Here is a 143216-nt window from a genome sequence, read left to right as displayed (position 1 = left end):
AGGTGATTATTCAACTTTGTTCTTTTATAGAAAATTAATTAGACTATTATCAGGGGCTCAGCAGCAGCAGGTTGCCATGTGGTTCTCGTGTGTGGGTGTAGTCCTGAAGGTTTTCTGAATCTTTTAATTGCTAGTCATGAGTGTAGCAAAGCTTTGTGGAGATGTATGCCTTTGGAGGAAAATATTAATACTATCTGGATGGGAGGCCGTGGGGAATGTTTCCAGCTAGGTGCCTGGAGGCAAACTTGCTTGAAACAGTCTCTGGGAGAAATAAAACCAGAAGGAACAATTCCATGGGTTTGAATCAACGTTACAACAGCAGTGGGGATATATACATTACGTTTTTAATTTTAACAATCTTATCAAATCTGGCTACCACAGAGGGGGTTTCAGAGGGCCTTTAGCATCGCCAATATTTTCTGTTCCACTAAAAGCGTCCTTTCGTGTGTTCCCTTCTGAAAAAAAGATCTTGTTTTCGCTTGGCTAATTTGGTTTCTTATACAGACTTTAAAGGTTTATTGCTGAAGAACAGGAAACGCCCCATCCATGCACAAGCTGTGTCGCGTTCCTCAGCTGTCACTGAATGTCCCCCCTTAACATCTCCATTGGAAGCCGCCTGTATAGCATCCCCCAGGACAGACTGCCACACTCTTCAATAGCTTGTTCTGTTGGGGGTTTTCCTGAGTCAGAAATGCAGGGTCTGGTGCGTAATCCTTAGTTTTATATTTTTATATAAAATGAAGAAAAAAAACCCCACCAAACTTCCAGGTGGTTCCTACAGCTGGGTGGGCTCTGGGGCTGGTCCCTGCGAGGTGCGCTCCCCGTGTCTGGTCCCACGGCAGACGCCAGCGGCGGGGCATCGTCCGCCTTCAGCAGAGGGAACAGCACCCTGTCAGCATCCACCGCTGTGTTTCTGCAGGCTTGGGTAGAAATATGAAGCCTAGAAGCACCAGGCTTGAGCCAGAGGCAGAGCTCTAGAAACATCTCTCTCAATCTGGATTTATTCGACTTGTCAGAGGAACCTCAGTCTTTATCCCACACTTGATGCACAGCTCCTGCTCCATTTGGTTGGCAAATAAATCATCTCCTACACTTTGGGACACCGTATTTCCTCAGAAAATGGCATGTAAACACTTTCTTTTTATTTGCTATCTCAAAAGACTGAACAATTTAAATGCTTCTTCTACCCACAAGCTCTGTGCTCCGGTGGCTGTGTTATTATTTTAGGCTGACACTTTTCAAAAGTTGATTGTGCAAAGCAGCACGTGAATGAGATGGGAATTGGGCACAGTTAGCGAAAGGTATTCAACCACTTTAGTAGGAAAAAGGGGCTAACAGGAGGGGTAGTACCAATAAATGCATTGATTTGGGATTTTGGACCTTTCAGTATCAGAAGAAAAATCCAGCAGTGAATTCTGCCCTGAAGTGGAGAAATATCCAAAGCATTAAGAATATTTTTTCTGTAGCTTTGAACAAATACACTGAAAGCAGCATCAAGTAATAATAGTCCTTCCCTATAATCTACAGCAGATTACTGGTTAGAACAGTGTTTATTACCTATAGTGTTACCTGTGACGCGTAGTCTCTGACAAACATTAAATGTCACAAAGATTGCTAAAATTGGAGATTTTGAGCAGCATTTGCTGCCCCAAAAAAAGCAGCCAACTTTTTTCTTTCATGACAATCTTTAGACTGTTTGTGCAATTGCAGATAGAAATTTCTGCATGTAATTTTTATTCTGAGGACAGGCATTAGTTAACAAAAGAAACAAACAAAAAAACCCTAATAGCCTGTAATAACTCATAATGTCAATTCTTAAATTGTGTTTCTGTGGCGTTGAGATTGGCACTGAGATTACATAAATGTTTTCTTCCAACCTAGGATCTGAAAGACCCGCATATTTTATTTTGTTGATGAAGACAAATTCTTCAAATGTTCAGTTGCGTTAGGTTAATGTCTGAGTGTGTTTCCTTAGGAATATGATGATAAATTAAATTGGTTGGTGTTTGGCAGCTGATCAGTACAAGGTTTCAGGATAATATGTAGAAGTTACCTACCTATAAAGATATCCTCCTATATGTAACAGTTCACATCACACGTGTTGCTGCCATCATGTCTGCTCATTTTTCTCCCACTCCAAGTTCAGCTGTGGGATTCTGAGCTTTTCCAGAGCTACCTTTGCTTTCACCTCTTCTGTGCAGAAATTTAGCTGACTTCAAACGTTCAGCTGAAGCATTTGGTAAAAATCCCATTCTGCCTAACCTGGGTTTCATGATGTAAGAAACATTCCTTTGCAAGATGGTTTAAAACTTGTTTTTCTTTTAACTGAGATGCTTTGTTCTCTTTCTTTTAATTATTTCCTTTCCTTTGTCTTACTGTTCTCACTTATTTTTAAGTACCCATCTTTCTTTCCCCTTGGTTTTATTCACCCTTCTTTTTATTTCTTACCCTTCTTCTTGATGATCTTTCATCAGTCTGCTCTCTCTGCTTTTTTCTTAACATTACTTTCTCTGCATTTCCTTTTGACAATTTGTTCTTCGCATTACTTTCTAGACACACATTTTAAAAAGCCCTGGTGGGAGGGGTGCCAAGGTGGAGGGAGGTAGTTGATGTGAGGCTGCATCCACTCCCTGTTTTCTATCTGTGCAGAAAGCTGACTTCTGTTGCTAGCCTTGAATTCAGAAATGCCTTTCCCATCCTTGCTGTCAAATCCAGATTTTGGCCCTGTGTGAAGAAAATGACTAAATTCCTATATTAACCTTGCTGGGAATGTGATGACCTTCAGCTCGTTCAGGCTCTTGTTGGGTTAGTTACAAGAGGGAAGGGTGAACCTGATGGTGCTCATCTGCACCGGTCAAGTGCTGGTTGGATGTCGATGGAAAGGTTTCTGGTAATCTCATCTCAGTAATTCTGTACTGCTATCAAAAGGAGAGAGAGGGGGGAGAAAAAAAAAAAAGGTGATTCAGAATGTATTTGACTCAAGATAATGTCTATCCTGCCTGCAAATGCAGCCTGACCATCTATGGAAGAAATATGATCTATTTAGTTTCATATTTCAAACTTCTTCAGTTTCAACTAGTACAGCAGTAATGAATCATTGACCCTAGAAAAATATCACTGATTTGATTAATTAGCACTTAAAAGAACTCTTCAGAAAGGAAACTTTCAAAGGTTGGAAATAATGCTGGTATTTTATTTGTCCTTTCATTAACTGGAATCCTAAGAAAAATTCTGACACGATTTTTATGGGTATTACTTTCCAGTTGGTGCAGTGTAACCTCCGAGTAGGCCACCTTTAGCAGAAATGTTACCATACATAGATCAGAAGGGAAATTCAAAGGGAAGTAGATTTCATTTGACTGAGCTGGAATTTCTCTTTAAAATTAACTTTTTAAATTTAGAAAGCATGGGATCTATTCAGGACAGATAACGTATACTTTCCTTTTTATTCATAAAGATAGTATTAAATCATATTTCACTATTTTCAATGAGATATATCACACCGACACTTCTACCAGTTTCATCCTTCAACAACACAACTGCCTGACAATGAAGGAAAGGCAGGGTCTCCAGTCGTCTGCAGGAGTTGCTTATGTGGGGTATTTGGTGGTGACCAAGATTTCCGACGCGATAGGGGAGAACCTCTGCGCAGGGGCACAATTCTCTGGAGCTGACCGGTGCTGTTGCAGGTGACCATCTCTGCCGTGTTGATGACCTACCAAACTCCGTGTTTGCTCCAGAGACCTGCCAGAGAGTCTCGTCAGTGGGCCAAATGAACTGCTAATGAGTTAGGAAAGGCTTTAAGTGTAACGTTTGCTTTTGGTACAGGGAGTGCAAAGCCTTGCACGTGACCAGTGAATGACGGGGAGCGGTTTCTGGGTAGGGAAGCTCAGCAGATACCTGAGGTCGTTTGACTGGTTAAAGCTCTCCCAACAGAAAACACGGGTGTTGGTGGCTGCGTAGCAGTGTACGAAGAGTCGCAGTCAGACGGCAGTTTGGGGGGAGCAAAGAGCTCGTCTCTGCTGGCTGCCTTGAAGGTGGTCCAGGTCAGAAGTAGTCTTGCCATGACCTGCGCAGACACACCCAGAGTAAAGAATAAAGAAAACTGGGCAAACTCCAGTGGAATTACAGAAAACAACATTATCCCAACCTCTTCCTGTTGCTGCCCCCCATCGCTTTTCTCTCCCCTCCCATCCCTGCATTTTGACTTGATTTTCCCCTACCCTTTCCACTGGCCCTGACTTGTCCCACAGCCAATTTCTTATCATCGTGTTCACACAGAAAACAATGTTGACAAGCAAACATCTTTCAAAGGACTATGGGCTATTACTTACCCTTTTATCAAGATTGCTGTTCTGAAAGTGATCTTTATTTCTCTTTTTTTAATGCTTTCTAGTAGACCAAAGCAGAATTTTAAAGAGGCTGGCGTGAAATGCAAGCAAAGGTTTGGCAGTGGAAAGTCCCCTGGGCTACGCTGCCTTGCTGCTGGAGGCATCTCACTGAGACCTGGGAAGCGGTTCCCAGTTTCCTTTGAGAACTGGGGGCCTGGGCATGGGCTCCAGATAAACTCTCTTTGGATCCGAACAAGAGATGAAATACGAGGAGTGGTGTCAGAAATGCTAGCCAACTGCTGTTGTTCAGTTGCCCTTTATGAGAGCTGGTGAACTACCAGACTCGAATCGAGTCTGATCACCCAAGGGGTATGAGCCACAGAGGGACAAGCTGACCAGCACCCTAACTGGGCATGGCCAAATTCTGAGTGCTGGCATGTGCCCTTTATAATTCAAGGAGCACACAAATAGTCTTGGATTGACACCTATGGACTTCATGAAACCCGTGCGTTCACTTAATGAATTCAGTTTTCCAGAACTTATGCCTGTGCCTGTCCTTAAAAGGCGTTAAGGAGAAAAGTAGTTTGCATTTTTATTGCATTTAGGAATGGACATGTTCTACAGTAGTTTAGAACTTAATCTGAAAACAAGTTGCAGTATTTTATCTTTGCATGATGTAATGTTATTACATGTTAATTAAATTAATTGAAATATGTTAACCAGTGATTAGTGAAATGCACTTTAATTGGATAGATGGCATTATGGCACAGGGAATAAAGCGACAGACAGCTCTTACAGATCTCTCCTACCTTTGGGTTGTCTATGTATGCAGTAAATAGGCTTTGCATTTTATGTTGCTGAACTTTACATGAGTGGTTTTCTGCCTATTGTGCCTCTGGGATATTCTTTGATCCATGCTGTTTATGTTTTATTGGATTAAAACTACTTTAATAACTGCAGAAAGCTGTGTTTGGATTAAGCAGGAAAATTAATGCTACGAGGAAGGAAATAATGAGTCTGATCCTACGCCTTGCTCATCTGACTCCAGACTCATCACACGAGCAAAATCTGTTTGTCAGTGTGGGGGGCTGGCTAAAATGGGCATTTCTGGCTTCTCTTGAATATCCCGTATCAGTAGGGGAAAGGAAATATCTGCTAAACTGTTCTTAACCTTTGCAGAAGTCTGTCATTTGCAATCACAGTGCAGGTCGGGGAGCAGAGCAGCCTTTCCCGCGCGGGCTGCGGCTCCCGCCCCACGTCGCCACGTGTTAGTGCCGTGGGGAAGGAATCCCAGCCGTGGTGTGGAAACGGGTGAGCTCAGCAGACGTGGCGGAGGGTCCTCCTGCACGGTGAGGAAGGCTCAGGGGAGGGACGGCTTCCACTTCCAGGGGTTGCTTTGCAAGTTATCCGATTCAAACTATCTCTTGTGTTCCACCACCAGCTGTGCATTTCTAAGATAAGTGAGGATTTACATTGGATACTGGATCATTTTTAGCTGCAAACTACATAATATTAAGTTTTTCACAGTGCTTCAATGTAGCAGTCCAAGTGTACGTGCTTCTTGAGGCTAATAGAAAACTCGCCTCTCTTACGGAGGATTCACTTCAATATGAAACAGAGTTGTTGTATTATCATTAGAACTGGTATAACGTGAAGAGCCAACGCTTTTTCTAATAATAAAAGATGCTTCAACAATGGAGCCGTAGTATTAAATTGTCATATTAATTTAGAACACTTCCCTGTGGAGGGGTGCTCCCACCCGCGTGCACCGTGCACGCGTGGGCATCCGAAGGAGCGGTCCGTGACCGAGGCTTGCTGCCTGCGGCAGAGCCGGGCTCGCGCTGCCGGCTTTGCCGCTTCCCCGGGATGAAGAGCCAGCTCCAGCCCAGCCCCGGCAGCGGCTTCCAACGCAGGCTTGTTGTCATCTGTTATGACTAGCAGTTCGATGGGATCTGATGATTTGGCAATTCTTTGTGGGAAGATCCCAACACAAGTCTATGCTGTTTAGGGCGACTACTTAGAAATGAGAGCAACTTTTTTTTTTTGATTGTCATTATCATTCTGGTCTAGTGTAATAATTTTTCCTGCTTACAGCAGTGAGACAGGCTCTAAAAGTGAAACCATCTATAATAACCCATTGCTTAATAACTTTACTTCAAAACTAAATTTGTCAGCCTGAAAAGACCTGTTACAGACCTGTGAGAACGTAGTGATCCGTGTTTGGAAAGCTGTCTTCTGGAGCAGGGTAGTGTCTGAAGTCAGGGGTTTGTTTTCCAGAGATTAATTGCTGACCTCGTTGAGCCGGTGAATTGTGTGACTATGAGGACTTAAAATTTGCCTATTTTAAAATGCACCCTTTTCCTTTCTATTGTTCCTAAACCCTCCCGGTGTTGCAGGCAGTGGGGTGTGGGTGCACCCTGCTCCTCCCCAGGGCTACTCACGGGTGCAGGGGGGCTTGGGGGAGGGGTAGCTCCCCCTTCTTGTCTGCAGCCGGGGTCAGTCTGGCAAATCCCCGGCTCATGTCTGACCTCCGTGGGCAGGGATACAGGCTTGGACCAGCAGGGTGGTCTGCTGGGGGTGAGCTCTTCTGCTCATCCAGCTGAGGCATCCAGATGTGCACCAGTAACCAGGCAGAAAATCCCCCAAGGACAGTTTCTGTGTGTGTGTGACTGTACCTGTGACACCAGAGGCAAACCTGAGACCTGCTGTGCCTGGTACAGAAGCTGGGGCAAGCACAAAGTTGCACGTACTTGACCAAGAAAAGGAGACGGAGCAGCCCCAGAACTGTTTGGCAGGGAGCAAAAGAATGAGTTCCAGTCCCTAAGAAGCATTCACTTATCTCATGGTTGTGCCCTAACTTATGTAGGCTCATACCCAAATTAGAGTAGATGGTTTTCTTAGTACTCATTTGGTTGCAAAAAAGTTAATGCTCATTTTTACTTGTGTACTATGGTGCCATTGATATACAGAACTGTTTTTCCAGAGTCCCAACAGAAAACACCACTCATCAGCCCTGTCTGAAGACAGACAGTTGGGTCACAGTTATACAAGCCGGTTGGCATGTCCTGCCCCTCTTAACATAGACGAAAACAGAGTACTTTAGTTAAGTGTGAAGGTTTGCCATAGGAACTAGGACATTTCTAGGGAAAGGAGTGCCCCCTCAGGGGCTGGTTGGCTCTGGGGACTTGTGGGGGTCTGCAGCTGCAGAAGCAAGGGGAGAATAAATGCCAGGGCTCTGGCACACCAGGGATGAGCGGGTGATGCTGGTCTGCGTTTAGGTGTGCGTCGGGTGCTCTCGGGTTGTTAGCTGTGGGTTGTCTCGTTGTGCAGCCCTGGCCGGAGGGGCATGTATCTGGTCTCAGTGAATTTGCCCCTCAGTGCTCGCAGAGGAGCTTCAAATGGGGCTCAGGCATGATGGGTCAGTCTGTAGGGCTGCAGCAGTTGTAGGGATAAACTGAAAACTGGATCTCGAACTGTATCAGAAGATCTACTTTATTTTGGGTTACATCTGTGAGTTGAGAGCTGAAGTCCTCACCCATAGCTGGCAGGGTAATACAGACATTACCACTAATGAAGGTAGAACACAGGTGATGGGTAGAGAGTTTGGGAAGAGATGGAGGATGTGTATTTATTCAAAGGCAGTAGTTCACTTCTAATTAGGAGGAACATCAAGCTCCTGGCGGTTTGCATGTTCTCAAAGGAGCAACACACGTGATGTCGTCTTTCCTTGCTCTCATGCTAGATCAAGTCACAAACTCCTTCCTTCCCTTTGAACTCTCTCTAATGTGTCTTGAGGTCTGGGCTTGGCAGCAGCCTAGTTTGTCATTTGAGAAATGTAGGTAACGGCCTCACTACTAAAAAAGAGAGACGACTAAGACAATTTCCCAAGCATCCTGCTGTACACAGGGCCTCCAGAAGGAAAAGTGAATTCATGGAGCTACATAAATATTGCTGCTAATACTCCAAGCACTATTACACTCATCAGCACCCTTCATTTGGACATTAGCTCCGCAGCCAGAGATCAGCGCTCTACCTTAACGCCACGGCTTGGCAATTTTATCTGATTACTGGAGTAAGTGGTGCATACAAAAGAAAGCTGCCTAATGACAAAGCCCTGATATGAGGGATCTAGAGATTAATCAAGCACATCACTTTTTCTGTAGGAAACAGGCAATTTCTTTAAAATTAATGGCTTGGAAGACTTTCTAGTAGATTAAAAAAAAAAAAAACCACACAACAAAAAAACCCCAACAAAACAAAAAAAACCAACAAACCTTGGCAGATTTGCTTGGCGTGTGAAGTGTGTGGAGGCAAGTTTGGAGGAGCAGAGTCAACTGGCGTAAAGCACAAGGGTGATGCTGCAGGATGCTCCGTCGCAGGAGCCATCAGACCTCGCTCCACAGATGGACTCTCGCCCCATTTTGGTGCCCACCAGGGTCGGCAGCGGAGGACTGGCGGCTCAGGGGAGCTCGTGGGAAATTCTGCTCACCTCCACCCCGTGGACTCACTCACTCACACCCGCTTTGGGAAGCCATGAGAAACGCCATGTCTGCCCCACAATGGCCCATTGTAGCACATCTTGCTGCTACAAAGCAAGCAGTGAAAAGAGAAAAAATATATATATTTTTTTAAAGCCTGCTTTTATTGGTATTCAACAAACAATAATAATGTAATCAGAGCGATCAAATCTTCAAGTACTGTCAAATTATTTCTGGAAGATGAAAGCGTGAAATGTTTTGTGCTTCTGGCAGTTTTTGCTACAGAAACTGAACAAACTGAAGAGTTTGATAATGCATTAATGTTACTGGTTTTAAGTGCAGCTTGCGTGAAATGCTACATTTCCCTGCCGCAGGATCGGTGGGGATTTTTTTCTTGTTGCTTGGTGTGTTGCGGGTTTTCTCTCCCACCCCTGCACAATTATGCTCAGCTCGTACATAAAACCCTGCACGCTCCCAGCAGTGCAGCAACTGGTCTCCTGGTCCCGCTCAGGGGCAGTTTGAGCTTTACTTATAGACTGGGGAGTTAAAAGAAACTGTCTCTTGCTGGTAAAACCTTAGAGATTTGAGGAAGCAAACTCAGTTGTGGTTAAATGTCTGGGTGTCTATAAAACTCCTAGAGAATGGAAAAGAGCCACTTAAAAGACTTTGATCATTTCTTTGTCCAAACTGATAAAAACAAGACTTTCTTTTCTCAAGTGTATAATGTGGAGTAAGGGGAGGTGAAAATAAAATAAGGCCTGAGAGGTGTGGTTTGAGCTGGGCAGCGGTCTGGACTGGGCTGCTGAAATTCAAGGTAAAAGGAAAATTTGAAAGTGGTATCGCTCCTGGGATCACAGATAGGGACATCTTTCCTGCTTGTATCAAAGCAAAAAAAATTGACAGACTTAGAGTAAAATAAGAAAGTGACTTAAGAGAATAATGGTAAAAATCAGAGGGATTACAAAGGAGTGTAAAAGTACCACTGATGTTTTGAGAATTTTTTTAAATATGGGTAACTAAAATGTTCGTTGAGGTGTTGTGTTATTAAAAATCTACCATTCAATTGAGACTGCTCAGACATGCAGGACCTGGCTAGATATAAAAGTTGCATCACTTGGTGATGCAGGGCAGACACGCCTGTGTTCTGTTGCCCATGGATGGAGACAGGTCCCACCACTTCTCTCCTCACCGGGGACCTCCGCGAGGCTTCCAAAAGCTGAGGTCGTGCATGTCGACCTGGGCAGCGGGGACCAACCCTCGGTGGTAAACCTCTGGTCAAGCTCTTGGCAGGGAGGACTCGGCTGGCAGACGGTCCTGGCTCACGCTGGGCACGGCTGAGGGATGGTGCTCATCTAACAGTGGCTGCATTACAGATTGGGCAGGGTGGTGGCGGTGCTTTTATTTTTCATTTGTTAGTGAAAGAGCTGCTTCATTTAGCCCGGAGAAAACCTTCACCTCTGGCCAAGGGCAGCTTTTACTGGAAATGTTACGGTTTCCCCACCTGATGAGAAACTTTTTGAGTTCCGCTGGCTCGCTACCATAAATATGGAAGGATTTTTAACGGGAGAGCTTAGGAGAGGGCAGGCCACAAAGTTAATCACGTCATTATCTAAGTGGATAAATAACTCTTCAGGAATGGCATTAAACTCTCATGGTCTGCTAATTGCATTATTTAAAAGGTTGGCTGTGCTGCTTAGAAATATTTGTATTTGGGCTTTTTCTTCTTTAGAAAGTTACTGGGGAATCTATTTCAGCTCCTTCCACCATGTCCACCCCTACCCCAGCATGCTCGAACAGGCCATTAGTACACTGAGTTTTCTCTGAAAGACCCTGTGAAGAACTCGGGAAGGACTTAAAAAAAAAAAAAAAAAAAAAAAAAAAAAAACAAACAAAGAAACAAACACAAAAAAACCAACACAAAACAAACCACAACCAAAACCCCCAAACAACCAAATCCCAAACAAACACACAAAAGACTGTGATGAGCTCAGGGACCTTCCCCCCCACTTTCACGAGGGGTCAGAACAAGTGACACACAGAACTCGATTACCAAGAAGAAACGCCGTGGAAGATGTAATTGCCACCTACCAGCAGGACCCTCTGGAATTGATTACTTTTTCCCTTTAGGACCTTGCTTGTGAGTTGAGCTTTGCTTTCATTAAAGTACTTCTTTTTCTTCCCATTTTTGTCTGCTCAAAACCACCCTAAAAAGAAACTTGGGTTTTTTTTTTAATCTCTTTAGTAGAACAGCCTTACAAGCAGTTGCTTAGGCTACTTTTAAATTACAATGAGCAGAGGAATTTTCTAATAAGAAGAGAGGATTTCAGTCATTATTAGTCTCACTTGAACCCCAAGCCCGAAGCTGAACAGTTTTCCCCACCTCTAACTGTCCTTTCGGAGAAGAAAGGCACAAGAAGTCTGCCATTGTGCCAGGCACAGCGTGCTTTTTTTGGTTTGGTAAGATTTTTTACTTTTGTCTTAAATTTACAATCCTCAAGGTGTGTGGAGAATTAAACTGCTTTGCAAGGTTGATTACAAGTCTTTACTGAGAAGTAATAGTGATTTTTTTTTTTTTTTAATGAGCAATACCAAGATGGCTAGATGTGTATTCCTTCCAAAAACTTGTGTTAACTGATTCTTTTTTAAGCTGCTTAGAAATTCTCCTCTCTGTCCCTGTCTCTCTTTCCATCTTCCTATCTTATGAAAATTTAAGGTCTCATGCATTTGTACATTAAAAATAACCATTCCTTTTTCTATAGGAGAAAGTAATAATTTGGGATTCTGTCACAAGGACTTTTTAGTATGTATTTCTTTAAAATGTGTTTGAATATTTTCTAAGAGCTAATTTCATAAAGTTAGGGAAGTGTCATTATGGATGGGTGATATAACAAAGAACTTTATTACTTGAATGAAAGGAACTGATTTGAATGCAGCAATTATTAGTTTAATGATAATGATTAGCTAGAAATACTTTGGGACAATAGTTTTTTTCTTTTTTTTAGGTAAGCTGGATGCATATTTGTAACTTACAAAGTATATCTGGCACAGCCAAGGTAAGTTTTTGGAAGCAAAATAATAGACTTCTGTGGTATCACTACCAAGATTAAGAAAAAAAAAAAAGTGCTCCAAGGGAAGGAGAAAGGACATTACAACAAAGCCTGGTTTTGGGTTTTTGTTTGTTTGGTTTTTTTTGTTTGGCGTTTTTTTTTTAGAACTCTGATCAGGTTTATCAAACGGGAAAAACATGTAGACGATTTTATGAAAGATTAAACAATCAAATATCCTGTCTAATTGTATTAATAAACAAATTAAAAATATGCACTTGTAACCCTAACTAGTGCAAAATCATTGTTGGTGTATGATTTTGAGACAAGAACCTAAGGCGTTATTTTTAAAGCGGTGTAATGAGTCCTTTTTGCCTTAACATACTCAGATAAGGAAAAATGACTAGAGTAAGAGAACTCAAGCAGGCAGCTATTGCAGGAGTTACCAGCGGCTATCACAATAAACGCGGTGGCTATTTATGGGACTCCAAGGGTGTATGACAAGGATTCCAGTTCTTCTGGTGACAGTCACCAGCCCAAAGCACCGTGTCGCTTGGTCCTGTTTAGTCTTACAACATGAGGTACACGAGCTTTGTGTTTTCACATGGCTCCGTTTTCACACAGCCACCGTGAGCTCACCGAGCGAGCAGTAGAAACTGTTAAAATGTGATGTTGTGGGATCTTCCAAACCAGGAGCTGGTTCTGGGTTAGGAGGATTTCTCTGTGGGTGATCTCAGCAACATGCTCGCGTTCAGTTCATCTTGCAACGCTACGTCTCTGGAGCCGTTCTGCTGCTTTCTGCAGCTGACAGCTGACTTTGGCATCTGCAGTGAATCCTTCTGTAAAAGAAGCCAAGTGAAGAAGGTTCTTGATGTCAGCTCATGGCCTGTAGGAAAACTCATTAAGAGCTGAGCTGCTCCACGGACCATTTTGAAAATAGAAGTTCATGTACAAGGAAGATTATTTTTCAACAAAATGATTTCTTCAAGCAGCAAAGAAAATACAAGTCGGGCTTGTGACATGAATGACATATTGTGAAGAAGCATCAGTTGAGAATATCACCTTCAAACAGCAAGTGCATCCATCCCGGCTGCGGGAGCGTGTGCTCTTTGTGGAGCCCTCCTTCCTCGGAGCACTGCACGGGGAGAAGACAGCGGGGATCAGAGGGAGTCTCCGGCTGTAATGAAGGGAAGAAGGCAAGAGAGAAAATAAGGCTTGCCTCTGCCCTCCGGTATTTCCTTTTAACACTGGAGGTGGTGTCCTCGTCAGCCGAGCAAAACATAAATAAGTTATGATGCTGGTAATGCTCAACCCAAAGACAGAAATGCACAGCTTGGAGAGATCTCTAGAGAGAGGAGAGTGTGCATTTACCTACTGTGGACAGAGGTAAAATCTCAGTCCTTGAAGGGTTTTTTTTGTTTGGGTGGTTTTTCTGTGTCTTTTTATTGACCAAAGTGTGAGGGAAATAAAGAGGGAAGATAAACTCCAAAGGCTAGCTGAAAAACAGCAGCAACAAACCAACCCCAAAATGTACTTTAAGATTTTTGAAATCAGTGGGATCTGCCTAACCACCTCAGAGGAGGAAAAACAGACCTGAAAACCGAAGTTAAAACAAGCCTTAGCACACTTCTGAGGCAGGGAGGGAGAGGGGAGGCTGCCTGGCAGATGCCCAGAGAAATCCAGCAATGCTGGCGTATGGGATGATCTTCTCCAGGCTGAGAATTATTTTTTTGTATTTGCTACTCAGGTCAATGTCAGGTAGTGGGATAATGCACCCTGGGAGACTGCAAGCAAAAGTGTGCGTGAAACAATATTTTTTTCTAATTTGCTTATTAAAAAAAATAGTAAACCAGAAACAATCAGACTATTCCATCACTTTCCATAGCCTTTCTCAGGCTTTGGCCTGTGTTGAGCAATTTCTCTCCCTAACTCGGGGGCTCTAAAGTTGTGCCCACCTCCACGTGCCTCTCCGCAAGCTGGGTTTTGTCCTTGGCCAGAGGACTCCCAGGCGCCGGAGGTTTCTGGCAGACCACGGACCCCACTTCTCCTGCAGCGGCACATGCCCAGCTCGGAGGCAGGGACTTTAATACAAGCATTTGTTTTTAGAACGGCTTTGCGCTCCACTTAATTCCTAAGTGAGCGGCTGAGCACTTTAATACGTGTCAGAACCAGACGCCTTTTATCCGGCCCTAAGCCGCTTACCGAGGAAGGCGGCTCTGCCGCGGCGAGGCGATCCCTGCCGCGCTCGCCAGTGCGCGAAGGCACGGGGAGGCGAAATGCGGCACCCAGCCCTGCTCGGAGGCTTGCCAGTCACCGTCCTGAACTGCAGGAGAAGGGACTGGGGGCGGAATAAACGGCCTAAGCTAACAGCCAACTGCAAAGTAAAACCATCCCTGAAACGGGTAATGGGGCGGCAAGCAGAAGTAGCGGCAATGAGGAGAGACCGGGACAGCTCTGTCCTGAAAGCGTCGCGAAATGCTCTTCTGGGAGCGGAGCAGAAGCTGTTACAGCTGAGCGACTGAAGAACAATACCGGGGGCTTTAATGTTGGAGAAATTAAATCTGAAGGTTTCCAGATGGAATAATTAGTTCTTGGGATATTTTTTTGTAACTTGACACTGATATTTCCCCATTTGGTTCCTAAAATGGTTTTGGAGATAAGTATGTGATCTGGTGTGCTGTCTCCACCACTGAATCCAGAAGAATAGTGATGCTACTTAAGAGCAATAATCTGGGAAGAGAAATAATTAGGTAACAAAAATGTATTAAAGTTACTACAAAGAGGATAAAGCTCATAAAAGTGTAATTGCTCGGCTGATGAAGTGAAGTTTTAAACTTGCAATGAGCTTTGACATAAGCGTGTTGACATGGGGAGGTAAAACACCTAATTAAGAAGCCAAACCAATGTATTCATACCTTGGAATAATGTGTAAAAAGAAGAGGTAGTAATGATTTTCCACCTTCTGCGGAGACCAAAGTGCCCACGACTCACCCTCCCTCCCCTCATGTATTTTAAATAACCTGAGTTCAGTGTAACCAACTGTCTCATAACGCTGCCTTTGCAATAAGCCCTTCTAAGCAATTTGTGAAAATAGCGTGTGGGCTGATGATAATTAGGTGCCTCAGGAAAAGTCTGTCCTTGGCATGAAACATTACTGTCTCTTCACCAACCCATTTGGTGCATGTTGTGTACAACAGTAGTGTGGTGGGTGGGTGCAGCACCTTTCAAACACTCCCACTTGGCATCCAGAACATTGCTGGGGGCATCATGTCCGTATCCAGAAGCCGCCTCCTTGTCTGGAGGGTGACGCGACCATCCTTCGAGGACCAGCAGTCACTGTGCATCCTGGAAACAGCAGCTCTGAGACAAAACAATTGTGTCCCTTGGGCAGTTTTGAAGACTTTGTACAGGACACGATGTGACGAATGACTGTTTCCAGCCCGCTGCAAAGCTGACCGCACTTTTTGTTGTTCTCGATGTTACACGCGTTTCAGAGCTGTTCCTGTTACTTCTAAGGTTCACCGCTGAGTGTGAATAAAGCAGGTTTCAGGAAGGGCCTTGCAACTATGAGATAAGCTGTGGGGCTGTTTTGCTGTCTGATGTCTTATCAGTTAATGCAGTGTTGCTCCCATGTCTTTCCTGGAAAACTGATCTTTTCTAAACTGGAGATTAAGCAATAACAAATGTTTGTTTGGGACTAAAAAGTGATACGAAGACTCCTCTCCTTCCAACTTCCACGCAAACCACAGTGTTAAAATGCTGGGTGGTCTACAGCAGTGAGAAGAGGACAATTTTTTATCCCTCCAGGATGAAATGCAACTTGCTTTTGAGAGTAAATAAATGAGTTGCTGAGTATGTGACAGACTGTTTTGCTGGACACTGGTATCTTCTGCCCGCTCCGCTAGCACTATGGAGTGTGCAGATTTGATTCCTGCTCTTCACATTTTATTGATAAACTAGCTACTACTGAGCACCAGAAAAATTATTACTATAAACCCTACTGTTAGACTTTCTACAAGGGAACTCATCTGACTATATGTCAAGTATCTCTTTAGAGTAGTAGGTAGATGTGAGATGGCACCATCTGTTGTTTGTTGTTTTGGAATCCACAGCTTTTTGACTAGCTAGATGTTTTGAGCTTGTCACACATATATGTTGCTGAAATTCATGAAACAGTTAATTTCTGAGTAAGTTATTGTGAGTGAAGTCATCGATCTGACTTCACTGAGAACCTGGAATGCTCAAAATGTCTTCCTTAGCTACCCGAGGTACCTGAAATGCTTGAGACACATGTGGTGATGCAGAGGACCAGGTCTCCAGGCTTTCAGTGGTGGTTGAAGAATGTAAATGAGGAAAAAATCTCGTCTGAAAAGTTAAAAATAAAACACCCCTACTGGTTCTTTTCTGGGCCGTACCAGCTGCAAACCAACATCTCTTCAAATCCTCGATGCCAGGCAAGCGCCTCAGTGTTTTGGAGGACTAAGAAGGTGCAAATCTGATTCTGAGAATGCTACTTTTCTGCAATATGTCTCCTCTGAGATGCACAGATTCCTTCCAGCCAATCTGTAGGCTCTGAAAAGACAGGAGGGAATAAGGAAATCTGTCTCTTTCTGCTCATGGCGAGCAATGCCTACCAGGAGTATCTCCTGCGGAAAGCCCCTAGGGCCCCTCTGGAGCGTGTGGACCAGCACCGGGTCAACACACTTGCAGCAGCAATGCTGGAGCTTAGGGGGAGGCGACCATCCGTGGCTGGGAGGGAGCATCTCCCTTGTATCCGTTCCCTGACGTTACGGAGAAGCTCTCCTCCCTTCACATAATGCTTTGCCAAAAGCAGCTACTACACTTCTAAATTGCACAAACTGACGCGTGGTGCGCGAGGGCGGCATCGCTGCCCTGACTCGATTTCATAAATTCCAGGTGCAGATTGAGGATTCCTCTCTCATGGGTTTTAGCCATCCTCACCCTATGTGTCTGGAAGTGGAGGGGAGATGGGTTGATGCATCTACAGATTGCTCAGTCCCACATTTGGCGTGGAAACTTTTTTGGAGTCTTTTAAAGGAAGGCCCAGATCAAAGTGAGTTGTGTGTGTTCTCAGGAGTGCTCTGGGACAAAGGGTGGTCAGAGGTAGATATCTTTATCCCAGAGGGGTTTTATCCTTCTGCTACTGTGGGGTGGAACTGGGAACGAGTACCAAAGAGGGTTAAAATCAGACCAGAGATGTATTCCAACTGACTAGTTAAAAAGAAAACCTTGCCTCAAATGACTGTACTCTTTATTCTTCAATTCAAAAAGAAAATGTTTCCAGCAACTTAGTCTCTAGCGTGCACATGCAAAATATGCTATTTTTTTTATACTTCACTTTGTTTGAACACCTTTCTGTTTCTTTTCTTAGCTACCTGAATTAATCTTCTTGTATGCAAAACCCTGCAGAGCTTTGCTCTGGACTATGCATCAGTTGTTCTGTTTTTAAAGAAAAAAAGGTGTGTTTGACTTCTGCATCCAACAGGATTAGAATAAATTTAGGATTTTAGTGAACGGGTTTAGCTGTCCCAGCAGTCTGGCAGGAGATGTTTGCCTGTCCCCTCCATGCTCCTGCTTTCAGTTGACCATGCAGGAGGCTGAGGGGAGACCTTATCGCTCTCTACAACTACCTGAGAGGAGGGTGTAGCGAGGTGGGTGCTGGTCTCTTCTGTTAAGTAACTAGTGATAGGACGAGAGGAAACAGCCTCAAGTTGCTGCAGGGGAGGTTTAGATTGGATATTGGGAAAAATTTCTTTACAAAAGGGTTGTCAGGCATTGGAACAGGCTGCCCAGGAAAGTGGTGGAGTCACCATCCCTAGAGGTGTTCAGGAAGAGCGTAGACATGGCACTTCAGGACATGGTTTAGTGGGCATGGTGGTGTTGGGTTGACAGTTGGGCTTAATGATCTTAAAGGTCTTTTCCAACCTAACTGATTCTGTGATGGCGGCTGTCTCATTTGTTTTCCCTTCCTAAATAACCAGAGTTTGAAATTTTGCTATCAATAACTCCATCTTCGTATAAAAATAGCTGAAGAATATCGTATAAGAAATTGGAAAACAAACTGATTGAAGTATAATGGAAAGGAAATTCATATTTTGCAGCTTAACTTGACAACTAATCATCTTTGTGCAAACATATCCTTCTCTGGCAGCTGCTCAACCTGCCATTGGGTTAATCTAGCCCCCAGCAAGGTGAAGATTAGCCATGATCTCCTGGTGGGACCACCAAGAAACCTGAAGGCTGGTAAGTTTGAAGTCAGAGTGAAAAAAGGAACAAACGGCTAACTCGGAAACGTAAATGGTGTCGATGGCAGAGCAGCTCCAGAAATCACCCGCAGCATTACGAGGACGTGGTTCGTTCACACCAGCTGAAGGTGTTGATGCCTGCTGGGGCAGGCTGGGGACGGAGGAATGCTGCTCTCTCCGTTTCCCCGCCCAGAGGTGATTTTTGGCACTCGCCTTTTTGCAAGCTGTAAGCCAGCCGTGCTCCCAGGCTGGCAGAGGGCTGTGCTGAGCTGCAGGACAGTCCCCGGGGTGACGGGACCATCTGCAAATCCTCAGCTGCTCTGTCACATCTCCAGCCACGGCCAAATCCTGCCGCTTGCTCCTCTGCCACTCATTCTCACACCGGCTCGTTTAAATACCTAGAACCTCTTACTCTGAGGCTCATTAAGCAGGGCGATCCCTTCAACCTAAACAAATTTAGATGATCTGTTTGTAGTTTCCTGAAGCGTCTCCCCTTGTTTAACCACTCTTCTCTGCTCTTTCACTTTTTCATTCTCCTCGCCTGTCTCCTGCTGCAGTTTCGGGTGTCTGTATCCTCTGGGTACCCAGCAGTGCGAGTCCGATTGTCCGTTCTGGTTTGCCATGGATCACCTCCTGCCAGAGCTGGGGGAGAACTCCCAGGGAGCCAGGTGTCCCAAGGCAATTCCCACCATCCCCAGAGACTGAAAAAGGGTTCCTAGGAAGGCTGAAGTCAGGTATCATGCATCTTTTCCTGCAGTGATTTTTATTGCACTGAAGCTACTATTCCTTTGACTCCTATTTCTTTGATTTCTCGTACCAGGGTTGAAACAGGGCTCATGGAAATCACCGGAATTTAGCAAAAATCAGATCACAGATCAGGTATTTCACATTACAGGAATAGAAACAAAAGGTCATTTTATTTCAGGATTTTTCGTTTGATGTGTCTGCCTTGGGGACTCACTTCAGCGGCGGATTGGCTTGCGCTCTGAGGAGCGGTGGAAGCTGTTCCACCACCCACTACTCCCACGTACTGCGTAGCTCCTTCTCGGCACCAGGCAGTGGCAGCTAAATCCCATGAGAACCTGACTGGTTTAGGCACAGGGGTTTAATCCCTCTCTCCAGGCACAGAGGTACTATCCCTTGGTAGCCACCATTCCCAAAAAGAGGGCTTTGTCAAAGCTTCAGGTGAGTTGCATAGGAGAATGAAAATAGCATCTGTGATTCTGCTAGCTAGAATAAAAGGCGTAGGGACAATCAATCCTCATGCTACAGACTATAAGCTGATCGCTAGCTGGACTCAAGCTCATTTCCCTTCGTGGCATGGTATTGCACAATCAGGTGCACAGTGGGTTTATTTGATACATTTCTGCTATTTACCACTGTTGGAAACAAATGACTAATGCAGCAGATAAGGATTAACCCAAGGGACAGACTATTAGTCAATGTTGTTATGAGAAAACTCAACAGAATAATCACCTCGCCAGGTCATTTGTTTGGCTGGGTATTTTGACAGGTCTGCTTGGGAAGAAATAAGAGCTCCTCAGATGGGGTTCCTGATTGCTGCACTGCTGTGAAGGAGTGAGTTGGGTGGGTTAGTACCTGAAAAGAAAAATCTGCCGGTGTTCACGCTTGCTTTCTCACACGGCACGAGATGCCCAAAGATGGCAGAGGAGATTCCCGCTCCCCGCTCCGGCTCCTCCGCGCAGCATGAAATGAGCGGTTTAACCTGAGAGGCAGGCGCTGGCAAAGATAGCTGCAAACCTCATTCCCTGGGACTCTGAGCTTAGATAGCACACGGGAGCAGGGAGGAATTTATTTATTAGGAATTTGCTGAAGCATGTAATTCTGCCGAGGTTCTGGTCAGTGCTATCATCTACAGGCAACTTCAGCACATTCGGATATACACGGCTACAGATATACAGGGCGTTCTACATAACGCCTTCTGGAACATGGTACAGGATACTGTTCTGTTCATGTTTACCATACCAAATCAAATTTATCCCTACGGATGGCTACTGTGCTACAATGGAGACTTTACATCACCTATTCTGTAAAATAGTTTGATGCATTAATAACAGAAAGTTTGGTCATCACCTGACACCATCTCACAGCAGGACAACCTCGTCATGAACAAAAGTGGTTCATAATGTCCTCAGTAAGAAAAGTCTATAATTTAGATATTAATGAAAGGCATCCCTTTTTTGAGTGTTCAGACTGATTTTTTCAGGCTTAAAACTGAAGATGATGGGTCTAAACCTTTTATTCCAGTGCTATAATGGGCTTTTTGGCTATCTATCTAAAGTACACTTTGTGGCATTTGAGGGCTAACGTGTGTACCAGACGTGAGACTGATTAACTGCCTCAGGTGCCGTTTTCTTCCCCAAAGCAATTCCAAGTTGAAGTTGCAATAGTCGAAAGAAGTTATGCCCCAAACACATCTTTTCTTCCAACATGGCCTTTCTATTAACTCTCCCTTTTGTCATGAAAAGTGAAAAAGAACCCCCCTTTGCTGACATGGGAGGTTTTTCCCATTTGGAACCATACCCCCTAGGCTGGTACGGGATGTGCTGTGCTGGCCTCGTGGCAGGGAGCTGGGCCTGGCTCGCTCCCTTGCCCATTCCCCGACCTGTGCTGCAGGAGACCCCAGCCCTTCTGTGTCCCTTCTCACCCTTAGAAAAATCTTTTAAGGCCCAAACTAGATTTTTCTTGCTACAGTTTAGGACTGCTGCTTCTTGTTCTGGCCACCAGGAACACGAAAAACGGAATAATCCCTTCTTGTCAGCAGCCCTTGTGCATATTTATAGCTTATTACCACGTCTCTGTGCTCCCCTCTCCATTCTTTAGCCCCAGCAGCCCACCAGCATCTCCAGCCCACCAGCATCAGTGCCATGAATTTCATCCAGCGCTGAGACCCCTTCAGAGGCAGGTAGTGCTGTAGCTGGAGTGACTGCAAAGGGCCACGGCTGCACTGACCAGCGGTTGCTGTACCATTCTCTCAGCAGCGTACGCCATTTCAAGCACGTGTGACCGTAAATGCTCCTTCTGACCACAGGAACGTGTAACAAGCTCGTCCCCAGAGGAAGAATACCATGGCCATGGGCTCTGGGAGTAAGCTCCACGAGGAACCAGGGAACTACCCAGACCCGGGTTACTCCTCGCTGGAACGCGAGGACATCCCTCCAGCCTTTCCTTTAAGGAAAAGGCAAGGGTTGGGAAGGGGGAAGATGTGCGTTCAGGGCAGCCCCCGACCAGAGCACAGCAACGTACTGCATATGCTCTGGAGAGGGAATCACAGAGTCATAGACTCATTTAGGTTGGGAAAGACCTTTCAGATCATCGAGTCTAACTGTCAACCCAACACTGCCGAGTCCAGCAGAAGGAGCAGTTGGTGGTAAGCAGCATGAGAGATGCCGCTTCGTTCCTTAGGGGAGGCCACCCCGCGCTCTGCAGGCGAACTCGATGCAGATCCTGCACGTACGAGCACGGGGAGCGAGTCCAGAACGTGAAGACTTTATCTGAACCTTTTCACTTTGTAAAGTGTGTCCTCAGAGCCAGCGAGCGCCCGGCCGTCACCCAGCGCTCCGCAGGGGGGAGAGGAGTCCGTCCTGTGCAGCGGGGGTCCTTCCCAATTCCCGGGAATGGCAACCGCTGCCTGAACGCTCACAGCCGCCTTGGCTTATCTCCGTGCTGACGCTGGACTCGGCATCACTGCCGCTCTCTGGGCTGCCTGGGAAAAGCAGAGCCCCGGCAGCGTGCATCGCCTGGCTCCGGCGAGTGATGCAGCCCCTCATTCCTGCCATCATCCCTCGGTCCTGCCGTTACCCCTCGCTCCTGTCACCATCCCTCGCTCCTGCCGTCGTCCCTTGCTCCTGCCACCATCCCCTCATCCCTGCCGTCACCCCTCATCCCTGCTGTCACCCCTCGCTCCTGCCAGGCTGCAGCGTGGGAACGCTGCGCTCGGACCGCGATGAGCCTCTTGCATACGGGCTTGTCATAAACTTGCCGCGCACGTAGCCTGGGAAACACCCAAATGCTTCCCCAGCTCCCGGGAAGAAGGCACCAATCGTTCTGTTACTACTTTTTGAAGAGTAGGAGAAGGAAGCCTTAGCAAAAAAGCAGCCGCTGCTTGTGCGTGCATCCTTCAGCCAGGCTGTGACATGGCTTGGCTGTCAGGCGAGAAACCCCCCCGGCCCCCCCCCTGACCCGAGTGAGCTGGGGCTTTCCGAAGCCGCGTTACACATACAGGCTTTCCCATCTAATATTAGGAAAGTATTTAGCCAGGCTTCCCGCTGGTAAGAAATTATAATGATTTCAATCTATTAATCGGCGGGTTTGGTGGTCTAAATAACACCACTCTGATTTGTGCTTTAAATAGTTAGACAGTTGCTGGATCTAGGCTGGCCTTTGGTAATTTTAATAGGCCGATGTTAGTCGTGGTTTCAACACAGGGAATACAGTCCTCTAAGAAACAATCTTTCTTCTGGACCTTAAGTAAGAAGTAGTCTTGTCAGTGTTGTGTGCCTCGGGAAAAGGTAGCTCTAAGTCCCGCTAACTGGCAAGGGTGCACCCACGCGCGAGGGGTACGCCTCCGCGTGCACAGGTGGAGGACGCAAACAGTTGCAGAACTTCTTCAAATCCTCTTTCAACCTTTTTCCTCCCCCAAAGAAATCTTCCTCCACTAATAAAAACAAAGTGTTCTATTTTGCTGCTGTTTTCAGTATTTTATAGATGAACTATTGCATTTAAAACAGACTACTCAAGGACCACTGCATTTCATAGGAAACAACCTTTTTTGTTGTTTTTTTTTTTTTTTTTTCTTGCTGCTGTTGTCATTATGTTTCTGTTTCCTCCTTCAGTTACAATTACCAGGAAGTGATTTTTTGAGTTTAAGAAATAGCCAGGCACCAGAACATTTGGAAGGGATCTTCTGTTTACCTAATTTCTGTCACTTTGTAGGTGACTCAGATCTGTATTTCCCAGTATCTCTCTGAGGGTAATTGTAAGCAATGTATTTCCCCGATCTTGCGTTTATCCACAGATCATAATAAATTGATTTTAAAACTTCTTGGGAATTACCTCTACTAAGGTGGGGTCACTGCCACGGGAGGTCCAATTCCTCCGCGCACTAAATAGAAGAGAGAAAAAGATGAAGTTCTGGGACCTTTGACTTTCTTCCATGCGCTTTTACGAAGCCCCTGGCTTGCCCGCGTACAGCCGCACCATCCCGAGGTAGCAAGTTCTCCGTCGCGCTCTGGCACTCTGGGACCGCGGTGATTTACAAACTCAGGACGGGTGCAGCCGGATATTTGCCTTTTCTCACTGTGCAGCACTTGCCGCGCCGCTACGATGGAGAGCCGGAGCAGCGCTGGTGGTTTGGCAGAGAAACACAGCGATGATTTTAAACCGTAAAGTTGAAGCATTTGTATATTCTGTGAACTCGGGCTCAGCCCATTTTACTGTCGTTCATTCCTTTTAAGTTTTTTGCCGGAGAGGCTGGAAGCTGGGATGCCGTCAGCAGCTGAAGAGGCTTGCTCAGCTCCTCTCTCCTCCGTGGAAAGCAGGGAGGAGAAGCAGGAGAAACAAGCCCACAGGTTGCAAAAGCAAACCAGTTGCTCGTCCTGCCGCGGTGGCTCAACCCCGGACGGCCTGAGCGGGGCTGGGGAAGGGAGCTGCTCGCGGGCACCTGCGGAGGAGGTGGGTGCTCGTTTTCCCCTCGAATCGTTCCACGAAGTACGACGGCTCGCTCCTAACTGCTAGAGGCTCCCTGTGACCGGGGGTCAAAACCTTCATTTTTAACGAGGGGCTGCCGATGTGGCCACCTACGCGGCTCGGCAGGAGCAGCGGGCAGGCCTGGGCGGTGGCGGCAGTGGGGATGGTGGGGGGGTGTCCCGGGCAGTGGGACCCTTCCCAGCGGCAGCCCCCCCAGCGGTCTCCTTCCCCCAGAGGCCTTTCTGTCTTTGGGGGCTGGATTCGGGGGGTGGCGGCGGGGGGCTCGCCTCCCTCTGCGGGCGAGCGAATTCCTGCATTTCTCTGCCCGAGGCCGGAGAAGGGCCGCGGCCGTGGGGCGCTTGACCCCGGAGAAGCCTTCTCCGTTATGGGGGCGGCCGGGCGGGGGTTGGCAGAGGTTGCGGCAACCTTGATGCGATAGGACGAGGAAAAAACCCTCCCCCCCCCTTCCCGCGGACCACAGCAAAAGCCGCACTCCCCCGGCGTGGGGGGGGTGGCTCTTGACCCCCGAGGCCGCTTACCGGGTGCCCCCCGCCCCTCCGGAGGGCGGCCCCCGCGGGGTCCCCCCCCCCCCTTCCCTCCCTCCCTCCCTCCCTCCCTCCCCGCGTCCCCCCCCCCCCGCACCGGGCGGAGCCTGCCGGCGGCACCCCGCCGCGAAGTGGAGTTTCACTCGGCGGCGGCGCCGGTGCCGGTGCGCAACGTGGGGCGGCCCGCCACGGGTTCCCCCCGCTCGCCGTGCCATGTAGGATGCTGCCGGCTCCCGCAACTAAGCGCCCGCCGCCGCCGCCGCCCCCCCCAGCCCTGCTTTGGCCCCCCACCGCCGAACCCCCCGCGCCCCCCTGGGCCTGGGTGGTCCCGGCCGCCGCGGGGCTGGTCAGGGTCGGTGGGGGCACCGCCGGGGCTGCTCCCCCCCCTCCTCCTCCTCCTCCTCCGCCGCCGCCGCCGCCGCCGCCCCCCCCGCCGCCGCCGCTGCTGCTCCCGGCGCCGCCGCCCGCCCCCCCCGCCGCCCTGCTGCGGGCCGCCCCGGGCTGGCGCGTCCCCTGCGAGCCGCTCCTGCCGCTGCTCGCCGCCGCCGACCACCACCACGCCGCCGCCTTCCTCCACGGGCAGGTAAGGGCTCCGTGTCGGGGGGCCGAGGGGAGGGAGGGGGGGGGTGGGGGTGGGCAGAAGTTTCACCGTCGCCGACTGTCCGGAGCCCATCACCGGGGATGATTCCGGGTGGGCGCCGCGGCGGCAGCCGCCCCCCTCCCCCCGTGTCTGTGTGTCTGTGTGTCTGTCTGTCTGTGTGTGTGCCCGCCGGGCCGGGGGGAGGGGACGCGGCGGGGGTCTTCCCCCCCCTCCGCGGAGCGCTGCGCCGTGGGCGCCGGTGCGCGGCTCCGGTCGCCGCTGCCGTACCGGGCGGCCGCCGGCAGAAGGTGCGGGAAGGGAGCGGAGGGGAGCGGAGAGCCGCAGCCGCGTTCTCCCCGGCGGGGGAGGGGTCTGCCGGCCTCCCCCGAGAGGCCGCTGGCCGCCCCCGCCGGGGTTCTGCGGGAGGAGGGCGGAAAGGACGCGGCGCTCGCAGGGTCCTGGGCCACGGCGAGCGCCTTGCTTGTTCTTTTCCTGAATATTCATAAAGACTAAAGTTTCGAGTCATGCCGGCTGAACCAATCTGTCTCGCCAGTGCTCTCCCCGGTGAATATTTCAATTATCGACTGCTGTCGCGAGGCTGCTGGCGAAAGAGCGAAGCGTTCGGGCCGCTTTCTGGTGTTGGCGGCGGAGATGCCGGGAGCGGTGCTCGTGGTTGTGCCTCGCCTTTGTATTTTTTACTAGGCAGAAGTAAAAAAATAAGAGAGAGATGCGAGCGCCGTAGTATCCGCTCGATTTCGTGAGAAGATTTCCAGCCTTTTCGAGCGCGAGCGTCTCTTGTGGCTTGGGAGCGGAGCGAGTGGGAGGGAGAAAATAGGCAGCGCTGGGTCTAATGAAACAGTAACATCGATTATTCCCCAGTGTGAGACCGCTTAAATAAACTGCAGAGGTGGTTTTACTGTGGGAACCTGTTTGCCAAATGAATTTAAGTTGAGAGAAAATAGGTTTCCGACATTGCCTTTGGTTCTCGTTTGCCTCGAGACGAATTTTAGAAACACTTTCGGGTGATGTTTCTGTTTCGTATGTGAGATTCTGTTTGAGCAGAGAAAAAGCAAGCTTCCCTGGCGACTAGCGGCCATTAGCCAAGTACTGGGTTTGCTGCCAGGCTACTGGTTTGTGGCTTTCTGAAGCAGTTTATAATGTCAGTGCCATCCGTCGCTCGCCGTCTAATGCCTAAAGAAACACAAATGGTTGGTGGGCTGAAGAGACATGTTTGAAATTTTCTGTGCTCATCTTTCCTGTAATCAGGAAATCATGAAAAGCATCTGTTTGCTGAGGGTAAAATCCTTTCGGTAACTTTTCTTCCCATTTTTCTCCCCGAAGTGGATATTTGGAGCTCATTCTCCAGTCATAGGATTTTCACCTTCTTCGAGCGTGGAGTTCATTCCTATTTTTCCACCTGTGTATGCATCTACGGTTCCGCCTCATGCTGGGAAAAACTGGATCGATAAGAGGCTACCGAACTGCAAGGTAAGTCTGATCTTGGTATGTTGAACTATTTTTAAGGCTAAACTACCGAAGCTGAAAAATGTTAGGGGTTTTGTGAATTGTGAAGGCAGAGGAGGAGTGTCATAAGGGACAGTTAATGGAGAAGGCTACTTCAGCAGTTATACGGCTTCACTTTTCTGAAGTTTTGAAGAGAGTAAACTGTCTTTACTCTTTATTACGTTGAGTAGAATGTTTTTATTTTACGATGGGATGTGATGATGGGAGTTTTCCATTTTCCGTTTCTTCTTGGTACTTCCCCTGGTTTTCCCCCCAAACGGATGCTGCGGTACAGCGCTGGCGGCGGTGGCGTCACCGCGAGCGCTGCCACGTCCCCGGTGCCAGGGTGTCGCGCGTGGTCCTGCGCCCTCGTCCCGCCCACGCTTACCTACATCTGTACCTTTACCTAGCTGAATAATGAAAACGCGGCTTTGGGACTTTACCCCGTTTCCCTCTCTCGCCCCCATCTCGCCCATTCGGAAGGCGACCGGAGTCTCCGAATTGCAGGTGGGCTTGCTCCACAGTAGCTGTGTCGGGGACACAGTTGCTTTCAGCTCTTCTTTCCTTTTTGTGATGCTGCAGCAGCTCATTAGGCGTGTTAAAAGCTGTTTAATTTTTAAATGGTCAACTAAACTCAGCCTACAATGCTGACAGAGCAGAAATCAATCTAATTTTGCAAGTTTGTCCCCAACTTGAGATACTACCTGTAATACTGAGTTAAAGATACAAAATTCAGAAGTAAAAGTGAGAACAAAGTATCTCGAACCTTAACATTCTTCTATTTATTTATGTTGGACAGATATACTTGAATAATGCATTTGCTCTGGATTCAGCATGGATACATCCTGAGGAATCAAGACTCTTCCAGGGAAATGAGAAACCTCTGTTAATGACAAATCAAGTAGCTATGGCTATAGCCAGGCCAGCTGCTGCCTCCAGGCCTCTTCCCACAGTGGTGTTGGCACCTCAGCTGATGCCAGGTCAGTAGGACGTAAATAATTAAGTACGTACTTTTTCTTTTTTTTTTTTTTTTTTTAAAAATGCATCTCCCAGAGATGCATAAGCCATTTTCTAAAGTAAGAGTTTCATACTGTTCAGCTGAAAATCTCTTGCTTGATCTGAACCTTGATGGCAAAGTGCGTTTCATCCTCTAAATGACTTTTAAAGAAAGAAAAGACCATGTGTAATTATAGAAGATTGTACCAGATTGTTCCATTGCTCTTTGTCAACTTCTGGAATGAAGGGGCCTGCCACTCCCAGCACACTTGGTTTATTTTCAAACAAGAAATTGCCAACACGGTTCATGTATAATTCTCCTATTGGCTGCTAATTTTAAGAATTTGGTGTGGTCTGTGTAGACAGCTATCAGTAGCGAAGAGCAATTGATCCATCATCTCATTAAGACTCGGTTATGCACAACGATGTTTGTGCAATAAATTCCATTAATCTGCAGAACTCGGGTATGTCACAGCTGTTAACAGCAGAGCTAAGCTTTATACTTGGAAAAGAACAGAAAGTGCATTGCAGTGAAGCTGAATCTCTCTATTTTGGTGCTACAGGCGTAATTTAAAATAGCAGTTGTTTCATAGAAAAGGTTAAGAAGTAAAATGCTCCTGATGTTTAACCCCCTAACATATATTCTTAAATTCGGAATTAGGACAGTCTTAATGGCTTGCTGCCAACTGTTTCTTTCTTTCGTAGATGGAAGGTAATGTCCGTTCGGTTGGCAGCAGAGCCCCTCTTACCTTGCTCTTTGCCCTATCAAGTACTTCTTGTTTTGCGACCGCCTAGGACACAGGAAGCTTTCTTGTACTTTGCCAGTAATGCAGAGATTCTGTGAGAGTCTGCTGGAAGAGATCCTGACTGTTTGGGTTCATTTGCCAGGCTGATTAATTAGCAGTGAATATTGTTCTGTATTGAAACATGTTGAACCGCTCGAATCGGTTCCATATTTTGATGTTTTAGCAAGCCGTTGCAGTAAGCTGCCTTCTCCTCTTGCCAGAATCGCCCGATGCTCAACTGGCGTGCTGCTCGGCAGCGCTCGGAAATGAGCCTGCCACGGGCGAAACCCCATTATATTGATGCGTTCCTCCTGGGATGCCGTGGGGAATAGCTGAGCCGTGCTCCCAGGCAGGAAAAGCGTGGTTTTAAGGACAGGCGCGACGGTGAGGGAGGTGTTCCGTGCAGGGGAGCGACAGCCCGTCGTTTGGTTGTGTATGTTTAAAATAGTTCCCTGTTTTAAACAAACAGGTTTCATCACATCCAGTATTTCAGATGCAAGGAAAGAGCGTACCTGGCAGCGGGTTAGGGACCGACCAGGGCCTTTCCTGATGCCACGTTTGTGGTCTGTAAGGAGCACAGAGGAAAGAAGATTTTCTTCCCCCTGGGCAGTATGCGCGCGTTCAGGCCCGTTTTCGCAGGAGGTCTTCAGGTGGATCCAGCTCTTCTCTGGCGGCGTGCTCGGCGCTGGCTGCCACCTCTTCAGAACCCCCCTGAGCTCCTGTTCGGGTGGGAGAGGTGCAGGGAGGAGCGCAAAGACCCCCGACCATCTTTCTAAGTCTTCCCAGCCCTCCTGAAGTCTTATTTCGGATTGATGCGATCAATGCTAATCCAATAACATCCCTGGCCGCGTGTGGACTCTGGAGGTTGAGCAGAGGAGCGAGCGCCGTGATGGCATTACTGCAGGATGGCAATCCTGGTGCCCTCCAGCTGTATAGTCAGAAGCTGCTTCTAGGAAGCGTTATGGTAGTACTTGAAGTATTTCCTATATAATCTTTATACTTAATATGAAGAGTAATAAAAATACTGAGAGCAAATTGCTTAGTTAAGTGGTTTAAACTGAGAAGTTAATAAGCTTTTTGCAGGCTCTGTGGCTGTATTCATTTTGAAAGCCAGTCTTACAGCAGGTTCGCCTTCCACAGTTATCAGTAATGATATAATTGTTTTCTCAATGTATCAGCAATGTTACAAAGATAAAGGAATGAGGCACTGGAGTTTGGCGAATGGTAGCGCACATAATTTAACAGCTGCGAGCTCCAGCTACTAGACGGTGTTATTCTCCGTGAGAAAAGGAGGCAGCTATTATTCTCACGCATATTGCAAAACATGAATTTATGTACTTACCATTTTGTGTATCTAAAGCGAATAGTGACATTTTATTTTCCCACCTAGGAATGATAGGTGGTTTCACGTCTCCTGGATGCTGCATTTTTTGCGGAGAAAGCAACGCCTAGGTATTTTCGCTGGGTTGGTCCTGAAGGCAGACGTGCCCACACGGGATCTGCGTGGTCCGCACGTCCCCGTGCGGTCGGTGGCCGCGGGACATGGGCTGAGGGACCGCTGGCAGGACCCCTTGGTGGCACCCGTTCCACGATGGCTGTAGCCCTCTGGCACATGATGTTCTGTGCTTTTGCTATTGTTGATGCTATTTTAAATGTTTGAAGGTACGTTCTTGCGGTTTGGCATTCCTGGCTCTCGAGAGCATCGCCGGCGGTGGTTCCTTGCGGAGGGTGTGTTCTTACTGGTATGTTCGAGAAGGTTTTCCCAGGAAACCTTGGAGAACAAGCCTTTCGTCCAGCCCCCTGTGAGGGAGGGAGCAGGAGATAGAGGCGCGAGTGCGTTGTCGTCTCTCGAGGAAGCGACGTTCCCCAGAGGTGCTTCGGGAGGCGCCGGCGGGGGCGTGTGAGCAGAGCTGCGGCAGGCTGCCGCTCCGGCAGCGGCTGCGCCGGGGGGGGGAGCGAAGGAAGCATCCCCATCCAGGTCAAAAATGGAGTGATTCTGTGAAGTTCCGAGGTGGTGGCTTTCAACTTAGAGCCCTTGAAATCCACGTTTGCCTTCTGCTTGCTGGAGGGTGGCTATGAATCGCAAGGTGAGCGAGTCAACGTCTCCTGTAATTGGGTGCAGGGTCCCGTATCGCGCAGGCTCCAGCCTTTGCAGGGACGGAAAGCTTGCTGGCTCTCCGGGAGGCCCCAGTGCGATGCTAAACCTTGACAGTGTGCGGGCACTCCAGCAGAACAGTAATATAATGGTCGCTACTGGGCTCCTCAGTGAAGACCATGACACTCTGCAGCTCATTTCAGGGTATCGTGCTTTAAGCAGATCATCTACGTACAGTCCCAGGAATTCTGTAGGGAGACCCTCAGCCTGCAATAAGGAATTTCCATCCACACCTGAACCAAATCCTGGCTGCAACCTGTGCCGCAAGCGCATAGAGATGAAGGTTGCTTCTGTAAATCTTGCCAATGGCTTATCAAATAAATACCCTCGAGAGTTTCTAGGGGTTGAAGCTGTGGGCAGTTGCTCAGCAGCAATTTGGAGGCTTGCATAACCTCACAAATAGGGTGTTTGTAGCACAGGAGCTTCAGCTAGGTTGTTGGGTGAGTGGAGCCTGGATGCTGCCTTCTGTGCTTCTACTCCTAGCAAAGGAAGATCTAACACTTGTTTCCATTTTGTAAAATGTTTGACAGTCCTCAAATGGATTATTTTTTTTATGCACATTTCAACATAAATTGCATTTTCTTACTGATCTTGAGCGTCGTACGAGCCCTGGTACAATAGTTGTCTTCAGTAATAGCAGCTAAGATGCATGCAGAAGAATGCATTAATGCGTTATGGCAAACACATTGCGTTCTCGGAGGTCTCCTTCAGGGAGCCGTGTCAGAACTCTGAGTGCTGGGAGGAGACATTGACGAGGTGAAAGCCTTTTAATGGTTTTCACCTTTAACAAAGTGCTCAAGGTATTTTTTTCATTTGTAACGGAGGCAATCTAACCTGGAATGAAGACTGTCAGCGTTTTTCAGTGTTGGTTTACTTGAAGGAAAATAGTCGTCTTAAATCAGATATTTTTTCTTTTCCTTTTTTTTTTGTGGAATGATTTTTCAATAGAAAATATTTTCTGCTAAGTCAAAGCTTCATTCCTGCCTCTACATTTCCACAGTATCTCTTTGGTCCATAGCAATCTTTTTGCTCTTTCATCCATTGGTGTTGAAATCAGAAATGCCAGAATGAAGAGGTCATGTGTATTCTTTCACCAGATTGCTTTAGCATTAAAATTTTGATCCTTCCTGTTAGTGTCCTTTTCTTTCTTTTAATCCCGCTAACCTTTATGGGACTGAGCCAATATTTTTCATAGAGAGTATCGGAATGTATATGCAAATAGACATATATGTACAGATACAGTTTTCTAGGTAATTTCAGTTTAAATTTCAGACATTACAAATTATGAAGAAATGTGGTTGCTTTGTGTTAAATTTGGGTTCCATTTTCTTACTTTTTTTAACAGTTTTGAAATACGTGACACAGGGCCTCTGACCTTCTGTATTTCCTAAACACAAGCTTTATGTTTGAAGCACGTGTATGTACAAGGAGTCAGGTTTTGGGCCTTTCAAGTTGGATTCTCTGACCCGTAATGTGCATGTGCTAGGGCTCCCTGCTTGGAAAACAATAGCAGTACTGCAGGAACCTGAAGAACCCTGAAATGCCACAAAATCCCTCTTTATTTGTGGAGCATTCAGGCACTGGAGAGATGAACACTTTAAGTCTCTTGGAATGCTTGACTTTAATCACAGCCTTTCAAAGGTTTTTCTTTTGCTTATGAAGTTTGTACTTTTTTGGTGCTTTTTCTGTTATCCACCCAAATCAAGTGCATACTTGAGCCCGGTTAAGTTTGGGTTTGGTTTTTTTCCCCCACTTGAATTATAGAAATAAAACTACATGTAAAGTGTTTATGGGAAAGGCTTGTAGTTCTGACCCTTTCATAATATTGTCCTACCTGGCCCTAAGACCTCGTTATAAAGAAATCCAGATCTTTCAGTGATTGGCAGGGGCTGTTCTTGTTTGTATGAGTCATTTTAGCCTCTTTCAACTACCTTCTTTTTTTTCCCCTCTCCATCAAAAGACGGTCGTTGTCAGTTTTAATTCTGATAATAGTCTAATAAAGGACTGTCATCTAAAAGACTTTAGTTTACAGACTCTACAGATGAAGGGAGAGGGAACAAGGGATAATAATAATTCACATTTCAATTATTTTTCTTTCTTTTGGAGCTGTTTTTTAATACCTCTTTGGAAGCAGCGTTAAGTATTTTCTGGCGGCTGCTGCCGGAGAGCTAAAGTGGCGGCGGTGCCGGGACGGCGTCCTCGCCAGGCTGGGTTATGAGCTCTGTCTCCCCAGACTGATGGGTACCAGGCAGCGGTGTGGGTGCCTGAAGAGCAGCCCTGAGGTCGGGGCAGGCAGCAGGGAAACCCCCCAAAACCAGGGATGCAGGCAGTCAGGGTGGTGGGGATCAGTTGGTTCATGACTGAAAATAAGGAGCTTGGATATTGCTTTAAAAAGAAGTGAGAATGGTATACGTCCTTCTGTGGGTGAAGTTTAGGACCTCAGCGTTACTACCTTTCATCAGCTCTGGGGTCAAAGTATTTAACTTCTGTTTAATTGAATTGGTGTTTAATTTTATGTGACTTCCACAGCATACACGTTTAAGTTGAAACCCTTCAAAATATTTTTTATTTGAAATATACATGGAAAATGTCTCAGATCCCTTAGGAAGCTACTCAGTACTTGGTGTGATTTTTTTCCCTAGTAGCGTTGAGTTCTGGTGTCCTTTTCCCATGCTAAACTACCGCAGATTAGCATGGGAAACAGCACAGAAACAGGAGGTGTGGTGGTTGGAAAGCTTTGATTGATAGAAATCAAATGCTGTGTGGTTCCATATGCTTGGTAGAGACAGAGCAGCACACTGCAGTGGAAATCCATTTGTGTTATAATTGTGTCTTTGGGGTATTCCTGGCAAAAAAAGAAGAGGCAGCCAGGTCAGTGTCTGTGTTGGGGTCCTTTGGTCCTCACCCGAAGGAGCACCTCCTAACGCAGAAGAGCTCTTGCAGGGCCTTTGGGCACTTGCAGTAGCTCATGGGCTGAAAGGATAAGCAAAACCCAGTGATTCACTGGATCATTAAAAAAAGTTGCAAGGAACATTATACTTGTGTGTGTTAATACTTTTTTCTCAAAGACAGATGGAAAGTTCAAAAGGTCTTTAACCTGCTTGAAATTTTTTCCTCTGTTATTTTTTTAATGTGGGTCTTTTGGGAAAGTTATTCATAACCCTTTGGTTAAAGAGGTTTTCCTGTAGGCAAAACTGAAGACAAAGACTGAAAGACTATAATGATCAAGTGCAATTTAAAATTCATTACATTGTCTGTACAGTAAGTTTTCACAATACCGGTAACTTTTTTATCTGAAAGGAAAGGTCTTGAATTACCCTTTTTGGGTAAGAGTGGATCTTCATATCTCACAGGTGTTAGTAGTCTTTACTTTTGTCTTGTTAAATAAAGTAATTTCTGTTCTTTTGTGTGTTTTTTCTTCAAAGAGGGAAATCTCATGGTTTCAATTTTTAATGTGTTGGACAATGTCAGTAGCCAAAAGGCGGGTTTGGGTGTGCTCTGTCTGCTTGCAGAGACTGTATGTGAGGGTAGAGAGGGCACTGGTGCAGACTGGGGGGAGCGCAGGGGTTTGGTGGATTTTGGAAAGGATGCTGAGCACGCTCCGTGCTGGACACGCTCTGTCTGGTGGGTCTCGGCAGGGTCAGCCTTTGTATCGCCAAGGGTCTCCTTCCTCCGTGGCGGGCGATGGAGACTACTCGAGGGCGGTGCGTCGTGCCGCATGGTTTAGCATGTGCCGTAGGACCACCGCGTGTGTGTGTCTGTCTGTCGGGTTTGCATACCTGTGCGGGGAAGGCTCGCAGCCCGCTCTTGGTGTCCTGGAAAACCCCGGGAAGGAAACGCTGGCTTTGGGCAGCGGAGGTTTTGCTGTCCTCGCCAGCCGCGTGCTGGCCAGGCGCGGCAGCGTGGCCCCGGCTGCTTCGTCCTGCAGCAGGGGCGGTACCCGATGGTGCAGTTCTGTAGCCAGATGGTGCAGATGTGCCACGTGAAAACCGGTCTTCTAGGTCAGGATCAGGCTATGGGGTACGATGCACAACCTCTTTCTAGACGATGCTGCGCTAGAAGAGAAGGTGCGACAGAAACAGCTGCTCTTCCACAGCTGTGCGCGTAGACCCTTTTCCACCTGGATGTTGGCAGGTAGATACTTGCCGATCACGCGTCGTCCTTTGTGATGGCTTTGCTGCCCCGTTCGGTGCCTTCACCGCGTTTCCCCATCGTTGGCGAGTTCTCTCTGAATGATCTCTTCCCTGCTTCTTCAGCGGCTCTTCAATCGCTTCACATCAAAACGCGCTGCCCGTCTCGGACGTTTCCCCCTGTTCTGCGTGCTGGAGAAGAGCAGAGCTGGCAGGCTGGGCAAGGGCGCTGAAGTGGGGTTTGTTATTTCAGCAGACCGGTATTACCTTACTAACCGCGGTGTAGCCTGACTCGGCAAAAACAGATTTGGGGAAACCACCATTGCTAGGAAAACATTTGCAGGTTTTTTTCCCCTCAAGGGTGCATTGATGGTGGTATTTTACTACTATTTTCAAGGCTCTTGAAATCCATGTAAATGTGGGGTGATTAATGATGATTCTATAAAACCCTTTAAAGAAGCTTTTGGAAATACTTACAGCAGAGCCTGCTTTGTTTCCAAGAAGAACTTCTTCTCTCCAGCTATGCTGAGTGCAGGTGAAGGTTCCTGGCTGTCAACGAGTCACGTCCTGGGCCAGCTTCCAGTTGCTTTGGCAAATCATACGTTATGTTAGGGGTTGATAAATTGCTGACGTGATTATTCAGTTGACTGCAAAGTGAGAGAGTGGGCTTGACGACCGCCAGACACCCTGTCCGTGCTCTCCTCTCAGTTGTTAATACAATTATAGTGGTAGTCCTTTCTTCATGGAATTATTTAGCAGGAGAGACGGGAAGAGAACTTCATCAAAGGCAGGGAAATCACCAAAACTTCTCTTTCAGCTGACTGATGAAACTTTAATAAAGGGATTAATGAAACTTTAATAAGGAAACCCTGCTTCAGGAGCGTTATTCATCTGTGCTGGTGGAAGGCTTCAGCTATCCAAGCAACTAAGGCTTACATTGTTTTGCTGCTTTCCTGGGCTCTTTGGGGAAATTGCATCTTCTCCTCCGAAATAAAAGAATCAAACGAGAAATAAACAGCCTTTCTGCTTATGTACCCTCTCGGAAGCCAGTAGAAAAGTCATTTTTCTAGACATCAGTTTTCATAAGAGTTACAGAAGATGTTTTGTGGACCTTTCCCAACTGCAGGTGGCTCGAATTAGGAACACACACAGGGTTTTGGAGGCCAGGTGTTTAACCGAATCTTGTGGTCTGTTCTAGTCCTCAGGTGAATAAACAATAAACATGTATTACACAGATGGATTAGTTGGACACTGATTTTTTTTTTTTTTTTTTTTTAATTTCCGTTGCGACTCTGGCAGAATAATCGGTTTTTCATCTACCTGTGGTTGAATTATCAAAACTTCAATATTGGTGAGCTTTTTTTTTTCCTGCATGCCTGTTAATTAGTGCATATGCAGGTGTTTAAGTGAATTCTTCTTGGCATTGACAAATACAGTAGAACTAATAGGAGGTTTTTTGGTGATGCTTACTGAAAATATTTGACTTCTGTTTTGCTAATGCAGAGCTTATTTTGTTGGCAAATAATTGTTTATAAAGAGTCAGGCACAAAGCTGCCAAAAGTTAGTATAACAGATAGCCTCCGGAGCCCCAATTAGCTGCAACCAAAGCAGGTTCCTTTCCAAAAACCACTGACCCACTCTTTCCCCAATGCCAACTGAGAGCAAAACAGCATTTGGCGTCTGCGAGTCAAAACTTCTTAGGTGTCTGAGGCCAGAGCAGGATGGCAAAGCCTGGATGAGGTGTCTGGGCTGCGTAGCTGTGTAGGGGAATAGGACCTTACCCGAGCTTGCTCAGCTGCAGGTTCTTGCGGTGTCGCGGAGGGGCTGCGTCGCCCACCCGCCGCCCCGATGGCCATGCTTCCCAAGCGCTGCTCCTGGCCGAGTCCCCGTTTTCCTGGCGGAGAAGCACTTGGAAAAAGAAATCCGACAAACTCACGGCACGCCTGAAGTGGGGAGGCTGATCAAATAGTGATTTTTTTGCAGAGCTACAGTTGGCTCTTACTGCCTGAAGGATTTCCACATGAACTGAAAACATTTGCAGAATGACATAATAAGCTAATGATTGCTTAATTTTTGAATGCATAGCTCAGTGTAGAGGGAGTAACAGCTGGTGTTTGTCAAATTAGGTTTTCTCCTTAAGATTTTGACTACTCGTTTTCATGTTTGTTTAACATATTTAGCCAAGATTGAGCTCTGAAGGTCTTCCCCCCAAGCTTGTTAGACTTAAAGGTAAATATTACATAGTCTAAAGTGTGTTTGAGCCTTGATTTGGGGGACTTCTGACTTCCCATGTAAAACCATGGGAAGTTTCCTGTGTGGCGTATTTTCGAGATGAAGGACACTAGTATGTAAAACCTGTAAAAGTCAGGTATTTGCATGCATAGTACAGGAGAACAGCCAGACAGATAACAGTAACATTGGATGGTTAATATAGCAAGTATTAAAAACAATTTGTGTTTGAAATCAGACAACTTATATTTAGGAAAATTCAGAATAAGGGTCATTATGAAGCTGTGGAGCTGAAGGAAATGCTGACCAATGTGTTGAAATATTTGACTTTTTTACTAAGTTTTTTCATTTAAATTTAATAACTCTGCACGGTTTATATATGACTCACTACTGTCTTGTCCCTCTAGGTTATAATGATATGTTCACATATATGGGGTTTTAATATCCATGAATGGACCAACCACAAGCTAGGACTTTAAGAATAACAATTAGGAAAGGGGATTTGAGAGTTCTTAGAAAAAATATTATACAATATATTCAAAGTCTAGCGTCTCACTAAGGTGGACGTGCAAACAGCAGAGGCCGCGTGGGAAATGTTGCAGACTTTTGTTCCATCTTGCGTTGAAATTCAGAATGATGAAACGCATCATCCTACGTAAATCCACTGGTTTCCGATTAAAAATACAACCTGCTGTATCTCGCCCTTCCACAGGTGGTTGCCAGAATAGCCTTAAACCGGTCGGCGGCGGTCAGGCCCTGGCGCTGGCGGCGGCGGCCACCACCGCGATGGTGTCGGTGGAGCCCGAAGCCCCCCAGGGACCGTCGGGGCCGAGCGTCCAGCCCTGCCACGTGCTGACCTTCTCGCCCATCAAAATTCCCGTCTTGGCTTCGCCTTTTCCAGGTAAGGTCGCTCCTGGCGGCGCTAACGAGCAGCTTTTTATGTTCACTTTGCAACAGAGAGGGGCTCCCGAGTGTGGGTTTGGGTGTGCGTCGTTAAATATTCAGGGGATATCGGCGGCATTACCGTAATCTGGAATTAGACTTATTTTTTCTGGTGCAGCTTAGAGGCGTTCTTTGAAGTTGTGTGTTAAAAGTGAGTTCAAAACTCCCTCTGCGTTTGCAGCGTTGATGTCGCTGTGGCGTTTGCGGGCAGTATGTGAACTGAGCTGCGTCCTCTGTCATCTTAGTGGCTTCTGTAAGAAAACGTGGTCTTAGGGGCACCACGTCTTTGCAGCAGATCCTCGGGTCGCAATGTTGGCAGTTGAAAGGTATCTGCTCGACATACAATGATATTTGATTAAGACTTAAGTAGATTGTTTGGGTGTTTATAATTATAAAATATGCTGGACGAATGTAGCCACGGTTTTGTATTTTTTCCCGGTAGGTTTCGATGTGGTTGCTTACTGGAAAAAACACTATTTTGTTAGCGTGACATTGCGTAACAACTTTCTGCATATGGCAGCTGGGGAAATACTACGGCATCCCTGACTTGCTGTGGAAGTCTGACTGATTTAAAGTCCTTAGGGTAATTTTTGAAACTGTTTGTACTTTGAATGCTTAAGGCTATATTTAGAAGCGTTATGTACCGATTAAGTTAAAAATTTAAATTAGGGTGCGTTTTCCATCTTTTTGGTACTTGAAGTGTAACACAGCAAGATACAGTCAGATTGAATTTTGCAGAAGGTATGCAGTTACGATTTTTGGTGTTCAGACAGAGTCTTCATGTGAGAAATGTATCTCGGTAATTATTGTTCCCGTTGAGCAGCCACTAGAATCACCCGGATAAATGCCTGCCAAGGGCGTACAGCAGTGGTTTTGTGTTTAAAAAGTCTGAAGAGCAAACTGACTCATAGGAATAAAGGTACAAGTCTTTCAGACTTTGTCGAGAAAGGACGGTACGGAAATAAGAACAGAAAGCAGAGTTAATCGCTGCTGGAGCGCAGGGAGCTGGTGGTGATTCCTGCAGAGTATTATTTGACCCACAGAAACCATTTTGCCTGTTGGTAAGTGAGCATCTTAGAGGAGAATCCAAAGGGGAAAAAAATAATTCTTCTTCTGTGCTGAAAAGCAGAATTACATGCCAGATGTGTTCTTCCCTGAATTGAGATGCTCGGGCGATCTGGGAAGGAGCCGTCGCAGGACTTTTGATTTACAGCTGCGGAGGTGAGCTCTGCGTGAAGTGTGTTAGACGTGATCGAATATTATAATGCCAGGAAGCTCTACCACTTTGATAACTGGCTCAGCTCTGCAATGATAAACATGTCAGGCCATGATAATTGTTGCTTTCCTTTCGAATGAGTGTATGATAGGCTATCAAATATCATGCTTTGAGTGCCTGAGCAATCATCCTATTATCAATCATTCACAGTAAACCGTACACTTCTGGGTGTTTTCTCCTACAGAATATATAGTAGCTTTTTAGAAAAGAAAGCTTGAAAATGCCCAGTCCACGTACAATAAACTCGAGATCCAGCTAACCGTTTTTCTCTATTAATCACCGTCTCTGGAGGGAAGGCGAGTGCCTTTGCAAAGGCTTACATAAAACATTTTTATGAAATTCCTTTTTATTGTGCTGGCAGAGAAGAGGACTCGAAGGTGTTGGGTTTAGATGATCCCTGTCAACGCCAGCGTGATGGACGGCATCCCCCGCTGGTGCTGGGCCGGCAAGGAGCGTCGGGGTGCCCGTGGGGCAGGGACCGCTCTGCAGCCGGGCTGGCGTCCGCTGGCTGCGGCCAGGGAGGTGCAGCCGGAGCCGCCCGATGAAGAAGGGCTGAGAGGTTCTCTACGTGCTAACGAAGGAGCCGGGCTCCTGACAGGCGTGGGCGAAAACGGGGGAAAAGCACGCGCAGAAGCTGTAAGCCCAAATCTACGTTGTGCCCGCTGGGGCTGCCGAAACGCGGCGGGCGAGGGGCTGGAGCTGGGTTTAACTTAATTTGCGGGGAAAAATGGGCAGTTGGCCACAGGCAGCTCGCTGCTGTCAAAAATAAATGTCTCTATTGCCTTATAAGTTAATGGCTGGGAAAGTGTCAAGAAAGCGTAATCTAATGTACAGATAATCCCAAGCGTGGGGCATGCTCTGCAACCCTGTTGGCCTCTCAGTTAAAAACATCCGTGCATTGGCGTTTATTAAAGATGACTTATTGTTCTCAAAGAGAAATACATCTTGAAGAGAGCATAATCTGCGGACCCTGGGGGCAGCTGTGTTTTTCTTGATCCATGTGTCATTTGTAAAGTAAGATGGTAATTAATGAGCTTTCCATGTTCTCCTTGTCTAAAGTTTATGCAAGTCAATGTTCACATAATAGGAATGAATTTAGGAAACAAAAGATTAAATTATTCCTAACCTAAATCTACATATATATTGGTGCCTATAAGGCTGAATGTTGTGTGCTTAGTTATACGCTGTTAATTGATTATACTGGAGATCCGTATTATAATACTACCTTGTGCAGAACTGTGTTTCTAATCATGGCACTTTGTTCAATCAATAATCTTATAATTGGGTATTTACTTTTAAGGAGGCCTTTTAATATGATTAGTTTTGCAGCCTTACAGTTCAGCTGTGTTACTTTCTGCCAGCCTAATTAGTAAACTTGGTGAGTTAGTAAGAAATAGCAAATTAGTGAAACAAGGCGAGCTGTTGGGGGGTATGGCAGCGGGCGCTGGCTGGGCGAGGATCCAGGCTTCGGCGTTTTTCCAGCCTCGCGGAGGAAGTTTCTTGGAGCTTCCTTGAAGCAAATCGCCAGGTCCCGTGAATTAAGGAGAACTGAAAGTATGCAGAACGCTGTGGTAATTTTTACAAGTTCATTTCAATACAATTTATTTTGCATTTTGTAGAAGAAAATCAGAAGTAGAGCTATAATAGAGTACGGGTGGTTTGGGGAATTTAAAACCTTTTGTAGCCTTTCCCTGTGCGGGATGCTGTGAAGATCCCGGCTGGGCCTTTGGCCCTGGGATACGGAGACGAGGGTGGGATGTGCGGGTCGGGGAGGATGGCGCAGGTTTGCTGTGCCCTTGGCTCTGCGATGGGAGAAGCTTCTGTAATCAGTTTTGCCATTAGGTATTAGTTTGGCACCATGCTGATCTTAGAAATGTTTAATGGTGAAATAAATTGATGGAAAAGAAGAAACGTAAAATACACAATGTTTAAGGTTGAGGAAACTATTTGTCTCATCATGAAGTGGTCTGTGATCTTCTGGAGGGCTAAGGTTGCGTGTTACAACGTAACGCAAAATGAAAATACAAGCAAGGCTCTGGCCACCAGTGAACAGTCAAAAAAAAACAGAAAAAGAAAAAAAAAAAAAAAAAGCCAGAGACACACAACTTTTTCTCACCCTCAGAAGTTCATGTTCAGGTGTTTATATACCCCGCTGGTCTTGGGTCGAGGACTCAGCACCTCTGCGCTGAGGCGAAATGCCAGCTCGGAGCGCGGCATCCCGGCCCCGACGAGACGTTATGAAAATCAGCCGTCCTGGGGGGCAGTGGCCTGGACATGTTTCTGTTTTCTAGCCGTAAGGCAATTCCTTTGGCCCGAGAGCCCACTGTAGCCACAGTCCCTCCTAGTATAGGACATGAATTTTCTGCTCTTAATGCTTCTGGACTTGAGATTTAAACTGTTAATATCTGTTAAAAATCAGAAACGCAATTGTATTTCAGTATGAAGTGGTCCTCTGCATAAATTGATATTAATAATCCTTGTCTTGGTGCTACAGGGGTTGGAATTCAATACCAATGTCATTCTCGTTTTGTGTTTGGGTTCATTTACTGCTGATACGATTGGAAATGGTTGTTCCCGATCTATAAAAGATGGTTTCTGCCTTTCTGCCATTGCCCTGTGTAAACGCATCGTGTGATTTGTGTAAGAGTTAAGTCGCCGCTGAAGTGACTTTGTGGAAGTGAGGAATCGGAGTGATGTTGTCAGCAGAAAAGGAGGGAGCAGGGTGTTCTGTCCCTCCTTCCCCACTCCCACCTGCACTCTCAAAAAAAAAATCTTGACTTTCAATGTGCATGGAGAATGTGTATTGGAGTTCGTGTTGTTTGGTTTTTTTGTTTGGGTTTTATTTTTCATTTGGTAATATTAGATAGAGCAAATCTATTTTTCTTAGCCACCTGAAAGGCACATTATTCCTTCCTCCCTATCATTCAGAAACCACATCAGTGGTCAGGTTCCTTGTGGACTGGAGTGTGAGAAGACCACCAAGCGCCTGGTGCCCTGACTCCAGCTCAGTAAGAGCTGCGGGGGCTTTGCCAATGACTTGAATGGCTGTAGGGTTATATCTACAAATGGGGAATGGGTGTTTGATAAGCCTGAAAAATCAAAGATCTTGAAATCCTTGCATGTGTTGTTGCAGAAGGATAAAGCTAAATGCAGACCAAATGTGATGTAGAAAGCTAATGGTGCCTGGAAACAGTGAGGCTCCAGGATATTAGAGAAAAGTTCAAATAAAAAAATTAAATAAAAATGAAAAAGGAAATAAAAATTAAATAGAATGTAAGGTCAAAAGTCTATTTGCACTATGGAAGCTGATGGTGCTGGCTCCTCTAGCTGTGTCCCAGGGAGATGTCATGGGACGTCTTGAGGGCCTGGGCTTCTGTTTCCAACAGCTCAAAGAAAGTGTTCTCCTTCTGCTTTCTGCTTTTCTAGACTGGTTTGGTTTCGCTAGCCATTTCTCATTTGGTTTAAAAACAAACAAACAAACAAACCAACAAAAAAACCAAAAGAGGCAAACGATGTAGAAATACGTGGGGAAAATCCCAGAATTCTGTTCCAGACAGCAGCTTGAGTAGTTACTGGAGGAATGTGATACTTGAAATTTTTGCAGATGAAAACTGATGGCCCTTAGACTTGATTTCCAGATTTTATCCTCTTCAGGCATTCCTGTCTCAAAACTGCTGATCTCAAACCATTCAAGAGCAGTCCCGCGGTGCTCAGGTTTGTAATACAGTTGTGAGGTATTTGTACAATTGCCAGATACATTATTCTGTTTTCTGTGTGCCAGAATGTAGGAGCCTCTCTTAATTCATTGTAGCATTTTCCCGCAAACTCTGAGCATGCTGCATTGATGCCATTTTTGTTTACGAAAGTTTCCTTTTCCCTGATATTTTTTAAACAATGTTAAGTGTTTCAATTTGCCTTCATTGACAGGGTTTTTGATGTGCTTGTTTTCTTTTATTGAGGTTTCACTGGGTTTAACACAGTGTCTATTATCATTCCCTTATGGTGAGTTCTGCTTCTGACATGCTGAAATGCAGAGTGCCGGCAGCAGCCCCATGGAGAACTTGGCTAGAGCAGTTTTCCTAGTTTTAAGCTGGTAAGAAGTCAGAGCTATGTGGTGTCTTCCATATAGAGCAATGCCAGATAAAATGCTGATTTAGCCATCTTCTAAAGACGAACATCCTGAATATTTTAACTAGACTTCCTTCTGAAAGTGGTTAAAGCTCTACTTATTGGGGGCTCCTGCAATGGTACAAGTAATTCTTTGGCACCGTTTTCAGGTTCTTTTAAACAGTGTTGAGGCTCCAGCGGTCGCGTTTGAGGGAGGTCTGTGTTGGGGTCAGCCAGCGTTCGCTCTTGGAGGGGGGGATGCTCAAGGTGGTAGCGTGTAACCTAAAATACTCACGCTGCAATTATCAACTGGCAGCTTCTGGAGGGTAAGGTGGAGTTATTTTACCTTATGTTTTATCTACGAGGACTTGAGATAAGCCTTAACCAAGCTGGAGATACAATATCAATGCTGTTGGCTAAACAAATGTCAAAATGTGGCAGCTGAGTCATTCATAAGCTGCTCGCTGAAACATCCTTGTGTATCTAATGTAGCCATGTGAACGCTGTCTTTAATGGCTTCAGTTGTGAGTGTCTGGTGGAAGAAAATACCAAATTTTCAACACTAGCAAATACCCTTATCCCTGGAAAAAAAATCATCCTTAAGCAGAGGGAAGCCAGCTCGGTGAATCTGACGTGCCGACGTGATACGTGGCTCTGTGACCTTTGGGATGCAGCTTCTGCTTTCTGAAAGCTTTGCATCCCAAAAAGCGTTGGACCTTTTCTAGCTCTTTCATTAAATGATCCTTTTGCTCATCCTTTTGCTAGAGAACCTCGTGGCTTAAGTTAAATTGTTTGCAAGCAGCAAGTGTGTTATAAGCAGTTCTTCTTAAAAAAAAATCACGTTTCTTTGAATAACTCTAGCCTCCATCAACTGGGATGAAGAGAAGGTGTAAAAGCTCCTTAGTGAGAGCAGTGGAAGAGATTGGAGATGGGGTGGAGCCCAGGGCCCGTTGGTGATGCAGGGATGGGCCTGGAGCATCGCCTCCGTCCCTCCCCCAGCCCGGGGAAGCACCACTTGCTGGTCACTTCTCCCTCCAAACGGGTTTTGTTCCAGTGCAGAGATGCTCCGTGCTGGGGACAGCCGTGTCTTGGGGATCACGCGTGGGAACCTTCACTGCAGTAAAGCTCGGGGACCTGGGGATGGAGCCCTTCAGAAACACCGTGCAGCGAGAAGGGTCTTACCACAATATTTCCATCCTCTGCTGAGCACGGCGACGACGGTTCTCGCATCAAGGAGCTAAAACAGAGGAGGTTCCAGCGGTGCTATTGGAGCTGAGTTTGGGGTTATTTGTTCCTTTTTTCCTCTCTTCTTTTTTTTATACACTGGTGGTTCTGCTCATATATGTACCAGCCAAAACGCTCCCTTAAATATTTAATGTTAGCCTTGCTGTTAACTTAGGTTTTGTGCCAGATTTAACATAAAGATGAAATAGGAGGTTGTAGAGGTGGAGCTTCTCAGTGATCTGGGCTGCATCTTCGTGCTTATTTGCTCTGCCGGTAAAAAGAAAACTTAATTTTCCAACACTATCAAGCCAAGTCTTTGAAGAGAACTCTATCTTAAAAAAAAAAAAACCAAACTAAAATGCAATAAACTTTGGGAACGTAAACAGTTATGTGGAGTAATTGATGTACGGGATATCTAGTAGTCTCTAATACCACTTCTGTGGCTACTGTATTAAGAACCGGGGTATTTATTTTCTTACTCTCGCATACGATTTCTTAATTATTTGAGTGAAAAAGGTAAGATATGAGTCTGTGGTTATGGACTCTGTAAATTAGCAGTGAGTACAAATATTAAAAAAGGCACCATCTGCCATATAAGCCATTTGCCACCTGTTCCCCTGCTTTCAGAATTATCTGATGGTTTAAATTTAATGTTTTAGCCTGCCACAGAACAGCTGGGAAGTGACTAAGTATTTTTCCTATCAGTACCTTAATGGCCAAGCAACATTATATGTTAAAACCAGCTCTTAATGCCAGCGTTTTTCTACATGCTCTTTCATGTGTCTGTCAGCTTGCTTCATTAGCAAATTCTGCTGATATAAAACACATTTTCATAACAACAATTACTCAATTATTTGTATGGTGGGTTTTTGGAAGAAACAGCTTCTCTTCCACAGCAAACCGAAGTGATGGCTATTTCGAAGTGGTCACGGCATTTAGGAAGGGTTCAGTGCCCGTCGGGGGGAAGGTAGCGTGACGGCAGAGTTACTGGGGTGAAACCCTGAAGCTCAGCCCAACATCTTCCCTCCCCATCTCTTCCTGCCGTCGCAGGGGAGATGGAATGAGCGAGGTGAGATAAAATTTGTCTGTAAGAAATATTTTTTCTGGGAAAAGAAATTTAAGAAACTAAGGAGGTTGGACATCTCTAGCACCTTCCAGTTACCTGGAGGTTTGTTCTGCTCCTCTCCTCTCCTCCCAGCGCCCAGCTGGTGGGTTGGGGTGGTCCAGCAAGCTGCTGGAAATTGGTCCAACCTCTGTGGAAACTACAGACGCTTTACTTTCTTAAGAAGATTAATGAAAAAAATGTAACCCAGTGAGTAAATACTGGGAAAGTTTGTGCAGTTCTGGGCATTTGGAGCATTTCTCCCTGCCCTGCCAGTGCGGGTGCGCTCGGCAGGGCTCTGTTTCTCCGGGTACTCGTTCCCATCGTTTAGGCGATTCACTCGGTGGTAATTTTCCTTGTGCATTTGTTATTTAAAGTAGCCTGGCTGTTACGTATACCAGAATTCCTAGATGTTAGGTGAGCAAGAAATAACGATTTTGGAAAATCAAATGAGCAATTCCAAATATTCCAACCAGAAATGTGGTGTTCATCTACTCGGGAAGCTTTTCTTTCCCCCTCCTGGGTGTCCTACGTGTCTCGCAGTAAAACAGGTTTGACTTTGAATACTGAGTAGTTCTAACAAGCTTGTTGTAAATGATCTGCCCAGCTTTAATGTTGTGTAACGAAGCAAGCAAATGAATGTTTATAGTTATTAAAGTGATAACTTCCTACTCGAGCTAATATTCAGCATAAAATTACTTTTCTGTTTCATATCTGTGTTGGCACATGCAAGGGAAGGCATGCATGTACAGTGAGTTTCTGAGCTAAAATAATGCCAGAGATCCCATCTAAATGAGTATCCATTTTCTCCTCCCACTGGACAATAAATCTCTGCTGGAAACTGCAAGTGCTCAGCTGCCCAGTTAAGACTCTCTAAGAAGTGGGGTGACCGTTCCTAAGATGGTTCTTACTGTTAGTGGGAAAATTCAGCCGTTTCTTTGGGTTACCAAGGCAAACATAGTGCACGAGAAGGAGAGGCAGAGCGATATCAGGAAGAACTTTTTGATACTGCAAATTTTTTACACCATCCCCATTGAAAAATAAAGTCAATCATGGAGCATTTATTGATGCAAATGTGTGGATGGACTAAACTGGCTTTATGGGTCATGATGCAGTTAGGCGATACAAATAGATGGTGATTTCCAAGGCATTATGATGATGTCTGTCTGAGCCTATCTTATGCATCTATAGGAAAAGACATCTCTAATCCTCCTTTTCCTGGAATATCATTGACATGACTAACTGGAAGTAGAAGGGAAGATCTTCTGGTGGGATAAAAATACACTTGCAGAGGGAATTTACTGCTGTGGTACTTCGTCTTATCTCTTGCAAGAATCCTATGGCCAAGCTGGTATCAGTTTCAAATTAGTCCTGCTTCATTTATGCCATGCTTTTGGGTAAACAGCTATTTTCTCTAGTGTGAACCGGAAGAAACTGGTTCAGTGTCTTGAATGTAATATCAAGATATTGACAATAGCAAAAACTTAATTAAATATTTCACATAGTAGTTAGAAAAGACAAACAACCCAAATCCTTTCATTCATGCCCAACTGTTTGCTTGGTAAATGCCATGAAAGTCAGACTTAATTTACTATATGTTTAACTGCTTGTTAAAACAAGTAGTAGGTTTTTTTTTTTCTTCGAAAAATGCCACTGCACTGCTGTAGAGAGAGTTTAAATCGGATTTCACGTGCTAGTAATAGCATTTACACTGTTAAAATACCTACGGGGTGGTTTTTCCCTATTCAGGAGACAAGCAAGTGGTGCAGACCTAGGCAGTTACTGCTGCTGATACTTGGAAGATTAATACTAATATAGCCGTTAGCAGTTTTTCCCTGCGGGAAGCAAAGGCAGTTCGAGGAACTTAGTCTGAACTGGTCACGTTTTGCTCTTTCCCAGCAGTACGGGTCCCCAGGGCTGTGGTGGGCTGCAAGTGCTGCCAGCCCCCCTCGCCGTGGCACGTGGAGAGTCAGCTCAAAGCACGCTGTATATCACTTTTCTTCCTCTTTTATGCTTTGTGATTATTTGGCCAGCCTCATAATATTTTACTATCTCTCTCTCGGGAGTTTTGAAATCCTGCCTTGGCGGGATGTGGATGCCCGAACTCTCTCTCGATCTCACGCCGAAGACGAGGGGCTGTCACAGGGGCAGGACTGGTGGGATCTCCGCAGGTCTTGCTCGCAGCTTTACGGGCTAGATTCTTCCCGCCCGAGGCAAAGGGGACCACTGAGGATCCATGGGGGAAAGGTCTCCTTTTCCATATGGCTCCTGAGATGCTAACCTGCCCACCAGTGTTCCTGAAGCGTGATCCCTAGGCTGGGGCCGTTTCGGGTGTCGGGGGGTGTGTGTTTCACACCCTTGCTCAAACATTTCATTTCAAATGAGTTCAGGCCCTCCTCACTGGCTACAAGAGACACCATTTCCCCCCTTGGAAGACTTTTCAGTAGAGGATTCTCCTGCTTCATGTTTTTTCTGTTGCAGACTCAAATTTAGTTGAGATTTCTGTAGCTTAAAGCAGAGTCTGAGCTAAACTTGATATATTGTAAGTGGAGCAGAAGTCTTAGAAGGAAAAAACCAAATTGACTGAAACGAAGAAGTAGGTCTTGCAAGAATAACGTAATAGTTTCAAGAAGAGAGTCGTTTGATTGCCCCCCTCCAGGAGAAGATGAACGGATGAGAATTACTGTTTGTGAGCGTGAGTTTTAAATCAGAGCTGAAGGAACGCATTGTTTTGGTGGCTGCTGTTGTTGTTTCCCTAAATTTATTTATGCAATTAAACCATTAGGAACTTGGCATGCATTGCCAAGGCTTAATACAGTTATGATGTAACGTTGCTGCAATGCAAAATAATTCAAGGTACGATGACGCCAAGCCATGTTTTCTGAACTGTTTAATGGTACCCACTGGAAATAAGGTGGAGATTTTGAGAGCGGTACAAAGGAGCAAATTTTGCTAAGGTCCATGTAAAAGGTGGAAAGATGCAACAGGAGTGACGTTACTTTGTGTCCATTTCTCTTGTGCTAGAGAAAATTTTAAGTATGTTCCCAGTGAGAAGAAAAAGGCATGCTTTTTTAAAAAAAAATATTTTTCATAATACGTTCAGCCAACTTTGTTCTATTTTTCAGATTTTTTGGGGGGGTGGGGCTTATTTTAATATTGTAAAAGGAAGCTGTAGTGTGGGTTTCAACCAACATGTTCTCAATGTTTAACCCCAATTTGCGGTACTGAATCAGCTCTGTATGTTGTGTAAACAGCGCAAAATCAATGTCTGATGGAGGAAGAAAATTCTGTGCTCTCGGTGGCTTGATCTCTTCTTGTAGAATTTGCATCCGCAGAATCTTGTACCTTCTGGTAGAAATTCTTAGTATGTTGTGTTAGACAAGGAAATAGTTTCACAGCATTCCCTGAAATAGAATGGGTTCTCGAAAGGCTAATAGCTTGTTAATTTGCTCCTAAACAGTTTGTCTAATGTAATTGTGAACTGAGTAAACCCCGTGCCACAAAAGCGTCCTTCAGATAATTTAAGAACGCCATTACATTTAATCTTGGAAATTAAAAATAATATAGAAATACCTGTTTGGAAGACTATTTTAAGGAAACCCAAACGCAAACATAAATTTCAGGGAGCCGTAGCAGTTGTGTGCTCTTGCCCAGGAGCAGCTCGGAGCAGACGGAGGGGGTCTGCAAGGGGGAGAGCCCAGGGTGGTTCCCTGCCAGCCCTTCTGCTGCTGGCTGTGGTCCTCCAGCCCGGGGACAGCGGGGGCTGCCGTGTCCTGAGGGGGGGCACAGGGGCTGGGAGGGCTTACTGTTGGGTTTACTTCCATTTATCCGGAAAACCAGCTATGCCCGTTCAACCTCTTGGGTGGTGGGAAGCAAATTTATAGCAATTTTCATGGTATTTTTAACCAGTTACGGTTAGGAGTCGGTGGACGTTTTCTGCTTGACTTCATGTGTTTCTCAATCAGGCCCCACTATAGAAGTGTAAACAAATTTAACGAGCTAAAATGAATCTTAGTTTGTTGGCCAGAATATAAATAAGGAAAATTAATTAAATTCCACAATTTTAAGTGTGCCATAGATGCTTCCCTAGAGTAGCTAAATAGAATTTCATTGATGTTATTGCAAATTCAGTTCTGTTTACCGCATGCAAAGCGCGACGACGATGTTTTTGCAACCGAGGCGGGAGGTCTGGCCGCCCCGGGGAAGGGCTGGCGCTGGGTCCGCGCTGACCCTCACCCCGCGCAGGAGGCGAACGCGGGGATTCGGGGAGGGATTTGCTCTGAACTGCAAACCCCGGTGCCGGCGTGGGGGAGGCGCTGCCTGCCGCTGCGACTTGGCGCGCGCGGAACCTGCAGCGGTGAGGTGAAGGCGGGTGACGTCACGTCCCAAAAATCTGGAGTCAGGTACGGGGGGCAGAAGCGTTCAGCTGAAGGTTTACCGAAGGAGCCGTGCTGTTTGGTTCGGGGAGCTGGCAGCAAATAACCCAAAGCAGAGAGTCCGTCTGGCGTGGGTTTGTCCTGCAAAATGGATAAAGCAGCAAAGTCTGACCAGACGCCCACGGTTCCAGGAAAGAAAAGCCCTCCTGCCAGGCCCTGTATCGTGTTGACTTCCCACCGTGGTTTCAAGAACCAGTTATTTTTTTAAATCTCAGCTCAGATGGCATCATAAAAATTGTGCAAGAATTGAAAAAAAGAGACAATTGCATTTCCGGTTTCTACTTTGCCGGTTTCAAAATTCCAAACCTAATTTATAACTCAAATCCTCCTAGAAATAAGTATTTGAAGATTTTACTCCCAAACACAATGGATTAGCTGATGCAGAAATAATTACTCTGATACGACGGAGAGAAAGTGGAAGTTCCAAAGGTTTGATGCTGCATAATTTAGTGTATTCTCTCAGAATTACATCCTATTAAATGAAGAGATTGAAATTTTATGCTGGAGTTAGTTTTCATAAAGCTGCAAAGAAATCATCAAAGTTTTGCAAATGGGACCGTATGAAGGAGCAGTGAGAAGCATTACGGAAGTTGAAAGGTGTGGGGCGATCATCATCCCCTTCCCGTCCCCGGCGCTGGGCAGGCGCTTCCCGGCCCCGTGGCTCCCGCGGGTGCAGGATGGGTGCAGGATGGGTGCAGGATGGCCCCGCTCCAGCCCTCCCCTGTGTTTGCTGATGCATCTCGGTGCACCCTCTGCTTGGGGAACCGCCACGCTTACAGCCTGGGAGACTCTCAGCTACTGCGAAATGTGCCGAGCAGCGCTCGGCATAAATCACAGCTCTTGGGTTTGGGGACCTACATCCTTATTTGCCCATTTTATGTGATGGAATGCGTGAATAATTCAAAAGGAGCCTTTCATCCCATACTGGCTGTCACGTTCCCGGGTTGGGGAGGTCCCCCTGCACGGCGAGGTCAGCCGTGTTAGGTGCTACTGCATTGAGAAACTTGCTGAAAATCTAATATTAACTTTTCTTTCCATTTGAGGGGACTGGATTATTGCTGTGTAACGCAGCAGGAGCCAGCGGTGCCTAAAGTGATCTCGGTGGAGTTTGAGACACGTGTCCCTAGAAACACATACGAACCACTGCTAGACAAACACGATAGCTCCAATGCTGCTTCTCTGAGCCATCAGTTACATCTCATTTGTGTTTTGCTGAAGAGTAAAATTGTAATGCCACAATCATGCCCTTTATAAAAGGGAACTGGGGGGAAGTAATCTTCAAAATGAGAATCCACAAAATTTTAAATTATTGATACTTTAATACCACTATTAATAGTTACATTATTTTAAATATCAATAAATAATGCAAACGTTGAGAATGTGCTGGTTTAGGTCTGGATCTATAAGATGCAGTGGCGGACTAAAGAAGACTTCAGCGTGTTGCGTTGGTAGAGGTGGGTCCCGGGGTAGGGACCCGGTACCGAGGACCCGGTGCCATCCTCTCTCCGGGCCGGCCCAAAGAGGGGAGGATTTCTCGCAGGGAGGATGGTGACAGCGAGCGATTCCCCTCTGCAGCGGCGGCATCAGGTCTTTGCGTCCCAGCCATCCATAGCGGCTCCTCTAGCGTCGCACAGCGGAGATCTGGGATCGTCTGCCCAGCGTCCATCCGCTGGGAAGGCGCGGGGCAATTCCCTGGATCCGTTGCCCACTGTCCCTGGAAAAGCAGAGCTCGGGAAGGGGGGCTGTGAGCCGCCCACGGGCAGCTGCCCGCACATCCCTCGTGCTCGGCGTTGCTTGAGAGGGGCTGCGAGTGATCGTGCAATGGCCATCCGTCCGTCCATCCGCAAGAGCTGTAAAGCTCGGGCTGGAGACGGACCGTGGATCCAGCGCCCCGCAGGAGCCGCAGCGCCAGCGCTGCCAGCTGCTGCTGCTCCTTCGTATGCTCAATAAGTCACTTGGGGAGTGACAGTCTGCATGATGTCATCTTTTGTTGGATGGCATTGGTTTTACTAGCTATTAAAATGAAGCACAGAGAAGAAACAGTCTTTTAAAATAAAAGGGTAAACAATTTTTTAACTCATAAGTGAGCAGAGGAGCTTGGTTTTGCTTCACACGTTGCTTATTTTGGTAAATCGGGAGGATGATTTAATACCGTGGGCTTTGTATATCACACAGACTAAGCATCCAGATTTCATACACTTTTAACAAATGAACAGCCTGACTTTCAGTGCAGCCAACTCCGGCTTTTGTTATGCCTGGCAGGTGCGCTCTGTTTACTGTAGGCAAAGATGATTTTGCTGGGAGAATGGTAGCGTTTGAATTTTTTTTCTGAATTAGCATATTGTTTGCTTTCCAGAGGATCATGTTCACCAGGCTGCTTGGGTTTCGAAGGCTGTAGTCGCTTTGGAAAGGATAAAGGTAACTGTCCTTTCGCCATTTGCTGTAGGAGCACTCGGTACCGTTGTGTACTTTTCCTCTGCAAATGTATGGTGCCGGCCACGTGTTCCCGAGGTGTGTTACAGGAATTAATTTAATACATGGTGGTGAGCTCATATCATTCGTGGAAATGAAAACGAGTATCAGTGCTATGGCCCAGTGAGGCAGTGAAGTTGGTTTAATCCTGCTTGGTCCCCACCTGCAGATTGCAGTGCTGAGATGTCCAGACTCTTCCTCCCGGTTTCTGGTGGCATCTCGGGTTTGGGCTCGGGTCTGACAAGGCACGCGGCGGGCTCTGTCCTGCGGGGGAGGTTTTGTCCCGGGTGGGTAGAGCATTTCCCTTTTTATTATTTTCCCCTTTCCCTTCTGTCTGTTCTTGGGCCTTTTCCCTCTCCTGCCTCGCAGCCCAGGTCAGCTAGAAAGGTTTTCAGTATTTTTTTATTTTCATACTGAATCGTACTGCCTCAAACATCGCCATCATTACCATCTCATAGTGGGAACCAGCTCTTAGGTGGAGACATGTGCCATGTTTTTTGGCACAATTCTGGCAAGATTTCTTTTTAATTAATAATACTGCCTTGATACTTTTTTTCTCAGTGTAGTACTTTGAAAATCAGGAGACTATACAACCAGAAACATATTAATATAAGAAGAACAGCAGATCCGAGACAGGGTCTCTATGATGATAAATGGTGATAAATGGCACGAGTTTCTCCCGGGAGCTACACAACACAGTGTGCTTCCAGCAGTGCCATTGAAGTAGTGCCCTTTCCCACGTTGCTAGAACAGTTCAGTAACTCAGAGAAACTTGTCATAACTGAGAATAATCCTGAGAAGTGTGCCCTACGGAATTGTTTTTTTGTAGTTTTCAGTATGTATTTTGGTGTCTGTTGCTATCCTGGGTCTTGTGGTTCAGCTTAAATGATATTGGTGCAGGGAAAAAAAAAAGAGAAGAGAGTAAAGATGATTGTTTTTCTGTCCTGTGCCTCATTGTGTTGATAGTGTGTATATGGGTACCTCTATAAATGCCCACAGCTGGGCTGGGTGATGGAGGTGCTGGGGCCGGTGCCCGGCAGCTTGCTCTGGCACCGGCACCTTTCCTGGCTGCTCCCAGGCTGCGGCTGGAGCTGGGAGCAGGAACTGTACCGTGCGTGGCAGAGAGCGAAAACTTGGGGCTAATGTTCTTTGTCGACTAGAATTGCGACAAAGATTTGTTTTCCTTTTTAATAGTTAATCTATGAGCAGCGGTATTTCACCTTAATTGCCAGGAGCAGGCTCACGGGAGGAGTTTTGCTGGGCTGCCTCCTCCTGAGCATCAGTGTGGCAGAGGCTCAATCTAGTTGGAAAATGGTGGCGGTGAAATTTAAAGACTTAAGGGGTGCTGTTTGGAAGAGAAGTCCCCTTGGGTTACTGGCATAAAATACAGGAGATTCTCTAGTCTGATACTTGGCCTTTTTTTTTTTTTTCTTCTTTCCCTTTTCTATGGAGTTGCCTTCCCTCTCTTATCAAAGTAGGCAGAATTGGGTGGGAAAGTATACTCGCTTCTAATGCTACTGCTTTTGAAAGAAGAAATACCCCTTCAGTTTCTAGGTATAAGGAAGAAATTCTTCACTCTGAGGGTGGTGAGGCACTGGCACAGGTTGCCCAGAGAGGTGGTAGATGCCCCATCCCGGGAAACGTTCCAGGTCAGGTTGGATGGGGCTTGGAGCAACCCGGTCTAGTGGAAGGTGTCCCTGCCCATGGCAGGGGGGTTGGAATGAGGTGATCTTTAAGGTCCCTTCCAACCCAAACCATTCTGTGACTCTCTGATTAACACGGAAAAAAAGAGTAAGTCAGCGCCAGGGTAGCCTGGGTGGTGGTCAGGAGGTTTGAAGGAGTTTGCTGGTAAGGACAACCTCCTCGCCAGGAGGAGGAGGAGGAACCCCCCAGGAAGGAGGAGAGCTGGAGCTCCAGCCCCGGGTGTCGTACGGTCTGTGACTACTGAGATGGATTCCGGGCGTTAATTAATGAGAGCAAAAGCAGGGAATCTAATTTCACACTTGACGTATGCAGCTGCTTGGAAGCTCGCTGTAAATGGTGCTGACGATCTCTGTTACTAAATATATCAAGGTCTTTCCCAGGGTTGAAATCTTAGGGCCGTCTCAGTTCCCTTCTGTGGCCGCCCAACCTGTAAAACTGCAGGAAACCCTGAAACATTAGAGATGGGAATTCCACCTTTGTGGCATCAGGTGGGGAATCAGTGTTTGATGGCCCAGAAGCTGGGTGTCTTCTGGGTAGTACTGTTTGTCTTTAAAAATAAAAATGTTGAGAAAACTTCTGGACAGGATTTGTATATTCAGTATTCTAAAGCTGTTGAATCTGAGCCCATGCAAAGTGTCTCAAGCGTTGGGTTAGCAGAAGTCCAGGCAGCTGAGCAGTTACGTGGGGATGCCACCTGAATCTTTGGGGATTTGCGTCATTTACTTTCCTAACTAGGGGGCTTAAAGTGGTGTTCAATGGTCTTGTTATTTTTGTTATTAAATATGTCATTTTTAATACCATTATTGTGCTTCTTGCTTTTACAGCTATTGTGATGAGAAATCTCATTAAAAGTTGGGAAATGGACTGTGTTAACTTTTGCTTTGTTGCAGTGCTCTCGTTTAAATGTGGACTTTTTTTCCAATTATACGCCAGTGACAGGAGATAGCTGGTGTTGTGCACAAAGGGGATAAAATCCTGCCTGAGATCACAGATGTGTAAAGGCAGAACCAGAGGAGGGGTGAAGCAGAGCGCTGTCGGGTCTGGGCAAGGTATGTCTCAGCGAGGGTGTATGGGCTTGAAGAACCATTTCTCCCCAAAAGGCAAGAAATGAGGACACTGAAAACCCATCTAAAAATAATTCCTCTGAGAAATCTCTTAAATCGAGAAGCTTCAGATTTCCCAAACGTGGCAACAAGAGTTTTGAAAAGCAATCAGAGTTATAACTGCCTGCAATTAACGCCTGTCGAGTGGCAAAACCGTAGCAGAGGGGGCAGCGGGGAGATTTGTACAAGGTTTTTCTTTTGGGGGATGTTTCCTGCCCGCTGGAACGAGCTGGTTTGCGGTGCGGGAGCGCGCGCTGCGGGTGCCGGGGCTGCTCCCCCCGTGCGTGTCCTCCCCCCCGGCTGGGATGGGGCGGCCACGGAGGGGGTGGCCGGTGGCTTCTGTCCTCGCTTTCCCCTCCCCTCAGGTCAGGGAGAGTTTCTTTGGTTGTTTTTGAACCGATGGTATTTACAAGCACAGATAATACAGTACACAGTGTTTAAAAAGGCTAAGTGTGGCACTCGAGGTGTTGGCTTTTAAGGGGTTTTGACTTCACTTTGGTTTTGAAGCTACTTTGACTTTACTTGCTTCTCTGCTCATCTGTTGGAAATTGCAAAACCCGAGGCTGTTAAAAGAAGAGAAAGTGGATACAAAAATCGTGCCCCAGCTCGGCTCGTTGGCAGAGGATGCTCATTGACGCTTAGTACTTACTCTGCAGATTTACAGAAATATTTGCTGACTTTCTATCTGCACATCTTCAGTTCCCACTCCAGTGAGCAATTTACTTCATCATTTACTTGTTCCTAAAGTGCTTATGTCAATGCATACTGAAATGAAAGCTTAACATTATCCTGCAGAAACAAAAGTGCAGCTACTGCTTGTGCTGCGGAGGGTGCGGGACTCGGGCGCGCTCGGCTCCGTGCCAGCAGGGATTCTGCATTTGCTGTTGGAGGCACGTGATGACTTTAGCATCTCCCACCTTCAGTGGAGAGCAAGGGCAAAGCCACTGAGTTTTTGTGGTAGGAACAAATAGGGAAGTGAGGCTGTTGGAGCTTGGGTAAAGGAAGAAAAGAAAACTTTGAGAACGACCGTAGGACTTGCTCTATAGGGTGTTGGATGTAACTAGGGAGGAGGACTGCTGTTAGCGGCTTACCTGCAGGGAGACGTGCACAAGAGGCACGGGAGGTGGTGGGACAGGACCAGACTGCCGCAGGCGGTGGTGGAGGAGAGAAGAAAACCGTCTCACGTGAGGAAAATGTTGGAGGAGCAACATCACAGGGAGCTGAGAGGGAAAGGGCTGAAGCCCACCTTTCTTCTAACCTGCAAACAGGCATGAGCTGTACGTTCCTCTCTTGACCCAAAGATGTCCAAATTTACTTTCAGAGTTTTTCAGAAGCGTTTGGGGTCTCTCTAATTATTGTAAAGTACCGGGCAGGTCAGCTGCCCGTGGCGCTCCCACAGACGTTCCTGCTGCCAGTGGGTTGCCGTCTTCACTTGTAGACAGTTTTCTCCAGCTGTCTGGTTAGCCCATGTGCTTGCATTTCCCCAAGAGCATGGCATGGCCAGCTTTTGATTTTCAGCAGTCGTATGTCTCGTGAACTTCCATCCTCACCTTGTTTTCTAGAGCAGCTTTTCTGCCAGGCTGCTGTGCCGCTCTCTCTGTCCCTGTGGTCACTTCTGCCACCCAAACCTGTCCTACCGAGGAGAATTCAGTGTCTTTCCTCAGATCATGGCTTCTGTTTGCCAAAATAATTCTGAGAAGAAAGAAGTTATGTCTCAGTTTTCTCTTTGATACTGGTCTTTACCCAGCTTCTGTTCTCTACTAGGAGCAAAGTAATGGAAATTAAAACCTGGCTGGAGGTAAGGGTGCCCTGGGCATCCAGCTCTGCTGCTTGGGGGGCTGGGTAAGTGACTGTGGGACTTCGGAACGTTTTATACCCCTAGGCTTTCTGGCAAATTCCTTTTAGTTGACATAAAGGGGTAGCTGGAAAGTTCAGAAAACTTCCTGATTCAGCCTTCCTGAAAAGCCAGATTCTGCCTTGAGATGCCCAGTTACAGCTCCGGGATTTCTGTGGGAATTTTGGCATTTGACTGAATCAGCATCACTCGGGTTTGTGGTTGCCGCTGCGGCATTAGTTAGGTGTGAAGGACAAGGGTGAAAATGTAGCGGCGAGCCCTGGTTAGGAGTTTGGAGATGGCTGTGAGTGTCTGGATCGTGCGTGGGTCATGGACCGATGCACCTACTCGAGCACACGTCGTCCCTGCTCTTTTTCAGGATTTTAAAGTCAACATCAGGTGTGTTTGCACTGCTAATTGCTCCCTGCACTGGCCTCGTCTGAGCTGGAGATTGTTTTTAATGCTCTAAGTACAGTTCAGTAGGGTTTGCGGCGATGCTGAGAGCACTCACCGTCTGTTGAGGAAAAGCCGAGGAGCTGCCCGTCGAGCGGCCGCAGCTGGAGCCCAGGGAAGCCGAGGCTTGAACGCGGTCCGAGGGGTCCAGCAAAACCCTTCTGGGGTGCAGCCCCTGCGCTGGGAGAAGTTGGGGAGGCTGCCGTGCCGTGCCGCGGTGCTCCCCGCTCTCCTGGCGTGGAGGGGAGCTCGGGAGCTCGTCCGGACCCCCGAGCTGGGCAGCGTGCAGCCCCCTGCGGCTCCCAGGAGCCTTTCTGCCTCCCGCTCTCTTATTTTGCAGCCGTGGACCTGTGTGCCCCGTTTCTTTTTATTAAAAGTGACAGATTTTATCTCTGGTTAAGCAGCTGTTTATGTCCCACTTAGTTTGGGGCCGCATTTCCTGGAGACTCTGTCAATAATGTTTTCACAGGGTTTATGTTGAAAGAATTTTTTATATTTTTTTTTTTTTAAGGAAAGTCATGGCAGCACATTACAGAAGGCGCCTGTGTGTGTGTCAGATGAGTGCCCACTTACCTTAAATGCTATCACTGTCTGTCTGTCCGCACATTGTACGGTCATCCTGTAAGGCTCAGGGTGACAGGGAACCCAAGCTGGAGAACACCAATACTTTGCAAATGTCTCATCACAAAAGTGAAGTGGCTGATTTTGCTCTCCTTCCCTCAAAGTATTATTTTTGTGTGTGTGTCTGCAATATATACTCAATACCCATACAGATCATTTTGAAGGAAAAATTTTCTGGGGTAAGCTTTAATAGAAGCAAAGTAATTTAAAACCATACCAGTCTAGCACAGATTGTAATCTAATATTTGTAGCCGTGTCATCTTTATGATTTGTATCTTGTAAATATCCGCTTACATGAAATGAGATGAAATCATATTTTCTCTTCGTCCCTAAAAATCAATTGTCCTGTTAAAACCATTTACAGAGCACTATCATAATTTGCAATCATGTAGGGCAGTCTGACCATTTTTCTCGTCTGTTCGTGGACATGAAGAGAGTCATCTCCGTCCTTCCTTTATGAAGGACGAGGGCTGTAGGATGTCGTTAAGGACACGTGGGCATGGCTATGTACCGCGGCGGGTCTGGGGGACACCCTCCCCCCCCGGCACGTCTCCAGCCGCCCGCACCGCCTGAGCAGGGACCCGGCACTTGTTCCCGTAGCACACGCCAGAGCCAAAATAAGTCTTCGGAGACAAACTTTGAGCTTTCTGCCACTCGAAACACGGCTCCAGTGTCTGTTTGTGGAATTACGGTACAAAGCTGGCGGTGGAGAACCTGCTGGTGGAGTATGGGAAGAAACGCAATGCCAGGACTTTGGAAATGGGAAGTGCAACTAAACTTCTCCTGGTGTCCTGAACCCCGGCGTGGCTTCTGCAGAACTAGCAAGTGTTTTCAAAAGAGGAGATGTAAGAGGAATAAATGGTACCCGACCCATCTGTGCATCGATGCCTGAGCCTGAGAGCATCCTGCGGTGGAAGACTTTGTCCGGGAGCCTCCGCACGGGAAGGGCCCTTGGTCCGTCCGCCTCTGCGCCTTGGGGTGGTTGGTCCCTGCTGGCATCTTGCACTCAAGCGAGTCATCCAGAAATGCCGTGCAAATTCTGGCTTCGGAGGGGGGACACCGGGCCTGCCGTTACTAAGCAGCGATGTGAAAGCAGCGGTTTTGTTTTTCCAAAAGCTCTTTGGATAGTTTAGGAGCCAAGTTTAAAACAAGACGGTAATGAAGATGCAGGAGGAGAACGCTATATGATCTCGACTGGGCTCTATGGAAGTAATTGCCGTATTACCGGGATTTGGCTCTGCTCCAAAGTGTCTCTCACTTAATTATCTGAAACTAATAGTGACACACAGCATGCCAGTTATTTGACATGATAATTTATTTTTGATTTTTATCTTTAAGGGAACGAGGGATCACTACAAATACAAAACCCGAATGTTTGATTTTTTTAAATTTTATCAGTTTCTCTTAGCACCTCATAATATTGTTTTTCTATTAAATTTTCTGTATTTCTTTCTTGAAGACAACAAACACTGATTCAGATTCGATGTAACCCAGTGCTTCTTGGACAATGAAAATATAGCTGGAAAATATTAAAATGCTCCCAGGATTTTTCCTTCGAACAACTACAACAGTAGAAGCACTGAGTTGCTTCATAGGTCACTAGTGGGAATTTAATTCTGACTCGTACAGTTTAGCAGATGAACAGCCCCAGTGGGTTGCAAGGTCTGATCCCACCAGCCTTGCTCAGAGGGGCTTCTATTCCCCGCAACACCAGCGCCCGCGTCAGGCTCTCCATAGAAAGGAACAGCTTCCTTTTTTCAGCTTTACACGGGGGTGGAAAAAAAGGGTGAATTGGGGATGGGATTTAGAAGCCGTGGGGTAGAGCAGGCTGGAGGAGGGGAGGTGGGGGCCGTGGCGAGTTGCTGTGGCGCGTCGAGCACGGCCAGAGGAGCGGGGTCAGGCTGCGGCGGTCGGAGCTTTCTGGCTCCGGAGATTTAAGTAATGGTCTGTCTCATGATTTAGCTGTAATAACACGCACTGGTATTCAACCTTAGCTAGTTGTATTAGCGGGCAATGCCAGTTGTACGAGCACAATGGACAAATCTGCACCCAAAAAATTCAATTTCACTTCTGTTCATTTCCGATGCGTGGAGCGCTGCTGAGTGTACAGTCCTGCCTCTACCGCGAAGATGTGTTTGCATTTCATTTCTCCCTTTGGTTTTTGAAGAAAAACCACCAGAAAACCAGTGTTGCTTCCACTGTTGGCCTTAAAGTTATGGAGTTAGTGGCAATGAAATATTCCCAAATCTGTCTGTAAGTCCGAGCTGGTTGGGTTGTGCACTGATGGTTGTTACCAGATCAGAGTTATTGAACCTGTGCACTTCTGGAGACCAGTCTCACATTCACTGTAGAAGTTTTCCAGAGGAAGGACACTTTATTGCATAAAGTTGTGACCTGAACATGAGTGAGAACCCTGAGTTGTGCCCTTTAGATAGGGGAAAGGGAGTTTTTCAGCACTTCTAAGCCTCCCTGCCTTTGGGAGAGGACATTCATCAGCAGTGATCTCGTACTTGATTTCCATTTTGGTATCGGCAGAAACATGCTTTGTTTTAATTTCTCTTTGCAGTTGTAAGTAGCCCGTGTTCTGGTTTCTGGGCTTAGCCAGACCTGGGAATCACTGAAAACAAAGGAAGCTAGTGAGGAAAAAAAAGGTGCCAAAGAGATTTGTTTTCTTAGGATCCCTAATTTCTCTTTAATTAACTATAGTATCGGCCAGAATTTTAAGCACACGTTTTGCATGTTTATAAAATGCATTTTTGCAGAAGAAACCTAGCTGTTGCCCATACCTCCCAGCTGATCTGGATCTGGTGCAATGTTCTGGTTCCTTTAAAATTTCATAAAAAAAAATGTTTCTAGCCCAGAACAGGTATTGTTTGTGTAGCTGGCAGAAAATCAGATGTGTAACACTCCAGGAAGTTTGCATTACTATGGATTGGTTTGGCTCAAGAAGGGCCACTTTTTTTTTAAATCCTTTTTGGCACCTTAGAAGGTGTCCCATTTCATTTACTTTCTGTTGCCGAGTTGTTTCTTCAAACAGATATTTAAGAAGTAGTGACTTCAGTCTGAGGAGAGCGGCCACTGCATATTTAGCCACCACATTTCCATAGGCATTGCAAGTTAATCAATCTATTCCAAACCCCCGAGTGTTTTCCAGTATTTCCAAATACAGGAAACGGACAGAAACATGTTAAGAGCTTCCCTCCCTCCTTGCCTTGGACCTGGGAATTAAATCCGGGCAGAGTCCTCGCGCCTGAAACCAAGCCGTCCTTAATTCCTTGGTGGTAAAGGACGCCAAGACCAGGCGTTAAAGCACGGCAGGTCAGTGACAGGCAGAGGAGACGGCTCGCGCTTGATCGCTGAGACAGCCGCGTCTGCTGCCCAGTAAGCATGCAAGGAGATGGGCAATTACCTCCTTAAGTAATTCTCTGACCTAATGAGGGATAGTTTCCTACCGATTTATGCCTCCTGGTATTTAAATAAGTACAAACTTCAGTTGAAGCTTTTTTGACATTCAGAGCACCTTCCTTTCTCGTGGATGCTTGGCCACTTAAGAAAAGATGAGGTTTTGCCATCGCCTTCTTTCAGTCCAAGCACTTACAGCATCTCTCTCCTCTTCCCTGCCCTGCTGTTCATGAATACAGGGTATTCATTCAGCCTCTGAAAGACTGACCTTTCCTTTCAGGTTTGTACAAAAGCTACTAGTAGTTTCAAATGTATTTGTGGAGGAACACAGGTATGTTTGGGCAAATATCCCCTAACAAACAAAGGTATGAAGAAAAAACTTTGCTTCTGCAGGAGCCAGGCTAAGGAGCCTGGAGCCGCGCTGGGGCAGCTCCAGGGAGATGAAAGCTCATCGCTAAACAGCTCGTTATTGACCTTCCAAAAGTTTAGTGATGAGTGAGGAGCGATGACGGGCTTTGGGCTGGTGCTGTTGGCAGCTGGGTCCTCCGCGTGGCTGTTGTATTTCTGTGCCTGCTTTTTAAAAGGTATCTTCAGTCTGGGTTTCTGGTCAAAGCTATATATACTTGTCTATAAAATACGTAAGAACGCTGTAAGTCGGGCTTGAGGAGGGCTGTAAGAGCCGCTGGAGCAGGACCGACAGCTGAGGCACCTTCCGTCGCGCTGTGCCATCGGCGTCACCTCCCTCCCTCGCGGCCGGGGGAGGGCTGCGAGGGATGCAGGAGGAGGGCTGCGAGGGATGCAGGAGGAGGGATGGAGGGATGCAGGAGGAGGGGTGCGAGGGAAGCAGGAGGAGGGGTGCGAGGGATGCAGGAGGAGGGATGGAGGGGTGCAGGAGGAGGGGTGCAAGGGATGCAGGGGGTGGGTGTTCCAGGGCTGCTGCTGGTGCTTTGCTGGGGAAGAGCTTTCTGCCACATTTACCTTCTAAAGCTGTTCTGAGTCAAACGGTTGTAGTTAAGAAGTAGGAATTTGTTTATTTTGTATTAATTAAATGATTATTCTTGGTGCCATTTAACCACATTCCAGTGTAAAGGTGGAAAAATGGGTGCATCCTTTAGAAAAAACTGGTGGTAGTTCACCATGTTGTCTTTCTGCTGTACAGTTATATATGCATTCACGCGTGTGTGTATCTATCTCTCTGTAGTTATGTGTGTCGTGCTACTATTTTTCATTTAACCAAAAATTGAAAGTCCTATGGTGATTTTCTGACCTCCTTATAGGACAATTTATTAATCTGGTGGAATAGCAATGAGGTGACTAAGCTTCTACACTATCCATTTTAAAAAAAAAAAATAAAAAATTCTGTGTCAAAATTCATAAGCCAGCTAATGCTTTTTCCAGCCCCTTGTGTTTGTGTCAGGCGGTACCGTAACCTGCTGGGAGTTCTTCCTTTCTAGAAACAGACATTCATTTTGGTATCACCCTTCACCCTTCCATCTCATTGCCATTCTTCTGTTTTCCATCCCAGGTCATTGAATACATTATTTTTGCTGCTTTCCAGTACAGTAGCAAAATAGATCTTCAATAGCAATTCTCCCCCTTTTTTTTTTTTAACATTTAAAAATAGGAAAACTCAAACAAAATAAAACTGCAGGAAACCTGGACAAAGAACTGCAAAGCAACCAGGGTAATTCTGCCAAAAGCAATGATGCTGCCAAAATTTAAAGTGTCATTTCTGTTTGGATAGGAAACTCTAAAAGTCTTGATTTCTAAAGTCCTCCTGCTTTTTTCTCCCTGCCTATACAAGGTCCTCGGGCTGTACAGCTCGCCGGCCTCGGTCGGGGCCGTGCAGCAGGTTGGGCACGGCTGGCGCTGGGACTCGGGCACCCCGGGGACGTGTCCCACCAGCTCCTCGCCCTCGTCTCCTCTAAAGACTGTCACGGAAACTGTCCCTTTTAAGGACAGATGGGTACGCATTTCCTGCTGAAAACCAGACCGTACTGAGACAGTTCTATGGTCCGTGCTCAGAAAGGTCTTTGCTGTCCTAACCAGCTTTCCAGGTGTTTCTCCTCGCCACCAGCCCTCCCTTTCTGGGTTAGTTATGAGCCAGCAGATGTTTGGCTTTGCTTTGGCTTCCAGTTCAGTCCTGTTCCCTGGAACAAGCAGAAACTCCTTGTGGATCGTCCTCCTTACACTCCTGTTGCACGAGAGGGAAGGGAGAACCACGGGTGAGTCCTGCACCAGTTCACCCAGCAAGTCCGGCTGTGGCTTCCATGGGGTCTGGGGAAAACACCCTTTTAAACTCCTGGTGTAAATGCTGTTCATCTATGGCCTGTCCTTCTCCGTAAGCAAGCAAACTCATCCGGCTTGCACCTCGTCGTTAAATTTGCTTCAGTTTCTGGTTTCCAGCTGAGAAGTCAAGGGACCATTAGCAGGTTCCAGGTGAGGGAGCGCTCCACAGTCATGCACAGGCACGCACCATAAATCCTCATTACGCGGTGTAACTACTTGCATGGTAGATACCAGGGAAAATTACAAACAGTGATTGCCACTTCCACCCCCTCCAGCCTTTGGTGTTTTTTGGCGTGGCTGCGGTCGCTGCCCCTTCCTACGTAGCATCACGACGTATTGCAGCGTGCTGGAGATTTTCTGCAGTCACCCCACGCTGGAGGCGAGGAAAGGAGGGGAGACAGGCTAGGTTTGCTCTGCCAGACTCAGGTGAGACTCTGGCTTTTTGCTGGTTTGAGTTTGGGGGGGAGGGAGGACAGGATTTAGCAGCCGGGCAGTGTCTGTGCCGGCCGTGCTGCAGACGGTTCTTGCAAGGATTCACCCAGCAGCACCTTTACAGGCCAGCGAGGGCAGCTGCTGCTCAAAAAACGCAACACGTTTTGCAATCTGAGGCAGAGGGAACAAGATAATCAGATTCAGAAAGTGTTGAATATTTTTAATGAACATATCTGGGGCCTTTCAAAGAAACAGAGTAAGGAAAGAGAATTCAGCAAAGGTGGCTTCTAGGCAGCCTCGGGTTTAGCCAACTGAAAATGGCCTTGAGGAAAAGCGCGGTGTGACCTTGAGGAGAAGGTAGAAGCAGAGCCGAGGGGCTGCATGGTTTGTAAAAATTGATTTTTTTTGTTACTGTTCAGTTCCTCCTTTGTTGAGGCAAAAAAGACTTCTCTTGTCCTTTGCAAATAAGCAGTACTGCCCCAAATTACCTAATCGTGACAGATGTTGCTTCTAAATGAAGCAAGTCCCTGGGCCATGATCTTCACTAACTTCTGGGGTCATAAAATGGGAACAGCAATAATAAAAATAAATTGGTGCGTTTCTGTGTCTGACTCTGTTACTGGCTATTAGACACAGCGATTGAAATTATTAATTTCATTGCTCTCCTCTTTTCAATAGTAAACTACGTGTTTACGTTCCAGGAATTTTTACAGACGAATCCTCCCCGTGGCTGACGGCAGTTTGGCCGGACCAAGGTGAGCGAAGAGGGTTCCTCCGGGGGGGACACGGTGACAAGTGTCCGCATCACCGGGTGCTGGCGCGGCTGCTGACGATGTCAGTCCCCTGGGTGAGCGCCCTTGGGGCTGGGAGCAGGGACAGTCCTCCAAAGGAATATTTCAGTGATGGAAGAATTGGACCAGACGCGGATTTATTCCGTTTCCTTATTACCGACCCATCCTGCAGCGGGCTCCTTCCTCGCCAGCAGAAAGACTGCGTTTCTCTGCTGGGCTTGGAGTATATCGGGTACCGAGTTCCTGCTGATGCTTCTTGCCCGACCTGCTCAGTCCTAGTTACACAGTTCTTGAGGTTACTATCTTCTTTATCAGAATTTTTGAACTTTACCCCTGTTTCTTTCAATTCAAGTCCAAATCTCACAGGAGACATTAGAGAGACCACAGAAATGAGTTAAATGTGAAATGTTGCTAATGATTTTTATAAGCAAGCTGAGATTTCCCTGCAGCACCGTGCATTGGATTTTCATTCCCAGTAGTTAACTCCAAACTACCGAGCTACCCGCGGCAGCAGCTGGGTATTACCCGCATTTCTCAAACCAGACAAGAGCTGTGCGTAGCGCCCAGTATCAAATCCCGCGCAGACTTAAAGCCTCAAGCCCAGTGCCTCAGGCAGCGAGGAGGACTCTGTAAAATTGGTCAGCCACCGCAGTGGCGAGGTGATGGAGATGCGGCATTGGGCACAGGCACCTTTTCCTCTTGCCCGTCACTGTGTCCGCGTTGCGACGGCTGCGCCCATGCGGGAGGGCAGCATCTCCCAGGTGGGGGATGAGGCTGGCACGTGCCCGCCCTGCGGTGCCAACGTGCTCGTTAGCGGCTGCTGAGGAACTGATTACTGCATGCCTTCGCTTACCTGCTCTTCAATTTGCTGTTCCTTCCAGCAGTTTCCAGGAGTTTGGATGAGATTCCTTCACAGTTTAATGCTTTTCTTTAAACCGGTTTTGTAATTTGACAGTGTTGCAATAGTTTCATTATTTTTGAATGAGCCGCTTATATATATGTGTGTCTATATCTGTGTATATCTCTCTATCTACATACGACCTTGATTCCAGTTTGTTGGTGACCCTGTGGCCGCACAGCGTTGAGGGCAGTGCCAGAAGAACAGATAAGCAACCCTGTACCCTTCAGCTGGAACGGGATGAAGGGCAGCGCGGGAGAGGACGTGATAGAGGTCTCCTAAGGTCATGGGAGATGTGAGGAGTGTAAGCGAGTATTGGCCTCTCACAAAGACACAGAGTTATCAGATGTTAAACTAACAAGACATAGAATGTTTGGAACTCTTTCCTAAAGAGTTTTGTCAATGCAAAAGCCTCTGTGCGGTTTTATCTTGATGGGCGCAAAAGAGTTACTAGAGACATTTGTGGACAAAAAAAGCCCGTTAAGGTTATTCAATTCTTTGAGCCATAGGTATTTGAAAGGTTGGAAGAATATCCTATCGAAATACACGCTATCTCCTTGCTTTTTTTTTACACCTTTTCCCTGTCTATCACTAAATCCTTGCTCCATTCCTGCACTCTTCCCACAGCAATTGCAATTAGCTGCGGCTGGGAGCTGGGTGCTGGTCAGCAAGGACCCTTGCTCTGATGCAGTGTGTCCGTCTTAAACTTAACGTTCTTATGGATACAGTACGGCAATGCATTTTTTTCGTGTTTGTGAATTAAGAGCACGTTTCAAACCAGGGGTCTCCATGCGGTCTACAGGAGCTATCCATTTGCAGCACACCCAGTGCACTTGTGGCTATTTTTCAGGTACATGCAAGGGTGGTTTCTTTGGTTTGTTTTATTTTCTTTTAATTTGATGTTACATCCCATTAGATTATTCATAGGTGCTCCGCACTTTGCTGAGCATGGATTTTAGTCTGAAAAATCCCCAGAACCCAGGAGAATTTTGAGTAAAATTCTGACCCTTAGAAGACAAGGGAAGGTCTGATGTGCTCAGTGCCAGAATTTCTCCTCTTGTCTCTGAAACAGGTTTTACAGCGCTGTGTTCATCCGCTCCGTGCGTTTGTAAGCATTCAGGATTATTATCAGTAAGAAATAAGGGATTGATGGCAAGTTTGCGAGTAGTGTGCTCTGCTCCCAAAACTGCTTTCTGTAGGTACTCCATGCAAAAGGAAACGGCAGCTATGTCTGCCACTGTGAGGAAAGCTCTTTTGAGTGTTTGGATTCAATATTAGCGTTTTATTTCATATTTATAGGTTGTCTCCTGCTTTAGGCTTTTCTGGGGTTGGTTGTGTTTTGTTTGATATTTTTTTTTTTTTTCCCCCCCCCCCCCCCCCCCCATGCAAAAGTGGAATTCTTCTAAATGGTATCAAAAGGGCAAAGCCCAAAGCCTGCCTTACATCAGCATTGCTCTGCGGGTCGCTCTAGAAGAGTAAGGTAAAGCCTTGCCCGAGCAGAGCCAGACCACTGAATATTTAATGCTCTTTGAGAATACATTCTCATTACATTTCAATTTGGATGTAAAAAAGAATCATTGCGGCTCACATTTGACTTAGAAATAAGCATATCTTGGAGTACCTGCTGGGCTTCTTATTGAGTGTGGGATTTTCAGTGTTGCATCAGTGACTTGAAAGTCAACAAAATTATACTGTTAATAGGTTTTCTACTCTTTGGTCACGGGCACACTTTTGAAAATGACATTCTTGGGCTTTATACCACTGAAAATTTTTGCTGTCTTTAGAAACCAAAGGTGATCCTGTCTGTACACAGCGGAGTGTAATGAATATACAAACAAACAAGCTAGAATAAAACTTCTGACAAAGCAGTGGAATTAAAAGACCGCTGTTCCAGGAACAGAACAAGGTGCTAGAATAGATTAAAATATTATAGGAAAGGAAGCAAATTTCCCATATTCCCGTGCCTGAGACCAGCTGCACTGGCAGGAAACCGCCATCACCGAGGAAGCTCGTATTTGTGCAGATTTCGGCCTCTGCGGTGCAGTCAGCCCAGCAGCACTGCACTTTATCCAGTTAAGCAACGTAAATCTTCTGGGCCTTTGCCTCAGTCAAAAGATTAAGCTGGGAAACAGCGGGAGCGGAGACGCCTGAGTTTTTGTGGGAGCGGAAAGCGCTGACCTCCCGAGCCCTGCCGACTAAACGGGATAACCCTGACGTGGGAACGGACCTCTCGTCGGCTCAGGAGGAGGATTCCCGAGGATCCCCTGGTGCTGGTGCTGGTGCGGTGCAGGGCCGGTGTCCTGTGACCGTCGGGTGTGCGTCTGGGCTGGCAGCACAGGCAGCACCTGCCGGCGCAGAATTGGTGGGTGCTGCCATACGGTAGAGTGCATGCACTGATCAGCTATATACAAGGGTGCTAAAATGTATTTTCCATTTGTTGTCTTCTGTTGCTGTGCTCTTTAAGGTGTGAATGAGCATCAGGCATTGCTGTCCTCTTTCTGAGGCTGTCGGTGTTTTCCCATCAACTCCAGTGGGCTCTGATGAGAGCTTTTCAGTAACAAGTAACACCCCCGTGTAATCTCCATCTCAGCACCAGGGGCACAGTGGTTTTTTTCTTGTTTTATCTTTAAGGCAGTGAACTTTATGATGCTTGCCATTTGGACCGTAGTCTCCAGCAAAAAAATAACTTACCTGATTTAAGGATGCTTTGTAAGTAACAAATACATTAATGGTGCATCTAGATTTTATTAAAAAGCCATAGAATTAATTTGAAACGCACCCAGGCAATGACGCTTTTGTGTTTAAAAGCCAGCTTGTGATAAGCACATCCCTGCTTTGCCGTGGTTTCCTGCTGCGAGATCTCCCCGGGCAGGACTGCTCGCTCTCCTTCTGCTCCAGCCTGGTGCTGCTCTCCAGCAAGCGCTGCGCCCGCCAGTTCCCTAGGTCTGAACTTCAACTGCTGGGCTGCTAACGGGGCTGGGGGAGCGGTACCGGCCGCCTGGGAGACCCCCGGAGCTGCCGCAGCATCCCCGTCCCTCCGTGACTGCATCCCGCCGCGGGCGCGGGGACCGGCGGATGCAGGACGGGCCGGGCGCGTTCCGGTGCATCGGTGATGCCGGTGCCGAGCCCCAGCCTGTGGCATCTCCGTACCTGAGCCCGTTTGGGTTTGTTAGCTGTAGGTCTCGCAGAGATTTCTGTTTCAAGTGCGAAGTAGCTCTTGCAAGCGCTCCCCTTGGGCTGCGGCGTGACTGAAATTGCCCATGAAGGGCGGCTGGGTTTGTCCGGCTGCCAAGGCTGGGAAGGTGAGGGCGAGCACAAAGCCGCCGTGCTGCCCGGGTGGCAGCAGGGAGCAGAGCAGGGCTCCTGTCCCCTGGGCAAAAGAGATTAATTCACCCACTGTGGGCGTTGGGTGGCTTTAAAAATAGCAGGGGAGAGTCTTCTGAAATGAGCAGCATGAGGGAGGGCAAGAGGACTCACTGTAAAGCGTTTGTTACAGACTTAAAATACGCTGAAAGTGTTGTTTTGAAGAAACATGCTTCCCTGTTTCAGAAAGTCACAATCGTGGTTCCAAAGTCACCTGAAGAGCAGCTCTGGTAGGTTGATGCCATCCTCGGAGGACTGCCTCGCTGGCATTTACGTGGTTTCCCAAGCGTGGGTAACGGCACGCCGCGCCGACGGCGGCGGGTCCCTGCGAGGCACCGGCGTCTCCAGCCCCGGGGCCGGGGGGACCCCAGCTGCCCCCCGCGCTGGCCAGCGCTGCCAAACCTGGTGAGAACCAGCAAAACCGGTCAGATGCTTTGCCCGGTCTCTGCTCCCCGCATAGGTGATGGGACAGCCGTCGGAGCCCGGCTCCTGCGAGCAGGGAGTGGGTACCAGGAGCGGCCCCCCCTTAGGGGAGGGCACCGCACCCTTTTTCATCAGTATCTCACCTCTTTCTCCCCATTTTTCTCCCTACACAGCGGGCGGGCGTTGGGGTACTGTGCTGGAGAGGCAGTTTCTCTCCCCATTTTGGTGACAGTCCAGAAGGTGCTGTTTTCGCGCAGTGCTTTCTCTTGGGAGTTACCTCCTGCACTTGGAGTAGATGGAATTTGATGGGAATGGATCCCTGCAGCAGCGACTTCCCTCCGGAGCGCCTCAGTTCTGCCTGGGAGGGAGCTGCAGGACCCCTCCGACACAGCTCCTCCTTCCCGCTTTGAATAATTAGTTTGTATTTCTCTTATTTGGTGCGATTTGCTGATGATGTTTGCTGTCATTTCATCATCAACACACATCCTTTATTTTCTGTGTTTTCTCTTATTGGTAGGTCAGAGTCTGACAAGCAAATACAGGCAGATGGTTGTTAGCAAAAAATAACAGGAGGAAAAATTCTTTATTTGTATTTTTTTCCTAGGAAACAATCTTGTAGAGGTACACCAGCTAAGGGAAATAGAGAGAGATTGCGGGGGGATTTGGCGTGCCTGAACTGCATCCACAGCGGGTGGGTCCTGGTCTGTGGGAACCTGCTGGGATTGCTCTGCTGGAACAGAAAGTTACTTGGTATTGAAATCAGATGACTTGTAACTCCTAATGCTCAGTAGGTATCTTGGTTAATTATGCCCCAACTGCTTTTGTAGATAGTGTTAATGAAAGCGTCCCCCTGTCTTTGCACACCTGAGCGTACGGCGGTGATGGCCCGGCTTGTCCTGGGTACCCTTTGCTGGGGATGCACCGGTCGATGCTCTAACCAAGGGCATGGGAGGAATTGCGTATATGATGTAAGGGTGATGGTTCACTTTTATATGTAATTTCCCGTACCTGGTAAGGTGTGCCGTGGCCGCACGTAGGCGAGCGCAGGAGTAACCACCTTCGGTGCACGGCATCGCAGGCGGCAGAGCATCGCCGCCCTGCGGCTCGGTCCGTAAAGCCCAGCGTCGGGGGAGCTGGTCGCTCCAGAAGCAGCCGGAGACCCTCGCGAGCATCCCGGGCGCGGAGGAGCAATGCCACCCCGCGGCGCCCGGTCCCCAGCGTGGCGTTGGGCCTCCGTCCCTCCATCCCTTCTCTGCAGGAAACACTGTTTTCCATTTGATGGTGGTTTCTCACCAAACAAGTATTTCGATCGTGTAGTTGAATTTTAGGAAGTCTTACAAGTGCGATCCGGATTGATTCCCACGCAGGCTGGCAGCCTCGCTGTGTCGGCTCCGCGTGCGACGTGCCCGCTGCCGTCACCTGGGCACGTTGTGCTCTCAGGTTTCATGCCGTTCCGGAGGCAGTCTTACAAAGCCAGTAATAAAAACAAGTTCTGAGATATATTTAGCAAAAATAAATATGAATTACCAACTATGCGGTTCAGTAATGCATTAAGAGCTTTTGTCCCACGGCATAAAGAGTAGCTTTGCAAGAAGCAAATGTTTTGCAAGAAGAAAAGCTTTGGTTTCGGGAGCGTGATTCGGTGCCCATAAAGCTCAGCAGAGACACTTGTGCTGACTTCATCGGTGGTAAGATTAGGCCCATGCTACGGATATTTTCAATATGAGTACGTTAAAAGAAATTGTGGCCCCTGTTCTTTTGGGTGCAGCGCCGTTCAGGCCTCCTTGAATCACATGGAGGAAAATTAGGCTTAAACCTGTGCTGAACTGCCAACCTAGCTTTAAGATAATGTTGGAAATGCCATGGTTTAACTGGAAAAGGTAAGAATTAAAACTTAACAACAGGAACAGGAGACGTCCGCTGCCGTAGCCAGCTGTGGTGCGGTCCAGGACCGGCGTCACATTATTTTGCTGTGGGCAGCATGACTCCCATTAGCACGGGTCATTAACATCCGTGCGCTGTGTAATGGAATGATGAGAGCCGATGGGTCTGCTGAGGCACAGAGTAAACATTTACAAAGAACAGTTTTGCCCTGAAAATCTGTCCTATCCCTTTCAACCGGGCCATGAACATCCGTAATGTATCTGCTCCCTCTCCTGAGGTCTGTTTTGGCCACAAGCAAGTAGAGGAGGGAGCAAGCAACAGCGATCCGTCTGTGTGGTATAGGGTAAAAAAAAGAAAGAGCCTTTAAATGCTGTTTGCTAGAAATAACAAAGGTGGAAAAGTTAGTTGCCCGTTCCGGGAAGAATCTACTCTCCAATCTGATTTGACTCCTGGTGCGTGCCTGGGGACGGTGGTTTCTGCTGGAGGTGAGGCACAGTCCCTCAGTTATGTGATGGGGAATTTCCCATTCTCTTCCTCAGGTGCTGAAGCAACAAGGTAAAAATGCCAATTCAGACATGCCGGGTGACGGGGCTGTCCGTTATAACCACTCCCAGTTCAGCCAGCCTGGTTGTAACCATTCCCAGTTTGGCCAGAGCTGCTGTGGGACTTGGCCTCCCTGAGCTGCCCTTGCCCGGGCGCAGAGGAGAGAGAACAAACCTTCCCGGGGGGCTGAAGCGGATCTTACCCCAAAACTGCCGACTGTTCTTCGGCTGAGCCCTCCATCCAGGACAGGACCGACCCCGGACCAGGAGCTGTGCCCACCACGGTCCTTCTGCTCTGCTCCCGGGGATGCTCGTCCGTTCCCGAAGTAGGGCTCGGCAGGGCGGCGGTGGGGAGCAGCAAGCTGGCGGTGGGTACGGGGAGCCCCCGCACCCCCTGGCGCAGAGGGACACGGGGGAGCCCCAGCCCCGGCGAGCAGAGCCTCGGGCACGCCAGCGTCCTCTTGGGATTCCATCCGCAGGGATGGCGTCTGCTCGTCAGGGATGCAAATCAGGGTGGCGTGTCGCTTGTTGGAGGATCTTCAGCTTTTTGAACCTTCCACTCGTGTGCTGTCGTCCTCCTTCGTCCTTGTAACGTCCTGGCTGCCGTCAGATTGAGACGTAGGTTGCTTGTGTTTGTAAGCGACAGTAAAATGCATCTGCACTGAAATAATCTTAAAAATGGACAGATGTTCTCAAAACGCACGACTTGCTAGTCAGGGCTCCTTGGCTCTAACAATAATCAGAAGCTTCGTAGAAGAGATTGCTTTTATCCTTCCCCTCCTCAGTGTTGTTTTATGGTAAAATTTGCCTAAACTTCATCACAAAATGCACAGAGCGTGGGTGGGTGGGCTTAGGTTCATGTTTAGCCCAGGTTCTGTTGAGTTCATACTGAAGACTTGTATTGTATCCTGACATTAAACTCAATCCACAGAGTTTATTTGTATTCCAAGTCCATCTATTGCAAAGACTGCTTTTTATGAGCACGAAGAACTGGAAAGCATAAATATTTATTCCTTAAAGGTTATGATTGCCTTAAATCATTCAAGCTTATTTGGTGAGCATCAGATATAATTAAACTAAGCAGTTGAACTCGATCTGCATGTATGAAATAATATATATGTGTGTATATATATGTATATGCTTGACTCCAGTATGGATGGAAGCTGTGAGCTAATTGCTTCCATCACATCAAAAGATGCATTGATAATTTTATTGTTCCTGGATGTGATAATAAATCAACACAAAGAAGCAGTTGAAATTATATACTGGAAAGTCACGTTTCAACACGCAGCATACGCTGTGGTAACAAAATGGGCAGACCTCATCTCAAGTGGTACGTGTCTAACTACGGGGAAATAATTAAGCAGGTTATGAAAATTATTCCAACTTCGGGTGTAGAGAATTGCTTGGGTACTGAAATTCGTAGGCATACCTTAATGTGAGCTTGCACCTGCTGTCCCTATAAACCTCAGAATTTGGAAAATGTGGAGCTGCGTGAGACAAGACCTTCAGCAGCAGGAGGGGACCTGGGCTGAGCCCGTTTGGTGGCACAGATTCACATCTGTAGGCATGAACCTTTCCCCCTTCCTTTGCAAATTTAAAGGTGGAAAAGGACAAGCCAGAGATTCCCGGCCATGCTCATCTCCAGTACTCTTTGATTTGTTGTTATCTTTAAAGGTGGTCATTTTGGCAGGAACTCAGAATAGCTGCATAGGCTTTTCCAGGTACGTTGTAGATAGCAAGGCAGCCGTGTGCACGTACCTCACCAGAATCAGGAGACACCGGATGATGAAATACCATTTTAATCTGTCTCTGATGACTCTGGAAGTGGTAGGTTTGTTGCCATTAAAATTAATTTGAAAAGCCAAAGAAAATCAAACAACCCTTGTTCTATAAAATATTATTCATGGAATTAATTGTGTAGTAATGTACATCTAAGTTACAGCTGGGAATCCTAGCTTAAGAAATGCTCTCCAAGGATATGGAAACCAGAATTTCGGCCCATTCATGTGTGTGTCCTGTTGGGATCTCCATAAAACTGGAGGGGCTGTTGTGAGTCTGCTGTTGCATGGATTGCTCCGTATAATCAGAGGCACCTTAGACTTCAGTGTTGGAATTGATGGTTCTGCAGCATTTCTTTATATCCAGGGAGCTCATCAAAGTTAATAGTTTTGCCAGGGGCTTTGACAGAAGCAGAAAAAAAGAAACTCTCGTTGCCTGAGGTCTGAACATCGTCTCGAGCTGGAAAATGGTTCACTGTCTTGTTAGAGATGGCCAAGTTACAAGTGCCTCCAGTTACATTATTGTGCTGTAGGTAGCACAACAAACATCACACTGACCTGTTCCTCTTCTGTAAATGCTATATTTATCATTCTTTCTTCAAAGTGAGTATGGATTAAATTTATCATAGTACCTTGCAGGGTAATTTCTTTATCATGCTACTGATCATGTCTTACAGGAATTTCTCTTATCCTGACTTAAATGGCAAGGAAAAAAAAAAAAAAAAAAAGAAATAATAAACTGTTTCCTTTTCTGGTGTTTTTCCTGCAGCCGCTTGCAATTCGTCTTCCCCGTGCCCCCTAGGTAGCCCGTGCTGCCGTAGCGGGGGTCGTTGGCAGCAGCCGGTTCTGCTGTCGCGGGAGGAGAGCACCGTGAGAGTGGCACGGGGCTGCTTTCTTGGGACAGTTAGTGGATCGCAGAGGTCTTGCTGTTGCGGTCTGCCCCTCTCCCCCGCTCCGTTGATGTTAACTGTCTAGGATCATCTCTTGGTACCTGTTTTGCTTTGTTCTAGACCACCACAAGTTTGCGGAGCTCTCTCGCTCAGCAGGTCAGATGAGGCATCATACCCGGGCATACACATACACGTTATGGATTAAGAAAATCCATACTTCGTGTGTAGCTATTTACATGTGCCCTGGGACATGTAGTCTTCTCTGTTGTCTGTCCTGTACAGGACAGGCTCCACTCAGCCTGGGGGGATAAAATAGTGTTGGCACCGTCCTCTTGTTCCCTCTTTTCTGCCCCTTCCACTCGCTGGCTGGCATGACAGCGGCTTGCTAATTAATCCTTGGCCTAGGAGGGATGTACGCCAGGCGTGGGTGAAGGCTGAAGGGTGGGAGGAAGCCCGTAAAAACATTAAATGTGCTTCTTACATTCTTGTGATTTTCACAAAATACAATCGTAGGGATGTGATATGCTGTTGTGCAATAGCTGCGGGGCCGTCGGTCCTTGCTGTGTGGGCGGGTGTATGTGCACATGAAAATGTTCCTGGGTGTATGGAGCAAACGGTGTTTGTTTGCAAAGTACTCCTCTAAGGTGACTTTTCAGTTGTCTCGAGGCCGGATCGTGTGGCCGCAAAGCCCAAAGTTGAGGGGTTGCTCTGCATAACGCTGCCAGCCCTTGAGGAGAGGCAATGCTGTGCCGTGCGTTGCTCTGAGTCGTGAGGGTTCGGAGGTCCCCTGAGGGGAGGAGGTGAAGGGGGAAGTTAATAGGGGGATCCCCCCCCAGCTGATTGGGACTAATCATCCTTTTCCACTTGTTCATATGGGAAAATTGCAATTGTCCTCCCAGTTGTTCCATTCAGCACATTTGGAAACACGTTTCTTTTTTCCTTGCTGGATGGGGATCATGGTTTTCTGAGGTGTTTCATTTGCATTTAAAATTAATAAATCACCCATTACCAAGTAATGTCTGTAAGATACCCTGGCTAATAGCAAGTTGGTATCAGGCAAATGCGTTATTGAGCATTCAGTGAACTTGACATTCTGGCCCCAACTCCTAAAGCTTCATGAAGCTCCTACTTTTGCCAATAAATAATGTCAGGAAAAGCTTTACTTTTCCCTGGGTGGTTCTTTAGTCATGTTCACCCTTTATAGGAATGTGAATTTCTGGCTTTATAAAATGTTATTTCTTTCATAAGATTTATTATTTTATATCCATTTCTGTTGTTGTAAAAGATTACTAAAAAATTGGAATTTGGTTAAAATTAGGTACCATGTTTTAAATTCTCCTTCGCTTGTTATGAGGGTGAATTGCACAAGTCTGGTGATAGCCTGAATCCCAGTCTGCTTCAGGAACACATACTTGATGATATGAGGAAGTGCATTAAAATGACAGCTTTGAAAACATGCTGGCTAGGAACGAAAATAGCCCCGCAGTTGTTGGAGTTGTATTTCTTGTAGAGAATGTCACCAGGTCTGGGCAGAAGACATGGGCCTTCCCTGTTTCAGTAGTAATTGTGGACTTTTTGCTTCCCATTGGGCGAAAGCAGGTGGTTAACATTGCTTGGACCACCAGGAAACCCTTTAAAATGGCACTGTTGTCTTCGGTTTGCACCAGAGACCTTTGTACGTTACGGAAACCTCTGGGCTGAGGGTGAAGTCCCAAACAGACGGTCGTGCTGCCGAGCAGTCTCTGAGTGCTGTAAACCGGGTCTTCTTTAGGCTTCTGTAGTCCCAATTTCTGCTTTCTTCTTCATTTGAACAATCTACTGCAAAATACTCGGATTTATCCTTTCTTGGAAAGTTCACGGCTTCCCACCACTGTAGCCTGGTCATTGGGTGGGAGACAAGGGCGCGGAGGAGGAAAAATCACCATGGATTTCATGATGCGTATTTTGTTTTACTCATACAGGTAACTCAGATTATATTCGATAGAACGTATGTCTTGTCTAACAGCAAAATGCATGCTTCATTAGCATAATTAGCATCGTCATTATTATTGTTGCTAAAATACTGCCCTTTTGAATGTGCCGTGCCTTTTCCAGTGCCTGTAGCCGCGGTGGTTCGTACAGCTCTGGCTGCAGAACGGGACGGTCCCTCTGCCCCGGCTGGGACGGCTGTGCTGATCCCCGTCTCAAAGCAATGAGAAAATACCCTCTTAGGTTATCGCTAGCCCAGACAAAACCCAAGACTCTGGTTTTGAGGAAGAAAAAGTGTCCTTTTTAATGATAAAATGTTGTTATAGTCGCATTCAGAAAAGCCACCAGTGTGCCTATGTTGGTGAGAGTTACGTTTAATAATCTGCTTTGGCACCTGGAATTGGAGAAACAAAAATCAATGATGAGGTTTATAGCGTGCAAGTGAGTTTTTATAAGAGTGAAGGTTTCAGAAATGACCTGTATTACTGCGAAATGCAGACAACTTGTGATGAGAAGTGTTTGACGGCACAATAATAGTTAGTGAAATGAAAGGGCAGTAAATTCTGCGGCTTGGGTTGTGCTTGGGACATACAATGTTATTCCCAGAGCCTGCCTTAAACTAGGGATATGTCCCTACTGCCAGGTTAGTTTTGAAATGGTGGCTTCTAAACAGGCTATGGAGACTGCTGATGGGACACCTGAATTTACACTGAAATGAGATGATGTGGTATGGGGTCTTCCAGTTTCTGAAAAAAGGTTTCGTGTTTAAATGTACAGTTAATGGGAAACTGATGCTCAAAGTTTGACCTCAAATTCAGCAATAGCCACAAATTCTCAAGGATTAGGTAGCCTGTTTTAATTAATATAGTTTTAGCAGCAGACCTGGATTACTACTTTATCATGAATAATGTACGTGGGCAATTTAGTCATTTTCCGTTTTGCGAATTGTCTGAGCAGACTGTGATTCCCTTGGATAAAGCTTCTGTTTTAAGTTATCGGCTGTTTCCCATGGTTTGAGCGCGAGACAAAGAGTTTGTGATGAATAGCAATAGAAACTGGAGGTGTGATATTTAGTCTCAAATAAGAAAACTGATCTTGCTGTAATCTGTTCTGAAAGCATTAATATATCCTTGCAAATTCTTAATTTGAGGGCCACAGTTTTATTAATTTAAAATTTCCGCTTATTTGCTGAGAATCAGCGGACATCATGGCCAGACTAGACCAGTAATTCAACTAAACACAAAACCTATCGTTTTAACCATGCAAATGGGTATAGGGAGAAATGATTAGTAGGAGGTTAAAAGAGCATTCTGCAAAATACAGATGGAAAAAAGGTGAGTTTTTTAAAGGCATTTTTGTTTACTGGGGAAAAAAAAAGGTTTCCTTATGGTTTGAATGCAGGTTCTGCCTCCAGAATGGATGCTCATGTGGGTCCTTTGATGCCAACGCAAGTCACCCGGGTAACTGCTGTGTCTGCACCGGCGGTGACCTTCATGGCAACCAATTTGATGGATCAGACATTATCAGGTATGTTTATGTTTCTGTATGCTGATTATATTACTGAAGTATATGTTGTATATTTGTGTACTTCCAACCAAACCGTGCTTTTTCCATGCTGCATAGAAACTGGGGACCCTTAAAAAATCAGCTCAAACTTGATGACATTTGCTTTAGCTAATTATGATCGTATTCAGAGTGTTTCGGATCCTGTTTACTCAGTCTGGCAACTGGCAGTAGCTTTGCATTTGACGATACAGAAGGCAAGTTTCTGAAACGTCCTTGGGCTTTTCATTTCCCATGCCAGTGGTATTCAGGAGCATTACAGTGATAATGTGGTTATCTTTTGGATAGTTGCTCCATGAAGCCTCGTTGGCTGAAGCCTCCGAGGATGCTTTGTGCTGTACTGTGTGATAAAACTGGTTTGTTCACCGTCATGTAAATGTCTGTGTATTGTTGTGAGAGAAGGGGCGATGCTCTTTCCCAAAGGCTGGAGGAAGTCTTGCGGCTTTGTTCAGATTCACACATAGGCGTCGGAAATTGCAACCAAAAAGCGATCAGATTTTGTTCGGAAATTGGGAACGTCTTTCCTAACGACATGAAATCCCTCGTGCAAGTGCTGTCGTTGGGAAGCCAGGAGCTCTGGTAGTGGAGGTGAGATGCTGCCATGGGGCTGGCGGCACCGCAGGGTCCTGAACGCGCCTTCCCAGCCGTGTTCCAGGGAAAGACCCGGCGTTTATCCGGGATTACTAGGTATCAGTCCGGGCATCATTTATCTGACTCTTCACACCCAGGGATTAGCACGGTTGCGGAGGTGTTGAGGAGTTAGCAATGAATGTATTGTACTGTGTGCATGTACAGGTTTTGGTATAGAAGGTTTCACTTGTCCGGCTAAGCCGTTTTCTTCGTGGGTACCTCAGGCTCACCGGCTGTACTCACGGTTAAGATAAAATTTTCGTAAAATACTTTGTGGTCAGGTGTGCTAGGCAAATCCGTAAGTGGAGCTGGAGGCTCCCTTTGAAGCAGGTCTGCCTGCTAGTGTACCCATCTTGAATAAGATCCTCTGACTGAATTTATGTTGCTGAGTATTCCAGTTCTGTCTGGAAATTGCTGAATATTTTATGTCGCGGACACCTTAAAACTGAAGGAAAGTTCATACACGTCTCTTTTGACATACTTCGGTTTAAAGTTTCTTGTCTGGTTTGGTTTGCTTTTGGTAAACACCTACTTCTTTTATCATCTCTACAGTTATTGTGCTTGACGACCTGCATACTCCTCCTTAAAGTCACCAAGAATTGTATTGACTTGCTTCCTTGTCAGAAGCAAGTGAGACGGAGGAAATATTAAAACTGTTCAAAGAATGCAGGGACAGAAAGATGAAGATTTTTGCAGGGGTCATGCTGATCTGCAGCTTGTTGCTTGTTGAAAGCTGAAATCATGGTTTCTAGTACATTGCATATCAAATGTATTTCATAATCTTCTTATTGGAAGACTTGAAAACACAAACACTCCTGATTTTATCCATCATGCTGAATGAGGATTTAACTGTATAAAGCCTTTTGATGACTAGATGACTTGTGATGACAAGCCAGCGTGACATTTGGTCAATAGGTTGCCTAAATCGAGTGGCTATACTGTTGGGAGGCCATCGCTTTGGAAGAGCAATCATTTCATTTTTATATGCATGCAAGTAATGTAAATACGATAAACATTATATTTTTGTTTCCAGCTCTCTGTTGAAAATAAAAAATACCTTCTTCTTCCTCCTTTTGTCACCTTTGATTTGCTGCCAGTTACATTTAAGAGAAAAATGGTAATTCACTCCAGTATAGTATGGATTTTTCTTTAATGTCTTTGAGGAGATCACGCTCTTTCCTATAGGTTGCTACAAACTGTCGTTACCTCCAGTGGAAAAACAATCAAAGTAGGAATCATAATTAAGAGCAAATGACAGTAATAAAGGTGTTTTCACACATCAGCCTCAAAGTGCTACAGAAAAGCAAACGTGTGCTTTAGGGAGCTGTTAGGAGATGCTAACATGTACGTGTGCTACGTGGAGCGCTTTAACATACGTATACAGGCCTGCGCCACCATGTTTTACTGCTGGTACATACAGTGGCAGTATGAAGCCAAGATACAGACTTTATATGGCATTACAGGCATGCTTTCATTTTGCAATATAGATAAGCCGTTCTCTGATTTGGTTTCTAAAGAGAAAATTGGGTGTTCAGTGAGGCTTGGCACGGCTGGATTTTGCTCATGACAACACAAAATCCATCTTTCTCTGAAGAGAAAATTCATAAAATTCTCTGTATTTCTGGAGTAGAAGGAGTAATTTTTGCAACAGTACTGGCTCCTAGTAGGCATTTGTTTTTGTATTGGAAGCTGGAAAAGTCCAGTCTCGAGCACACATCCAATTTTTTTGTGTTACAGTCGGTACAAGAGAGGTGGAGCTGTAACTACCGCCCTCACAGAGCTCTGCATCATTTCATAGATATGCAGAGCTCAGACCGCTAAGTGCCTTGAAGATCAGGGCTGAGATCTTGAACTTGATATTTAAAAGGAATGGCATGTAAAGAGCAGAGGAAGGAAGGTTGGCAAGATCAGCGAAGGTCTTTGACTCAGAGCCCAGCTTAGCCTGGGCCAGCCTTACAGAGGTGCAGAAACAGCTGGAGAGAGAAGCTGAGAAATGGTACAGCGGCTTAAACGAGGGGAGAAAAGCAAAACCAGGTAGAAATACCCTGCCGATGAGTGTGCAGCTGCCTCGTGCCCGTGGAGGGAGGAGGCGAATGATGGGGGACCCCGTGCTGTGCCCGGTTGGTGGGAGCCGATGCTGCTCTGTGGGCAGCGATGCTCGTAGCGATGCTCCTGCCTGTGCAGCCATATGGGAAGCGAATGCACGGAGCCAGTCGGGGAGGTGGGGACGGTACGCTGCCCACCCTGCATGGTGTCCGAGGGAATATGCCGGTACGGGTTTTTCAGCTTTTCCTTCTTTAACAAAAACCCCTATATTCAGGTTAGTGGCAGGTAGCACCTATTGGGCAGTGTTGGCTGTGTGCCTCCGAAGTCCAACAACGAAATGAGTTTGTCTTTGAACTCTGCATCGGGCATATAGCCCACGTTATGGTGCAGTAGTCAAAGAATTTGTCCTTGTTGTTCTACTGTTGCTGTTACAAATCTCCACATAAAGAAAGGGGTGAGTGGGAAGAGATTGCTGCAGAAGGAAAAAAGCACTGCTCAAGAGACTCGTTCCAAGAGGAGAGACAGAATGTTTAGCAGTGCTCTGCGAAACTGGTCAAAGCCAAAAATAGACACAAATTAAAGGGTGAAATACAGTGTGCAGGCAGGAGCAGGAGCAGGATCTGTTTCCCTGAAACAGCGACGATGGGCTGAAGGTGGGATCCCCGCCTGCGGGAGCAGGGCATGGACCGTAGCTGGCACTGAAATCCCATGCTTGGCTCAAGCAGGAACCAACAGAGAAGGGCTTGGGAATCAGTCAGATATGGGTTTTAGGCTAATCTCAAAATACAAAAGCAATAAGGTTGTGGGGAGAGGCAGACCTGACCTGCAGAGATACTGGTGGGATAATAAAGAACTGAGTGTTTGGATGTGTGCGCTTGAAGTAAATTCAATTCTCAGAAACATTTAGAATCAAATTTTAAACTTCTTTTGAGATTAATAGAGGTTTGGCCTCTAAATGCATTTGCAAAACAAATTTTTGTTATCTCTTGTCCATAGCTTCTTGTGGCATGAATCAATCTTCCCTCTTCCCTCTTGCACTCCCTCTCTAATTCTGCTTTTAATAAGATGTTTATGATCATACACCTTACATCCTCTGTGATATACCCAAGATAGTTTTGGTACTTCACCTTTACTTTTCATACTGTGAATTATTCATGTCTCTCTACCTGCCATGGAGCCTCAGAGAAGTCTCTTTAATCAGATATCTTTATCCTCCCGTCTCTGGCGCACCCTTCGGCAGCATTACAGCAAGCGCGGGAACACATTAGTAATTACGCAGCTAAGTTTAGGGGCGAAAAAAGGTGCGTGATTATGTTCGAAATATGTCGCGGTAGCTTAATTGTCAGGCTGTAGTTTATTCCATGCACTTAAGTTAAAAAGGGCCTCGCTTTTCGGGAGCTCGGCATCCCTCCTTAGCGCAGCGAGCCCGAGCGCGGGGAGCGCTCCCTGCCCCGAGGTCAGCCGGCGGCTCCCGAGCTCGACAGGGGGAACACGAGCTTGAATTATTTTTCTCTTGACATTATACTTGGGGAAAAAAGGTCACAATGTTCAACGATAAGCCATAAAAATAAATGACTCCTGACGTGCACAGTGACTTTCAGGACTTTCTTTTGTTATTTTATTTTAATTTCTTTTATTTCCATCTTAATTTATACATGCTGACTGTCCAAAATTTCATGGAAGTATATTTCACATGTGAATGCCTAATGAACTGCGTGCTGCAGAAGTTCACCTACGTGTGCTGCACCGGTGATGCTGTATTTCAAGCAAAAGCTACAGCACCCAAGTCCCTCCCTGGGGCTTCACCTTTCCTGTTCGGATGCTGTGAAGGAGCTTTTCAAAGGAGGAAAAAAAAAAGAGGTTGCCTCAGGCGATGACAGTGTCTCCGTGCCAAAGACGCGTAAGGTTCAAAAAGGAGTTAGAATGGCTGCCCGTGCACGAGAGCCTCCCCGCACCGGTACGTCCGTGCTCCGTACTTCAAGCCAATCTTCAGCTATTAAAGGGCAGGATAAAAGCAGCCACGACAAAAGCAATTACGCCGTATGTCATAGATTCCTTCGCAGCAAACCCGAGCTCCCAGAACTGCACAAGTGTGGTTTAGGCGCTCTCCTATTTCATTTCTTCAGCAACGGCTGTGGGAGACTCCTCTGCCAAATTTCACTTGTGCAACAGTTTGTTTAAATCTGCCAATTGACATTTATGTGTTTGTATTAATGTTTGTAATGATTAATTAAAAGTTGACATCAGCTAGGTAAATCTGTTTTCTTGTTCCTCATGCATGTGTGCACGTGCATATACATGAATGAAAGATCTTAGCTACTTCTTAAACCAACGTGATAATGAAGACTATAAAAGAATCTGAATTCTAATAATAATAAAAAGCTTTTTTTCTAGGGTTAGAGAAACAGATAGAAAGAGAAAGAAGCAGAGCTGGAAGAGGGGTTGATGTGAATTCCCTATTAAAAGGAAAGATAAATTCCAGGTCCATTAAGCATCGTTTCCCAAGCATGCTGCTCCATGTTTGAGTGACAGAATCCGAACAGCAATTTGTTTGTGGCTGTTTCATCAGCAGCTAATTGGCCTTCCAGAGTTGTTGCCTTGGGGATTATTTTATGGCAAGAGCAGAAGAGTGGAGAGCTGGAAATGCCAAGACATACCGTGCCACTCCGCAGCGTTGCCCTCGAAGGCTCCCAGCGCATGGTGGGCCGCGGTGCCCGGAGCCCAGCACCAGCTGTGTGCCTGCAGAATGTGACCAGCACCAGCTGTGCGCCTGCAAAAGCCATCCCAAACCCGGGCTGTTCCGGCTGCACTTCAAATTGCTGCCAAATCAATGCCTTGCACGGGAACGTTTGCTGCAGAGGGGGATGTCTCAAGGTTCCTTTCATCCTCTACAAACATATTTCCAGAAGGCACGCTAATATTTTGGCTTAAAATGTCCTCGTCGGGAAGGAGGCAGGCTGTACGGGCACATTGCGCCTGCCGTGCCGCGCAGGGCAGCGCCCGCGGGCTGGCTCGTCGCGTGCCGTGGGAGCAGAGAGCAAGGCACCAAGGATATCCCAGGGAACGGCCGTGGGAGTGATGGGAAAAGGCAAGGCAAGGTACTGAAATACCTCTGTGAAACAGTTAAGAAACTGCACGTTGTTTCTTCTGCCACATTTTAGAGCTGGAGGATATGCTAGCAGAATTTAATTAAAGCGAGGCACCCTAGTTGTGCCTCGGATCTCGGAGAGCGGTGGGTGCGAGAAGCGTCCTCGGTCCTCAGGTGTCCTCCAGCGGTGTTTGCTTTTCTCGCACGGGGCTTCCCTCTGGCGTTTGCCAGCGCCAGCAGCCGCCTCTTGCCTCTCCAGGTGCTTGTGCGTGGCATGGCACGGCACGGCATGGCACGGCATGGCATGGCACTGCTGCTCACGGGGCCGGTCCCAGCCGGGTCCCCGCGTTGTCCCTCCGGGTTCCCTGGCCCTTCTTGAGCAACTCTGCCGGGATTTCCTTCCCCATTTCTGGAAGCCCAGCAGGAGATGGCCGAGGTGGGTGCGCGCAGGCAGGCTGAAGCTGGGTGTGACTTCACGGCGTTCGAAGCCCACGGTGCCTGGTAATGTTTTGGTTCCTGATTACCAGATGTCTCATGAAGAAAGACAAGTTTAGAGGCCCTTTCGATATGTATTAGCTGCTCCCTACTCCTAGCTCCTTTAATATGGAAATTAATTGATATGGTTTGTAAATCTTCTTTTTCACTACCCATAAAAATTGAGTAAGTCACTTCTTAGAAAAATGACATATATTTAAATTGTTATTATTGCGATATATTCCACGGTGCACTAGTGTCAAATGGCTGAGGCTCCAGCCTTTCCCTCGGTGTAACTCCTGTTACATGTGTGCCTATTCTGTAGTCTGAGTAATTTTAAAAATAATTGAATAGTATTTTGACATGTGAATCTGCTATATAATGTGCAGTCCTAGAAAAGCAGTGCTTGCAAATAGTTTCTGGAAGCTACTCTACCAAAGTTTTAGTCTGTTTGGCAGACAGAAAGCGCTCCGTAACTCTTGAGGTGTGTAGGGGGTAAGGTATGACATGGTTTGCCCTCGTTACGGCACGCCTAATACTGGTAGTACCAGCCCGTATTTGCAGTGGATGCTTGCACCTGAGCTCTCCAAGGAGCCCGCGCCAGCCGAGCGCGGTGGCTGGGTGTAGGATGGGTGACTCCCGGGAAAGCTGGGCTGTGGGTGCAGAGCCAGGCGTGCTGGCGGGGATGGATCCCTGCGGTCCCTGGTCCCGAGCAGGTTGAGCCTCTTTTGGCTATTTTACTGTTGTCTTCAGGCACGTATGGATGGGAACGCTCGATGACGATTCTGTATTGCTCACGGAGTTTTTAGCGTGAATAAGTTGAAACATTGTCGTTGTTTGTTGTTTAACTCCGCCTGAACTTTTGCAGCCTTTCAGGGAGAAATCCAAGTGCTGTGGCACGGGGCCGTGATCGGGGTTTGTGGACTTTCGTTCTAGGAGAAACGCACCAGGTCACGTAGCCTGGGTGGCCGCGCTCCCCGCCGGAGCCATTGCTGTCACTGCTCTGTTCCGCCTGAGCAAAGGCGACGGCTCTGGTTGGGAAGAACAAGAGGGAAGGTGCTAGGTACGCTTTCCCTGGGACTGCTTAACTTACAAAGGATATCTATATATATAGAGAGAGATATATATATAGAGAGATATATATATAGTCCTCCCTGCCACAGGTGGGATGGGCCAGGGGACTAGAGAGTACCTTTGCTCATCTCCCCAACTACGCATTTTAAGAGGACGAGAAGACCAAAAAAAAAAACCCTAGTAAAAAAAATAATGTCTGTCTTAATATTTGTCACTGTGAAAACTACTTTTTTCTGATTGTTGAGTTTGTGTCTCGTACTTGCTGCCTTTTCTCCTTTCCTTACTGTCCCTTATGGCCTCTCTGTTGTTGAGACGTATGCATTTTGTAGCTAGTGGCAACACTTGAGTGTTTAGCATTTCGGGATGGAGACAGCTGCTTGTAAAGGAGAGGATCGTGTTCGTACAACTGCTACCAGTGGAAACGCAATTAAATGCTTATTGGCGGTTCCTGTGGAGGTTAAGCCAGAGCACACCAGTATCTCCTGGCCGGGAGGACGGGGTCTGGCCGGCCCTGAGCCCCACGGGGGAGGCTGCTGCTCCGAGGGGCGGCCGTGCCCCCCGGGAGTAGAGGATGTGCCCGTGGAGAAACATTTGGGGTTTAAAAAAAGCAGGACTAAAAGCTCAGTGCAATAAAAGCCTCACTCTAAAGTATATCGAGTTGGACTCGATGACCTGAAAGGTCTTTTCCAACCTAAATCACGATTCCGTGGTTCTATATGAATGTGTCCCATTAAAATACAGCATGATATTTAGAAAGGTGATACAGTCCTTGCCAGACACATATGTGTGTAAATAAAGGACTGAAGGAGGAGGAAGAGGTGGAGAGAGGACACTTGGAGTGGTTTGTTTTTTCTTTGCCTGTTTTGGCTTGTTGGGAATGTATTTGTCGCACATTAAAAAGAAATCATTTCCCCTCACAGATAATGGCAAAGAATCGAGTAGATCCTCCTGCCCACCGACCTTGATTTTACACACGGAGAGGAAGAGTACGCCCGTGGAGAGCGATGGAGATAAGGTCTGCAATGGCATTTCTTCTTTTATAAACCTCTTTAAACTATTGAACTGCATAAATCGGAGTCGGGATAAAGGACTGTCCTCTGGCTGGAGCTGTGCTGGTGATACCGGATTGTTTCCTACAGTCGATTTTCGAGAGCTATCTATTTAATTTATCTTGGTGCTTTATAGGAGCTCTGTCACTGTAGTGTCAGGGTATCAGAGGAGGGATGCTCGCACACTGGAGGAGAAGCAAGTCGGGGGGGGGGGGCTGTGTGAGAGTGCAAACGTGGAGGTGTGACAGAGCCTGGGACAAAATTTGTATACTCAGAAGCTGAAGTGCAGAAACAGAGTACCTGTGATTTTCTGTCTCACTGTGGTGACAGGGACCTGTGGGGCTGAGTCAGCCCCTGCACAGGGCAGGGTCAGCTCGCTGCACCTCGTGCCACTTGTCGCAACATCAGCCCCAGGTGCAAGGAGGAATTTTTTCATGGCCCTCACCTTTTTGGTGTTACTAATTTAACTGTGCTGGGTGCTTCAGTAGTACTCCTTTACAGATAATTGCAGGTCCTTGAATAAAACTGACTGGTGAACATGAATGGATAGCAAATACTGTGGGCAACTTACGGATGGGTAACACTATATGTGTGTAACTTCATTAGCTTTTTATAAAAAAGCCTAGATTATTTTATAAAGGAAAATGACCTAAATCATACTCCCAGCTTCTACAAAATAAATGGAAATATTTGCTTTCTGCACAGCTCATGCAGACATCCTGAAAATGGCTAAAGCTAAAAGAGGGAAACCTTTATCTGAGTATGGGGCTGTGGAAGAGCATCTCGGGCTTGGAAGGCAGCAGTGCGGAAGGTGCTCAAAGCCGCCTTGGCACAGGCGTGGTCTGTTCCCCCGTGCTTCTGCTCTATGCACACACGCTTTTTGCACCAGGAGCTCTGTCCTGCAGGAGGAGGACCTGTGGACTTGAGCTACTGTTCGGTTCATTTTCACCTGGCACGTTCCTACTGTGCTGCCGTCTTTAGTCTCTGTGCAAGCAAACCTCCCCTGCCTACCAGGCGCTGCAGGTGGTCCCCACGTTTGCAGCTGCGTTGGTACTCGAGCACGTTGCTTAGGGTGATAAGTTGTAAAATACCTTCAAGATGAAGACCTCCGGACATACGCTTTATTATTTTTTAATTAAGTACGTGCTTCTCGTGTTTTGGTAGCGCTTTGAGCTATCCCACCGCTCCCCCGCGTGCGCGGCTGCCTTGGGCGCAGATGTGGGAGCACCCCCCTGCTTCACCCTGCCCCTCGTTAGCGCGGGCGTCGCTCCCTGCCCGTCGTTTCTGACGAGGAGGCGCTCCTCGTCATTGCGACACAGGGAGTTATGCCCGCTGTCCCAAGGGAGCTATTGGCACGGACAAAAAGCACGTCTGCTGGTTTTTCATTTGTATTGCTGTAAGCGGAGCGACATTTTTATTATTTGCTGTTTATCTGGGCTATTCTCAAGGTAGCTGGTTGTTCATAAAGCCGCTCGCGGAATAATGGCAACAAGGGTGATCCGCTTCAAGTTAAAGGCGGTGATTTGTATAACAATAACCGTCTTCTGCATTGGCTTTCTTTGTTGACTAATCTCTATCTGTCTTTCAAGGATCATTCTTTTAAACTAGTAAATGCGGATGACAGCACATCAAATGGCAACAAGCCTGTGGCATCCACTCCAGTGCCAGGATCACCATGGTAAGCAAATGCAATCAGACCTGCTAGAAGCCATTCATCAGTGCCGTTTCCCTTGCCAAACGTGCATTAGTGGTCTGGTACGTGGGGAAAATATGCTACCCTGGGTGTTAAGCAGCAATGCTGGGCTCCTGTTGCAGCTTCTGCTGGAGCTTTTCCTCATCAATCTTGTACTTAAGGAAAATGCGGGGAAGCTCCGAACACGGTGTGAGCCAGCTCCTGGGATCCGCAGGGTAAGGGCGGTGTGCTCGGAGCTCCGGCTCAGCCAGGGGCCAGGTCTGGCAGAAGGCAACCGAAGGTTTCTCTGGTTTTGTGGGCATGCGTGGCCACTCGCCTGCTGTGAGCAGGGCTGTGTTCGGTCGTGTCCCGTGGGCTCTGTCTTACATGTGTTGAGGATCCAGCTTGGATGGTGCTTGGATGGATCAAGGGGAAATACAGGATCTGCAAGAAATGGTCTTGCTTTTTATGGTCAGATCCTTTTTCTCTCCCAGTTATTTCAGTGACAGTGGGTGACTCTTACTGTTTCCCAAGAATGGGGTTGATTTCAGGCTGTATCGGTGAAAATAGGCTGTGTCTCATGATCGAGGTTTCCTGACCATGTTTCCATTCAGGGAACTACATGTTGGGAAACTAAAGCTTTCATGTCATTTTTAAATGGATAAAAACTTTCTCACTTTCTGTCCTAGTTGGTTGCCTAGAAGGATTTTTTACCTCCGTCACCCATATAATAATTAGATTATACTTAGTGGATGACATCTATGGGATCGTTGGCAAAGGCACTCCACACACAGATATCAGCTGTTATTTGTTGTTGTCATACTGTGTCATTTGGCAAACCGGTGGTGTAAGCACAGTCCGATGTCCTACTTCATCTCAACATCATAAATACATGATTTACATCCTTTCTCTTCTTTCTCTTTCTCCTTTCTTCTCCTTTCTCTTCATGATTTACATCCTTTCTCTTCTACGGTGTCGTGCAGAGGAACCATTTGAGTCCAGCAGTGTCATAAGCGGGTTACGGTTTCACCCGTTCTTACAGAAAAGAGCCGCAGCCAGGGGCACCCACAGCGGGTCTCACAGCAGCCCCTCTTCTCCACCGGTGTCCGCTGAGCACTGAGTGGGCATCCCCTACCTCCACCAAAGTGCTCCGCGCTCAGATCCAAACTTGCGGGTTTTAATCTCTAACGAGAAACCTTCCTTACCTTTCTGGGTTGCCAGAGGACTGCTTAGTGACCCAGTGAGTACTCTGGGGGTGAGAAGAGGCACCCAAATCTGGTCCTGGGGACCAGAGGGAGGGGGCACAGTCCTCACGCTGACAGTTGTCCCGTGTTCTGAGGTGACAACGTCTCACTGGCTGTCCCGTGGCTCCTGATGGAACGTGGAGCATGCCTGTAGGGTGCTTCAAGCACAACCTACAGATTTTTCTGATAGCTTGAAACTAGATATGCAACACAAATTCAACAAATTCTGAAATTACTTCAGCCGCTCCCCACCCGTAGGTTGGCTTCCTGCTTCTGCAGGACCCATGGTTGACGTGACGTCATGAAGCACCTGTCAGAAGCAGCTAGACCAGAATTTTTAATGGCAGACAAATTTTCAGGAATATTACCAAACCTTATCTACCTTATGAAATAAAAAAACCAAACCACCTAATATCATCATCTTGTGCCCTTAGTCATTCTTAAATTACAGTTTTCTAAAGGGAAACATGAACATAGCAATATCTGCATTTCCAGTTTCTGCTCTGTGACTGAAACAAAATACCGTGTGTCCCCTGTGGATAATTGAAACCATTATTATACCAAAGAGGAACAGGTGACATGTTACATGGGGAAAGGGACATTCATTTTAAATTAAATGTCAAATTATATTAGCCATGGAAAAGTGAGGAGGTGTCACAAGGGACCCCAGTCTTTGCAACCTGGGGTGATGGCATGCAAGACCTGGCGATACCCCGTGATTAATGAACACCATCAACATCTGTGTGCGTGGCCAGGGGAGCGGTGACCACAGCAGCGTACCAGCAGAGACAAAACACCGGTCTCCAAACCCCCCGGTCGTAACCTCTGTCAGGTAACAGCTCTGACAGTCCTGCGTGCCTGTGGTAGCATCGCAGGTCCCAGACAACATGCTGGCTCCAAGTTGACCATCATTTGCAACTAACTCCCCAAGCGGTCCAAATCCCGCAGCGTGCGTACTTGCCAATGAAAGAAATTACAGCCAGGGGCATTTCAAAGCAGGCATTTGCTCCTGGGCAGGATTGGGCCCGTGTCCTAACTCTACTTCTGATATTTATGAAAGGATAACAATAACCCAATTTAATTAATCAGCCACGTCAGTCCTCTTCACCTAAATGCCGAGATTTTGTCCCCTCCTTCTGGGACGACGGTGGTATTTATGGGAGCGTGGAGCCTTGGTTTGAGCGCGTTCTTGCAGAAGTCCCTCTGGGGGTGTTCTGCAGACGAGGCTCGGCGCTGGCGGGTCGGTGTTCCTGGGGGAGCAGGGCTTCCCACCGTCCGAGGTACGAAGTAGTAATTAGACCTAATCATTATGTAGCAGAGGATTAGAGCATCTGTCTTGTGAGGCTCTTTTGTGATCCAAAACAAGTGTGTATTAAATAAACAGAAAGTTATTAAAATATTAGTCAGGTCCGTGCCGCTGAGTTCAGATGCCAGAACTCCCGTGGGGTGTAAGTGTGACTGAAGTCGACGGCTGGGTTTGTACAACCAGTTTTGTGCTCCTGTTCATCGGGAGAACATGGAACTCTACTGGACATAATTACTGGGATGCTCGGGCTCGGTAACACACTTACACCGAGCTGCTCCCGGCCGGCACCCCGCAGCCCTGCGGCTCCTCCGCGGTTTCTTACAGAGGTTGTGTATTTTCCATTACGTGTTTGGGCAAGATCAATGGTGATGTCTTACCAGTGGTACATGGAGTATGTTGGATTATCTTATTATAGTACTCTGCAGAGATGGAGCATTTTTCGTATTTGCAGTTCTTTACCCAGACCAGGCTTTTTTTTAAACCAGTTTTATTCCTTGCTTTTAATAACAGTTAGGCAGCAGAGCCTCTAATGATAAGATTTGTTCCTTGCAGTTATTTATGCCTCAGAGGGACCAACATTTTCCCATTATAAGTATATGTGTGTGTGAGGAAGTCAGAGTGTGTATATGATGTTTGTTAGTTTTCATTACGATTCCGAAAGCGCGGGCTTGAGATTGATATTGTTTGTTTATTACATACAGCTGTAGTGAAGTGAAACTTGAGGGCTTTTAATGTCTATTAAGGATGGCGCGATACTTATTTTTGTATTATTTCAGCTGATTTAAAATGTACGTCAGGACAAAAAAGTTGAACTGCTGTTACGCATATTTTACCTGACCAAGTCAAGAAAACTGTGTTTTGCGCAGCAGCGACTTGGTCCCATTTTTCAAATTCGAACCAGAGCCCATAAAGCTCAACCTAACCCTTTGCGGCAGACTTCTGCGGTGGCTGGTTGTATCTGTCCAGGGCAGAGCGTGGCGGGAGCTGGCGGGGATGCCACGGGGGTGCCGTGGGGATGCCATGGGGGTGCCATGGGGATGCCACGGGGTGCCACCCCGTGGGCATCGAGGCCGTGGCCGGCCAGCCCCACGGCCGAGGCCCCTGCTGCTCGCTGCTCTCGGCCACGGCTTCAGAACGTGAAATGTATTTCCCCACGGCTTCTCTCGCTGTGAGCGCCACGGCGTTCCTCCTCGCCTGGTTCTTTTTTCCTTCCTGTATATTTCACCTGCTGCTTTTTGGGGGTGGTTAGACCGTTTCTATGGCGTTTCGTCGATACGGAGAGAGTCTCCGTGCCCGAGGTGAGCGGGCTGGCCGTGCCGGCGCAGGCTGTCGCTCTGAGAGGAGTCGCACCCCCGCGCCGCAAAGAGCGATGCGATAAGCCAGCTGCGGGTTAATGTCTCGGTCGTGGGTGTATCTGACGTTATCTAAGCATAGTTTATCACTTGGAATAGGTGTGTAGTCTGGACTGGAGATGACCGGGTCTTCTTCTTCAACCCTACAATGCAGCTGTCAGTCTGGGAGAAGCCGGTGGACCTGAAGCACCGCGGCGACATTAACCGGATCATCGAGGATCCTCCTCACAAGCGCAAGCTGGAAGCTGCAGCAAGTAACTAAAGCCCTGTGATTATTTGCCTCTATTTAAACTTGAATAGCGAATGAAACTTGGCTACTAAATGCGTTCAGTGGAAGTTTGATAACCATAATTAGAGTGGCTTTCCTTTTGAGATTTCATATAAAGTATTGCGTTAAAATTGATGTTTATTGCAAAATCCGTATTTTCACCGAAATGCTAAGCTGGGGAATAGAGTGTTCTCGTTATTGGCAATGAAGAAACAGGTGGCTTCTTATACTGGACGAATCTTTGATGTATAAAATACATCTCAGAAGACACTGTCTTTATGTTTTATTACACCTATTTCCAAGATGTACATTAGGAATGCATTACCAGTGCATTATTCAGCTGTTACACAAAAGCAGATACTCTGTAGCTAATGATTATCCAGCCAAGTTGTAGAGGGGATAAAAAAATCCCAGTAGTAAATCTCAGAGCGCCAAAAGGTTTGGTGGAAATGTGGGTGCTTCCATCCAAACATGACTCTGCCAGTCACCTTCTAAACTCTGCGGATTCCTGAAGGGGAGAGTCCTGGCTAAAGAAAACCATGCTGATCTGCAGCAGTACATGTTAAGTGGTTCAAAATACAGCTTAAAAGGCACCCCTTGGCTTGTGAGTGACCCAAGGGGTTTGCTCTCTGCCCCTCCCCGAGACGGCCGGTCCGCAGAGGCAGTTTTCCCAGCCTGACTTTCCCACCCCGTGCTCCTCGCCATGCCATCTTTGTTCTGCTGTCCGTACCTCGGATGTTCAGTCCAGACGTTGTCCGTGCTGGTCACCGGTCCAGGAGCAGCCCAGCAGGTCAGCCTGTGCTTGCTGGTGCAGTAGCAGCTCCCTAGTTGGTTCCACCACATTTCTCTCCAAAGATGACGTTTCATCAGTTTTTTGTGGACTCCCCGTTACTGGGAGCTGCTCCGTGCCCTGTCAGTGATCCTTTTATTTCCTGATGCTTTACGTTGGCTTTCACGTGGGAGCGGTGTCAGTAAGACCCGCTGTTACTGGGAGGATCTCTAGATGCATGGCTGTCATGTGAAATGCTTCTTGTCTGGATTAGCTGCTTGTAATTCTTGGATATTCTGCTTTACAGCAGTTTCAGTGGAGAGCGTCCTTCAGCTGACGCTTGTTCTTTAGTGGGGGGGGTCTCGAAAAATGGAGGGGGGAAAATGAGACTTCTGTCATTCTTTTAAAGTGTAGTATTTTATAACTAAAAGTAAGGCAGCACTGCCAGTCTCGTGAAGTGACCTGCCTTTTACACTCAGGCCGTCGGGGGCTGTAATGTACGCTTTGATCCACGGGCACAGCTCCCAATTAACTACTGCAAAATGGGCTGTGAGTGTGCGTTTGTGGACTTGAAACACTGTGTCTGCAGGTAGATAAAAGTGAGTGATAATCAGGATTTACGTTATCAGTATTAGCAGAAGTTTACTGAAAAAAAGCTACAAAGAATGGCTTTCTATTAGTGTAGTCCTTATATAATGTCATTGGATTTTTCAATATAAATTTCAATTGTCAGATGCTCGTATATGTATCATTTTTGTATATGGCTTGAATAACTTTAGCTGTATATCTAATAATTCCAAAGCGTATCTGCTGAAGTTCATTCTTCAGGAGAAAAATATAGCATACGTTTTTTATTACAGGTTATATTGAAAGATCAATTAATTACTGACAAGGGGAAATGATGGCCGAAGACAGAACTGAGAGTCATTGTTCACGGTCTATAATTAATTAATGAGAAGAGTCTAAAGTCATTGTTGATATGTGCCACTTCAAAAATCTATTTTTTGCTGTGTGTTCCATCCTTTTTATTTATTATCTGTATGTACCACCAAGATTTGATTCATGCACCAGTTTCTTTACGACCATGGTTTTCATTGTTGCTAATAGCCGTAATCTTCCTTGATATAACTGGGACTTGCGGTTGCTCAATATTTGAGACAGTGAGGTTATAATTAGTATATATTAGCTGCTGAGGTGAAAGGAATTATTTGTTACCATTTCTCTTAGCTTGTAATCTCGAGTAAATAAATAACACAAATGAGCTGTGTGTTTGCAGCAATGGTTGCCAAATTTATTTAGCTTAGTTGCTGCTGCCGAGTTTTAATTAGAATTTTTAAATCAAAGGCACGAAAAAAGTTGGCAAGGGTAGTTATTCATGGGGTGCTATAGGTTATCTGCGCATCACTCCGCCGAAAGGTCAAGTGCATTTATAATTTGGGCGTAAACGAAGCACTACTCATTTATCAATTACTCCACCTCCACGAAGTGTTGGTTCTTTGGGAGGTTCCTGAAGGTGTCGTGGCTCTGTACCGACGGGTTCCCATCGGGCCGCCCCGTGCCCCCGGAGCAGCCGGCCGGGACCACCCCAGCCCCTCCGACGGGGACATCACCTGGTGGGGGACCCGCCGCTGGCCAGACGGGGGTCGGGACAGGGACGGCCCTTCCAGGACTCTTGTAGCTTCGGCTTCCACGTTCCCAGTGGCAGCTCTCTTTTTCTTGTCCGCGACTGTCATTGCTCCTCTGTCTCGGTACGGGCACAGACTGAGCATAAACCTCCTATTTCCCCTCAAAGATTCCTTGAAACGTTTCTGTCTCATTGCGGTGGAGAAAAACATTTTTATCTATTCCTATTCCTCCACCTGCTCAAATGCTTGGTCTGGATGGTTAGGCTGAGGAAGTTACTTTTTCAGCTAATTAGAAGAAAACTGACATTCTGACTACAGAAAATGGCATGTTGATTCATAGTTGGTATGATCCCTATTCAGAAGCGGTTATGATGTAGTTTACTCTGTCCCCACAAATATTTTGGACCCTTTAGCATTCCGACAATAACACGAAGCACGGTCCCTAGAGGTAGCCTGGGTAAGCTCCTAGGCTTACGTGCGGTACGTGGGTGCCGGGCCTCTTTACAAAATTGCAAATCAGATTTTTTGCATGCGGCCAATGGATTGACAACGCTTTAACTCACCTGGTAAATGCCGGTGTTTCCTCTTTGTTCTGGAAGATGAACCGGAATTCATGACATGGCTGGGGTTGGCTGAATGATTTAATTAATCAGCACTAAGCTTGATAGACCGTCAGATTGGGGCAGTGCTCCGCTTCATGATTTCATGGAAAGATTACTGTCAAGTAATATTCTTCCTCAAAGCTTTAAATCAATTATTAGATTTTGTGCTCGGCTGCCTCTCTTCCCTTTCAAAGTCAGTTTATAATCTTACCAGAGGTCCAGCGGCACGCTGTGATTCAGTAGATTCCTGAGTGAGGGTGTAGATACCATTTGTCATGTTTGACTGAGTTTTCCATTGCACTGAAATTTTAAGGGACGATGCTGGCTCTAATCTTGTCCCACTTACCCAGGGCAGTATACCCACAGCAGTCGCGCCTGCAGGCGAAGCGAGAAGGATTTTGCATCCCTCCTCAGGGAGGTTGTCCTTGCTCTCGGGGAGACCCCGAGCTGTGTCAGGAACCAGCCGATGGAAGGGAACTCTGAAATCGGGGTGTGCTGTATCGGAGTTGGTTTCTCTGAAGGCTATACGGTAGCTAAGATTTGGGGTTTATAAATGCCCAGCCCACGTATTTTTCACAGCAAAATTTAAAAATTATATATCCTTTTCAGAGGTCTGTGAAAGATCTTGTCGTAAGATGACTTCAGATTTGAGTTCCCCTTCAGGTAGCTGGAGAACTTCACAAAATCGTTTGCCATCACCAGTGAGTTTGCTCTTGGCCTGTGGAAATGTCGAACAGGGCAGGCTCGCCGTGTGGGCCAGACTTTGCACCGCTTGCTTTACTAAAAGAACATCCCGTCAGGATTCGGAATGTCGGAGCGCAGCACGACGGCCGTCCTTTAGCCAGCTCTGGAAGGGCTGTCTGCGGCACGTGACAGACGCAGGAGGTGTCCCGCGGGCACGGCTTTGCCTTTTCTTTAAAAGCCGTGAGGTTTGGTAGGAGCAGGGTTGTGATCTCCCAGTCACCTTTAACTTCAGCTCTCTTGGAAAGCACTATCAAGTACTCTTGTCATTTCACAGTATTACTTTCAGAATTCATTAAAGTTGAGATCACCGCTACCTCCGCCGGCTGTTCAACTCCAGACTAATAGCTTTATAATATCTCTGTTGAATTACATTCCACCATCTGAGTTTACAGGTTGTTTTTTTCTGTTTCTTCGTATTTTTAATTGGGTGTCCCAAAGAAGAATTTACCAAGAAGGGCTAATACTTCCAGTAATTTATGTTTATTTAAAACATTTTAAAATTCATTTATGTATTCATAATGCTCGTATATTGTCAGGAATGTTGAGATCAAACGCTCCTTATTTTGGAATGCCATTCATGTCTCCTCGTTACCATTTTAAGTTATAGTTAGCAATGCATCCATTTGCACCTGCTGTGTATTTCCTCCTCGTGTGGTCTCTGTTCCTGGTCTTCCCACGCCACAACTTAACAACTACTGTTGTTTTTTTATTGTTCCTTTTGCAGAGATTTAGTGTATGCTGTGGTCAAGCACTTAATATAAATAAAAGGTAACATTTGCTGAAAGCACGATCATACACAGGTAATTTCCCTGAAGCAGGGAAACCAAATGAGCTAAGAACAAGATTCTTAAATTGAAACTTGCAATAAATGGCCAAATTTCTGTTAGCTTCAATGATACAGATGATTGGACCCATTGTCTAGCAGATGTCTTGGAGTTTCATCTGATTTCAGTGAGATCAGATCTCACCATATCAAGTTATTCAAACCTTTTGTCTCCATAGCCTAAGTTCAATTTTATATTTATTTTAAATTTATTTTTTTTGTAGTTTTCTAAATGGCAAGACATGTCTTCATTACCAGTCTAATACAAAAAGGCTGGGTTTTGGTGTTTCTGATATTCCCAAGCTGATCACATACAGTTTGATTTTTATATTTCTCAATTAATTCATGGTGAACTACTGAAGAGTCCCCAACACAAACCAAGCACTGGATGGACATGACTTCTGGCGCTCTGTCCATTTGAATGTTGATGAAAACTGCAGTTTGTATAGGTGGAAAAAAAATTTCCAGAAATAAATACCTGTTCCACATGCTTAACATTCGTTATGACTGACAGTGCAACCTCAGAGTCCTTCAAGGATGACTGTCCAGGCCAAGCCAGGAGTGTAACGTTGCCTTGGGGTTATTCTGCAACATCAGAAGTGTGGAGGTTGTTGGTATCTCCATAGCCTTGCTATACTGGTGGTTGAATTTCTGGAAAAGCAGCATTATATTTGCTTATATAAGAAAGAGAAATGGGCTAAGGAGGGAAGTTCTGGTGTGTGTTAGCACTATTGAATCCTTCAGGTTGCCAAGACTGAAATAATTTTGCAGAAATGTCTTTGTAGTTGCACTTTTAAGGGAAGGGAGGAGGGAGTATCAGGTGAAACAATAACAAGAGTTTTAAAAAATAATGTCACAAATGAACAGTGAGTAATTTTTCAGAATGAAAATGGTCGGTTTTATTGCTGTCACTCTCATTTGGATGAAGGCATTTCTGAGGATCTATCTGATGAACTACGTGTTATTTTTAAAACACTCTGTGGAGAGCGAAAAATAGTAAATAAGTAAATACCTGAGTAGCAGGCAAAGACAAGAAATAAAAAGTTAATTTGAGGAATTTGTATTCCCATTTATCTAGTTCAAATCTAATAACTATTTATTTCTTTTTAGCAGACAAATGTGTTAGTTCTTGTCCAGGGGATGAAAATGATGATCTTAGCATCAAAACTAAGAGAAATAAGTAAGTTCTAAAGTTTACTTCTCTATATGTAATGTTGGGAAGCTAACGTCTGGTACAAATAAGTGCAAAGAGAAATACAATTCTTTTCTTCTGTGTGGATAACTACACCAATAAATTATGAGAGTCATTCTTAAAAGTATCCGATCTTCATCGAACTCCATGATTCTCTGTAATCTCTCTTTCCCATGAACATCATCCATTTTTGTCTGAGTAACTCTTACTTACTTTGAAATGGTTAAAAAAAGACTGTAAGGATATGTGGTTATTTCAAAGACATTGGATAAAAGCTTTATCTTCATTGAAGTGAAGCAGATTTTTTTTCACTGGTGTCAGGGTTTCCAGGCTACTGGCTCAGAAATATCCAGAGGTATTTCTGTTATTGTGCTTTTATTTGACCTTTATTACCGTGTGTGTTTCAAATTCTCATGAAGTAGCAGGCAAAAAATCCCTGTGCCAAGTGAGCAACTCCCTCACACCTTGCCAAAACGGCAAGAAAATGAAGTAAACGCTTCTGTTTTAAGGAGTACCTCAGAGACATTTCATTCTATTTAACCACTGGCCAGTAACTGCATATAACATTAGCTCTCCATGCAGGCTGGCTGTGATTTAAGACACTGGTTTGGACCATTAAAAAAATAAATCTGTAAAATAAATCTGCATAGTCTGTTATATTTTTGAGGGCATTGTGACGAGTAAGTACAGCAAAATTCTGTATTTTCCAAGTGAATATATTGAAGATAATTCTATTCTTTCTTACATTGCCATTCTTATCCTGTAAGCGGGTGGTTCTTTTGACCTTATTAAGACTTTCTGTGGATTTGTATTATTATGATGGAAGAATCAGATACTTCTGAGCTGAATACTCAGACTATTTAAGCATCTAATGCTTGGTATAAAAGAGTATATTTATACTTTATACTTACTAGATATGTACTTTTACTAGTTACATAGTATTCATAAACAGTATAAAAGTTTATATTTAGTATAAAATACTTAAGAATACCTTTATTGACATCAATGGGTCTGACAATAATGGGCCAGTATTATGACCTGTGTCTAGAAGTGGATATTTTCCATGTGCTATTAAGGTGATTCCCTTTAGTGATTGGTTGAGAAAATGTCAAAACATCTTTCCATTGATGTACATAAATGGAATTCTAAAATTCTAAAGCTTGTTCATAAACTCCAGAAAAATGCACTTATTCAAAGATTACTTTGTCAAAGGAGGCGTGAGCTTACTGTGCTGTGTGTCGGAAGGTCAGGCAGTGCCTCTTTCACTGTCTGCTTGAGAATAAGGAAAATTGTCTCATCTTCACTGGAGTTCCATGACTTATTCACACTCGAAAGACTAACTTTGGGGTTTTTAGTGTCTTATTTTCTTTACACTCAAAAGGACATTGTCAAAATTGTTAAGACACAAATAGGGACCATCTTTTTATATGTTTGCAGAATTTACCTTTTATTATTTTTATTTGCTTGCAGAAAAACATTTTGATATCACTTTCTTTTTCCCCAAAGCAAAGTTGTTCAGTTCAGCTGGGCAATCTCAGCCCGTCGCAGAGCTGCTGCGTGACTCTCCTGCCTTAACGCATTGTAGCATCTTTCTTGCGGTATATATTTAGACAAAAGTAGTTACATATATAGATGTAGAAGCATAAATCGTGCAGCCATCCAGCTAAAAGTGCAGGCATGTCAGAAATCCCGCAGTGTGGTGACAAGCACCTGCCATTGCTGCGGCACGGGCAGCGAAACAGCGCTGGCTGCGGTGTCCGCGGTGTGCGAAGGCATCTCGCGGGGGAAAGAGCAGTCGTGGCGCGGGGAGGCATCCTCTGGGTCTTGAAAAGGTCACTTGAGTCACAGGCAACACGAACTGCTCTCGGCTGTGACTGCATGCCACAGAGGTCAGATAGCACGTGACAGTGAATGTATATCACCTGCTGTTTATGTCATCAGGTGTCTTTATATTGTGAGCTATATTTGCACGGACTGACAAGTAATACAGCTTTTATCGTACTTGAGATTTCCGGCAAGATATTCATTGAGAGGATGTTTAAAGCTCTGAGAACCCTATCTTAAATTCTAACTTTAACTTCTAAAATAAGTCTTTAAATGAGGAACCAATTCTCATTTGCTGTATTTGGGCAATGAGTCCTATGAAAGTCAAGGGCAACATTCACGTAAGAAGCGAGTGAGATTTGGCTTGACAACAGAGCATTTTCTCAGACTTCGTCGTGGTGATCCCAATTCCCCAGAAGTTTGACCTGTCACCAAAAAGTCATAAAGTGTTTATTTTTCTGTCAGCAGAACATGCATCCCCAAACTACTGCATGATTTCTACAGCTGTTTTGAATTTTAAATTCTCTTTTATAACGTGAAGGTTTCCTGACATTTTGCTTTGTACCCTGAAGCAATAGCAGAATATAGAGGTTCATGGATGGACCTTTAAAATACTGACCTTTCAGTGAAGAAATGCAGTCTAAGTGCTTGTTTGAATGTATTAATAATAGACTATAGCTAACAGTTCATGACATAAAAAAAGTAAAATATTGCAGGATTTTCACTTCAAACTAGAATTTAGTTATCCTGAGGCTGAAAGTCAGGTATAGGCCCTTTTGCTATACTAAGATAGGTTTCATTAATGCGATTGAGACATCCCAGTGGAGATTGTGTGGTACCATCCCAGCTGGGCATCCACTGCAGCGGGCAACCTCCCATCCCCGCAGCTGAGACCTGGTAATGGGGGTTTGCACAGCAGCTGAAATCGCTGCTGCCATCAGTGTTTGGAACCGATATTATTGTTTCTAAGCGCTGGGGGTCTCAGTTGGCTACATCTGTGTGTGTCTGAATTGGCCAACAGCAGAACTGATTTAAAAACTGTGGCCTGTAATTCCTCATAAGAAAAGCAGCCAAGTTACTCGGTGCCATAAACAGCAAAAGGGGAATTCTCAAGACGCAGAGTCTACTAAAATGCTGGTCAAGCTCTGAGTTTTGGATAAGGGGATACACATCACCAGCTTTTCATCTTCCAAATAGCACGTACAAGGTCCAAATCTGACTTTCTGTTTCCTCTGCGTTGTTTTACTTGGGCATGGACAAAGTGCTGCTCGCTCTGGGCTGAATCCAGAGGTGAAAAAAAGATTTGTCTTTACAGAAAACTAAATAAATTTTCATTTGGGTGCTGGACGGACAGAAAAACTATTTGTATTGCTGTCATACCCACAGTAATTATTGCATATGAAGGCAGTGAGTGTTTTCCTACATTTAGCAGTGCTGTTGGGAGATAGGGAGCACTTCCAGCCCGCCGTGCCGTGATGCTCTGGGCTTCTGTCCCCCGCAGGTGCCCGGGCTGTGGGGCTGGACGGCAGGCAGCCTTGGCTCAGCACGCTGCGTTCCTGCACCCGGCAGGGCTCGGCGAGCGCAGAGACCCGCTGCGAGCGAAGGGCAGGTTGTAGCTGGACGGGCTGCACAGCCCCGCACCTGCCATCTGCAGCCGAACAGGGAACTGAACCCCGGGTTTACCTCCACACAGCCATTATCCGCTTATTTTTGTAGTACCAACATTTTTTTCTTGGTTAGGTCTAACTAAAAAAAGAAGGTCTTGCACGCTTTCAGGGTTTGTCTTTAAATATGCTGTATTCCCTATTCTCCTTAATTTAAGTAAAGTTACTTAGTAAATCATATTGGTCCTTCGACATACAGTAAATCATCTGCTCTACAGAAAGCGCTGTGCTAATGATAAGATCTAATTGCATCAAAGCTCCAGCACAATTCTTTATAGTTCAGCTTGAGGGTCCTCGCGCCGAGGTTCGCGCTGGATCACCGGCCAGTTCACGCCGGTAAGAAGGGGTCTGCTATTCCGCTTCTCCTTCTCCTGCTGTTTGCTGTGGTGGCAGAGCTAGCGGAGGACCTGGCCCGAGGCCGGCTGCAGAAGACAGCAGGGCTCCCTCTGGCTCTGGTGGATGTTTGCCCAGCCTCTGTCCGGTGCTTCCAGCCAGAACCTGCATCCGCAGGTTTAGGAGCTCTGGGCTCCACAAGCTGCTGTTGCACCTTTATTTACGTTTGGTTGGGGTACAATGAAGCTGCTTAAAAATACTGAAGTCAAATTCTTACTCAGGCAATGCTCTGATTGTACTCTCTACAAAAGAAAAACAATTTTTGGAGAAACTTAGGCTTTTCTGGGTTTTCTTCACAGAATGACGGAGGGGCTGGAGGGTCTCTGTCCCACTGCTCCCACCAGGTCGCTCGAGGACCTGTCCAGGGGGGTTGAGCATCTCCCGGGATGGAGCCCCACAGCCTCCCTGGGCAGCCTGCCCCAGTGTCCGACCATCCTCGCAGGAAAAAAGCTTTTTTTTTATGCTTAGATAGATTTCCCTGTATTTCAGTTTGTGCCCATTGCCTCTTCTCCTTTCAGCGGGTACCACAGTTACGCACAAACGTCTCACCGCCCTGTCCATTTTGAGATTTGCAGCTTCCAAGATCCTGCTAGTTGGCTGCCCGTATGTGTACATCGGAGCAGGAAGTCACATATTGTGACAGTTTATTGTATTGCAGAAGAAAATGGTATTCTTTATTGTCATTTTTGGCATGAGAAAAAAGTCTGTGTGATTTGCAGCATCATTTCCAGTTGTGTAAGGAAGGCTGAAAGAAAGAGGGGCTCTTCTGGTGCTTGGCTAGTGCGGTAGTGTACTGTATTTCTCTCAGTTTCAGCTTGAAAAAGCTCTTTGTGTGTACTAGAAATTGGATTGGGCCTTTCATGTCACAGAATAAAATTTGCTATTACGATATAAAAGTCACTGTCATTCTGTGAAGAACACCAATTTGATATCTCTCAAATCACTAGTAATACAGCATCATTTTAGAATAAATATAAGTGTAATGTAATTATTTGTAGAAGGAAGATAGTACGCTGGAGCTCACATTACATGCTGATCTAATTCATTTACTTGGAAATAAAAAAGTGTTTTCCTGTTGAAATTTCAAACTAAGTATTATTCTGTAGTGGTGAAAATTACATCAGTAGAAGATGCAGTCATGCCTAGTGGGAGGCTAAAAATCAAATCGCCTCGCTTTCGTTATCCTCACTTGAACCTTGTGATCACTTTAAGACTCCTCATCTTTCCAGAAAGAGCCTTAATTTGTACTGAACTCATTCGTTGCTCGGAGCACGAAGAGCCAGCAGGACGGACCCAGAGCAGAAGTCCGATTTCGAGGCCTGAGTTGGCCAACTTCTCTGAAGTCGGGAGTTTCGTATCCCCACCTCAAATCCCGTCACCCTCCTGGAGCGGGGTCCGTCCTGCCGTGGAGGTTCCCATCTAACCGACCTCTCCCTGCAGATGCTGAGGGCCCACAGGGGCAAATTTTCAGCCCGCTGAACAGCGGGGAAGCCGTTTTTTGCCTCCAGCGCTGTGAGAGTGCGGTGCTAACGGTTTCTCGCTCTGATAAAATTAGGTAGGTGTTTATCTGGGGTGAAACAGTTCAGCTCCAGTGACAGCACCGCTCACGCAGGATTGCGCTTCGAGGAGAGCATCGCTCTCGCGCTGCTGCCGCCGCTTCGTGGTTGCAGCGTGCAGTGAACTGTCCTCTCCTGACACGAGCACAGCCGTGCCACCTACGTGATCTTGTAGGCAAAGGGGCTCCAGCGATAGGTAGTAAGTATTTGGTTAGAAGCACCTCTTTATTCTAATCAGATGCAATCTTGGAAAAACGCTGTCTGGATAAATACAGACCTTCTGGCTCTGGCAAAGGGCAGGTTCTTTGCTGATGCCTTACAGCAGGCTTGTGCACGCGGTGCGTTGCCGGATTACTGCCCTTAGGAGTGAGCTCGTGGGGCGCATGGGGACGTAAAATAAAAATTAGTGTTGACTTTCAAGTTTGAGGGCACAAAAACAGAGGAAAGAAAAACAAGATGAGTCTCTTCAGTCACTCCTTTAAAGTCTTCGCTCCTTGACAAATTTTATATAAAGCTGTCACTTTCCTGTAGCTTGAAATACAGCATAGTATTTCGCTGCCGAGTTCCTCTTTGATCACGCCGATAGACCATCCTTCCCCATAACGAGCTGTCAGAGGTCCCTCGGCAGGGCCCGCCAGCCCCGCGGTTTAATCACGAACTGCAGGTTTGGGTCACTTCTCACCGTCAGCGTCGGCTGCCTGGCTGCTGCGGGCACCCGAGGCCGTCCGGCCGTCCTGGAGGATTTTCTAGAGAGGGTTAAAAATCCCCTCCCGAGTTGGCAATTACTGAACTATTTTCTATCTTACCTTGTTAAAGAACAGAAGATTCCCAAGCTGCTGAGCAGGGGAAGGCTGAGACGGAGGAGAAGAATGAGGAAACGTCAGCACCTCAGATCACGCCTCCCCTAGAAGAGCGCATCACTCATTTCCGAGACATGCTTCTGGAGAGGGGGGTAAGAAATACGCTTGCTTTCTTTGACATATCCCATTTATGAAAACAGGGCGTCATCTAGGACCACTGCAGGACTCATTTTGTAACTATGACTTAACAGTCACAGGAAGAATTATTGAGTGAATCCCTCTCAATAAAACATATGAACCATGTTGGCTTTGTGGTACTTCACTGTGACTTTTCTTCTGGCCGTGCAGAACTGACAGCACTCTGCAGGTGCAGTTCCAAATAAATCCCTAGAGACGGCCCCACAGATAACCAGAGCCGGTAGCTCCTCCAGTGCAGACCAGCGGCTCAGCAGGGTGTGGGGACCACAGCCACACGCCACCCGGGGGTCCCGCACAGACCCCAGAAGTGCCCATTACACGATGAAGAAAGGACAAAAGTTGTGTAGGGTGTACCACCTGAAGGACAGAACCAGGCTCAGAAACGTTCTTAGCAAGCTCTTCGCTTTTTTTTTGGCATGGGAGGGGTTTCGTCAGCGCAAACTCCAACGGTCCCAGCGGTGGGAAGCCAAATTCACTTACTGGCTGTCCGAAATCTGCCCAGTCTGTTAGGAAAGGACGTACTGGCATCTCAGGAGGTTTAAGAAAACCCTTCTCCCTGGATGTCCCTGGCTGTCCTTGGAGTTCCTTGGGAGGACCTGGTGGTTCCAGCTGAGGCTGCGGGGCGGGAGCGTGGGATGCTCAGGGCTTTGGGCTGAACGGGGACAAGGAGAGGTGGTCCCTCTGCAGCAGCTCCGTCCCTCCCGCATCCAGGCCAGCGCAGACCTGGCGGCCGCGGAGCTGGTACAGGTTACGGGAGGGCTCGGAGTTATTGCAGCCATTTCACCACGACCTAATAAAGATTATGAGTCGATAGATGGAGCAGAAATTCAATTTGCAGATAGAACCCATCAGCGCTATGAGCCTCGCGACCCATGGTGAAGTATGAATCACAGATCGTGTAATAGCATCCAGTGACTGATTTTGTAAAGAGCGTCAGCCTGATACTTGTTTTCTGTGGTAGCGTTTACAAACCTGTGTTGAACTGGCTGCGTAAAGATTACCATCAGCGTGAGGAATTTTGGATACCGTTACTTATAGACACAAAATCACCTCCACAAAAGTTCATCTCACGGGGTCCCTTCTTCCAGAGAACTGAGGACTTCCGAGTGTAAATGGAATTAATAAGCATGCCAGGTTTAGGTCCTAATCCTGCAAATGTAAATGGGTGCATAATGGAGCAGGGTATGCAGATTTTATACCTCCCTCCAACACTCTGCAAATATGTATTCTATAGAAGTTCCTGTAATTTCCGCAAAGAAAAAAAATCCAAGGTGTCTGTTGTTAGGCAGTAAAGCCTATAAAATTTATCACTAGTAATCAGCAGACTTTAAAGGTAGATAATTAGAGCTTCAGAGGCTCAACAGTAAATTATCTCCATGCTTTATTAATAAATTCTGTTATTTATGCTTAAAAAATGCAGAAGTGCCATAAATGATTACTGGTTGAAGAATTCTGCTGGCATATTCTAAGTCAAGGGGCAATAAGTCAAAATTTGAAAGTAGTGGGGATGTTCTATAATAGGATTCGTCAAGTGTTTCCAGTGTAAGAGTCAGACTTGCTCATAAAAATAAGAAATTCAGGAAACTTACTGTTTGGTTTTGCTATTATTTGAAAATGTGTAGATAATAGGTTACTTTGCTTTTGCCCTGAGCATTTCTAAAACGTCTAGACAAGCCACTGGTTAGCAGCAGCTGGTTGGCATTGCTTGAAATGCAGTGAGGCCATTAGTGTTATTTTAAACTCATTATTTAATGAACGTCTCCTGCCATTTTCTCGTAATGTTGTTATTTCTCAAGAAGTTACTTGATGGCATTACAAAGAGCTGGAACTAGATGGAGTTCTTCAGCGTAGTTCTGGATCTTCCTACATAAGTTATATCAACAGAAGAATATTTATTGTAACATTTTTAAAATATATGTGATTTCTGGTGTAGCTCCAAGACAACGGCAGTATTCTTAAGTCTGTGGCAAGTTTTCCTATGTAAAAAAGTAATCTCTGATATCCTCCTGGAAGTTTAAAAGTTTCCACAAAATCCTGAGGGGAAGGGGAAAATGCAAGCCTCTTCCTGGCTCCTGCACAGCCACGGCATCAAAATACCCACGTACTACAGTCTTCTCTTTGCTAGGATGCTGTCAGTGAAATGGGACTTTTTAGAGGATTCCAAATGGTATTTTTTCTCAAGATTTTACTTTCTTAATATTGGGGAGAAAAAAAGGGGGCTCAGGGAGTCCTAACCCCCACCTTCCTGTCTCAAAACAATTCTTGCGGCCTCAGTGTTATCCTAAAGAATAAATTAAAAAACCCAAATAAACAGGTTGGTTTGGGTTTTTTTTCTCTCCCAGCCTGTTTTTCAGGCAGACCCAAAGAGCCCCTTCCTAGAAGGACAAGCCACTGAATCTCGTTGGGGTTTTTTGTTTTGTTTTGGTTTGTTTTTTATCCCAAGCATCTTTTAAGGGGGGTTGTCTGTGGGTTTGGGATGCTGGGAGCGCGTCAGAGCCGGCAGCGGGTGATGACACGGCTCCCAGCTGGGTGGTCCTTGCTGCTGCCCACCCGCCTGCCTCCTCTCAGCCCTTTGCCACTCCGTCCTTTTTGCTGGTTTTTGCGTGTTTCGATAGCTTGTGTCTGGGGTGGACATCGTTCCCTACCAGAGCAACGTCTACTGAAAGCTGGGAATCCTTTGCTGAAGAATAAGAATGCATCCGCTGAAAACATCAGGCACTTCACCTTTCTGTTCGTATAAATCTTTTAGACAAAGCCAAAATCTCAACCTGCCATCATTGCTGGGCTTCCAGAGTGAGTTAAAAATAGAATCAGCCATCCAGAGAGATGTCCTTTCACTTCTAAACATACTGCTCAAACCCACTATGTTGAATTTTTGTGAGTTTTTTCCCTGTACTGTGCACTCTGATGAAGAGCAGGAGTTGAGAACTGGAAAAGTGCGACAAGCTCAGATCTCTCCTCTCCTTTTCGTCTGTGGTGATACTAGGCCAGAGGAGTAATTATTTATTCTGGGAAGAGATGCCACCCCCACCATCCCCAGCACATGTGTTCCCTAGCTGAATGTCCCATAAGTAGGGAAGAAGACCACAATACAGTGCACATTGGGAGATTAGTCAGAATATAAATATTTTATATGCATTTGTAGAGCTCCAAAATGAGTATCCTGAACGGCGTATGATGTGTAGCTAGAATTAAATAATAAATATCAGTAGCAAACATTTATTTTAGGGGTGTGTCTGCAGTATGTGAAGTGTAATAATTACTAAACAAAAAAATCAGAAACAGGAATGACTGCATGATAAATTAGCCTGAGCTTAATTAGCTTTGAGTTCAAACTGGCCTTTGTACTGGAAACAAAGCTGATGTCCAAGAGAGAGTATAAAAGACACCCTGAAAAAAAGGATTCCTGCTGCTGATTTTCTGAAGGAGGAAAAACCCCAAACCTCAGGACTTTGCCACCGGCACGGGCACAGAGGGTGAACCGCAAGCTGCGAGAAGATGACTTTTGGAGGAGGCAGCCCTGAATCACTGCGCATCTGCAAAGCTAGCCTGAACCTCAACATTTCCAAGCTTCCAGTGCTAACCATTCCAAAGGAAACCCAGTCCATTTAAACCCGCTTTGCTTCATCAGAGCTTTCCTGATTGAGTGTTAATTACTCTATTTTAATTACACTTCGCATACTTAATTTTTTTAGTGAATTTACTCTTCTTTGTAACTAGATGGAGTGGTTAGAATATTTTATGCTACTCCAGAGTTTCTGTAACAAACTAATTAACAGGGATGCTGTACAAGGTACCGCAGTCAGGCTGAGGATTGCAGTCCTGCGCTCCCGGACTGTTGTTCCGTAAAAGCCCCGGGCAAAGGGCGCTGGGCGAGTGAGGGACCTGCTCAGCTTCGCGGTGGTCCTTACAGCCCACGCACCATACCGAGGTTTCGGAGAAGATGGAAGAACCTCTGCAGGAGCGCGATACCCTCGTTTCACGTGGCCGCAGGGAGGCGAGTGATGCGCAGACCCAGGGTCCCACTCCGGAGAGCCGGATTCAGCAGAAAAGGGGAGAAGCCCCAAAACGGCGGAGATGGGACAGCTGTGCTGTTGGAGGGAAGCGGCGCATTTACTACAAAAAGATGGCGCTTGGAAGATGTTCACTGTTAGTTCTTTGAGTGCGCGTGCATTGACAGCCTCATTTGGGTTGTAATTTAAGTTTTGGAGAGGAGGGGAGTTAAAGCTGAGGTAATTGCTTAAATGGAAATTGATGCTTCTGTTGAACAAAGGGGATAATAAAATAGCATTTTCCTTTCCGCTACAGATTCTTTTCATCAAAAACGCGGAATGAGCATCTCCCAGATACTCGCTGAGATGTCCTAGAGCAAATCAATACTAATGGTGTGGGGGCGACCAGAAGCATTGCCAGAAACAGATTAAAATTCAACTTCCAACCGCTCTGAGGCATCCTTTAGAGGGTTCATTAGCTTTCTGAACTACTCTTTTGCTTCACCTTGGAACATTTCCTTCTTTCACATCCTTATTAAAATTCCTTAATGCAACTGTGTTTGTGTATTTCACAGGTTTCAGCATTTTCTACATGGGAAAAAGAGTTACACAAAATAGTATTTGATCCACGCTACCTTCTACTAAATTCAGAAGAACGTAAACAGGTGAGCATTACCTCCCGCATAGCTTCTGATTGGCAGCAAACATCTCCCAAATTAACCGTAATAACAGAGTAATCATCTTGGTGGGATAAAAAGAATTGCGTAAAATTAAAATTTCTTTTTTGAGTTTTTCAGTGAGACTGGTAATTTAGGCTCTGCTCATAAGAAAGTGCTGTCTCCTTTGAGAAGCAAGTGGTAACAAGTGAGTTTGCACACAGAGATGAGCTACGGTCCCTTGGGTTGTAGGAACAACTCCTACTGAGTCTAGGACACGGGGCTGTAGAAAGGGAAATGGCCATAAGGTAATGTTTCCACTCTGAATTATTTAAATGTTCTAGAGAAACTACTTCATTTTTATTACTTGGATTATTTTCTAGGAGTCCGGCAGTGTTTAGTGCTATATTTTTCAGTAACTAAACTTGCTAGACATAAATGGACAGAACACTGTGGCTATGCTGGTATCTGTTTGAAAGGGTTTAGTTTTTCTGGCAAGCTGCAAGGGGAAGTGGACTTATAGCTGCCTTGTTTATTTGGGCATTAATTATCACTAGGGATCTAAAAGGACCTGAGGGCTGCAGATTAGTCTAAAAAATTTAGGAGAGATGCAAGGATGTTGCAGAGAAGGTGGATGCTTCTCTTCTGTAGTTATTTCTCTTTCTTACCAGTCTCTTGTCATCCTGGAGAAGGAAGAATTTTGAATATGGAATTGTCCATTTTTTAAATAAACATGATGAAAAATACGCTTATTCCTGTTCCATTGCACTGGGGCCCATGTTGTCCTGTGCTGCTCCAGAGAGCTTCCTGTAGTATTTACTGAGGGACTGGACACATACATCTTCGTTTATTCCCTTTCCAATATTTTCTTTCCTAAGACAAAAAAGTGAAATAAAATAGTGAGGAAATACGGGAATGAAAACATAAGAGAAACTGCTAGAATGGAAAATACTGCTAGACAAGAGAACAAGCAGGGAGTTTTTTGTTTCAGGGAATCAGCAAGGACAAAACCTAGAGCTTGATGAGTCAATCAAGATATATTACTTCTTTCATTTTATCAGCCCTGGAGATGATATAATAAAAATACATCATGAATACACATAATATAATGTGCTTGAAGCACTGCGGAGGGGAAACTCATTTCTGGGGTATATTTAATACTCAAGGAAAGGGTTATGAAAAGCAAGTAGTTGGCAGTTCTGTAGGTAGAAACCTGTAATCAGGCAGGGGTTGGCTCTGAGAGTGACAGTAATTCAGGCTGAGAGCCAAGGTGGAAGAGGGTGGTTGTCAGTTGCTCTTCTGCAAAACAGGGTTAAAAAACCAGGAAGCTTGGGAGCACAAACCAAGGTTGTAATACACTGCAGCTACTAAGGTTGAAGTTAAGATTTCTAGATGTTCATTATGAGTAGTGCCATTTAATGAGACCCCGTTTTCCTCCAAGAAATAGTTTAAGAAGAAAGTTAGACTTGGAAAAGAGTAGGTGCCTGGTTTAATGAAAGAACTTCTTGAAGTGCAACCCAAATTAGTAGAAGACATCAGTTAGGTTTATGGAAACGTTTACCTTCACGGATGCTGGCTGTGTGGCCTGAATAGCGAGTGTCTGAGGTTAGAGGGGCTTAGAGGTGAAAAGTGGCTCACAGTGCAAATGGGGAAGGCAGGGAGGAAGGCAGGGAGGAAGGAAGGCAGGGAGGAAGGAAGGCAGGGAGGAAGGAAGGCAGGGAGGAAGGCAGGGAGGAAGGCTGGGAGGAAGGCTGGGAGGAAGGAAGGCAGGGAGGAAGGAAGGCAGGGAGGAAGGCAGGGAGGAAGGCTGGGAGGAAGGAAGGCAGGGAGGAAGGCAGGGAGGAAGGAAGGCAGGGAGGAAGGAAGGCAGGGAGGAAGGCAGGGAGGAAGGCAGGGAGGAAGGAAGGCAGGGAGGAAGGCAGGGAGGAAGGCAGGGAGGAAGGAAGGCAGGGAGGAAGGCAGGGAGGAAGGCAGGGAGGAAGGAAGGCAGGGAGGAAGGCAGGGAGGAAGGCAGGGAGGAAGGCTGGGAGGAAGGAAGGCAGGAAGGAAGGCAGGGAGGAAGGCGTGCTGGAGCATGGCTGGCAGTACTGCAGTTTCCTTCTTCCCATGGCCAGGCAGATGGGTTGGAAAGGGCAGGGCAGGGGTTTTGGCTGTGAGCTGCAAGCGTCTGGGGGAAATTCCTCTTGACTCGGACTTGCGTTGAGGTGGGTTTGACTTCCCGGAGCGCGAGCTGTGCTGTCGGTGGGTGTCCTTACACAGCGCGAGGAACGTAACGATCCGTTATTGAACATTGGCAGTTTGCTCCGCTTGCTTACCAATATTTTCCAAGGGGTTATTAACAGTTGAAAGATGCTACTATGTTCGAGCAAGGAACAGTGAAGGGTAAAGGAGCAACTGTATTAAAATAATGAGCTCTCTGTTAATTTTGATTTATTACCTTCATAATAGCTTCACTGATACCAGAAAGGCAAGCAATAACAGTGTCACCTACTTTATTTGTTCCATTTTTTTCCATCTCCTCTTACACTCAACTTACGCGATTGCATACCGTATAATATATTTAGATTTCCTGGGGTTTTTTTGTAGTACTTCTTTCATGACCATTTTTTGATGTTTACTTTTCCAGTGCTATTTCTTCCCTTTTCCACATACCATACTAAATCCCAGTTGTAATTTGGTTACGTTAGCTTTCACAAAATGTTGATATGCACCTGTGTATCCTCATGGCTGATGAGAAAGCAACTGCGGTGGTAACCACAGTAATCATAATTAATGCATGTAATTTGTGGTGAAAAGGATAGTGAATATGGAAGGCTAATAGCATTTTGAGGAGCAGCTCCTTTTATTCAACAGCTTAGTGTGCCACACTTTTTAGAGCGTGAAACCAACAGGGCCAGATTTTTGATGTTAAAAATGTGATTAAAGCCATTGGCAGAATTTTGTGACATAGCAAACCCCTTATTGAAGACACCAAAAATCCTGATGCTGAGCGCCTTGCTGCCAAATACTGTTAGAGGAACGTTGTCGGCTCTTCCAGACACATTAAATCTTTCGGGTGCATGTGTACAGAGGATCATGTGTAAGCTCATGGGTTTTGACAACTGATTTGAAAGGTCTTTAGGCTTTTTTGGGGGTAACCTACAGAATATTCATGTTTAGCATTATAGACATTTTCAGGAATTCCAGCAAGTTGGGAAAGATGCGAGATCCAAACTAAATAACTGCAGTCAGTTGTACAGATGCACAAAAATAATGCTATAGGCATGAAAATGCCAGCAAGACACTGAAGTCAGGAAACTTTGATTTATGTTGCACTTGATGTTTGAATGAAGATGATATCTGTCCAAATTATACCTTTTTCCAGCTACTTATATTCTGAGAACACAGGATGAGTGCTGCATGAAGCAGGTTCAGCTGCATGTGAGTCAGCCAATACTGAGGGCAGATAAGAACTGCAGTTCTTGAGATTGACAGCCCTTTGATCAAGCATAAATACCATAAAGGCTTTGTTAATAAATACTGTATCTTGTTTCCCTGTCTTGGAAAGATATTTGAACAGTTTGTCAAGACCAGGATCAGAGAAGAGTACAAAGAAAAGAAAAATAAATTGTTGTTAGCCAAAGAAGAATTTAAAAAGCTCCTTGAAGAATCCAAGTTATCGCCAAGGTATGGCATTGCCTTATGAAGATTTGTTAAGATAAGCTTTCTCATTTAGCCTGTGCTTATCAGCCCCAGAACGCCGTAACATTGAACGTACTCTTTATAGCAAGCCTGTACATCCATTGTTACAATACTGTGTTGACATTTCTTTTCTCTCTGTTCCTTTCTCTCTCTCTCTCTCTCTCATTCAGAATGAGTAGTATTTTGCATAACACATTTATTTTATATGCATATATATGCTATAGTTGTAGAACACACACACACGTAAATATTAGTTATATAAAATCAGTATTGGAATGTTAAATCTCATTTATATGAGGCATAGAGGTGTAGCTAGTGAAAAACTGTATTTAGGTTTGATTTTTGATGGAAGGGAAATACAATTTAACAAAAGTAGTACTAATGCCACATCACTAAATTAAAATAAATTGTGCAATGCAATAATTTATTTTTATACATTGTTTTTTAAGTAATGGATCCAAACCTGCACAATAGCAAATACGGTGCTTAGGATAGTACTTTCTCATTTGTAAATGATACGAAAATAAAGGTTTATGTATTATGAATCTGATTAAATTGTTGGAACTAAGAAATGATGGTTTTCTCTGCTAACATATGCAGGTAACTGTACAGCACTACCTGCCTAGACATCTAGATACAAACAACACATTAGGCTCTACGGAAGTAATAATTATAAGAAGTTTTTTACAACAAAACTGAGAATGTTCTGGGCTAATGTAGCAGCTAAATGCTGGTTCCAGCAACAATGTTTTCAGTCTGCAAGGGCAAAATCGTGCTGGCCGACAGGACGGAGAACATTTTACCCATTAATGTTTTTGTTGAGCTGACCGCGAGACCACAGCATCAGAGAAACTCATCTACCTGCAGTAGTCTCGGCTCGGTTTTGATGTGCAATGAGATAAATGAATCAAAAATATTTCCAATAAAAAGAAAACGGGCCTTTCCCCACGCGACTGTTACAAATCTACACCTTATTTGAGCCCCGATTTAGCCAACAGGGAGTAAGACAGAGCCCGTGAGGCAGAGCAGGGACACCGAACGGAGTCGTTGTGGGAAGAGTGCGATGCGCAGCGTCCCCGGCACCGGGAGCAGCCGGAGCGCAGAGCGGCCAGCCTTGGGCATTGCCAAAGGAAAACCGACGGATCCGGAGCATCTCCAGTGTCCCCCTGCGCTACTCTGGATTGACGGGGGTCGTGGTCTTGTATTTTGCAGGGTCGGACCAGGTTGCTCGGGACTCGACTCTGGGCTGCCTCTCGGGACAGCTTGTCCCGCCGCCTGCCCGGCTTCTCCGGGTCCGTGACTATTCCCGTCCTCGCCGGAGCCCCCCGCTCCGCCTGCGCTGCCGGGCTTCGCTGCCCTTCCTATTGCCATCCCTTTTCTCCTCTCCTTCGTTAACTCTGGTTTTCCGTCGTTTCTCATGGCGCTGTGAATGCAGCCTCAACGAAAATTAAGCTAGAAAGTGCTGCTAGAAGAACGTGCACCTTGGAAATATAAGAAGTCCGGGAGTTTAAATAAAAACCCCTTGTCGTTAGTCTGTGAATTATGGTGCCGGTTCTTTGTAGTGCCTGCTGTGCTGCTCTCAGACCTGGGCCTGTGGACCTGTACTGGGATTAGCAAAGGCATCCGGGCAGAAATGCCGGTGAATGTTTCTGTTCTCAGATACCGTGTTTGCATTGGAAAATGCTGGGCCTGACAATGAAATCCTCAGGCAAAGCTGCCTGCGGATTTCAATTGCACTGTGCCCGTCACTCAAAGTTACAATTAGTTTTTTGCTATTTTTAGAAAAGATCAAACTAGCGTGGTATTTCATCAGGTGTCGTGTACCACTGACAGTCAAAGTGCATTTGTTTGCAATTAGACACAGGTGAGTTTCCCTGCTCTATTACAGGCTAATTATTGAAATACTGGCCGTAAGCACCATCGGGCATAGATTAAAGCTGCAGTAACCCATGCTGTAGCAAATGCTGTGTTAATGATTTAAAATTGTCCTGTCAACTGTCACCCAGATTTTTCTAAATCAAAAAATGGAACGTAACTATTGCAGGCTGATCCGTGAGTCCAAAGCCCGGGCAGCTCTGGCGTGGTCTCGCCTCCCTTGTCCCGGGCTTACCGTCCTGTTCCTGTCAACATTCCCCACAACAGCCCTCATTTTTAGTGTCTGCATGAAAAGTTAAGTGAGATCCGGGTCAGAGTCTGCAAGTGGATTGACAAAGTCGCAGCTTTAAAATGCCTCTCTTTTCTGCAGGACAACGTTTAAAGAATTTGCGGAGAAATACGGAAGAGATCAGCGGTTTCGCCTTGTGCAGAAGAAGAAGGACCAAGAGCATTTTTTCAATCAGTTCATACTTATTCTTAAAAAGAGGGACAAAGAAAACAGGATAAGGCTACGGAAAATGAGATAAAAACTCCTGAAACTGGCAATAAATACCCAAGTCCGTGCTGTGACTGCAGTGAGAAATTCAAGCGAAGGCTAAAGCGTTGGGGTTACACGTGCAACAGCTTGACGAGGAAGCGGATGTCCCTGAAGAAAAGCTTTCTCTAAACGGAGTTTATTGAACATCTATTGAATTTGTGAAGGTTGTTCTGCAGGAGTCTGAAGGATATTTTGTTCTCAACGAATTAATGTTTCATATTGAAGCTCTCTTTTGTACAACATCCAGAGTTTGATGCATTTCTAATTGCCATGATATGTCAATCCCTTAATTGTTTTAATTATGCAAATTACTTATAATATACACAAATTATGAATCCAATGCAGATTTGTAATTAAGCAGAAGCAGATGCCATCCATAACAATCTCAAGATATTTTCATCATTTAGGGGAATTATCTAAAGCAATCTTTTGGCAACTTTATGCATTAACATAAAGTGTTAGAGGTACAGTGGTATGCAGGAATTCATTACCCGGTGTTCATATGTCTCTGTCCAGTTCTCTGAGTAGTAGTAATAAGATATTAATTGTTAATCTTAGTGAAGAGTGTGAAAATCTTGGCATATGTTCCATAGGAAAACTCTAAGTTTCAGAAATAGCTTTCTAATTGCCGTGAATGGTGCTTTCAGGCACACAGGCGATAGCAACACCTCTCCGTCAAAGTTCCTAAACAAAGTTATTTTGTAAAACCATCACAGTATGATTTGTATTATGTTGCTGTATGTGAAAAGTCTGCATGAGATTTTTCTCATCATATTTGTATAAATAAATATTTAACTTTTTTAATTAATAAATATTTTAAGCCAATTTTCAGGGGGTTTTAAGTTTCTAAACTTTTTGAAATATTGGGTAAAATAATGCAGGTTGTTTGTACATGGTTTTTACTTAAGAGGTAGAAAACCAGAGCACGTTCCTACCGCTCATGATTTGTATGCAAGTTCCACTAATATTAACTGGAGTTCTGAGCATTTTGAGAGCAAAACAGTCGCTCTTACCATGAAGGTAGGATATCATGGCTTTTGTGAACCAGCACAGCTCCACTGAACATCAGTATATCCTTTCCTTTATGCTGCAGGAAAGACACACTCTCCTCTGTGATCATAATAATTTTCTCAGTTGACCTAATTGTTAAGTTATTACTCATTAGATTTATAGATTTCTATTTGCTGGGAGTGATGTTAGTATTTTCCCCAACTAATGGTAATTTTTCTTTAGATATGTGCTGGATATTTTTTATAATCGAGGAGATAAAGGGTATTTTCTAATGCTTTGCAAAAATGAACTCAGAGCAATTCAAAGAAGAGTACTTAATGTAAGATGTGTTTTAGAACGTATGTAGAGTTTCAGACTTCCACATGAAAAAAAATTGTTATTTATTTCTATGAGAGCAAGATCTGACCCAAAGTTGCTGTTGCTGTGAGTGAGGAAACGTGTTGCGGTGTTGGAATTACCAGGTTAAACAGACGCTGCCAGTTTTTCTCACCTCTGCAAGTGAGGGTTGTACGTCAAGAGCAAACGAGCTGGAGTGCGAGCTGGCAGATGCAATTTGATTTTACAGGGCTTGCAAGGCTTGTGGTAGCCACTCACAACTTTTTTTAACAATTCTTTTTACATCACTACAAGAGCCTGGTTTGTTCCCACCCCTGTCTGACTCAAGAGTCCTGCATGAATTATGCAGAGGCGAATGCTGTTCACTTGTACGTGTGGTTGGACTAGGCGGCAGTGACCCAGAAAAAAGATGTAGGTCTTTCAGTAGACCTGAAGACAGACTTCACAGGGGTTTTCATAAGTTTTTGCAAATTTTCCTGTTAAAAGAAAAAAGAAAAGAAAAAGTAAGATGCAGAAAACCAGTGAGATCTTGCTTTTATGCCTGAAAGCTCTTCTGTTTCAGTGGCTTGTACCCCTTGTGTTGTTTTCTGGTTTAAATGTATGTGCATATCTAGACCCTATACTGCCATCCTCTATTTCAAATATGAATAAAATGGGGTATTATTCTATTGGGAATTCTCCTTGATTTTAGCATTTCCTGACAATGTCAGAAATCCTCGTCATGATGTAAGTGTGATAGTGAATGGGTAATGTGTTTGATTGTCTTGAGAAATTCTGTGAAACATAAGAAGTGATCAGTGCTGGTGGTGATCTGTATCTGTTAGAAAGCCTCCAAGTTTGGCTCTGTTTTCTTAAAACAGAGGAATATTAAAATAAATGCAACTAGCCCCATGATACAACAGAATGAAACGTGTATATTAAAGGCACATTATAGTGCAAAATACTGATAGTCACTGAAGTAAAATACCTTCAGAGAAGTTCTTCAAGTTTGTGGAAGCATATGATCTCATCCCAAAATAATATTTTTGTGGCCTGTTCATTTCCCAATACCCTTCACAAATCCTAATCTCACTTCAGGTACCTCAAATTAAAACAGTCTCCTTTTTTGTTATTAATACCTGTATAAAAATTATCAAAATACACACATTAGCATTGTGGATATAAATGAATTAGCATTCATGTCTAATGTGTCAAAGAAAAACCTTCTGTCACAACTTTTTAGTACAGTCTGAGATGAATATAGGTGCTTTTTGCTTTACCACATTATCCTTTGGATTGGTATAGTATATAGCACATGATAGCCCTTAATATTCTAATTATTATTGTTTATAACCATATTACTTTAATAAACTATAACTACTCTGCAGTCAGGAAGGCCTTGAATGTTGCAAGTGCCTTTGGTGGGTCCAAAAGCTCGGCTCCAGGTCCGTCCACTTGTCCTGCAGACGGTCGGGCAGGGCTGGTTTTGTCGAGCTTAGAGCTGAGGTTGGTCTGGCCTCCAGGTGTTGAAAAATGAGGCTATCCCTGATGCGAAATCCAGGAAATTTTAGGTAAAAAGGAGACCTGATGCTCAGTTTGGTTGGGTTTCCCCTGAGAACACTTGCGTGGTGCGTCCAGGGAGGTGAGGGATTTGGAAATCGCCCTCGGAAAAGCACTAGGCTCCATTAAATGGTCGAAGTTGCTTATTTTTCTCAGGAAATATAACTTTTCCAGAGTTTGTTATTTCCTTTCTGCAATATATCTAAATTTTCATACGCTGGGATGCACACTTCAAAGTGTCTTGGCCAAGGTAGAGCAAGGACAGACAGGCCTGCCTACCGTGGCATCGTTGGCAAGACCACGCGGAAAATAGTTTTGAATGGAGCTCACCTGTGTGAGGTGGTGGGGCGGCAGCCAGACCAGGGGAGCACAGCCCCATCGCTAGAGGACACCAGGGAGAAGAGGAGGTGCTCATGTAAGAGAAGACCAAAAAAAAAAAAAAAAAAAAAAATTCCTAAAAGCCTCAGACTTTGTTTGGCCAGTACAGTTAAGTCTAGAAGAGATCATTGTTCTGCACGATCACACTAGGAGGGGACAGCATAGTGGGAGATGATGTTTACTAAACCTGAACAACTCCACAAGAACAAGTCAGAATAAACTGATTTTCATGAGTTAGGAGTTAATTTTCAGGACTCTCTTTTTACCGCCTAAAATAAGGGCGCTCTTTCTTTTAGCTGGGTAACCAAGAGGAAAGTCTAATTATTCCTGACTTAAGTAACCCATTGAATTTTTTTCTAGAATGGTTTCAAGAACGTAGAACTCTGGGTGGATTGTGACCGGACTGTTCAAATTATTTCGTTACAAATTTTGTTCATCTTCAGCTCTCCAGGAATCCCTTGTTTCCTAATACCTGTCACATTAAAACAAGTGCAATCCATCTTTTAAGTCCTGGGCTCACCAGGATCCCCTGACATGGGTGGATTGATGTGGGGGGGGGGCATTTATCCCAGGTTGCTGCCCCAGCGCAGGGGTGGGAGACTGCCTGGGGTCCCACTCCCTCCCATCTTCCCCGACCCAACGCAACTTTTCTAACCCTCGTCTATCTACAACAGCCTGATGGCCTCCGAGCCCCTCTGCCAAGAGTTCCCCAACTCGCACGTGGGGAATCTTTTAACTCCAACTCGTCACCCAGCCTTTCGCAGCCCCGTGCGTGTGTTGAAGCGGAGGCGCGTGCCGAGCCCGAGCCCGAGCCCGTGAAGGCTTACGCTTCCCCGCAGCCTTCTCGTGGGTTGTGGGCTCGGGTGGGTCCAGCGTGTCCTGGGCACGGCCCCAGCGGGAACTGCCTGGGCGAGAGGAGACGACCTGGGCTTTCTGGTGGGAGCGCGCTGGTGGGCCCTTTTCTCCTGAGCCTGTGATGAGCAGAGAGGGTCTGGCTGTTGGAAGAAGAAAAAGGTCCAGTTACAGTGGATTTCTGAAAGTGAGAAATAAAAGAGGGTGTGTGTGAGGGAGGCTTTCCTTTTTTGTTGTTGGTGAAGATAGAAAAAAATTCTAGAAGGACCGTAAGCCGTCCTAAAGGAGCCAGTAAAACTGCATAGCAGCCTTGAATTTGTTATTTCTACAGAGGGGAAAATAACTAAAACTGAATCTTCAACAAGATTTTTAATAAGTATAGTCTTCCTTTGTCATAAGAGGAAGAAAACCTGTGTTTTAAAGTACCAAGAAACTGAAATGCAATCAGCAGTAGAGTGCAAGCCTGCCGTAGCAGCAAGGGACAGAACTAAAAAAGAGTTTGGGAATGCAGGCAGCAAGAATGAGCTAACACCCTTTCAGAAAGAAGCTGCTAGTGTTGGTGAAACTTTCAGCATATTTGATTTCCTCGGAGCAGAAAACATTTTATCAAAATGAAAATATTTTGATCCTATAGCATTTGTTCAACGCCTCTGTATTTCAGTAAACCAGATCCTGGTCTGCTCTGTTGAAAGAGTTATGGAAATTAAACTTGGAATGCTTGGCAGGTGGGGGGGAAACCAACACCACCCTGTTCTTCTAAGCCATTCCCTGTGGGCAGGAGCCTCAGCTGTCTATAATCCCTCCTGACAGGCTTTTGGCTCTTTTGGTTCTCTACACCTGCAGAAACAGAGATTTCAGAGATCCCCAGGTGGTTCCTATCCTGCTCTTAGCAGGAAAGGATTTCCCCTCCCAACGTCAACTTCTCTTGCTGCAATTTAAGTCCATTATGGCTTGGCCTGTGTGGGCATGGAAAGCACTGTAAATGCTTTTTATTTTGCCTGGAAACTTTGTATATTTGAAATACTTGACTCTTCTCTAACCAGTACCTATTTGTGGCATGGGAGAAGGAAATGCGCTAGATAGATCACGCCTTGGAGCTGCTCGTGCTCCTGCCCAGCCACGTGTGCTGGACCCCCACGGTACCTGCTGTCTGCTCACATGGCGATGTTTGTCTCGGTACTGGTTTCCTTGCTTCTTGTTGGAGTCCCCAGTTGCTCTGTGTCTTCCTTTGGTTGCTCCGTGATTTCATATCTGTGATGGACTTGGTGTTCTTTTGCTCAGGTAAGTGCCTTGGGGTTTTTGGATATCTGCTCTTTCTCAATTTTCAAGCTGGGGAAAAAAAAAAAACCCAACATTCCAAAGCATGTAATAGTTTTCAGTTCAACCAACAGCATAGATACAACAGCCCTGAAACCTCAAAATATACCCAGAACAGGATATGTATAGCAGATATATTTATAAGTTGGTTGGGTCATTGGGAACTACTTGAGGAAGAATGAAGTTGAGCTGACCACAGGGTGCATATCCCAGTGGAGTTCTGGTTTTGCCTCCCCTACGGACAAAATGCTGAAAACTAAGGAAGCTGTAATTTGAAACTAAGCTGAGGTGAAATGGACTGCCAAAGCCTTGAGCTTGTTGCATATTAGCTTCACATGCTGATAAAATACTAATAATCACTTCGCTTGAATAATGCTGGTTCAAGAGGAATTTGTTTGTTTACACCCTTAGCAGGATTATATTTGGCTGAAATGAGTTAAATAGGAGGAAAAAAACAGAGGTGATAATCTTATGGGTTTTTTCTTTAGGAAAAATGAAAAATACTTACTGAATAAATTCTCAACAATAAGGGCAATGTGAAAATATGGAAAAGGCTGTTGATGGCAGGTATTTATGGGTTTTGGCTTGGGTTTTTTTCTGCCTTTTGACCTCCTAACAAGGCTACAGATTTCTGGGGAGACGTTTAGTGGTTCAGCAACAGTTAAAGTCATTTTGTTTCTCTTTCCTAAATAGTTTGTGACTTTTTTTTTTTTTAAAACTTAGTTCTTCCTATTTTGATTTCTTCACTTGGGTTTACTTTGGTAAATATTACTTTCATCCCATTCCTCTGGGAACACGTTTTTATATTGCTGTATTGCTGTGATCATTGTTGGGAGAGCTAATCTCTAGCATAAATGAAGAGAAGTCAAAGAAATGAAAACAAATGATGGCAATGTTCCCAAGAGACTACGAATTTACTTTTCTAGATTCACAGCAAGATGCTTTGGGTTTGCTTCTGTGAGCAATTTAACTTGATTTATCCTTCCAACCGTCAATGAAATATCTATATATTGTATTTCTTCAGCAGTGGCTGTGACATCCAGAATTGTTGCCTCTCCACATGCTTTTCATAATGAATACACTTCTGGCAAGTCTGCTTGTATTGGAGCTGTTTTGTATCCAGACAGTTTTTCATAGTTTTCTTCCATTTACTTGTCTTAAGGTTGTTATATTTAATAATGTCTTCACATTGGGAAGGAAAACAGGGCAGCAACTAGAAACTCAGGAAAAAAAATCTTCCCCCAAGAAAGGGGACTGAGTTTCGCACCTTTCTGCAGAGAAAAATCTGAAGCTGATGTAGAGTATTTAGCTTTTGAAGAGTTTGTGAGAAGTTACCTGGTGATAGTAAACTGGAGGTTCTATCTACCCCTGACTGAATGCTTTGTAGTTTGTCAAAACTGCTATAAATCGGACTTTTTTACCTCAGGCATCCTATACCGGGCAGTGGGGGGAGATATTAATGCAAAACCCTGCAGATGTCTATCTGTAGTTTTGGTGTGCATTAACCTGTTTTTTCATGATGCAAGGTAAAATACGTAGCTGTGCAAATGAAATGGGTGGATGTATGAAAATGTGTTGGGAACCCAACTTCTGAGTGTCAGCACATGGGCCGCTGCAGTTGCTGGCTTGGCTGAATGTACGTGATGTTGAGAACAGAAGGTGTAAATTTTTCTAAGCATCCAAATCTCCTAATAACTGATAACCTTAAATTAATGTGTAGATAAAGGGTTTTGCTGAAGTTCCTGCTGACATCAGCAGAGTCAGGCTTCACTTCTTGGGTCCTAAATACTTAGGAAGTTTGGAAAATAGCAAAGAAAACGGGGACTTTGGTCTTCACTTCTCGGCTCTTTCCTGCTCTCCTACACCCCTGCAGAGATGCCTGATGCCTTCCCAGACTTTAGGCCTTTCATGCTGACAATATAATTTTTTATCTAATTTCCAGTCCAAATGCAACCATAGAAAACGTGTAACAATTGTTCTTTCCCTCCTTTAGAGGTCGTTTGCCTAGTGTGTTGGTAGAAAGTGCCCCTGCCCTGCTGTCGCTCACCCAGAGTAAGGCAGATTTCTTCCAGCCTCTCGGGTTAGACACTCATTTTTGCAATTGACCCTTAGACTGTCTTGATGAGCTACCACAGTTCATATCTATGGAGGCTTTTTCAGTGATCATGGCAAAACATGATAACTGGATGAAGTTACTGTACAGGTGTAGGGTAAATTTAAGTCTTTCATGCTTCTGCTTGACGATCACCTTTGTTATTGTCAAACGTTTCCCATTGCTAGTCATCCTACCTGCCAGGTCATCGCTTTCTGCCATTGAAGCCTCCTAAGTCTGAGTCGGGTTGGTTAGCGCGCCGGCGGTGAGCGCGTGGTGGAGGTCACGCAAAGCGTTGAAGCCGGTGCCGTGTAGCCCCACGGTTTCTCCTGCAGCACATCCCGGTGTTTCTGTCCCGTAATGCTCCTTCCCACCGCTCGTGCGCTAACCCCCAACACCTCCCTCTCGCCGAGCAGCTGCCGCTGTGCCATCCTTCCCAAAAGCTCTTCCAAAGCTCGGATGCATCGCGTGGACTGCGTTTGCCCACTAACTGCCTGAAAGCTTGGTGCTCTGCCCCGCTCCTGGCGTGGAGCTCTGAGCTGCTCCACTCGCTTTGTTCTCCATCCTTCTCGTGCTCGGTGTGTTTCCTGCTGTTTCTCCCCACTAAAGGTGTTTGGACTGTGATCAGGTCAAAAGTGTTTGTGTTTGCTTACAGCTCATTTCTGATCCATTGTATTTCCATACCCAGGTGTTCAGCAGGGTTTAGCTTTGGGGAGAAAAGTGAAGGATTTGGGGTTTTTTTATTTAAACTACAGTTAGATAGCTGTTCCTGTCTTTTCATCTTCACTGAAGACCTCAACACATCCCCTTCTCTTTCTATTACTGAATAATTTGTCAGTATTTAACTCTGAAAACAATTTTCATGATACATATCAAGTTATATATCACAATGTCTTCTGTTGTTGATTTTTTTCTGAGTACAGCTTTCTTTGCCAAGTCAGCCTCTTCTTTTATTTGCAGGCTCTGAACACTCCCCCTTCTTTGTGAGCTTGTTATTTACCTAGAGAGGAAAAAAGCCTGTCCTTCTAAGTTCTTGTTCTTGCTTGAGATGCAAATTTCAGGCAGCTTTTCAATTGAATTGAAGAGTCTCCAGTTCTACTCTACATACGAATTGCTGTGCTGTAAGGACACATTTAAATTCTAAATTAATTTTTTCCACATTTGCCTGTTGGAATCTATTTTTCTTTAGCCATCATTGACTTTGAACCAAACCACTTCGGGATTAACCAATCAAAATGATTTGCATTTTTTCCCCTTGTATATAACTAGCGCTTTTATGCAATTTCCAGCGTTTATCAAACCTATTCTTAACATAGCATCATCTTTCGTTAGTAATTTCTATATTATGTATTCAGCTAGAGTAGCTCTCCTGTAAAATCCTCTCCCTTGTTGCTTTCATGGCAGAGCGTGATTGTGGTGAGATTTAAATTCCAATATTTTCCTTCCTGATAATGAGAACCTCCACTGGCTCTTCCTCAGGCTTCTTCTGCAGTGTCTCCTCCTCAAATACACAAACCAAAATAAAAGAACTTCAAGGGGCACTTGTTAGAGGCCATGTTCCTCACCACCTTCCCCCAGCTTTGTGAACAGCATAAGCTGCTACTGACAGTAAATCAAGCCTTAACTGCCCAAAAAGAAGCTGAACAACTTGACGAGGAAGGGAGAAAGAGGGCCGAGAGTTAGGAAATCCCAGGATGCAGCGGTCTGGAAGGCAAGCTGCAAGCATTACATTGCTGTGTTCTTAGATCAGGCTTTACCTGATGAAGCAAAACGTCTTTGTTATATATTTCTCTTTTTCCTACTTTGAAGAGAAAAGCTTTTCCCTGGCATCACAGGAAAGCGGTGTTTCTGCTTGGAACAAGCACTGCATGAAAAAACAAGAATATATTTAACTTTAAAGAGCATTTTTAATAAAGACCACCTACATCTGAAAAGGCTGTGATTGTAAGCATGGTAGGCTGAGAATTTCAAGGCCTGTGTTTTGTTTGTATTAAAAATAATTTTCCATAAGACATGATATTTTTCCTCCTAAAAGAATAAAATATTGATTTAATAATTCAAACATAGTCAACTGGAGGCTGACATGTTTAACCTGCATAGATCTTCTTACAAATTGCAACAGAAAGCTGCTAATATTTTCTCAAGAATATTCAGAGTAGCTGTAATGGCGGAAAGTTGGAAAATTTTCTTCCTCTAGCACCTCATTGTGCTTTTCAGAGTGAAGAGTGTGCTTGGAGTGGGGTGTCAGGCACAAAGAGGCACAGGGGACTATGCCAAAATTTTGTCCATGCTTAAAGGAAATATGTTTGGATGTTTTGCCTCGGAAGGTCATAAAAGAGCAAAAATAGAAACTTTAGAAGAACTCAAGCAATGCTAATGAGCTGGTTTTGGCGGCACAATGTGCAATGTTTCTTCTTTCCACTCTGTTGCTGTTTAATGCTCATAATCCTAAAGGAGATTAAAGGCGTTTAATTCATTCATAAGTTTTTGTAAGTGGCCTAAGGTGAAATTCGGGCCTTAATTAAAATGTATTATTTACAGACCACTGGAGAGCTCTCTCTTCTCTTCCGTTTCCTCATTTAATACCTTCTAGAGGGAGTATCTGTTTGATTTCAGTCCCGGTCCTGCTCAGCCCTAAGAAGCGGCACGGCGTGCGATGCTGACATGCGCATCGCAGCTGAAACCAGCAAGAAGGGATGATGGGCAGTCGATCTCTGTTCTTGAACTGTGCGCGGCTGCTGGAGGGGAGCAGCGTCGAAATGGTGCTACTGCGTTGAGGGAGGGATGGTCGGTCAGTGCTGGTGGCCATCCAGGCTGTGTCTGCAGCCGAGGAAGACCCTCCTGCCCACCACCTCCAGCGAAGAGCCTTTCTGGGTGGGTTGCGGGGCTCTGGGGGTCCCTCCTGCCCTCCTTGGACGAAGGAGAAGCCAAAAGGTAGGCTGGCTACCTGAACTGCTTCTGCTGGATCATCGTCTTCTGTTTGAGTGTGTTACTGTACCTTTGAAACCTGGCCATCCCTTCATCCCCCACTGAGAGACAGTAGAGGGGGGAGAAAAGAAACTCCTGAAAAAGTATGTTCCCTAGGTGGTTTGCGCTGTGTTTAATTAGCTTGAAGTGAGTAGTGGGGGCAGTTACTGCTTGTCATCTGCAGCACCATTCTCCTGGGGTGGGATCCTGTCTTATGAAAGATCCTTATGGTGTTTAGTTCTTGCAAACTCTAAATTCTTCTCTTTTCTCTATTGGAAAAGCCACAGGTTTCATGGGTATTTGGCTTCCTTACAGGAAAGATGAAATGATTTTCAGCACTGAAACTTCCTCATTCTTCAAGACCAAATAGATAATCACCTGGTAACTCCAAACGTGCACAGCTGAATACAGCACAGATAAGACAGTTGATGTAGTCAGTCCATATTTATCCTGGAAATTTTTTTTTTGCAGAACATAGCCCCCCAGGCAGTCTGCATGCTTCATGCTGAGTTGGGGAACAGCCCAAAAGGAGCCTCACAAGCCTTTATCTGACATCTGGGCAACGTAACCGCCTGTGGCGGCGGTGGGGCTGGCACCTTTGCTTCTTTGGGTCACTGAGGATCTGCATGGTGTCTGCAAAGATGGCACGAAGCAAACCCTCACCCTCTGCTGCTTTACAAGGGGGAGGTTTAAATTGGAAATTAGGAAAAATTTCTTCACCAAAAGGTTGTCGAGCATTGGAACAGGCTGCCCAGGGAAGTGGTGGAGTCACCATCCCTGGAGGTATTTAAGAGACATGCAGATGTGGCACTTAGGGACATGGTTTAGTGGTGGACTTAGCGGCGTTAGGCTTATGGTTGGACTTGGTGATCTGAAAGGTCTTTTCCAGCCTAAAGGATTCTGTGATTCTAAGCAGACGTTGTTCTCGGCCCTGGCAAACTCCATGCGTTATTCTGGCCACAAAGCAGTCGTTTATAAGGGATGCTGTAACTTCTTCCCCCAGGATAACTTCCCATCCATGCAGTTGGCCCGATGACCTCCAGGGACGGTGGTGGTTCAGGGCTGCGGGCGATGCGGGAGGCAGCAGCTTTCCATTTTCCTTTGCAAGGCAACGTGGATGCTCAGCGTGTCTGAATTCACCACGGAGCCTTTCTGCCGACTCTCTTGTGGCTTCGGAGCAGGATCTACGTATCTGGAGCACACCTCTGCGGTCCAAGCTGGGAAATGCCCGGCAGCCTGTGTGTAGTGAGGTTGGGTTTTGAGCCTCTTGTGCAGGATCGGGGAGAGCCGAGGTCGGGCTTCTCCCGCTTACACCCTGCAGCAGCTTAACGCTGGTGACCTCAAAGGAAAGTTAATTTCTTTGTATTGCAGTCGCTTAGGTGGGCTTGGTTGGGTGAGTAGTAAATTGCCGTTGTTGATGAGCAATGAAAGGTCTCAGTAAAGCAGAACGGATCATCTCTGTGCTTCTGACACGCAGAGCAGACAAGCACAGATGATGCGCTGACAGGGGCTCTGGCTTTTCACAGGGGAGAACCGCGGGTGGCAGATGCACTCTGCAGATTATACTTTTGTCAGTGCCAATTTGCACAAATATTGGCTAATTAAAAATTATTAAATCTTTCAAATCTCCACCATCACTTTGTTGCTAAAGTCTCTGCAGTTGCTATGAACGAAGAGAGTTTGCTAGCGTGTCAACTTTTGAAATTGTTACACCAAAATCTCTATTGCCCTAGGTTGCTTTGGAAAAAGATGATCAGTGTACTGCTTTAAAATTAAAGTGTTTGCTTTAGGCAATTTAAAAAAAAAAAAAAAATCTATTTTGACTTTTAAATTTTTTCTTAAAATGCAAATGGTAAATTTCAATACCGAAATTAAGAGCATGAATATTCTGCTTACTGTTTCCGTGAACTGCATCAGTAATTTATTTTCTGTCAAATTTTTTCAAAAAAATTTAAGCAACCCCCCCAAGATACAGTGCAATAAATAAAACAAACTGACTGAACTATAACCTGCCAAAGGGTCTTCCTCGCCCCTTGTGCTGGAGAGTTGTTGCTGATGCCGGAGTGGCTATGTGGTGATTGGGTAAAACGAGGGAGGAAGGAGAGAAGTGCAATACTGGCCAGCTGGCTAACAAGGTGGCTTGCGTGGGGAATTTCTGTGTTGCTAAAAAAAAAATTAAAAATCAGAACATACACTTTTCTGTTGTGTCTTTAAGATTTCGCTGTGGCAATGCCATCAGGTAGTTCCATCAATCCCCTGTTTCTATTATTTCCCACCTGTCAAGCTGCCTGGATAACTGGCACCTTCCTCCTCTGGAAGTGCGTGATCCGCTCTTCGTGCAGCGCTGCTGGGCGCCTGGCACCAGCCGAGCTCCGCGGGCTGCTCCTGCCTGTTCCCATCCCCGCCGAGGTTTGGTGCCGGCACACCTGCCTCTTCTCAAAGGGTTGGTGGTGGCACGTTGTCCTTGGGATCTGCTCCAAGGCGCTTCAGCTTGGTTTGGATGCCTCCCGACAGTCGGTGACAGTAGGGGCTCCTTGCATACGTAAATAAAGCTTGGGCACGCAGCTCTTGCATGGGATCGGTTTGAAACAATCCCACAGGAGTAGTTCAGCAACGCTGGAGATAAAAGTACGGGCACGCGTGTGCCTGTGCCTTGATGTACACGATGCAGGGAAGGAGGTGCTTTGGCTTGGGGTGAAGCTGGCGTATGTCAGCGTCAGCGCAGAAATAAGTTTTTAACTGCTGAGGATCTTGATGTCGGTGCTGGCGTTGCGTGTCATTCACGCGTCTGATTTACAGCAGCACATTTATTTAATTGTGGGTAGGAAAATGCTAAAAGAACAAGGAAAAGTGAGCACCTGCGCCACTCTCTTGAGCGTGTAGACTTCATGGTGTGACACCAGAGCAATGCTGTGAAAGAGCAACTCTTCTGGGGACACACGTTATCCAGGAGCATGGCCTCGGCTCTTTCCAAAAATACCTATTGCTCGGACAGCTCTCGAAGCCTCCCCCTAAGGCTATCCAGTACAGAATATTGCCATTAAAAGGAGGGGTTGCTCTTTACAGCAAGGGTCTGCAGCCTTGGCTGTGCCCTACCGCGCTCACCATGGGGGTTGCCTGTGCCGTGAGCGTGGAGTTCTGTGCGTGTTCTCCAAAGTGAACATCAGGAAGAGAAAAGGCAACGTTCTCCTCTCCGCTTTGCTGGTCTCTTTAAGTATTCTGCACTTGTCATCTGTTAGGAGAAAAGTTTTGCCACAGGAGAGATACTAGGGAAAAACAAAACAAAAAAGCGATAAGATTGTTTACTTTATATGCTGGGAATTATAATACAAATTATGCAGAATGCCAAAGTAAGCTGAAACGCGTTCAGGAGAAGGAAGTGTGGGTTTGCATCCCAGCGCTGATTTTTTTTTTTTTTTCATCCCAGCGCCAGTGGCTGCCGTCACCGCCAGCCATCACAAATCCAGAATGTTCTGTCGAGGCAGGATCCCAGCGCTCCTCCCGAAGCTGGTCACACCTCTGTTCCTTAGGGCTTTGAGTAGGAATTCTCATCACGTGAAAAATATGTTTCTAGATTTCTAGCCATGTTTCTGAATGTCTTTAATCTTGGTTGTTAGGCTTTAACTGTGAGAAGAAATAATTTTATTTCCCTCAGTGGAGTTGTCCGCTATTTCTTGGACTATATAAGTAGCTTGTGATTATCTTTCCATGATAAAACCTTCACGGTGATAAAACCATTGTGTTTTCCAACCGGTATTTGGTAGTGTTGGACAGAATAAGGAGGAGGTGGGGTTTCTGGTACTTTCTTTAATATATTTATTTTGAAACAGCAGACAAGATAAGTCTTACTCCACCGGTCTGTCCGTAATACTCTGGAAGAAAAGACATTTTATTTTGAATCTCACTTATCTTCTTACAGTGGCTTTTCAATGTATATTTAGCATACTGTCTCCCAGCAATGGGACCTGTACCTTAAGGAAGAGGCAAAAATCAAGTATTCCTTTACTGGGGCATGTTGTGGGATTGGCCCCGGAGCAGGCGGGTAGACAGCAGGGCACCAAGGGTCCCACTCCTCTGTGAGAATCCCCACGGGCTGTTGGAGGAACCTGCTGCAGGAAGGCCAGCAAAAAGCTGATTTCAGTCCAAAGGAATTGGAAACATTGTTTTTCAGTCCAGCCAGCTCCAATTGTATTCCCAATTAAATGAAAAAGAGCCAAGCAAAGCAAAACAAACTGGAGAACCTATTGCAGCTGATGCCCTTGATAATTTCAATCGCACTGAAGCAAACCCATGGTAAAGCTGATGGTTCGGTGACTGGTAGTAACTCAGTTCCTTCTGACAGTAATGACAGAAGCAGATGGTTTTGCACATGGTTTTTATTTCTATTTCTATAAACAAACATTTATTCTGACTGCTATGCTAAATATATATACTTTATTAAATGGTCTTAGCTGCTACTGTGAATAATGGTAATTACCCAACCCATGTGTTGGGTTTATAGCTAGAGTCTGACACCTACTTTACAGCAAATGAATATATGAGATATATATATCATATATATATATGAATATAGTGACATCACTCCCAAGCTTAAAAAAAAAAAATTAAAAAAAAAAAATAATTGAGCCACCTTTAGTTGATGCTCCACAGCCAGAATAATTTCTAAAGCAATCTTCATGGCTGTCTTGCATGCTGCTAAGGGTAGTCTAATATGAAATATGCAATAGCTCTAGTTCTTCCTTGTACTTCTGACATGACGCTTTTAATAAGAAAATATACAGTATAGCTTCACACCACATCCCTGCATCTTCCCAGTAATTCAGGGAAATGTTCCCAGGTTTTAATTAAACAGAAGATGCTCTTGTCTTCCATCTAGCCACAGAAACCAGCTAGTCGGGGATGGGGAGGGAGAGCAAGCACGTGAATACGTGTTAAGCCTGAAGGACAGGCAGATGCACTGCCGATGGTATAGCCTCAACAGCACCGTGTCAGCGGGGTCCGAAGAACAAGGAAAACCCCAGGCAGTGGACGGCTCCCCTTAGCTTATGTTGCAGGATTGTGGGTGCCCCCAGCCATCAACTCAAGGCTTACGCTGCTTAATGAGAACGAGCGGGCTCGGTCCTGGCTTCGCTGCTCCCCCCCCCAGCAGGCAGCAGATGAAAGCGTGGCACAGGGAGCACACGCCGCCTGAGCCCCCTCTTTGCTAAGCAAGTTCTGCATTTCCAAAGTCTTGAAGAAATAACCCATTTCCCCATGCTGCCGCTTTTCCCCCTCCGGTGGCTGAGGCTGTGGCTCACTTTGCAGGAGGGCTGGGGGCCGGGATCACTGGACGTGCTGCCCATCGAGCCCCCAGAAGTAGAGACCCCCCACTTTTCAATGTGGCCATTGGGCTGTGTCCCCAGTATTTTGCCCAGGCATGCCTGAATCTTCCCAGCTTTTCTCTGGGCTGACATTTTTATTTTTTTTTTTTATTTCATGAACCAGCGTGTCAATTGGTAGCAGCATTAGCGAAGGACCCTCTAACACCGAGCGCAGCCCCAGGAGATGAGCTGGCTGAGCCCTACCCATGGAAATGCATATCCCATATGAACGTGGGGTGCTGGAAGGCCTGGCAGGCAGGGCTGCAGCAGGCAGGGCTCCAGCCATGGGCCCTCAGACCCTAAGTTGGTTCATCTCTCCGTAACAGATAGCAGCTGAGCTGCAAGCCCTTGCTGTTGGAGAAAACCCACGCTGGGGCTCTGCGCTTTCCCCCGAGTGCTTGCTGGCGCAGCTGCTGTGATGAAACATGTTCAGCCAATGCCAAAGCTCCCATCCTCCAAAACGGCAAATATAAAACATACTTAGCTCGTAGCCTAGTCCCCTGCTGAGCTCAGGCCAGTGTAAAACCATTTTGCAATCCAGCACGAGCTCCACCTGCAGTGCATTAGCTCGTGGGTAGAGCCTCGTCGAAGCGATACACTTGAAAATGAATGCTAACAAATTGGAAATCATACTGCTTTATGGAGATGAGCAGAAGAATTGATATTACCTCTACCGCTTCCTCTGCTTCCTTCTCCACTCGGAATGCTCCCAGACTGGCTGCAGCAGTGCATTAGAAATAGCAGAAACAACGCAGGGAAGCAAGAGCGAGTGCCCCGCTGCTCTGAACCCGCGGCAGGAGTGGGTTGTGCAGCTACATCCATTCGGTCATGTCTTTCCGTCCCCGTTGCCCATGCTGCCCTGAACGCTGCAAAGCCAAAGTACCCCCAGTAAATGTATAATTCAATTTAAAGACTGGAGCTGAAATTTTTATTGGTGTTGGACAAGCTGTTGGCGGGCGGCTGGAAGCTGGTGGGTACCCGCATGTGCTCAGGGCAGGATCTCGCTATGCAAAAGCATCTGGTTGGTCCATCATAATCCATCACAAGTTCCCGTTCTTGCACAGCTCGTGTGAAACCCGTCACTGTGCAGGAAAGTGCGACAGCACTTATCGACAAGCCAAAATAACAGTAAGAGTTGTAAATAGGCCCGAACAGACTGTTTGTAGTCAGAGAACAGCACTTTGCACAAATTCTGCTGGGATCGGATTATCCTTGACTTGACTTTCCGGATCTTTTGGTATGCTGCTCAATAGACGTCCTTCTCAACTCCATCTCCTGTTTTTTCACTTTAATTCCTGAACTCGATTATCTGCTCTCCCCTGTGTTTAATCCAGTTTTGGTTCACTTACTTCACACTTATCTTTTTCAAAAAGTGTCTGTGTTTACAGTTTAGCTCATTTAACTTTTGTTTTCTTCTCTCTCTCTCATCACAATTATATGTTATAACTGATAATTTATGCTTGGGGGATAAAAAAAGGGATACTTTGTTCCAAAACTGCCTAGCTATTTAGCAAAGGCAGCTCCTTCCAAAGCGGTCTCCACCATTGGTAAATCTCTTGCAAACCCTGCAGGCCTCCCCTGGCTGGGTTGGTACCTGCAGCCCAGATATGGAGCATCCTTTCTTACAAAAGGAATCATATTTTTCAGTTATATCTGGGCTTGATTTAGAAGCTATACCATGGTGACAGTGGTGCAAACGGATGCCCCAGCCTGCAGGTCTGTCTCTGTTGCTGCACTCTACTGACAGCAGCAATTTATGGATGCTAACCCAAAGGACTTGCTTTCCCTGCTCGCTTCCCTGTCCTCTGAGTTAATCCCATATCCCAGATATGGCTCATTATTGCAGTCTGTCTGCTTTGGTTTTCCTACTTAATAATTTTCAAAAACATAGGCAGTGAATTGGTCATCTCATGACTATCCTATGACTGTCTTCAGTAGCTGTCAAAGCTGCAGTCACACCGACTTTGGGTTGGTTTCCCTCTCCTGGTTATTGCAGGGGAAGCTGAGTGGTTGTCATGAGTTACAGAGCTGCTGCTGTTGGGAGAGAAGAGCACATTTTTGATGGCAGTGCTGTTGTAAATGACCTTAAAATCTCCTTTCTAGCAACTATTAGCACACACAGAACTTTTGGAGGCTTTTTGCAAACAACTGTATAGATGAATTCACACAAATATTCTTGGAGCAATTAAAACAGGGAAAGAATGTCGTTAGAGCACACTACTTCGAAACACTATGGGTGTATTTGTTGGTGGATTTTTTTCATTCAATCCCAGTGACATTTCTGACATACGGCTTATTAAAGATGGAGATGAAATGTGCTCCCTATTGCATAGGTTGAAGTATAACCACAAGGCTGCAACCATCAAACGTCGGACATGGAGAAATGTCCCAGCCACATCCGTGCGGGATATCCCGCTGCTGCCGTACGCTCATGTCTTGCTGCACTTGTCGCTGTCCCTCTGTCACCTGCGTAGACACACGGACGCTGGGATGCAGCTCGTACCTGCCCTGTGTTTGCACGGGGCCGGGCATCCCGGAGCTGCAGCCACCGTGAGCAGCTGACGGTCACGAGGAGCCTGTTTCATGCATAAGGCCTTTTGCAAAGGGAACTGTGAAGCCTCCCCCGAAAAAAAAGGGATAACCAAGCAGATGATTGGCTTAGGATAAAAATAAATTTCTCATCTACCAGATTCATTAAGCAACCCAGTGTACTTATACATATGTATAATCAACCATTTCCAACAACTCCTCGTTCCTTTTATCTGCTGATAAAAGGGGAAGCATTCAATTAACAAACAGAGGCTTTAAAAGGGTGATTAAACAGCGCTCAGGAAATAATAAACCCATTTAATGAGCAAGGTTTTCTAGACTTGCCATTTAAGCTACTTCTGTTCCTTGAGAGAAAGAGAGCTCTAGCCAAATCGCTGCTCACCACCACGTTAACTGGGGCAGTCTGTGTTCCCCACATGCGATCCGGGTGCCCTCGTGGGGCCCTTCCAAAATTTTGGCCACCCAGCCCCATCCCGTTTCCCCTGGATGGTGTGCCGGTGCCCCAGCAGAGCCGTCGCGGGGCGGCATCCCCTTCGCCGCGATGCTGATGGTGTTTTACCGCAATCTGCCGTGTAGAGGAGGGATCTGCCGTCTCCTGCGTTACCGCCTGAGCACGCCCCTCACATTGCTGTCGTTAACACATGCTTGAAGAGCTTGCTCGGAAATGGTGTGCTGAGAATGATTAATTACGTTTGCAAACATAACTGGCACCGGCTTCACATCTCTGGCGAGCGAGGGAGAACTGGTTGTTCAGAAGGCACAGACTGAACGCGGCATCAGGGCGTCCCCCCCTGCCCTTTCTCGTGGGGGTGCTCCGAGGTCCTTCCCTCCCCCACCAGACCCGGCAGCACGTCTCCGGCGCCTCTGGGACGTTTGCACTCACCGACATCGGTGGGTTTTTGGGGCTGCCTGGCTTGGATATAGCTAAACGCCAAACCAAAGGGTGCTCGGGGAGAAGTTTACAGCTGTTTGAGGAGGTCGTTGCAAGCACAAGGCAAATTAAATTTTGCCTTTCGACTCCTTTCCTGTAGCGTTTTCAGAGCTACTTTTTCCTGGCTGATGCTGGGAGGGGCAGCTGCTTCCACCGCACTGTCCCGGAAAAGTGACCCCTCATTTATTCCAGACACGAAATAGCCACGTTACGATGAATTAACCGGGGAGGTAAGGTGGGTCGCGATGAAACCATGCAATTCTGGTTGAAATGGGAGGCTGCAAGAAGGCCAAGGCAAAGCGGCTCTGCAAAACCTGGGACTGTGGTGCTCTGCTCTCCTCCGACTGAAAAGCCCCCTCTAGGCCACCAAATTTTATGGCAGGCTGTGGAGTCCCACCAAATCCAAGCCTAAAGTCAGCCATTTCCAGAGGTGAATGAAAGGTAGATTCAAAAATCTAAGTTTTGACCATCGGCAGCCCCAACCCCCCTTCTCCCCCTGCGCTCCTGCCGCCTTTCTGCATCTCGTCCGTCGCAGCCGTGGTGGGGATGAAGCGGGATGCAGCCGGTCCAGCACAGCCAGCTCTCCTGGTGGGCACCGATGAGGGCAAGCAGGCAGCTTAATCAGATGACACTTTCGTAAATGGAATTTTACATTAAAACTACATTAACAGCGTGTCCTGGTTTCAGCTGGGACAGAGTAAGATTTTCTTCCTAGTAGCTGGTATAGTGTTATGTCTTAGATTGAGTATGACAATAATGTTGATAACACCCTGATGTTTTCAGTTGTTGCTAAGTAGCGTTTGGACTAAGTCAAGAATTTTTCAGCTTCTCATGCCCAGCCAGCAAGAAGGCTGGAGGGGCACAAGAAGTTGGGAGGGGACACAGCCAGGACAGCTGACTCAAACTGGCCAAAGGGGTATCCCATACCATGTGATGTCATGCCCAGTATATAAACTGGGGGCAGTTGGCCAGGGGGGGATCGCTGCTTGGGAATTAACTGGGTGTCGGTCGGTGAGTGGTGAGCAATTGCATTGTGCATCACTTGTTTTGTATATTCCAATCCTTTTATTATTATTGTCATTTTATTAGTGTTATTATAATTACTAGTTTCTTCCTTTCTGTTCTGTTGAACTGTTCTTATCTCAATCCATGAGTTTTACTTCTTTTTCCCGATTCTCTTCCCCACCCCTTGGTTGGGGGGAAGCGAGTGAGCGGCTGTGTGGTGCTTATTTCTGGCTGGCGTTGAACCATGGCACATTGAGTTTTCTGTTTAGGAACAGAAGAAATATTCTTTTGTTATTATTCATTTACATAATATATATACCTAACTATGTATATAGAAATTGTACAATTATCCAGTCCTCAATTAACTTGGGTACTAATTCAACAAGTTTGTGTACAGGCATTAATCTTTCTAATAACCTTCAGAAGAAATATTTAATTTTTGATTGTAATGGACTCTCCTGGCTTGTTTTCCCTCCCACCCTGGTTCTGGCCCTTGCCCTGTGAAAGCCGCAGTGTGAGGGCAGCAGTGGTGGCCTCTGGGCTCGCAGGCAGTGGTCGATGCCCAGGGGCAGATCTGGATGAACAGCGGTGGCTTGGAGAAGGCTCTTGACACCTTGCACGCATGTGGCTAAAGGTGGAAAGCACGGTCTGGTTGGAGGTCACCTGAAAACATCTCTGGGTAGATTTCTTGCTCTTTCAGTCAAATCGAAATGGGGTTTGTTTCATGCCAGAAAAGTAGTTTTTCTCTGCAGCTGGTTAGAATGCTCAGCACAGTGCAGTCTAATGTGGTGTGAGTGGAACGAGCAGGACATCGGTATCCAGATGCCAGGAGAGGGACTCGCTCCTCCACCCTGCAACAGCAACCAGAATGCAGGGATTGAGCTAACCCTGGGCTTGGGAGGTTTGAGAAGTGGTTTACAACATCCAGCTGGTAGTTGCTGTCCTGCAGAAGCCAGGTCAAAGAAAATTGGATTTTGTTATCGCTAAAAATTCTCATTTTTGCAAAGAAGTGTCACTGTAAAAACATTTTTTTTCTTAGTAGGAGAAAATATTCTTCCCTGATTGACTGTGTGGCTAAGCCAAGTCCAGAAAGGGTAACAGATTATGCTTTATGGAAGTAATTTCCTTAATCTTGTGGGCTGCTTGAAGGCTTTAATCTCAGCTGTGAGGATCACAGAAAGATATTTTATTACCGCTGGTATTGCTGATCTGGTTAGGCTTATAGACTTAAGAGAAATCCCGTATGCCCTTTTCCTGAAGATCACATCTTCCTTATTAATCTTTTAATGTGGTTCAATGAGGAAAGAGAACAAGACTAGGCTTTTTTTTGTACCAGAATACTGGAGCGTATTTGGGACTAATTTGGTTGCCCTTTCCATTTACTGGCCGGCGAAGTTCTGGAGAGCATCGTCCGAGTGCAGACAGAGGCATCTGGGCTCCTTACTCTGCTCTGTTTCTCCTTAGCTTCTGCAGAGCCCCATCGGTTTTCCAGCACATGCAATTATGAAAAAAAACCAACCCAGTTTCACTTCCCAGCAGTGCCAGAGGGCTGGCCCCCTCTTCAGCTGGTTTCCAGCCCCCGTGGCAGGAGCGGTGCTCGATGCCACGCAGCGGTGGCACGGGCAGCAGCGGGACCCTGCTGAGAAGCAGAGGTTCACCTCTTTGATCGCAGTGCGAGGCATTTATTTTGGTTCAATAAAAGTGAACGTTCGAGAAAAAAACCCTTCACTCACCTTCCAGTTCCTGTGGGAAATGAAAAATTAAAACACAACCCTCGCCCCCGACAACAAGCTCGCCGCGCGAGTCAAAGCGCAGCCGCGGTGCGAAGGCAGCGGAGCCGGAGGGGTCCCGGGAGGCAGAGAGCTGCTCCCCGCGGGGTCAAAGCCCCGTCCGTCCCGGAGAACCGCCTTGCGAGGATTCTAAGCCTTTGGGTAGCAGCTCGTGCCCTGCCTTCAGCAAACCACCAGAAAAGGGCCAAACGGAGACAATAAACCCTTATGTGTCTCCTGTAACTAACCTATAGGAAATACCTAAATTAACAAAGCGGTTTGCTGCTATGGTTGGGAGCATACAGATACCTGATATTTCAGCGCGCGCACCCCCTAAAATTGATTTCAGATTGGAGCGTCTTACTTTCAGATATCTGTTTCTAAACTGAGGAAGTAATAAAAAACTGTGAATAAGCAAGCAAACATGAAATAGGTTTTTAAAAACCCCACATTTCTGAGTAAAGTAAAATGTGTATATATACCTGAAGGGTCTGCAAGTGGTTTGGCGGTAAAAAAGACTAGCTTAGGATAGTAAATGAATGACAGCAAGGACTTTCCTCTCAGTAGCTCAGCAGAGCAGATTGTTTAATTGATCACACGAATGATCGGTCTAAACGGGCAAGGCAGAACTGTGCCTTTTCTTCCATTTCTCCGCGGGCGGAGGGTGGTTTCGGGCAGCGCACTCACACCCTGAGCTCTGCCCCTGCCCCGTCCAGCAGCTCCCGTGGGCTTTGCTCACCAGTGACACTGGTAAGGAGGGGGAAAGTGCCCAAAATTCCTGTGTAGGTTTCCATTTCATGCAGGGAGGCATTAGGGATATCCGCAGTGGAATTAAATGTTTTTTAATGTGATTGGTGAGCTCTGAAATACACACCACTTGATCTGCTCCTTGGGGAGACAGCTAAATATGCCTTGAAAGGATTAGCTTCTCCATAACAAATCTGCTTACATTTAACCTGGAAAAAGCTCCGTGAAAATATTCTATGTCAGGATTTTATTTCTCCTGTCATGGAGGCTGGCATATAATATCACCTGCAAATACTGGGGAGGTGGGGGGGTGGAGGAAAATGCAGAGAGGCAGATCAGACAAGGGTTGGGAAAACTTAAGAATTGGGAAAAGGTTAAAAAGGGATTTTTAAAAGGCTCTTTTGCATGCACACATGTGGCTGTGCCTGCCACTTATACGGCATAACATGTTCTTAATGTAGCAACAAATGTCTTGAGGGGTAAAGCTGTTTCATTAGAGATCAGCCTCGCCAATGCGACGCTGGTCTGGAACGTTGCTGGAAATCCTCATGCAGTGAGGATCCCAGTCACTCTGCTGTGGCGGACAACACGGACGGCACCGCAGAGAGCGGCTGAGGCTGGAGAGGTGTTAAAGCTCGTCCCTGACGGATGCGCTGAGCAAAGGATTACCCCGGCAGAGTGCCGTGCGATAGCAGCCAGGCAGCGTGCTAAGCCGTGGGGAACTGAAATTCCTACCGCTTGCCGTGCTGCTGTCAGGAGCTGCAGACACGATCGCAGCCAGCTGAAAGTGCTGCTCAGAAGGTATTAAATACACTTAGAAATATACCCTCAGTTCTGTCATAAATCTGGACGACAGCGCGGTTCAGATGAGATGGTTCCGATGGAGCAGGATTGTACCGACCCGACCAGAGAAGGATTCCCTGTAAGCCACACCTGCAGCGGTGTCCCTGAATCTATCAGCAGCACTTTACAGCACTTTCTGGCATTTACCCATTAACCGTGCGCCTTTACCAGAAGTTGGTAGGACACTGCCTGGAAACATGTGGAAAGCAGTCTGACCCGTGTAAAAATTTCCGGTTGTTAAATGCAGGGAGATGATGAAATATGCCTTTACAGACATGCACTTAACACACATGCAGTAACAATGCACGCTAATCTCAAATGACTAAATCGATGTAAATCTCAGTCTAGTTAGTATAGGTCTTCTTACTGACAAATTGAGTGTTTAACCATTCGTACTATTTTTATGCACATTTCTCCTGCAAGCAGCAGCAGCTATTGCAGAGGGTGCTGAGCCCCATGCCCTCCAGCTGGACCACCCACAGCCACCCCAAATCCAGCTGGGGCTGAGCTCGAGATGCCCACTGTCCCGGAGCCCCTGGCAGCAAGGCGATGCCCCACGCTGCTTTCACCTCCCCGCGCCAGCGCAGATGCTGCAGCTCTGCCACTGCCTTAAGAGGATATCTGTTGTCAAGCAAAAAGAATTTAAAAAAAAAAAAAAAAAAGGGTATAGTGAAACACAGTGAAGCAGCAGAGGCAAATATGGATCGCGGAAAAGTTTGTTTCCGATAATTGTACTTGAAAAGAGAATTAGATAATGATCGTAGAGCCTTGCAAGGGGAAGCACTGGCAGGCATCTCCCAGCCATCCCAATAGCTGCCACAGGATGAAGCAAATCTGGGTCATCCAGCAGAATGATCTACAAGGGTGAAATGGGCTGAGAAATTCATAGAATCATAGAACAGTTTGGGTTGGAAGGGACTTTTAAAGGCCATCTAGTCCAACCCCCCTGCCATGAGCAGAGACATCATCAACAAGAGCAGGTTTCTCAGAGCGCCGTCGAACCTGGCCTTGAATGTTTCGAGGGATGGGGCATCTACCACCTCTCTGGGCAACCTGCGCCAGTGTTTAGCTTAATATCTAAATTAAGTAGATATTAAGAATTAGCCCTTGACTTTGGAAAACATGAGAGGCCTTGACCTTGGCCACACAGAGACTATTTCTGGAGCACAACCACGTTTCCCCCACGTGCAACGCTGGGCAGTTGGGCACTTGTGGGTGAAGAACTTGCGGTGCCTCTGCGCTGCGGTGCTGGTCCGTGCCCCACGCCGTGCTTGTGGGGATGGGGAGGAAAAAGCAAAGGGAGTGCAAGCGGAGTTGCAGACGGTGAGCCTCGCCGCAGGCTGGCAGCCCACATCTGGAGCAGGACTTGCTCTGCCGTGTCCCCGAGTCGCTGGGAGCGGGGGAGCGAGCATCTCCTCCCCGCGGGCTGCAGGGGCTGCTGAGTGCTGGGCGTAAATCACCGAGATGAAATGCTGCACAAAAACCAAATTGCAGAAGCTACAGCGGGAATAAATCTTTCGGATCAGTCGATTTATCAGTGGATTCACGGTTCCTAATTCAAAACAAGTGAAGTAATTATTGAAAGAAAGTCATTAATTGCAGTAAAGCTCTTTATTGAATATGCTGCTGAGTCGTTCTTGCAGACGTTTGGGAGTTTGAAATGAAGGAAATCCCTGAGAGGTCCCTGGAAAGAGTCAGCCATGGGGACGGAGCCGTCCCCACCCCACGGGACGCGTGGACCTGAGGGAGCTGGGCTGGTGTGGAGCTGCAGGAGAAGCTGCAGGAGGTACAGCTTGCTCTTAGCGCTGCTTGATGAGACGCCTGCTCCGCTGCTGCGTCCTGCCATGCTCTCCTTCCAGCACACGGCTTTTCCAGCAGGTTGCTTCAGCTATGCACAGCTGAAATTGGGATGCGTTTCTTACGTTTGAGTAGAAAAAAATTATACGTTAGTATTCTGCTGTTAGAGTTCACTGCAAAGCTCACCTGGGGGGACCTTTAAGACACCCTGCAGCCTCGAAAGGAAAAACGGAGAGGGGAGACGCTGTGTCCGTGATCGCTCCTCCGAGCTGGTCAGGCTCACGTGGAGGCTGCTGGGCTGAGCTGGCCGCTGAGCTTGCAGTAGTGCTGGGGCAACTGGAAAGCTTCGGGTGAAGAGCCCTTTGCGTACAAGTACGGTACGTATCTGCCACCGCCTATTTGCCACCACGTATTGCTAACCAATTTAGCAGGTTGATGATTAGTCAGAGTCTCTCTGCAGCATGCCTTAGGGTCCCTTAACCGTCCAAATCCAGTGGGCCGTCTTGTTCGGCGGACGACAAGCTCTCACCTCGGCACGCGGAGTCCCAGCGTTTGCCCCAGCTCAGCCCTCGCAGGTCCACACGGTGCCTTCGGCCACCCCTGCGGTGGCAGAGGAGCCGCGGCTGCTCCGTGCTGCCGTCACAGGGAGTGCCACGGCTCCTCGCCGGTGGGTAACTGCGGTCCCACCTGCGGCAGCTGCCTGTGCCCATGCGGTGGCTGGTGGTGAGAAGGTCTCGACGTATCCTGGTGGTTGCTAGACCCCAGAAAGATGTCGGGAGTCTGTTCTCCCTGTGACCCGCACCACCAAAGCTAGAAGTTTGAGGGAGTGTTTTCTGAGAGAGAGTGTAATTTTCTACCATGTGAATAAAGGAAATGAGAAGATGAAACGACCTGTTCTCTTATTCCAGCTTTATCTATCTAGGGTTTTCTGCTGCTGCTCTTTGTTACTGAGTCTGAGTTTATACTCTAATTATCAGCTCTGACTGGCTCTATCCCATTTTGTTTCAGCTGATGGAAAGCTTCAAGTCATTCCTATGTCTATTAAGTCTCTCATTGCTTCAGCCTCAACAACTGAAAAGGCTGAGATGCGTCTGAAGCCAAGGTGAGCTCTGTGCAATTTGGTGTCTGGCTGCAGCCAGGCTCCCCACAGCGCTGGGGAGACTTCTTGTGCAGTTTGAGTCCTAAAATCCTTGTTCGCGTGGGGAGCAGTTGGATATTTGCTCAGTGGCAGAAATGGAAAGAGGTGGCCTTTGAAGGCTGGTCAAGAGGAATAGGGAAATCCAGGTGTAATGATGCCTTTTGGCTAGTGGTTTGTTGGTCTTGTTGTTAACTGGTGACTTTCTGGTAAATCTAACAGTCGCAGGAGTACCTACTCGCTCATAAATGGCAGATGGGGAGGGTTGCTAGTTGACTTTTCTTGTGAGGTACAGACTTTCGTGGTATTTTGACAGGGTGTACATGATCAAATGCCCCAAATTACTGTTTCAAAGAGGGTGGCTACATATGCTACGCTGTGGATAGTGCAGGAGTGTATATTTGTAATTCATCAGTATTGCATTCAATATACAACATAATTTTCATTTTACTGAAAAGAAACCCAGAAGGGAACAGCCATTTCGGCAACAACGTTGGCTTGTCTGTGTGTCTGTCTGGACCTGCACAGCGTAGCTCCATATTAAAAGACTCACTCAGGAGTACAGTATGCTCAGGATGGTTCTAAAACACGAAGAAATCAATAACAATCTAAACAGCCAACCCAAACAAACAGTCCCGGAACAAAGCAGCAGGAAAAGCCTGGCGTTGCGAGCACATCACTTGAGATCTCTGGCTCCGAGGCTGAGCAGAGTTTTATTTTCAAAGGGTGCTGAATTAGGAGGCACAGAAAAACCACTCAATTCCTCAGTTTGCTGTTTCAAGTAGTACCAGCACTGTATTTCATTTACTCTTTCAATAATGTTTCTTTATGTTGTTTTCAAAGCTCTACCTACCTCTCCTTGGAATCACTAATATTAATTGATTTCCCAAAACTGAAAAGTTACAGAAAACATAAAGCAGACGGGCAATTTATTAGAAAAATATATTTCACCTGTGATCAGAAGATTGATCCAAGGACACTCATAGCAGGGGAACTGCCTGCCCGCCCCCCGTTATTACAGTAATCTGTTCTAAAAATGTGTAATCAAGAATGACAACAGGAAACAAATGAATAGGGCTGGTAATGGCATGGGCAGCAGCGGAGCTGATTAACATATATATTCCATAGCTTCCAAGTGCAATGCTTTATCTGGAGTGCAGGCTGGAGAAATTAAATCATTTATTTCTGTGACTGTAATAGA

At 46.1% G+C, this 143216-nt stretch overlaps 1 protein-coding gene across 1 annotated transcript; it reads left to right on the top strand.

Annotated features, from left to right (window-relative positions):
- Positions 1 to 24512: 24512 nt before the first annotated feature.
- TCERG1L (transcription elongation regulator 1 like) lies at positions 24513 to 116134 on the top strand. Its single transcript, XM_049811383.1, has 13 exons — positions 24513 to 24956; positions 26295 to 26441; positions 27256 to 27436; positions 37464 to 37652; positions 78090 to 78215; positions 86484 to 86578; positions 88202 to 88290; positions 92286 to 92440; positions 98128 to 98197; positions 104463 to 104598; positions 109212 to 109301; positions 112840 to 112958; positions 115219 to 116134. The coding sequence occupies exons 1-13, from the start codon at positions 24594 to 24596 to the stop codon at positions 115373 to 115375; spliced, it is 1917 nt and encodes a 638-aa protein (XP_049667340.1). The 5' UTR covers positions 24513 to 24593; the 3' UTR covers positions 115376 to 116134.
- The last annotated feature ends 27082 nt before the right edge of the window (positions 116135 to 143216 follow it).

Source organism: Accipiter gentilis, chromosome 9, assembly GCF_929443795.1.
Source record: "Accipiter gentilis chromosome 9, bAccGen1.1, whole genome shotgun sequence".
NCBI classification, from domain to species: Eukaryota; Metazoa; Chordata; class Aves; order Accipitriformes; family Accipitridae; genus Astur; species Astur gentilis.
The sequence above is the reverse complement of the archived record's forward strand: the minus strand, read 5'-3'. Positions and strand labels throughout refer to the sequence as shown.

Excerpts from the sequence above, each read along its gene's own strand:
- TCERG1L (XM_049811383.1), top strand. The coding sequence starts at position 24,594 with ATGCTGCCGGCTCCCGCAACTAAGCGCCCGCCGCCGCCGCCGCCCCCC. Across the intron at positions 104,599-109,211 it reads ACATGCTTCTGGAGAGGGGG|GTTTCAGCATTTTCTACATG; the intron begins GTAAGAAATACG and ends TGTATTTCACAG. Across the intron at positions 109,302-112,839 it reads ATTCAGAAGAACGTAAACAG|ATATTTGAACAGTTTGTCAA; the intron begins GTGAGCATTACC and ends TGTCTTGGAAAG.